Source organism: Oncorhynchus clarkii, chromosome 13 (assembly GCF_045791955.1).
Source record: "Oncorhynchus clarkii lewisi isolate Uvic-CL-2024 chromosome 13, UVic_Ocla_1.0, whole genome shotgun sequence".
Lineage (NCBI taxonomy): Eukaryota > Metazoa > Chordata > Actinopteri > Salmoniformes > Salmonidae > Oncorhynchus > Oncorhynchus clarkii.
In genome coordinates, this window is record NC_092159.1 from 48,551,530 (window position 1) to 48,695,708 (window position 144,179).

Sequence of the window (144,179 nt, forward strand, 5' to 3'; positions counted from 1 at the left end):
GATCCTCAACACTGGGGGCTCAGGAGTGCGTGCTCAGTCCCCTCCTGTACTCCTTGTTCACCCACGACTGCGTGGCCAAGCATGACTCCAACATCATCATTAAGTTTTCTGACAACACAACAGCCTGATCACCAACAACGATGAGACAGCCTATAGGGAGGAGGTCAGAGACTGGTAGGTGGGGCCAGGACAACAACCTCTCACTCAATGTGAGCAAGACAAAGGAGCTGATCATGGATTATAGAAAAAGGAGAGCCAAACAGGCTCCCATTAACATTGACGGGGCTGAAGTGGAGTGGGTCAAGAGTTTCAAGTTCCTTTGTGTCCACATCACCAACAAACTATCATGGTGCAAACACAACAAGACAGTTGTGAAGAGGGCACGACAACACCATTTCCCCCTCAGGACACTGAAAAGATTTGGCATGGGTCCCCAGATCAAAACTTCTACAACTGCACCATGGAGACCATCCTGACCGGTTGTGTCACCACCTGGTATGGCCACTACAGATGGTAGTGCGTACGGCCCAGTACATCACTGGGGCCAAGCTTCCTGACAGGACCTATATACTAGGCGGTATCAGAGGAAGGCCCAAAAAATTGTTAAGGACTCCAGTCACCCAAGTCATAGACTGTTTTCTCTGCTACCGCATGGCAAGCAGTACCGGAGCGCCAAGTCTAGAACCTAAAGGCTCCTTAACAGCTTCTACCCCCAAGCCATAAGAATGCTGAACAATTACAGCTTCTACCCCCAAGCCATAAGACTGTTGAACAATTAATCAAATGGCCACCCGGACTATGCACATTGTTTATGAAATGTTGGCCTGCATCTGCAGGCCACGGATGCAATTTGGAGACCCAAGCTATAGGCTTCTTTAGTCAAGCGCAAATGACAGTAAACCCACAGAGTTGATTTATGATTCATAGAATGTTTTAATTATATGCCCAGACTTTTCACTGTATTTAAAAAAATATTAGCTACTATCCACCGTCAGTTATACCCACATACATTTATATCTGTCACTGACTTTTGTGTTAGTTCCCTTACATTTTGCATCATTCCATTACATCGATCGTTTTTTCCTCTGCCAGGTTTGCGTGGTTGTTCCTGAGGATCATTCGCAATAGTGGATCATATTAGGCTAACGTGTTACAAGTTGTGTAGTAATTCAGGGCATGTAGCCTATTTGAATCATTATAGAATGTAGACCATATGTAGCAGTTTAAACCTGGAGCCCGGAGCACTGTTTACGACTGGACCGTTGTCATCACAGTTCCTTGGTTAGTGAGGATTATTTGGGTAGATTTATAAAACTACTGTTCAACACCTATTGTACTTACAACACCTATTGTACTTGTATTTAATGGATTGAATAATTGAATATGGTAACTTTCAGGATTAATCAAACCACTGTATGTTTTATTCACCAATATATTTAGTGCATAAAGGCTCTCCAAACCTGTTTTTTTATTAATAAATACTTTCCTAACCCTAAATAATATACAAGATCAGAGTAAAGTGCTGTAAAGGAGACTAATATGTGTGTATTTATATGGCTTTCTTTCATCGATGCCAAATATTCTGAACATTCTCTTCATATATTCTAGTGCACTTCCTGTAGGTTTTCACTCCAACCCTGTTCCTGGAGAGACACCTTCCTGTAGGTTTTCACTCCAACCCTGTTCCTGGAGAGCTACCGTCCTGTAGGTTTTCACTCCAACCCTGTTCCTGGAGAGCCACCTTCCTGTAGGTTTTCACTCCAACCCTGTTCCTGGAGAGACACCTTCCTGTAGGTTTTCACTCCAACCCTGTTCCTGGAGAGACACCTTCCTGTAGGTTTTCACTCCAACCCTGTTCCTGGAGAGCCACCTTCCTGTAGGTTTTCACCCCAACCCTGTTCCTGGAGAGCTACCTTCCTGTAGGTTTTCACTCCAACCCTGTTCCTGGAGAGCCACCTTCCTGTAGGTTTTCACTCCAACCCTGTTCCTGGAGAGACACCTTCCTGTAGGTTTTCACTCCAACCCTGTTCCTGGAGAGCCACCTTCCTGTAGGTTTTCACCCCAACCCTGTTCCTGGAGAGCTACCTTCCTGTAGGTTTTCACTCCAACCCTGTTCCTGGAGAGCCACCTTCCTGTAGGTTTTCACTCCAACCCTGTTCCTGGAGAGCCACCTTCCTGTAGGTTTTCACTCCAACCCTGTTCCTGGAGAGCCACCTTCCTGTAGGTTTTCACTCCAACCCTGTTCCTGGAGAGCCACCTTCCTGTAGGTTTTCACCCCAACCCTGTTCCTGGAGAGCTACCTTCCTGTAGGTTTTCACTCCAACCCTGTTCCTGGAGAGCCACCTTCCTGTAGGTTTTCACTCCAACCCTGTTCCTGGAGAGCCACCTTCCTGTAGGTTTTCACTCCAACCCCATTTACAGCTAACCTGATTCAGTTTATCAACATGCTAATTATTAGAATCAGGTAGTGCTCTAAGAGCAGTGAGTCTGTCCAGAAAGTTCAAATTAAAGGTACACCCAATTTAAAGGGATGGCTTTAGATAAATGTACTGAAAACCCTATTGAATGAAAACTCCATGAGAAAATCTATTGCCTAGCAAGTGGGAGGGTTTTCAGTACTGCTTTCATCTCATTCCAACCAGTGCTGTAAACATTGAAATTAACTACATTGACTTAACCTGACTAACAGGTTGTCGTCATCAGAAATATGTATACATTGAAATTGCATTGAAAATAACACATAGAAATTTTAAAAAATATTTTAAATTCTATATTCAATATATATTGGGTGGTTGAAATTACGTAGAATTTTTAATTTGATTATACATTTTATTTGACCTTTCAAGGTTGATAGTAAAATGTTGGGCTTGAATCAACATCCCATTTCATCCCATTTCTTCCTGATCAGAGACTCCTACTGGTGTAGGAGGAGTAATGCATTTCAGTGAGAACAAGTCCACCATCCAGATGCCTACCTCTATATACCCAAAATCAAATCAAATTTTATTTGTCACATACACATGGTTAGCAGATGTTAATGCGAGTGTAGCGAAATGCTTGTGCTTCTAGTTCCGACAATGCAGTAATAACCAACAAGTAATCTAACTAACAATTCCAAAACTACTGTCTTGTACACAGTGTGAGGGGATAAAGAATATGTACATAAGGATATATGAATGAGTGATGGTACAGAGCAGCATAGGCAGATACAGTAGATTGTATCGAGTACAGTATATACATATGAGATGAGTATGTAAACAAAGTGGCATAGTTAAAGTGGCTAGTGATACATGTATTACATAAGGATACAGTCGATGATATAGAGTACAGTATATACGTATGCCTATGAGATGAATAATGTAGGGTAAGTAACATTATATAAGGTAGCATTGTTTAAAGTGGCTAGTGATATATTTACATCATTTCCCATCAATTCCCATTATTAAAGTGGCTGGAGTTGAGTCAGTGTCAGTGTGTTGGCAGCAGCCACTCAATGTTAGTGGTGGCTGTTTAACAGTCTGATAGCCTTGAGATAGAAGCTGTTTTTCAGTCTCTCGGTCCCAGCTTTGATGCACCTGTACTGACCTCGCCTTCTGGATGATAGCGGGGTGAACAGGCAGTGGCTCGGGTGGTTGATGTCCTTGATGATCTTTATGGCCTTCCTGTGACATCGGGTGGTGTAGGTGTCCTGGAGGGCAGGTAGTTTGCCCCCGGAGATGCGTTGTGCAGACCTCACTACCCTCTGGAGAGCCTTACGGTTGAGGGCGGAGCAGTTGCCGTACCAGGCGGTGATACAGCCCGCCAGGATGCTCTCGATTGTGCATCTGTAGAAGTTTGTGAGTGCTTTTGGTGACAAGCCGAATTTCTTCAGCCTCCTGAGGTTGAAGAGGCGCTGCTGCGCCTTCTTCACAATGCTGTCTGTGTGAGTGGACCAATTCAGTTTGTCTGTGATGTGTATGCCGAGGAACTTAAAACTTGCTACCCTCTCCACTACTGTTCCATCGATGTGGATAGGGGGGTGTTCCCTCTGCTGTTTCCTGAAGTCCACAATCATCTCCTTAGTTTTGTTGACGTTGAGTGTGAGGTTATTTTCCTGACACCACACTCCGAGGGCCCTCACCTCCTCCCTGTAGGCCGTCTCGTCGTTGTTGGTAATCAAGCCTACCACTGTTGTGTCGTCCGCAAACTTGATGATTGAGTTGGAGGCGTGCGTGGCCACGCAGTCGTGGGTGAACAGGGAGTACAGGAGAGGGCTCAGAACGCACCCTTGTGGGGCCCCAGTGTTGAGGATCAGCGGGGAGGAGATGTTGTTGCCTACCCTCACCACCTGGGGGCGGCCCGTCAGGAAGTCCAGTACCCAGTTGCACAGGGCGGGGTCGAGACCCAGGGTCTCGAGCTTGATGACGAGCTTGGAGGGTACTATGGTGTTGAATGCCGAGCTGTAGTCAATGAACAGCATTCTCACATAGGTATTCCTCTTGTCCAGATGGGTTAGGGCAGTGTGCAGTGTGGTTGAGATTGCATCGTCTGTGGACCTATTTGGGCGGTAAGCAAATTGGAGTGGGTCTAGGGTGTCAGGTAGGGTGGAGGTGATATGGTCCTTGACTAGTCTCTCAAAGCACTTCATGATGACGGAAGTGAGTGCTACGGGGCGGTAGTCGTTTAGCTCAGTTACCTTAGCTTTCTTGGGAACAGGAACAATGGTGGCCCTCTTGAAGCATGTGGGAACAGCAGACTGGTATAGGGATTGATTGAATATGTCCGTAAACACACCGGCCAGCTGGTCTGCGCATGCTCTGAGGGCGCGGCTGGGGATGCCGTCTGGGCCTGCAGCCTTGCGAGGGTTAACACGTTTAAATGTCTTACTCACCTCGGCTGCAGTGAAGGAGAGACCGCAAGTTTTCGTTGCAGGCCGTGTCAGTGGCACTGTATTGTCCTCAAAGCGGGCAAAAAAGTTATTTAGTCTGCCTGGGAGCAGGACATCCTGGTCCGTGATTGGGCTGGATTTCTTCCTGTAGTCCGTGATTGACTGTAGACCCTGCCACATGCCTCTTGTGTCTGAGCCGTTGAATTGAGATTCTACTTTGTCTCTGTACTGACGCTTAGCTTGTTTGATAGCCTTGCGGAGGGAATAGCTGCACTGTTTGTATTCGGTCATGTTACCAGACACCTTGCCCTGATTAAAAGCAGTGGTTCGCGCTTTCAGTTTCACACGAATGCTGCCATCAATCCACGGTTTCTGGTTAGGGAATGTTTTAATCGTTGCTATGGGAACGACATCTTCAACGCACGTTCTAATGAACTCGCACACCGAATCAGCGTATTCGTCAATGTTGTTGTCTGACGCAATACGAAACATGTCCCAGTCCACGTGATGGAAGCAGTCTTGGAGTGTGGAGTCAGCTTGGTCGGACCAGCGTTGGACAGACCTCAGCGTGGGAGCCTCTTGTTTTAGTTTCTGTCTGTAGGCAGGGATCAACAAAATGGAGTCGTGGTCAGCTTTTCCGAAAGGGGGGCGGGGCAGGGCCTTATATGCGTCGCGGAAGTTAGAGTAACAATGATCCAAGGTCTTTCCACCCCTGGTTGCGCAATCGATATGCTGATAAAATTTGGGGAGTCTTGTTTTCAGATTAGCCTTGTTAAATACCCTGCTTAGCAAACAAGCTGTGTTTGTTTCAGCTGAGCTATCATGTCAACATATTTAGACAGGGATCAGCTTTCATACTCCTTTGTGTAGACTACCTAAATAACATAGAATAGTTGAAAGTAACTCCTCTAACTTCTCATACCCAAGCTGTATGTGAAAGTCAATTCAGAGTGAGTTTGGGTTTATGTCGGCTACATTGACATCTGATTTGCCCAACAAAGGACACCATCATTTCAACGTGTAGCTAGGTATACTATCATTCATCCATGGTAATTGGATTATGGGAAGTTTAGAAGTAGTTACCATTAGGCCTGTAAATAGGATGCCAAATTCATTATATTAATAATACACTTTTACCATAGGCGATGGTTGGCCCCAGGTAGTATCAGGATAATCGAATTACATCTTCCAATGACTGCGACAGCAGATAGGCTGCTACGGTGTGTGTTGCCCTCCACTGTGGCTGTGATGAGAAATGAGGAGGAACACAAAGCAGTAACCAAGTGTTGCCAACTTTATTACTATGCCCTGCTGGCATTTAGAGCAGTCCTCCACACAGAGGCCTTTTCAATGCCCCATGAATCATTAGCCCATTACAACCCAGGCTACGGTCTGAGGAGGATCCTGTTGTTTTAATGCATTTGTTTACTGTGTGATGGATTCATATTTCATCAAATATTGGTGAAATGTTACAATTTGATCGACTTTAAGATCATTTACTATTCAGTCTGAATAGTAAAATATTTTATGGATGAAAAATATTTCTCACTACTTGATTGCTACTTCACTGGATGATATTGTAATGGTCAGCCTAGAGGATCTTTTCTGTAGCCTACACAGATGGACACAAATCTACTGTGCCCTTGCCATTTGAGGAGTTACACAGAATTCTATGGCTATTTTATTAAAATGCTCCACTACAAACATAGAGAAAGAAAGATTTATTCTGTAGTGTCCTGTTGTATATGTTTGAGGGATAAGTGCAGATTAAGTTATAGTCCTCACACAGTCATGTGGTTGGTTTGGATTTTTAACCCTCCTGGATACAAAGTTTATGGGTGTGTATTTTTCATTTGCAAACATTTGACAGCCATTTTCAGCTGCTCATGTTAGCTGGACTCTCTGGCTCTCCCCCTCCCCTGCCCTCATCCCCCCTGCCACCACAACTGATAGGATCCCAAGCCCTGTTCTCAAGGTGACTTAGTGTCTGGGAAAATGTATGGAGTGTGAGGTACTGTAATTAATTCAAAGCACGGATGTGCCGAGAATGTCGTTACACAGCCCTTCTGTAGATGGTGCAGGACTCCTGGAGTGTAGGAACGTATTAGCCAGCTGTTTGTGTGTGTGTGTGTGTGTGTGTGTGTGTGTGTGTGTGTGTGTGTGTGTGTGGGCGTGTGTTTTTGAGTGTGTTAGTATACATGTTTACAGCTCACTGATCCACATTAGAGATAAGTAACATGACATGAGCATGGTGAGAGGGGGAAGGGAGTGCAGCAGAAGGGTAACACAATGAAATGCGTTTTGAAACAGTCTGACTGCCATACGGATTAGAGGTCGACCGGTTAATCGAAATGGCCGATTAATTAGGGCCGATTTCAAGTTTTCATAACAATCGGTAATCGGCCTTTTAGGACACCGATTATGGCCGATTGCATTGCCCTCCACGAGGAGACTGCGTGGCAGGCTGACCACCTGTTATGCGAGTGCAGCAAGGAGCCAAGGTAAGGTGCTAGCTAGCATTAAACTTATCTTATAAAAACAATCAATCTTAACATAATCACTAGCTAACTACACATGGTTGATGATATTACTAGTTTATCTAGCTTGTCCTGCGTTGCATTTAATCGATATAGTTCCTGTTAATTTATCATTGAATCACAGCCTACTTCACCAAACGGGTGATTTAACAAGTGCATTTGCGAAAAAAGCACTGTTGTTGCACCAATGTGTACCTAACCAAAAACATCAACGCCTTTCCTAAAATCAATACACAAGTATATATTTTTAAACCTGCATATTTAGATAATATTGCCTGCTAACATGAATTTCTTTTAACTAGGGAAATGGTGTCACTTCTCTTGCCTTCATTGCACGCAGAGTCAGGGTTTATGCAACAGTTTGGGCCCCCTGGCTCGTTGCGAACTAATTTGCCTGAATTTTACAAAATTATGACATAATATTGGAGGTTGTGCAATGTAACAGCAATATTTGGACTTATGGATGCCACCCGTTAGATAAAATACGGAACGGTTCCGTATTTCACTGAAAGAATAAACGTTTTGTTTTCGGCTCGTATTTCTGTGTGTTATTATATTAAGTCTATGATTTGATAGAGCAGTCTGATTGAGCGATGGTGGGCACCAGCAGGCTCATAAGCATTCATCCAAACAGAACTTTCTTGCGTTTGCCAGCAGCTCTTTGTAATGCTTCAAATATTGCGCTGTTTATGACTTCAAGCCTATCAACTCCCGAGATTAGGCTGGCAATACTATAGTACCTATTAGAACATCCAAGGTATATGAAATACAAATGGTATAGAGAGAAATAGTCCTATAATAGCTACAACCTAAAACTTCTTACCTGGGAATATTGAAGACTCATGTTAAAAGGAACCACTAGCTTTCATATGTTCTCATGTTCTGAGCAAAGAACTTAAACATTAGCTTTTTTACATGGCACATAATGCACTTTTACTTTCTTCTCCAACACTTTTTTTTTGCATTATTTAAACCAAATTGAACATGTTTCATTATATATTTGAGACTAAATTGATGTTATTGATGTTTTATATTAAGTAAAAAATAAAAGTGTTCATTGTTCATTCAGTATTGTTGTAATTGTCATTATTACAAATATATATATAAAAATAGTCCGATTAATCGGTATCGGCTTTTTTTGGTCCTTCAATAATCGATATCGGTATCGGCGTTGAAAAATCATAATCGGTCGACCTCTAATACGGATTAATGGGTGAAACTGGTAGTTAATTGATGGCATGCCACTTCACTGGAGAATAAATAGCCATGGAGTCACAGGGCCAATAAGTCAACCTGACTTTGCCTTAGGAAATAATATGCAAGTATCATCCTCACCATTATCATCATCATCATCATCATCACCATTCTTCTTCTTCTTCACATTCTTCCCATAGTCATGTTGTGTCCTTTCCTGTGTGTCCCTTTGGCTGTTGTCCTCAGTAAGTGGTTCCACTTACGCCCCTGTGAGAGTAGAGGGACCCATCTGCAGGGCCTGGGTAATGAATGATCACAATCAGCCTCCATCAGGACCCTCAATCTGCTACAGGGAAGACTGCATGCCAACGCACCACCAGCACCAGCACACCCTGATGGGCTCGCACTAACCCTGGGCCCAGATGTCAGGGCATCTGCCCCTCACAAACCCAGAGTAATGCTCATACCCTGGGGGACCAGCTCAATGTGGACAGCCTGGACTTGGGGGCTTGATCATGAGAGGCCACCGGCCGGCTGGTCAGCCCAGAGACAGTACCATGGTCTGATGGGGTTATGGGTCGGCAGTGCAAGAGAGGCTAATATGTGCTCACTACAGTATGTGTTCAATCCAGGCTCCTTTCAACTTGGGCAAGAGATGAGACAGGATGAGATGGACCATGAGGATCACATTTCATTATAAGGAATTTAATTTGAATAATCTCAGAAAGAGTACAATCTGTTTTGGTTAGTATCTGTCTGCTCAAGGGCAACTGTCCATTAGACGTGATAAAATCTTCAGTGTCAATTTCAAAGTCAATGTGAATCATCAAGGTTTTTTACTACATGCCTCACTAATCTACAGGTGTCCTCTGTATGTTGTGCCACCCTGTGCCACCCATACTCAACAAGATTGGGCTAACACTGGCAGCGTCTCAGATCTCATCACCCTGAAAGCCTTTTAATATCCAGTAAAGCCTGGTAATGCCCCATAAACCTGATTCCCTTCTGGCCCTGGCCCTGCCATTCAACTGCCACTCAACACTAGCACCTCCTGTCACTGTTTGCCTCTGGGACTGTGAGCCAAGAATCAACAGTTTCAGTATGTGTTGTGGGAGCAACAGGTATCAGTCTCTCACGTGGATGTATGCCTTCTATATTTAAGAAATTTCCATGGTGTGCCCACTTGTCAGAAATGCCTTAGCCAACAGAGCTAAGCGAGAATTTTTAATCTGAGCCAAAATGCAACCCAGCTATGAAAAATGATAATTCATATACTGTAGATATTTTGTATTGATATTTTCTCCACAGAGCAGTTCCGTCCACACATTACTTTAAACCTGAGGTTTGATGAACAGGGGCTGATTTGGTGGTTAAAATCATATCAGTTCCCTTCCCCAACATCTTTTCCCCCGTTGTAATTCTTGACCTTTAACCCCTTCATCCTCCCTGCACCTCCCCAGCAGTATGTGTCTACTAGAGCCCTGTATAGAGCCAGGTGAAATAGATCCATCCATCAACAGCCAGTTGACATGGTGTCCTCTACACCACCACACTTAGTCATGTAACTCTTTATCCCTTCACTTAGCCTCGCCTGTCATTACCACATAATTTATGTTGCATGAAAGATACATTCCATCATGAGAACACAATTTTGATGATAATTGTTGGAGTGAAATATAAAATAAAGGGTAGGGGTATTCACATGGGATCTAGATTGCTTTCCCACCACTGTGATGATATTTATCTTCAAGATGAGACAATATACCAGGAGAAAGTATCAATTATAAAATCCTATGGAAATGAATTTCATAGTTACGTTCCAGAGGAAGATATAATCTAATGTGCATCTGTGTCTGTTTGGATGTTCTCATCGCATTTGTATGGAGGTGGTGGTAGTGTGACTACAGTAGTAGTAGTTGTAGTAGTAGTAGTAGGAGGAGCAGTAGCAGTATCAGTATCAGTAGCAGCAGTGATAGTAGAAGTAGCAGTAGCAGTAGTAGTAGTAGCAGTAGTAGTAGCAGTTGTAGCAGCAGTAGCAGTAGTAGTAGCAGTAGCTGTTGCAGCAGTAGTAGTAGTAGTATCAGTAGTAGTAGTAGTAGTAGCAGTTGTAGCAGCAGAAGCAGTAGTAGCAGTAGCAGTAGTAGTAGTAGCAGTTGTAGCAGTAGTAGCAGTAGCAGTAGTAGTAGCAGTAGTAGTTGTAGTAGTAGCAGTAGCTGTTGCAGCAGTAGTAGTAGTAGTATCAGTAGTAGTAGTAGCAGTTGTAGCAGCAGAAGCAGTAGTAGCAGTAGCAGTAGTAGTAGTAGCAGTTGTAGCAGTAGTAGCAGTAGCAGTAGTAGTAGCAGTAGTAGTTGTAGTAGTAGCAGTTGTAGTAGTAGTAGCAGTAGTAGTAGCAGTAGCAGTAGCAGTAGTAGTAGCAGTAGTAGTTGTAGTAGTAGCAGTTGTAGTAGTAGTAGCAGTAGTAGTAGCAGTAGCAGTAGCAGTAGTAGCAGTAGTAGCAGTAGCAGTTGTAGTAGTAGCAGTAGCATTAGAAGCTGTAGCAGTAGTAGTAGCAGTAGTAGTATTAGCAGTAGCAGTAGTAGCAGTTGTAGTAGTAGCAGTAGTAGTAGTAGCAGTAGTAGTAGTAGTAGCAGTAGTAGCAGTAGTAGTAGCAGTAGCAGTAGCAGTAGTAGCAGTAGTAGCAGTAGCAGTTGTAGTAGTAGCAGTTGTAGTAGCAGTAGCAGTAGTAGCAGTAGCATTAGAAGCTGTAGCAGTAGTAGTAGCAGTAGCAGTAGCAGTATTAGCAGTAGCAGTAGTAGCAGTTGTAGTAGTAGCAGTAGTAGTAGTAGCAGTAGTAGTAGTAGTAGCAGTAGTAGCAGTAGAGGTAGTAGTAGCAGCAGTTGCAGTAGTAGCAGCAGTAGTGGTAGCAGTAGTAGCAGTTGTAGTAGTAGCAGCAGTAGCAGTAGCAGTATTAGTAGTTTAGTAGTAGCAGTAGTAGTAGCAGTAGTAGCAGTAGTAGTAGCAGTAGCAGTAGCAGTAGTAGCAGTAGTAGCAGTAGCAGTTGTAGTAGTAGCAGTTGTAGTAGCAGTAGCAGTAGTAGCAGTAGCATTAGAAGCTGTAGCAGTAGTAGTAGCAGTAGCAGTATTAGCAGTAGCAGTAGTAGCAGTTGTAGTAGTAGCAGTAGTAGTAGTAGCAGTAGTAGTAGTAGTAGCAGTAGTAGCAGTAGAGGTAGTAGTAGCAGCAGTTGCAGTAGTAGCAGCAGTAGTGGTAGCAGTAGTAGCAGTTGTAGTAGTAGCAGCAGTAGCAGTAGCAGTATTAGTAGTTTAGTAGTAGCAGTAGTAGTAGCAGTAGTAGTAGCAGTAGCAGTAGCAGTAGTAGTAGCAGTAGTAGCAGCAGTAGCAGTAGTAGCAGCAGTAGTAGTAGCAGCAGTAGTAGCAGTTGTAGTAGTAGCAGTAGCAGTAGTAGCAGTAGAAGTAGTAGTAGTAGTAGCAGTAGAAGCAGTAGTAGTAGCAGTAGCAGTAGTAGCAGTGGCAGTAGCAGTTGTAGTAGTAGCAGTAGCAGTAGCAGTAGCAGTAGCAGTAGCAGTAGTAGCAGTAGTAGCAGTAGCATTTGTAGCTGTAGCAGTAGTAGTAGCAGTAGTAGTATTAGCAGTAGCAGTTGTTGTAGCAGTAGCAGTAGCAGTTGTAGCAGTAGCAGTAGTAGTAGTAGTAGCAGTAGTAGCAGTAGTAGTAGCAGTAGCAGTAGTAGCAGTGACAATAGCAGTTGTAGTAGTAGCAGTAGTAGTAGCAGTAGCAGTAGCAGTAGTAGCAGTAGTAGCAGTAGCATTTGTAGCTGTAGCAGTAGTAGTAGCAGTAGTAGTATTAGCAGTAGCAGTAGTAGCAGTTGTAGTAGCAGTAGCAATTGTAGTAGTAGTAATAGCAGTAGTAGCAGCAGTTGCAGTTGCAATAGTAGTAGCAGCAGTAGTAGTAGTAGCAGTAGTAGCAGTAGAGGTAGTAGTAGCAGCAGTTGCAGTAGTAGCAGCAGTAGTGGTAGCAGTAGTAGCAGTTGTAGTAGTAGCAGCAGTAGCAGTAGCAGTATTAGTAGTTTAGTAGTAGCAGTAGTAGTAGCAGTAGTAGTAGCAGTAGCAGTAGCAGTAGCAGTAGTAACAGCAGTAGCAGTAGTAGCAGCAGTAGTAGTAGTAGCAGCAGTAGTAGCAGTTGTAGTAGTAGCAGTAGCAGTAGTAGCAGTAGTAGTTGTAGTAGCAGTAGCAGTTGTAGCAGTAGCAGTAGTAGTAGTAGTAGCAGTAGTAGCAGTAGTAGTAGCAGTAGCAGTAGTAGCAGTGGCAATAGCAGTTGTAGTAGTAGCAGTAGTAGTAGCAGTAGCAGTAGCAGTTGTAGCAGTAGTAGCAGTAGCATTTGTAGCTGTAGCAGTAGTAGTAGCAGTAGTAGTATTAGCAGTAGCAGTAGTAGCAGTTGTAGTAGCAGTAGCAATTGTAGTAGTAGTAATAGCAGTAGTAGCAGTAGTAGCAGCAGTTGCAGTAGCAATAGTAGGAGCAGTAGTGGTAGTAGTAGCAGTAGCAGTAGTAGCAGTTGTAGTAGTAGTAGCAGTAGCAGTAGTAGCGGCAGTAGTAGTAGTAGCAGTAGCAGTAGTAGCAGTTGTAGCAGTAGCAGTAGTAATTGTAGCAGTAGTAGTAGTAGTTGCAGCAGTAGCAGTAGTAGTAGTAGTAGTAGCAGTAGTAGTAGTAGCAGTAGTAGCAGCAGTAGTAGTAGCAGTAGTAGTAGTAGCAGTAGTAGAAGTAGCAGTAGCAGTAGTAGCAGCAGTAGTAGCAGTTGTAGCAGATGTAGCAGCAGTAGCAGTAGTGATAGTAGAAGTAGCAGTAGTAGTAGTAGTAGCAGTAGTAGTAGCAGTTGTAGCAGCAGTAGCAGTAGTAGTAGCAGTAGCTGTTGCAGCAGTAGTAGTAGTAGTAGCAGTAGTAGTAGTATTAGTAGCAGTTGTAGCAGCAGTCGCAGTAGCAGTAGTAGCAGTAGCAGTAGTAGTAGTAGTAGTAGCAGTAGTAGCAGTAGTAGTAGCAGTAGCAGTAGTAGCAGTGGCAATAGCAGTTGTAGTAGTAGCAGTAGTAGTAGCAGTAGCAGTAGCAGTTGTAGCAGTAGTAGCAGTAGCATTTGTAGCTGTAGCAGTAGTAGTAGCAGTAGTAGTATTAGCAGTAGCAGTAGTAGCAGTTGTAGTAGCAGTAGCAATTGTAGTAGTAGTAATAGCAGTAGTAGCAGTAGTAGCAGCAGTTGCAGTAGCAATAGTTGGAGCAGTAGTGGTAGTAGTAGCAGTAGCAGTAGTAGCAGTTGTAGTAGTAGTAGCAGTAGCAGTAGTAGCGGCAGTAGTAGTAGTAGCAGTAGCAGTAGTAGCAGTTGTAGCAGTAGCAGTAGTAATTGTAGCAGTAGTAGTAGTAGTTGCAGCAGTAGCAGTAGTAGTAGTAGTAGTAGCAGTAGTAGTAGTAGCAGTAGTAGCAGCAGTAGTAGTAGCAGTAGTAGTAGTAGCAGTAGTAGAAGTAGCAGTAGCAGTAGTAGCAGCAGTAGTAGCAGTTGTAGCAGTTGTAGCAGCAGTAGCAGTAGTGATAGTAGAAGTAGCAGTAGTAGTAGTAGTAGCAGTAGTAGTAGCAGCTGTAGCAGCAGTAGCAGTAGTAGTAGCAGTAGCTGTTGCAGCAGTAGTAGTAGTAGTAGCAGTAGTAGTAGTAGTAGTAGCAGTTGTAGCAGCAGTCGCAGTAGCAGTAGTAGCAGTAGCAGAAGTAGTAGTAGTAGTAGTAGCAGTTGTAGCAGTAGTAGCAGTAGCAGTAGTAGTAGTAGCAGTAGCAGTAGTAGCAGTAGCAGTAGCAGTAGCAGTAGTAGTAGTAGTAGCAGTAGCAGTAGTTGCATCAGTAGCAGTAGTAGCAGCAGTAGTAGTAGTAGCAGTAGTAGCAGTTGTAGCAGTAGTAGCAGTAGCAGTAGTAGTAGCAGTAGTAGTTGTAGTAGTAGCAGTTGTAGTAGTAGTAGCAGTAGCAGTAGTAGCATCAGTAGCAGTAGTAGCAGCAGTAGTAGTAGTAGCAGTAGAGGCAGTTGTAGCAGTAGTAGCAGTAGTAGTAGTTGTAGTAGTAGCAGTTGTAGTAGTAGTAGCAGTAGTAGTAGCAGTAGCAGTAGCAGTAGCAGCAGTAGTAGCAGTAGCAGTTGTAGTAGTAGCAGTTGTAGTAGCAGTAGCAGTAGTAGCAGTAGCATTAGAAGCTGTAGCAGTAGCATTAGAAGCTGTAGCAGTATTAGCAGTAGCAGCAGTAGTAGTAGCAGTAGCTGTAGCAGCAGTAGTAGTAGTACTAGCAGTAGTAGTAGTAGTAGTAGCAGTTGTAGTAGTAGTAGCAGTAGCAGTAGTAGCATCAGTAGCAGTAGTAGCAGCAGCAGTAGTAGTAGCAGTAGTGGCAGTTGTAGCAGTAGTAGCAGTAGCAGTAGTAGTAGCAGTAGTAGTTGTAGTAGTAGCAGTTGTAGTAGTAGTAGCAGTAGTAGTAGCAGTAGCAGTAGCAGTAGTAGCAGTAGTAGCAGTAGCAGTTGTAGTAGTAGCAGTTGTAGTAGCAGTAGCAGTAGTAGCAGTAGCATTAGAAGCTGTAGCAGTAGCATTAGAAGCTGTAGCAGTATTAGCAGTAGCAGCAGTAGTAGTAGCAGTAGCTGTAGCAGCAGTAGTAGTAGTACTAGCAGTAGTAGTAGTAGTAGTAGCAGTTGTAGCAGCAGTATCAGTAGTAGCAGTAGCAGTAGTAGTAGTAGTAGTAGTAGCAGTTGTAGCAGTAGTAGCAGTAGCAGTAGTAGTAGTAGCAGTAGTAGTAGTAGTAGCTGTAGCAGTAGTAGCAGTAGCAGTAGTAGTTGTAGCAGTTATAGTATTAGTAGTAGCAGTAGCAGTAGCAGTAGTAGTAGTAGTAGTAGTAGCAGTAGCAGTAGTAGCATCAGTAGCAGTAGTAGCAGCAGTAGTAGTAGTAGCAGTAGTAGCAGTTGTAGCAGTAGTAGCAGTTATAGTATTAGCAGAAGTAGCAGCAGTAGCTGTAGCAGCAGTAGTAGTAGTACTAGCAGTAGTCGTAGTAGTAGTAGCAGTTGTAGCAGCAGTATCAGTAGTAGCAGTAGCAGTAGTAGTAGTAGTAGTAGTAGCAGTTGTAGCAGTAGTAGCAGTAGCAGTAGTAGTAGTAGCAGTAGTAGTAGTAGTAGCTGTAGCAGTAGTAGCAGTAGCAGTAGTAGTTGTAGCAGTTATAGTATTAGTAGTAGCAGTAGCAGTAGCAGTAGCAGTAGTAGTAGTAGTAGTAGTAGCAGTAGCAGTAGTAGCATCAGTAGAGTAGTAGCAGCAGTAGTAGTAGTAGCAGTAGTAGCAGTTGTAGCAGTAGTAGCAATTAGAGTATTAGCAGTAGCAGTAGCAGTTGTAGCAGTTATAGTATTAGTAGTAGCAGTAGCAGTAGCAGTAGCAGTAGTAGTAGTAGTAGTAGTAGCAGTAGCAGTAGTAGCATCAGTAGCAGTAGTAGCAGTAGCAGTAGTAGCATTTGTAGCAGTAGCAGTAGTAGTTGTAGCAGTAGTAGTAGTAGTAGTTGCAGCAGTAGCAGTAGTAGTAGTAGTAGTAGCAGTAGCAGCAGTAGCAGTAGTAACAGCAGTAGTAGTAGCAGTAGTAGTAGTAGCAGTAGTAGTAGTAGCAGTAGCAGTAGTAGCAGCAGTAGTAGCAGTAGCAGTTGTAGCAGCAGTAGCAGTAGTGATAGTAGAAGTAGCAGTAGTAGTAGTAGTAGCAGTAGTAGTAGCAGTAGTAGCAGCAGTAGCAGTAGTAGTAGCAGTAGCTGTAGCAGCAGTAGTAGTAGTAGTAGCAGTAGTAGTAGTAGTAGTAGCAGTTGTAGCAGCAGTAGCAGTAGCAGTAGTAGCAGTAGCAGTAGTAGTAGCAGTAGTATTAGCAGTAGCAGTAGTAGCATCAGTAGCAGTAGTAGCAGCAGTAGTAGTAGTAGCAGTAGTAGTAGTTGTAGCAGTAGTAGCAGTAGCAGTAGTAGTAGCAGTAGTAGTTGTAGTAGTAGCAGTTGTAGTAGTAGTAGCAGTAGCAGTAGCAGTAGCAGTAGTAGCAGTAGTAGCAGTAGCAGTTGTAGTAGTAGCAGTTGTAGTAGCAGTAGCAGTAGTAGCAGTAGCATTAGAAGCTGTAGCAGTAGTAGCAGTTGTAGTAGTAGCAGTAGTAGTAGTAGCAGTAGTAGTAGTAGTAGTTGCAGCAGTAGCAGTAGTAGTAGTAGCAGTAGTAGTAGTAGTAGCAGTAGTAGCAGTAGTAGTAGTAGCAGTAGTAGTAGTAGCAGTAGCAGTAGTAGCAGCAGTAGTAGCAGTTGCAGTTGTAGCAGTTGTAGTAGCAGTAGCAGTAGCAGTAGTAGCAGTTGTAGCAGTAGCAGTAGCAGTAGTAGTAGCAGTAGCAGTAGTAGCAGTTGTAGTAGTAGCAGTAGCAGTAGCAATCGTAGTAGCAGTAGCAGTAGAAGTAGTAGTAGTATCAGTAGTAGTAGCAGTTGTAGTAGTAGCAGTAGCTGTAGCTGTTGTAGCAGGAGCAGCAGTAGTAGTAGTAGTAGCAGTAGCAGTAGCAGTAGTAGTGGTAGCAGTTGTAGTAGTGGCAGTAGCTGTAGCAGTTGTAGCAGCAGTAGCAGTAGTAGTTGTAGTCGTAGTACTGTGTAGCAAGAACAACTTTCTTTCCCACCTATCCTTGTACATGTATATGTAGCTAGCTGTCATCAGTGTGATGGAAGGAGAGATTCGTTAGACAAACTCCCAGCAGGGCCTGGTTTTTGTTTCCATGGTGACCTGCCCTGTTGGTTAGCTTGGGTCCACACATCATGGCTGGGCTAATGAGGGAGTGTTGCACAGGTCCGAACATGTTGGTTAAACATACCACTAACCCTGTCCCAGGGTTAATCAGTCTATTCATCCAGCCATGCCTCATTGACCCCTTGTGTTCTCAGATCCCTGCTCTGGGCCTGCCTGGGTGGGATTATACATTTGGGACTGACCAACCTGTATGTTTTGTACAGCACACGTAGTGCCAACAGAACCAAAACCATGGAGGAAGCAGCAGTCAGTGTGGCTGGGATAGGATGGGGTGAGGGGTAGTACTAAGGCAGAATCAAACCTATTTGCCACAGGATAAGGGGGTTAAGGATTGCTGCAACTCTCACAGAATGAAAATCCTGTTTTGAATGCCCTCTAAAGTAACTGCATGAAGAACAGATAGATACAGTATATAGACCTCGGGTTTCTCTGACTACAGCTGTACATCAGGAGGGCTTCAGGCATCATCTTTTTTTGGTGATCTGGGCCTGAATGAACAGTAAAATATGTAGCACCATGCTGAGGGAATCAAGAGTGAAATTGTATTCATAAAATATTCCCTCAGGTTGGATATAATCTTGTCCTATATTTATGTGGTAATTCTGAGAAGTGAATTGGCAGGCATTGACCGCCTTTGTAGGCCTACCCCTGGTGAATTTCAACATTTCAAGAAGGAGGGTGAGAGGGAGCACATTTGTCACATTACAAAGCACGCAGATCACGGAATTAGTCATTAATTACTGTGTGAAATGAAAAAGATTGTTCTGAGCAGCGAGCATGCTGAAAGAGTGCCTATATTGCTTTGAAAAGGTTCATTTTGGGGAACTTGAAAGGGTTTTATTCAGCCGCGATGCGTTTCTCACACTTATTAAGTGCTGAAGGCATTAATCTCTCTTTGTTGAATTAGAAATCACGTTTCAATGATATTTGCCCTAGCTGAAAAGCACTCATCGCTCAGTGATATCAGTGAAGGGATCCCAAGAGCTGGAGCATATTATATTACCTCAATAGCACATCTTGATTTCCCTCTTTGTATTGTACTGTATACAGTGCAATCTTCCATACAGTATCTAGAATACATAAAACCTATTGTTGAATAATAATGTTTTTTACTAGACAAGTGACATTCACTCTCACGTATTATAAAACACCTGAGACTTAGTTGAACTAGCAGAGGAATGATCATCTTTCCAGAGTGTTCAAAGCTGTCAGCAAGGCAAAGGGTGGCTACTTTGAAGAATCTAAAATCTATGTTGATTTGTTTAACACTTTTTTGGTTACTACATGATTCCATATGTGTTATTTCATAGTTTTGATGTCGTCACTATTATTCTACAATAGAAAATAGTAAAAATAAAGAAAAGCCCTTTTGACTGGTACTATATAAACTCAGCAAAAAAAGAAACGTCCTCTCACTGTCAACTGCGTTTATTTTCAGCAAACTTAACATGTGTAAATATTTGTATGAACATAACAAGATTCAACAACTGAGACATAAACTGAATAAATTCCATAGACATGTGACTAACAGAAATTGAATAATGCGATCCAGTTTTAGTTTTGTTGCCAATCCCTGGCTCATATCTGTCAGCACGTTTTTCTGGACCATATCTTGTGGAAAAGAAACTCAGTGACACCAATTATGTGATAAAGACCCCAGATCGAAGGCGTTCTTCCCCAACGTGTCATGTTAACATGCTAAAAACATATTATGTGCGTGATTCTCCCAACAGTTCCTTAGGAAAGCCGGTCCAGCCCGCCGTCTCCAGTGTGGCTGTGGTGGTGCTGATGCCTGGCTGGGACCTAGAGGAGGATAAGGAGGATTGGTTGGAGTTACGCCATACGTTACAGCAGTGTGACCGCCTATGTAATTCAGAAATGCTGAAGAAGTTACCCTCTCGAATGGAACATTTGGATAACGATCAAACTAGGATATTACCCTATTGATAAACAGTTTTCTCAATGTGTTTCATGACGTTCCAAGTCGCACGTCCATCTTGGAACATGACGTGGATGTGGGCAACGCTGTTCCTATACGTCAGCATCCGTATCGGGTTAATGCAAAGAAAAGGGAGGTAATGAAAAGTGAGGTAGCTTATTTATTACAGAATGACTGGTAAAACCCAGTAACAGCTCCTGGAGTTCCCCGTGTATTCTTGTTCCTAAGCCTGACGGTACGTCTCGCTTATGTACGGACTATTGTCGCGTAAATGCCATTACAAAGTCTGATTCTTTTCCTCCTCCTCGCTTAGTTGACTGCATTGATATAATTGGCTCTGCTGCATACAGAGCCAATTATTAGTTAGTAAGTTATTAGTTAGTTAGTATTAGTTAGTAAGTTAGATTTGCTAAAAGGTTATTGGCAGGTGCCTCTGACTTCTCGAGCTTCTGACATCTCAGCTTTCTTACGCCTGATAACTTTGTACAATACACTGTGATGCCCTTTGGAATGTATAATGCACCTGCTACTTTTCAGCGCCTAGTGAACATTGTGTTCGTGGATGTACCAAATTGTACTTCTTATCTTGACGATGTGGTGATTAATTTGTCTACTTGGTCTGATCATCTCGCCACCTTGAAAAGTGTGTTTCAGCGGTTGGAGAAAGCTTCTTTAACCCTCAATTTGGCCAAGTGTGAGTTTGGGAAGGCCACTGTGACTTACTTAGGGAAACAAGTGGGACGAGGTCAAGTGCGCCCAGTATCTGGCAAAGTGGAAGCAATTGTTGCTTTTCCTGCTCCCACGACTCACGGCCAGTTGCGCAGATTCCTAGGGATGGTAGGGTACTATTGTGTACATTCTGAATTTCTCGACGGTAGTAGCTCCCCTTTCATTTCTGCTTAGTCCCAAGGTACCATTTAAGTGGTCCAAGGACTGTACCTATGCATTTAAGTCCGCTAAAGCGCTACTTTGTAGTGCCCCAGTGCTTGCCGCCCCCAACTTTGACAAACCTTTTAAGTTGGAGGTAGACGCTAGTATAGTGGGAGTGGGTTCAGTTCTCTTGCAGGAAGATGAAGATGGAGTGGATCGGCCCTTCAGTTTCTTCTCCCGTAAGTTCAACCTGTGTCAGTCAAGATACTACACAATTGAACAAGAGACGCTGGCTTTATTGCTAGCCTTACAGTTCTTTGAGGTATATGTGGGCTCTAGTGCCTTGCCTATACTGGTCTTCACGGACCATAATCCTTTAGTGTTTTTGAAGCAAATGTACAATCAGAACCGCCGCCTTATGCGTTGGGCTCTGATTGTACAAGGATACAATGTACAAATATCCTATGTGAAGGGTTCGGCGAATGTGGTTGCCGACGCTCTATCACGGGTTTAGTAACTGGGGATGTGTTGGTTTTTGTTATTGCAAACTGTATGTTTGCATTTTTTTGTGGTGGGCGTGTTATGTTCCCCAGTTTCAGTGTTGTAGTTTGTGTATTTGTGAGTGTGTGTTTCAGGAAATGGCTTCCTGAAATTCTCCCCAAGCAGCTGATTGGTTGGCCCCCATTGACGATTGGAGAGCTGACCCCGCCCCCTCAGTACACAGCTGTCTCCAATTACCAATTCCTTCTGAAGCTATATAAGTCAGTGTTCTGTTGTTCAGAAGATAGTTTGATTGTGATATAGAGAGATTGATTGTGATGTCCAGAGATGATTGCTGCGAGAGGAGGCTGATGGCTGTGGGTTATATACTATTTTGGTGGTTCTCAGAGGTATAATTTGTTGCCAGTATTTTGTAGCCGGTCCTACTAAGGAATGTCTATGACAAAAGGACTGTGTTTTTGATTGTGAAATTGTTTGTAATATTCTGTTTAATTTGTTCTTAGGGGGGAAGGGGAAGGCACCTAGGGAGTGCTTAGGCAAGAAGCCCGCGGGCATTCATATACCCGTAGTATATTCACTGTCTAGGCACACTAGGTAAGACCTGGGCGAACCACCCCCTGTATTTTGGTTAGGGCACCAGGTGGTGCTAAATTAGGTAAGTAGTGGGTAGGCAGGTAAGGCAGGAGAGGGGGATTTGAGATTTACTTTCTTTGCTTTGGTTCCGTCCAGACCCTTTTCCCCATATTACCGTTTGACGGAATAAATTCCTAGTAAACGGAATATTCCCTGCCTTTTGTCATCCTTACTCGCACCTACAGTCCCATCCCTCTTTCACACCACGGGGAGTTGAGTTGTAGCAGGGTGTTGTGTTTCCTCTTCCTAGAAGCGTGCGTAACAAGGAGCCTGCAGGAAGGGTACCACATGAGGGAGGAGGAAGTCTTCGCTGTGACACACAGCTTTGAGATTGCTTGCAACGACAACAAGCTCAGTTCGATGATGCTGTGACACTGCCCCAGACCATGACAGACCCTCCACCTCCAAATCCTCTGTGTAACGCTCATTCCTTCGATGATAAACGCAAATCCGACCATCACCCCTGGTGAGACAAAACCACAACTCGTCAGTGAAGAGCACTTTTTGCCAGTCCTGTCTGGTCCAGCGACAGTGGGTTTGTGCCCATAGGCGACGTTGTTGCCGGTGACGTCTGGTGAGGACCTGCCTTACAACAGGCCTACAAGCCCTCAGTCCAGCCTCTCTCAGCCTATTGCGGACAGTCTGAGCACTGATGGAGGGATTATGTGTTCCTGGTGTAACTCAGGCAGTAGTTGTTGCCATCCTGTACCTGTCCCGCAGCTGTGATGTTCAATCAGCTGTCCGTCCTGTCTCCCTGTAGCGCTGTCTTAGGCGTCTCACAGTACAGACATTGCAATTTATTGCCCTGGCCACATCTGCAGTCCTCATGCCTCCTTGCAGCATGCCTAAGGCACATTCACACAGATGAGCAGGGACCCTGGGCATCATTCTTTTGGTGTTTTTCAGAGTCAGTAGAAAGGTGTTTTTCCAAGTCAGTAGAAAGGCCTCTTTTAGTGTCCTGTTTCATAACTGACCTTAACCTATTTTTTTTAACCTTTAATTTGACTAGGCAAGTCAGTTAAGAACAAACTCTTATTTTCAATGATGGCCTAGAAACATTGGGTTAATTGCCTTGTTCAGGGGTCCCTGTCAACTCAGGGATTCGATCTTGCAACCTTTCGGCTACAAGTCCAACGCTCTAACCGCTAGGCTACCTGCCACTCCCAATTGCCTACCGTCTGTAAGCTGTTAGTGTCTTAACGACCATTCCACAGGTGCATGTCCATTAATTGTTTATGGTTCATTGGACAAGCATGGGAAACAGTGTTTAAACCCTTTACAATGAAGATCTGTGAAGTTATTTGGATTTTTACTAATTATCTTTGAAAGACAGGGTCCTGAAAAAGGGACATTTCTTTTTTTGCTGAGTTTATATGGGTGGAGACTCAGTTGTGGTCTCAACTTAATGTCGAGGGTTAGAATAGTAGAATACGCAAGCAACATTTTTTATATATACTGAATGTACAAAACATTAACACCTGCTCTTTCGATGGTGTAGACTGACCAGGTGAATCCAGGTGAAATTATCCCTTATTGGTGTGCTAAAGTGTGCTAATGTGTGCTAAAGATCCCGCTAGTCATTGGTAAGTAACTAAAGTGAGGTGTTGATGAACACCACCCTTTGAAGCCAGTGTGTGTGTGTGTGTGTGTGTGCGCGTGACTTGGCAGAATCACTGATGGGCTAATGTCATTGGAATCCCATGATGAGCCCTGAGGGAAGATTTACAGTCACATGCATCACTGCTCAGACAATAGCAAGACCATCCTGGTCAAATAGACAATTCAAAGCCTCTGTTTGGATTTGTTACCTAACTGAACATGTTTCTATTCCATCTTTTAAAAATGTATTTATGATGTTCAGCAGAATACTCATACATCATAGTGATTTGATAGATTGATGACATATCACAATTTCTGAACAGATTATGTAGGGTGTTAGTAAAATACAAATGTGTTCTTGTCTTTTAAGGAGCTGTAGCTGACTTGTCTGCCCTATTGTTGGCATGTGAACTGAACACAGTGCTGTCTAGTGGATCTGATATCCAGTGACCTTTCTGGATGAGTCAACAGAGGTGGCCCACTTAATGAACTGAAGCAGACAAACATCTAGAGTCCTGGGACCTGACCTGCTATTCCATTCTGCTGGCATTACAGACCATATGTGGAGTTTTACTCAGAAAAGGAAAATATAGACAATTCCAAAAGGGCCTTGAAGTGGCCTTGTCATTTATTAAAGAGTAGAGTAACAATGGAAATACAGATGATAATTAAAACATTTTCCCTTTTAAAATCCAAGTCAAATTACATCAGTGACCACCGGAGCCAAAAAGCCTTAGACAGCTTTCCCTAGAGCTCCTGGACTTACAAAAGTCGTGGAAGACATTTCTGTGGTTTGATAACAAAAGTATTCTCTTCTTATGTGTCTAAATTTAAATGGAAGGATACCGAAATGATTGAAGAGAAAAGTCAAATGTGTCTAAACTGAGTGAGCGGCTAGTGTATTGTCATCCAGGTCTCTCTCTCTCACAGCAAGACAGCATTTAAAAATGTTTTAAATAACAATCAACAGGTTAAATTTTAAATACTATTCAACATTCTTTTCTTTTCTTATCGCTTAATGTTTACTTGACAATGTCCCAGCAGTAACAGCCTTTCATTGTCCTCTACTTCCTTCCGTCCGCCAAGGATATTATTGCACTGAGTAAACACTCAAGTCATCCATATTGGTAGCTAATTCATTCATTTTTGCCTAAACCAAAGGCTGAGGGGGAGGCCCCAGGTAGGCTTTCCCCTCCCCAGAGGGAGGGATAGTCCATCAGCCTGAAGATATGGAGGGGGAGGGCTCAGACTTCAGACTCCAGACTGGATACCCTGCCCCAGGTCTTTGGCACATAGGGACTGTTGACTCTTCTGGCCACCAAGACCTCCCTCCGATCCCTGCTCCCAGACCCGGGCAGGGGGGGCTCCTCTCGCGACCGCCCCACCGCGCCCTCGTAGCCACCAAACATATTGTTCTGGTAGACTACCTGTCGGTCCCCCATACGGTGCACAAGGGCATTGTTGTTAGGGCAGTGGCTTGCACAGGGGAACAAGTGGCACATGTCCTTGTCGTAGAATGGCCCGGGCCCCTGGGGCAGTGGCCCCAAGTATACAGGCAGGTCTGTGTAGGAGTTCAGGTAGGTGGAGTAGTGTCTGTGCACCACAGTGGAGGAGGAGCGCCGCAAGGCGGCTGCGTTCTGCAGGATAGCCTCCCTGTAGGATGGTAGCCGGGTGGACTGGGAGCACTTGAGCTTCTGCTGCTTGTAGGGGTAGGAACGCATATGAGCCGGGTCTAGGTAGGCAGGCTCAGCGGCCAGGGGGTAGCACAGGTTGTTCCCCTGGCTGCCATACAGCTTGTGGGGCTTGGGGTTGGCCACCACTACGCGGGGGAACAGGTCAGGCATAGCGGAGGTGGAGGGCTTCTCACCCAGCTGGCGGATCCTGTCACTGCTCCAGGTGGCCTTGAGAAAAGAGGCCCGGCGGTTGACCTTGTCCTTCCCCAGCAAGGGCACATCCTCCATTTCAGGCTCCAGGTAGGGCTTCATGCAGGAGTTGCAGCTGGCGCTGCCACTGGGGTAGTGCCCCCCCATGCATGCCATGGTTGATGCAGAAGGGGCATGGTTGTTCAGGAGGTGGTTGGCCCTCAGCTCAGCCAGACAGGAGGTTGGCTCATCATAGTCGTTCCTCCCCCTGGTGTCTTGGGCCTCAGAAAACACGTAGCTGTGGGACCTCTTCTTCCTGCCCATGTGGTCAGGGGGGTAGCTGAACTTCCGTCCCAGGGGCCCCTTGTGGTGTTCCACATAGATGTCAGGCACCTGGAACTCTCTGTAGGGGACAAATGGGGAGGTGGGGTGCCGGGGCTGGCTCTCCACATACAACCTGCTGCTGGGGTGTGGGTTGTGACTGGAGGTGCTGGGGGGAGCAGGGTCCCTCATGGCGATGTGGGGGCTGCTGAGGCTGGAGATGGGTAGGGTTCTCTCGTAGAAGTGGTGGCTGCCACGGGCCGGAAGGGTGTAGCGTAGTGGGGTAGGCCGCGTCACCACCCTGGATTTGTCCAGCAGGGGCTGGGTGGCGCTGTCCGAGTAGTGGATGGGGAAGGTGGAAGCGAGCGCCCTCTGGGGGTAGGGCGAGTGGTTGTCCGTGATACTGGAGATATAGGGCAGGCGGCTGTGGCCCATGTCTATAGTGGTTGCCACCCGAGGCGGCAGGCCAACCCGCACATTGTCGGCTCCTCGCCGGCTCCAGTTCTCTATGGTCTTGGTGGCATTGTCCAGGGAGTTCTCCACTCTGGTCGAGGTCACAATGTCCTTGGCTGTCTGCAGCATCTTCAGCATGTTGGCCTGGGTGTAGTTGGTGGTGACGTCAGGGTTCTGCAGGTTTCCGTTGCGGTCAGAGTCCTCCACACCGTTGAAGCAGCTGTAGATTCCCTGCAGAGATAGCGAAGGAGGAGGAGATTAGCATCCATCAAAAAGCCTTGTCAGGTTTTGGAACAGATCCACATTTCTCACCCTACACAAAGTTTGACAAGATTAAATCCCACAGGTGTTAATTATCTTCGGCCATTGTTTCTAATCATGACTTTAGAAAACATTATTGCTTGTGTTGATAACATTCACTTTGAGCAAATACAATTTCTATTAACCTGTCTGACCAATGAAGTGAAGACAATTACACAGAGAAGTGTGAAAGCCAAATTAGATTCAGGATTGTCCAAAATAGTTTATAGACAATTTGTTTTGTTTTGAAAGCTTGTATGCATTCAGGTTGGTGTTAAACACACAAACTATGCAAGACAGTAAATGAAAAAGCAGCAGCTGACCATGCATTGCTGAATTAGTTTTCCAATTTTTATTTGGACGGCCTTATTTTACTTTGAAATTGGGTCTCAGTCTAGAATGCTTAATCTCACCTCACCACTGATATGGATTGTTAATGGGCCTATTTAAATGTCAGACGGATCAGGACCGTAACAGTATTGCACGGTCTCCATAAAGTCATTTTATGGATTTTTACTTATTTTATTTTTGCATCATTTTTATTTTAGTGCCCTTGAAATATCCTGATCATGTACAGCTTTGAATTAGTGCATTACCAATATTTCCCAAGCGTTACTGTGAGGCAAAAATCTAAGAAAGACTGAGAACTTTATGGTCAGGAGGTAGAACATTTTCTGCTGTGTTTGTGAAAAGAGAAACAACCCATTTTATGGTTTCTTAGACTTTGCAAATGATGTCGTTATTGCTGCTTTCATTGAATTGTTGCTTACACTGTATGTCATTTCTTTATGGAACTCATTACTATAAAAAACGGTTTTGTATCTTAGATTAACAGATCAACTTTCCCATGGTGATTGGACCACATTCTCTGCAGAACCCAAGGCCTTCGCAATCTAAGACATGCCTCAGTGTGTACATCTCTATAGATTAGGCCTATGTACCCTTTCCACCCCTGTCCCTCGGAAGAAGGGTCAGCCACACCTACCCTGCTGATGGCGAGCAGGAAGTCGAGGCGTTCAGACTTGCGTACTGAGTGTCTCAGCTTCCAGTAGAGCAGATGTTCCCAGCTGAACACCAGGAGACTGAGCCCCATGGCCACCAGCAGCATGTAGAAGACGCCCGCCATGTTATCTATGTCCAGCTTACTGCTCATCACCTCCTTCTTCTCGTTACGACAGATCCCTGTGAGCCACACCGTCTGCAGCTTCTGTGTGTCACCTGCAGCGAGCGGGAGGAACAGAACACAGAGAGGCTTGAAGGTGTTCATTAAAACACTCTTGCGCCAGTTGTTGTCATTGTGTGTCAATGCCAATCTCACACCCTCATCACTCCCCTCGGCATACCCTGACTTTTACACTTGTTGTTCCCTGGATCACAGTCAAAACTCTGTTACAGTACCTCTGAGTGGTCCATGATGCAATGTACGCCAGTATTTTCATTAAAGTTTCGTTTTTTCTAATCTTGAGGCTGTGCGGGCCTATACAAGCTTACTTGTGTGTGTTACGAATTTCTATCATTAATGGGCAGTTTACCAGTTTAGCATATTTGGGAGTATTTGGGACCTAAAAGGATAAGTACAGCTAAGATTTACAATTAGCCACCCATCCCACTCCACACGGGGTTAATTGTAATTTACCATCCGCTAGGAACTGGAGCAGGGCCAGGTCTATAGGACGTTTCCATCGGGACTCCTTCTGCAAGGCGATGCCGTAGCCAGTGGTGGCAAAGACCTTCCCACTGCCGATGGTCACCAGCTTACAGCCCTCGTCTTTACCTGCCATGTAGTTCAGCACAGCAGCGTCATAGATGAAGGCATCCAGTTTCCTATAGATAATAACAATAGGGATTTATCTTGTGTGGAAATTCAATGTTCAATATTTAATTACCATGTAATAACTTATCTAATGAATTATAATTTCATCAAACATAAAATATTTGCTTAGACATTTTAGAATGTGTTACGTCTGTTTTCTGTCACTGTCTGTGTATAATGATTATTTACAGAGTGTTACCCTGATTTGAGGCTGTTGAGGGCGTCCTCCACACCCTTCTGGTTGTATTTGACCATGTGAGCATGCATCTCAGGGTAGTTGCTCCGGATGTTCCTCTCTGTGCTTCCATTTGGGACCGTACCAAAACGAAACGGTGGATACTGCTCCTGTGGCTTCTGGAACTGTTTGGGAAATGTAGAAGTTTGAATTATAAATGCATGAACAAGAAACATTTTGAACAGGATACCCAACATGTCTAGGAAGAATACATGCACTATTCATTAAATCCATATTTTTTTAAAATATCAAATACATTGACATACTTGCATATTAAGTAATAAAAAAAAATTCCCACCCTCTCCTAAGATCTGATGTCTCAACCCTTTTAGGTTCTAGATAGCACTTTATTTCTAAGAGTGTATGATATGCCAAGCAAACCCAGAGGCGTGAATATAAACCTCAAAGAAACTAACACAATGACACTGATCACCTTGTCCTTGACTACACTAGACCACTGTCTCTTTGATATCTGCCTGTACCCTCAAGTGCTGCTCACTCAATTAAGTGGTCAGCTAAGGTTACCTTCTATAATTCCTCTCTCAATTCGACGATTAGAGGGCACAATTAACAGAAATAAGTCCAGGCCATACTTTCCAGAGAATTAGAAAATGACTTCTTCCCCCTTGACTGTAATAAAAACTCCTAATTTCTCCTTATTTTGCCATGCCCCTTTGACGCAGAGTGGACCATGTTCATTTAACTGTGCAATATACTGGAAATAAATTGTACTTGTTCATTAACGCAAATACTCCAGTGAGCGATAATTGCTAGTAACCTTGGCATGTCAGAATGAGAGAAATGTCCTCTGAGCCATTTCACATGAATTAATGAGACCCTTGGTGCCAGTCTTATGCATCCCACGTCTCACTGCTGTCTGGTGGAGGAGCTGGAGAGATGACAGAGTGTTGTCCTCGTTCCCATTTGTCCTGTATCCTGTACACTGGCTGCATTAGGATACTCCGCCTGTGTTCCTCATCTCACCCAACAGACCAAGGTTACTCCGCTGCTATGTGAATGAGGGAATGCTGTAGCAGTGTGATAGTGCCCCCAGACACAGGATGTCATACAATGCTCTGTGTTGTAAATGCCTGTTGGGAAGCAATGAAAACCCTGACTAAAAGCATGGATGATGGTTGACCCATAGAGCTTGAGTCTAGCTGGCCAAAGTTAAGTGTATAGGATTCTTACAAAAATCTGTTAACATCTGACAGCTTGTACAGAAAGGAGAGACTAGCACAGACAGGGTCTAAAGAGGGAGGTGCCTGTCTGTACATGATGTCACTCTGAGGAAATGGCAAGGTCTTGTCCATGCATGACTTCATGCCTCTGAAGTGAACAGTCCCAGGAGGAGAAACAATCATCTGTCACTACATAAACACCAGTTACTGTCCTTTAACCAGTTTGTATTCCGCACAAGCCTCTTGTTTGAAACACTTTCAGAGAACGTCCCTTTTTAGAGATCATACAGCTCAATTTAAATGTTCCACCTGCAGTGTCCAGTCTGTCTATTCTCTCTGAGCTTCTGTGGATTCTGCCCTGGTTGATCTGTAGACTCACTGTCAAAAGACACTTTATGGGTTATCGTATTTTTTTCATAAAGTAGAGCTAATGGATTATGTGGGAAGAATATTAAATGAGTTCCCGGAATTCTAATGAGCAGTGGACAGCTTGGTCGTTTCCCTCAAATGCCTCTCTAATCCCTCAGTGCCTTAAAGAAGAGAGTCCACAAATCATTTCTAGCACTGAAGTTTTAACATGGATTTCCTTGTCAATACTGGTGTAGAGAACCTCCACAGGCCACACAAATATGCATAAGTTAATACTAGAATATATAATCACTGGCAGTTTGGCAAATCCACTGGTGTAATACAATCCAGGGGATTTTCACAGACATCATACCTAAAGACTTCAGGGATCTAATTTAATTTCACCACAGACGCTGGGAATCCTATTATGTTTTTAGTATGAGTGGAAAAAGTCACAGTCATGACATTGAGGCTCTGCCGTGGTTATTTGTATTCTCTCAAACCGTTCGCAGCCAGGCACTGTTTGCTCATCAAAAATAGGCCACTCTATATTTTGCCTAAGCCTAACATCAAACACTACAGCATGTCCATCATTTCCCCCCTGCCCCCTTTCATAGACTGAACACAGACAGAATTACCAATGACTGATGAATCCTCCTACCTTTTTGTCACTCAGTCCAGAGACTGTGTCAGTGTATTGCTCCTGGATCATGAAGGCTGCCAGGTTGGCAGTGTAGGAGGCCAGGAAGATGACAGCGAAGAAGGCCCATACCAGGACCATGACCTTGCTGGTGGTGCCCTTGGGGTTCTCAATTGGAACAGAGTTGTTGAAGACGATGCCCCACAGCAGCCACACAGACTTCCCAATAGTGAAGGTGGGACCTCCGGGATCTGGAGAAGGCAGGATGATGGTTGTGGTAAAGACAGAAGGGATTCAGAGAGGGCGTATATAATATGCGTTTGCATTCCATTTCAATGTAATTTAATATTTTCTGTGATATAATATAGAGTTCTTTCAACCTACTTTTCCGTGACTTTCTACCTTTGCTGATACGGGAGGGTAGAGGTAGAGGGAAAGGTGGTCGGAGCTGACACTCACCCTTGGCGCTCACCAGACTCCGGTTGTACCCCACAGGGCTGCAGTACTCAAAGATAAACACTGTGACAGCTACCACCGTTAAGCACATCACAAACATCATCACCCACACCGCCGGACTGTAGGGCTCTATAGAGGAGGAGGGAGAGAGGAATCAGAACACCTATAGAAGAATCAGAACATCTTTCTGGCAAATGTTGAAACCATGTGCTCTGACAGCTGCTTGCTAGATAATGGCAAGGACAACGTGGTATTGTATTACCAAAGTAGCACACTGTCAGCAGCTTCTGAAAGGGATGCTCTTTATGAAGTATTAAAGTAAGTAGCGTAGCCTTGAACGAGCCTTGTCTTTTGCGAGTCGAACCACTCATAGGAGATGAAGCCTTTCTCCTGTTTCTGTAGAGTGAGGCACCTTGTTGTACGATATATTCAGTTGTGAGTTCTAAACTCTGTCCAGAGAAAGTACTATTTGCCATCTCTGTTTTCAGATGGTAAAACAAGCTTTTTTAAGCCAAGTCATTTGTTATCTCTGTAGAGAAACGTTTTGTTTGTTTACATGAGCAGGTTAAACATGCTCACCAAGAAAGGCAGAGGGTGAGACGGTCCCATTGCTCCTGGCGACCATCACACTGATCCCCGTCTCCACAAACGGCACGGAGAAGTCGATAATTTCTGAGCGCTCTTCGTTTATGGTCAGCGAGCCAATGGCCATGTCCGCCCGCTTGTATACCACCTATGGAGAACGGAAGAGGACATTTTTATGACATAGAAAGTCTACAGTCTATATGTTCCATGATCTGTAATAAATCAAACACTGTAGTAGGTCGGATTAGTGATGCCCCCTGTTGACCTGTTTGATTAATTTTATCTATCAACATTGATATGCAAGACTTAAATCCCTGTAGGTGATACACAGTGTGTACAGTATTATCCCTGATATACTACACAACCCATCCAGACAGATGCAGATAACAGCCCGTGGCATCTACCCACCCATTCATGCAATGTCATCCATCATACAATATCAATCCTAATTCCTAATCCATTAGATATTGTTGCATATAGCATAGACCTAATACCTGTTACATAAGTCCCTGGCTCCGGGTGACAAAGTATTACCAGCAGCAATTGTGCATTGTAAACACTGGCATACCAGACACCCCCCGCAAAGCAGGGGGCCCACGAGCCATGGGGGCCCCACGAGCTCTGGGGGTCCATGCGCCTGTCATTGATGTCATCATTTTGACAGTAACCCTCCAAAACGTAATTCATAAACCTTTTACATTTTTCAGGAATGTGACTTAAAAAGTGAAAACAATGTAATAAAATGATTAAAGGTATAAGGGGATTTCAGTGAACAAATGTTGTAAGGATCTGGGTGTAGCTGGTGCAGAGGAGTCAGGCGCAGGACAGCAGAGATGAGTAACAAAAGGAACTTTAGTCAAAATTTCAAAATACATGAAGTAACACCATGCCCACAAACATCGGACCGAACTTACAATAAACAAACACGCACAAAAACCATGGGGAAAACAGAGGGTTAAATAATGAACATGTAATTGGGGAATTGAAACCAGGTGTGTAAGACAAAAGGAAAATGAAAAGTGGATCGGCGATGGCTAGAAAGCCAGTGACGTCGACTGCCGAACGCCGCCCGAACAAGGAGAGGGACCGACTTTGGTGGTCAAGGCTACGACAGCGCCATTGCAACGAGTGGCACTTACTCAGCACATATCAGACCGAGAGCCTAATGCTTATTAGGTCGTTCTTCATGAGCTTTAGTTCATAAAACAATCTCTCTACAGAAGTGACAGTTACAGGGATGGTAAAAACTGCTTGATTGCCGTAGCAACGTCAAGAAAACTGGGCAGAAGGGAGTTGTGCCAGTTTTGTAACATCTTTAATTGAGCTTCTCTTTCTCTTTCTCCTTAATTGCATGGTACAGAAAGAGATGATCTGTATAGGAAGCTATGGGGACAGGTCGTCTGGATACAGGACGGTCAATAAATTGGCAGATGCAAACAGATGATCGTCTTTAGCAGACAACAGTTCTTGAGGGCTTGAACAAAAAAAATAGTTTGCAACTTCGTTCATACTGGTGAATTGGCGTTTGACTTGTGTGGCTACAATATCAAGAGGCCCTAATCTCGGGTATATCTTGGCCTGCATCGTTCAAGACTAAGTTTAAATTGTGTGCAGCTGTCTTTCCTGACAGTCTTAGGTTGGAAATATTGGCCTGGCAATACTCAGTACAGAAAAACAGTCGTGCCCCCAACCTGGACTTACAGGCTGTGGTGAAAACATTTACAGACAGAAAATGAGGACTTCAGAACACCAGGTTCAGGACAGAATTAAGGTACATTTAATTGATTAAATGAAATTTACCTTGAATATTGCAGCCCAATTGTTTAGTCTATTAGCCAGACAAAACCAGTCTCAATATTACAGCATTGCGACTCCGTGTGTAGCTTTGTGAAATGTTAAGCTTAACATGAGAAAATGATGACCAAATAGGCCTACCAATAAACATGTATCCATTAGCTAATGCAAAGCTAAACCCTGGCACCACAGAAAGCCTATCATTGATTAGATAGGCATGCAGCTGCATAGACCTTGCGGAGATCCAGAGAAACTGCGTCATGCGGTTGTGAAGCTGATAACCCTATATAAAGGTTGTTGCTAGTCTAGTCAGTCCTGTTGTTTTACCCCTGGCAGATCCTCCCTCCCTTCCCTGCAGTATTATATCTCCTCTTAATAACCTCTACTGACGTTTTCCCCTACACAACTGTAATGTTTAACATGCTGATGGACTCGCCAGTGCGTTTACAGTCCAGGCACTCTGCCTGGCATTGTGTCAGCTGTTACCGGTGCTACTGTGGCCAATGCCCCAGTGAGAACAATAGCTTCCCTGAAACTAATGTTGTAACCTCAAACTCTTCCCAAACACAGTCAGCAAGAAGAATGAACTTTCAACAACTTCCTTCTGGAAAACGTCCCTGGTATTCCAGAAATTATGGTTGGAGGATTCCAGATTTCCTGCTTATGCCCTCCTGAATCTGAAAATACACCAATTGGATTTCGGGAAAACCAGGGAATTTATTTAAATGTTGCAACCCTACACTATAGTCTAGTTTCCCTTTATTTGGATTTGGACCATAAGAACTATTTGTTTTTATTAAGGGCAATTAGTTAATTGTTATTCATTACTTTTTCTTTTTCATGTTGATCTGTTTATCTGCACCAACATTGTCACACCCTGATCTGTTTCACCTGTCTTTGTGCTTGTCTCCACCCCCTCCAGGTGTCGCCCATTTTCCCCATTATATGTATTTATACCTGTGTTCTGTGTTTGTATGTTGCCAGTTTGTCTCGTCAAGTCTACCAGCGGTTTCCTGTACTCCTGTTTTCTCTCTAGTCCCTGTTCTCTTTTTCCCCCGGTTTTGACCATTCTGCTTGCCCTGACCCTGAGCCTGCCTGCCCTGACCCTGAGCCTGCCTGCCGTTCTGTACCTTTCGGACTCTGCTCTGGATTACTGACCTCTGCCTGCCCTTGACCTATCGTTTGCCTGCCCCCTGTTTTTGTAATAAATGTTTGTTACTTCGAACTGTCTGCATATGGGTCTTATCATGAGGTCTGATGAGGTCTGATAAACATAAACCTAAATCACCCTTTGTTGACCACTTTTGAATGGTGTCTCTGAGCTCAGAGGAGGCAGAAAATGCTCTGTCATCAGTTATATGAAATGGAGCTAATTGATCATATTTATTTTACAGTTATAGGAAATGTGAAATCTTATAGTAAGTAATTTATGATTTCCTTGTTACTATATTTAGAAAGCATTTCAGTCATTTCAAGCCCTATTCTCCCACTTTTGATGAATAGGAAAAAAAAAGATTTGTACTATATACTTGAGCTTGTCCTCAAAATCGGGTACACCTCAGCAATTTATAACACCTTTTTACCAGAAAGGTGAGTGCCAGACATTTCTAGAACTATGCAGCAGTACTAGTTATTGTTTATGGCCATCTCATGAAAAATAATTACTTTTGGGTATGTCTATATAATGGAAATAAAAGTTTTGTATTATTCTTCAATTAGATTGGCTAAATCTAATGTATGGCTAATTATAATGCTTGTTAGAATAACCATCATCTCCTTACCTCTCCGATCATGCCGTTCCAACTGCCTCTGACCAGCTTGCCGTGCTTCCCGTTGGTGACCAGGTAGAGGTCGTATGAGAATTTGGTGGTGCGGGACAGCTTCTTCAGGATGTCTATGCAGAAACCCTTACAGCACAGTTTGGTGTAGGGCTCAGTATGACCTACAATACTGGGGAGACAGAGGACAAAAAAATACACTAGAATGTTTGTATAAAACATTTGCCCAATGTTGCAAGAACATTCCTAGAACGCATTTAATCTCTTCTTTAAAGGTTGTCCGATTTTTTTTTAGGTTGTGGGAACAATCTGGTGAGATCATTGTGGGGCCATAAGAAAAGAGCTGTCCCCAAAACACAAAACGTGTCCAGTTGTGCAGACAATTCTACAATGTTTCTTTTAGGGTGCAAGAAACATTCACCTGAAGTTGCAAGAACATTGCTAGAACCTATTTAGTCTGTTCTTTAAAGGTTCCCAGAATGTTTCCCTTGGTTGTGGGAACTGTCTGGTGGGAACATTGTGGAGACATCTGAAAAGATGTGTTCCCAAAAAACAAAATCTGTCCAGTTGTGCAGATAATTCTGTTTCTTTTAGGATCAAACAAATACAAAGTATGCTCAGTTGTGATAACATGCATACGATGTTTAAGTTAGGTTGCACAGCACATTCCTATAATGTTGTAAGAATGTTGACAGAACACCTGGTCTAAGTTCTTTAAAGGTTCCCAGAACATTTAATTAAGTTATGGGAGTTGTCTGGGATGTTGCAAGAATATTTTTGTGATATTCACACAGGATGCAAAAAACAAGTTCATAGCATATTTATTTTAGGTTTAACATAATATTCCATTGAGGTTCACACAATATACATTTGACCTAGTCTTGAAGGCCCTCAGAAATTATCCAAAATGTTATATTTAAGTTTTACCTAATATTACCACAACATTCTCAGCACGAGAATTTGTAGCTCCTTATAGCATGATAAAGCAGATTGGAATACATCCCCATTATGTTTCTCTTCTGATTTAATGGCAATTTGCATTTGAAGGTGATCTAGAGACACATGGCATTTTAATTTCTTTCAAAGGACATTTGAACATTTACACATGATTTAATTAAGTCGCACACGACTCCAACACCATCATTAGGTTTGCAGATGACATGGCTGTGGTAGGGCTGATCACTGATGACGATGAGACAGCCACAGGGAGGAAGTCAGAGACCTGGCAGTGTGGTGCTAGTGTAGTCAATGTGAAATGGCTAGCTAGTTAGCGGTGGTGCGCTCTAGTGTCGTTTCAATCGGTGACGTCACTTGCTCTGAGACCTTGAAGTAGTGGTTCCCCTTGCTCTGCAAGGGCCGCGTCTTTTGTGGAGCGATGGGTAACGATGCTTCGAGGGTGACTGTTGACGTGTGCAGAGCGTCCCTGGTTCGCGCCCAGGTCAGGGCAAGGGGACGGACGTAAAGTCTATACTGTTACACTAGGACAACAACTTCTCCCTCAACGTCAGCAAGACAAAAGAGCTGATTGTGGACGACATGAAACGAAGAGCCGAGCACACCCCCATTCACATCGATGGGGCTGTAGTGGACTGGGTCGAGAGCTTCAAGTTCCTCGGTGTCCACATCACTAAGAACCTATCATGGTCCAAACACACCAACACAGTTGTGAAGAGGGCACGACAACACCTCTTCCCCCTCAGGAGGCTGAAAAAATGTGTCATGGGCCCTCAGATCCTCAAAAAGTTATACAGCTGCACCATTGAGAGAATTTGACTCCCTGATCACCGCTTGGTATGGCAACTGCTTGGCATCCGACCGCAAGGCGCTACAGAGGATAGTGCGTATGGCCCAGTACATCACTGGGGCCGAGCTCCCTGCCATCCAGGACCTCTATACCAGGCGGTGTCAGAGGAAGTTGTCAAAGACTCCAGCCACCCAAGTCATAGACGGTAAGTAAGCATTTCACAGTAAAGTTGTATTCAGTGCATGTGACAAGTACAATTTTAATTTGATCATAGGACATTTCGTATGTTGACAATCTGCATATGTGGGTTCTGAACCTGCAATGTTCAGTTCTCAAGCCAGATCTTTTATCCTCTGCAACACCAGGGAAGCTCTCTTACATTTTCTTTTTTCAGCATATAGCCATGGCAGTGTGGTCAGTCAAGAATTCCATTCTTCCTTTTTAGTCTTAGACGTGACTAAGCCAGGGACATACTGGTAGATGGGTTATACACCATCACATCATCCATTCTCTTTATATGCTGCGTACTTATTTACAAAGTATCCAATACATTTTTTACGGTTATTCTAAATTCTGCATTTCTGTTGGATTTATAAATTGGTGCAAAATAAAGACAATATCTGTCATGACTTCTGCCGAAGTCGATGCCTCTCCTTGTTCGGGCGGTGTTCGGCGGTCGACGTCGCCTGTCTTCTAGCCATTGCCGATCCATTTTTTATTTTCCATTTTCCAGATATTTGGTAGCGAACTGGAGCCTTTTATTTGGCGAACCAAAAGTACACGGCACAAACAAGCACAAAATAAAAATACGGGTTGAACATAACCCAGCGCAACCAGCCTAACGTGCACATACATGAAAACAGATAAACAATACCACACAAAGACATATGGGAAACAGAGGGTTAAATACACAACACATAATGAGGGAAATGAGAACCAGGCGTGTGGGAAAATGAGACAAATCAAATGGAAAATTAAAAATGTATCGGCGATGGCTAGAAGACCGGCGACGTCGACCGCCGAACACCCCCCGAACAAAGGAGAGGCATCGACTTCGGCAGAAGTCGTGACAATATCTTTTAGTAGATTATATTTGAGCCTCAATTTCAACATTTTTTTAAAGGAAACGTGGTTAAAGAAAATGTGGGATTGAACCTGCAATCTTGTAGCCAAATAATTAACCATGTGCCACCAGGAGATATCTGTGGTATTGTGGGGGGTTTCAGTCTAATATAGTCAATCAGGACACAGAACACAATTTCTGAGTTGTTCAAATTTTTCCCATCCTCTTCATAGTACTTGTAAAATATGGTTGTATTTGTATGATTAAATGTTGTTCAAGTGAAATAATGTGCATTTTGTCATCAAATGAAGTGTAAAAAATATGGTTGTCTTTGTATGATAAACACTCTTCAAATGCCCTATGAATTCAATTAAAATGCCATTTATTACCTTGTAGACAATACTGTCACGCCCTCATCTGTTTCACCTGTCCTTGTGATTGTCTCCACCCCCTCCAGGTGTCGCTTATTGTCGCCATTGTATTTATCCCTGTGTTTCCTGTCTCTCTGTGCCAGTTCGTCTTGTATGTTTCCAATTCAACCAGCGGTGTTCCTGTTCTCCTGCTTTTTGCATTCTCCTTTTTATAGTCCTCCCAGTTTTGACCCTTGCCTGTTTCTGGACTTTGTACCCGCCTGCCTGACCATCCTGCCTGCCTTGACCACGAGCCTGTCTGTCACTCTGTACTTCCTGGATTCTGATCTGGTTTGGACCTTTTTGCCTGGCATTCTCTTGCCTACCCCTTTGAATTAATAAAAATTGTAAGATTCCAACCATCTGGCTCCTGTGTCTGCATTTGGGTCTCGCCTTGTGCCTTGATAAATACAGTCTCAAATTTGGACTCATCAGACCAAAGGACAGATTTCAACGGGTCTAATGTCCATTGCTCGTGTTTCTTGGCCCAAGCAAGTCTCTTCTTCTTATTGGTGGCCTTTAGTAGTGGTATCTTTGCAGCAATTCGACCATGAAGACCTGATTCACACAGTCTCCTCTGAACAGTTGATGTAGAAATGTCTCTGTTACTTGAACTCTGTGAACTCTGTAACTCTTGGTCTTCCTTTCCTGTGGCGGTCCTCATGAGAGCCAGTTTCATCATAGCGCTTGATGTTTTTGCGACTGCACTTGGAGAAACTTTCAAAGTTCTTGAAATGTTCCGGATTGATTGACCTTAATGTTTTAAAGTAATGATGGATGGTCGTTTCTCTTTGCTTATTTGAGCTGTTCTTGCCATAATATGGATTTGGTCTTTTACCAAAAAAGGCTATCTTTTGAATACCACCTCTACCTTGTCACAACACAACTGATTGGCTCAAAAGGAAAGAAATTCCACAAATTAACTTTAACAAGGAAGTCCTGTTAATTGAAATGCATTCCAGGTGACTACCTCATGAAGTTGGTTGAGAGAATGCCAAGAGTGTGCAAAGCTGTCATCAAGGCAAAGGTTGGCTACTTTGAAGAATCTCAAATATATTTTGATTTTTTAACACTTTTTTGGTTACTACATGATTCCATATGTGTTATTTCATAGTGTTGATGTTTTCACTATTATTCTACAATGTAGAAATAAAGATAAACCCTTGAATGATTTTGCGTGTCCAAACTTTTGACTGGTACTGTATATATATTGCATGAACATCATAAAAACTGACTTATTTGAAAATTATGCAACATTGTGGAAATGTTCTGCGCAACCTTCGTGAATAGATGTCACGACTTCTGCCGAAGTCGATGCCTCTCCTTGTTCGGGCGGTGCTCGGCAGTCGACGTCACCGGTCTTCTAGCCATTATTGATCTATGTTTCATAGATTGTGTATTTAACCCTCTGTTTCCCCTCATGTCCTTGTCAGAGATTGTTTGTTGTTATGTTCATGTTTCATGGATTGTTGTGCGACGGGTTCTTGTACCCACATTTATTTTATTATGGACTTTGGTTTTGGAGTTTATGTTTTAAGTTATTAAAATACTCCAATTATACTAAGTTTAATTCACCTGCACTTGACTTCCCTGCCACCTACATACACGACGTGACAATATATCACAAAAATGTTCTTGCAACATTCAGTGAATGTCCTGTGAAACCTAACTTAAGCATTGTATGAATGTCATCACAACTGAGTATATTTTGTGTTTTAGGAACCTGTCTCTTCCACACTGTTCCAACAGCCGAATTAAATGTTCTGGAAACTCAGAAAGGCTGTTCTGTCGACATTGTTGCAACATCAAAGGAATGTTTTGTGCACCCTGATACAAACATTATCTGAATGTCAGCACAACTGGACAGTTTTAGTGTTTTGGGAACCTCTCTCTTGTCATATCCCCACAATGTTACCACCAGACTGTTCCCACAACCTAATGAAACATACTGGGAAGCTTTAAAGAACAGACTAAATGTTTTCTGGGAAAATTCTTGCAACATCAGGTGAACATTTTATACAAACATTGTATAATCATCAGCACGACATTTACCGCAACCTAACAAATATTCTGGGAAATTTCATCGAACCAATTTTGGTTTCCTGGGAAAACATAACTGATACATTGTGTTATTACATTACCTGGAAACGTAATGAGAACTTTTGGAGAATGTTCTGTGGTGGTTGTTCCATATGCTGTTCACAACATTTTAGTGAATGTTAGGAGAACATTACAAGGATGTTTACTTTAAAACATAAAATTGTATAAACATATAAAAAACATTTATAAAACTATTTTTGATTGTTATCAACCCTAACTGGATCTTAAAGGGAATCTTCGCTAATGTTCTGGAAATGTTCCCAGTTTGCTTGGACGTGAGTCATTTTGACTCAATATGAATTTAAAATTGAAATATCTCTGCCATTTTTGAAGTCATCCCCCACTCCGTACTTGACCTTTAAGAGTCACATGCAGGTAAAAAGTTTTAAGCGTTTGGAGACATGAGCTCTATTTAAAATGATCACTTTTTCCAAGGATAACCACTGTTCCAGGAGCTCCACACTTGAGCAAGAGGCAACAGATATCCTACAGTAACATAAACTAATGAAATTTAAAAAAAACTTTGTTCTTTGAAATAATACTTTTTTCATTATCCAAGGCCTTCATTTATACAACCCAAATATTTGTTTCCCGATAGCATATATGAAATGTATGATCATATCTCCCTCAATGTGATCAAGACAAAGGAGATGATTGTGGACTACAGGAAAAGGAGGACAGAGCACGCCTCCATTCTCATCGACGGGGCTGTAGTGGAGCAGGTTGAGAGCTTCAAGGTCCTTGGCGTCCACATCACCAACAAACTGTCATGGTCCAAACACACCAAGACAGTCGTGAAGAGGGCACGACAAAGCCTATTCCCCCTCAGGAGACTGAAATGATTTGGCATGGGTCCTCAGATCCTCAAAAAGTTTAAAAAAAGGTTCTACAGCTGCACCATCGAGAGCATCCTGACTGGTTGCATCAAAGCCTGGTATGGCAACTGCTCAGCCGCTGACCGCAAGGCACTACAGAGGCCAGCCGCCCTAGTCATAGACTGTTCTCTCTGCTACTGCACGGCAAGTGGTACCTGAGGTCACCAAGTCTAGGTCCTAAGGGCTTCTTAACATTTTCTACCCCCAAGCCATAAGACTCTTGAACAGCTAATCAAATGGCTCCACAGACTATTTGCATTATCTATGCATAGCCACTTTAACTCTGATGTACATATTACCTCAATGACCTCGACTAACCTGTGCCACCGCACATTGACTCTGTACCGGTACCCCCTGTAGAAAGCCTCGCTACTGTTATTTTACTGCTGCTCTTTAATGATTTGTTATTTACATTTTTTACTTATCTATTTTCTTACTTAAAACCTCTTAAGGATCCGTCCCTTTTTTAAATTTTCTTTGCCTAAAATGACATAACGCAAATCTAACTGCCTGACCTCAGGCCCTAAAGCAAGGATATGCATATTCTTGGTACCATTTCAAAGGAAACACTTTGAAGTTTGTGGAATGTGAAAGGAATGTAGGAAAATATAACACAATAGATCTGGTAAAATTGTAATAGTGTGTGTGTAGGTGGTAGGGAAGTCAGGCGCAGGAGAATCGAACTTGGTATAAATGGAGTCGTTTAGTAGACTTAACAAAACTCCAAAACCAAAATGACAAAATAAATAAAAGTGGGTACAAGAACCCGTCGCGCACCAATATATACACAAACATACAATCAAACAATCTCCGACAAGGACATGATGGGAAACAGAGGGTTAAATAGGCAACATGTAATTGATGGGATTGAAACCAGGTGTGAAGAAAGACAAGACAAAAGCAATGGAAAATGAAAAATGGATCAGTGATGGCTAGAAGATCGGTGACGTCGACCGCCGAACACCGCCCGAACAAGGAGAGAGACCGACTTCGGTGGAAGTCGTGACAAAAATATAATACAAGAAAAAAACAAACGTTCTTTTATATTTTTTTTAACCATCAACTTTGAAATGCAAGAGAAAGGCCCTAATGTATTATTCCAGCCCAAGTGCAATTTAGATTTTGGCCACTAGATGTGCAAAGTGTATGTGCAAAGTTTTAGACTGATCCATGGCATTTCTGTTCAAAATGATGTATCAAGACTGCCCAAATGTGCCTAATTTGTTTATTAATAACTTTTCATGTTCAAAATTTTGCACTCTCCTTAAACAATAGCATGGTATTCTTTCACTTTAATAGGTACTGTAAATTGGACAGTGCAGTTAGATTAACAAGAATTTAAGCTTTCTGCCTGGAAAATGTTCTTGTTACTTACAACTTCATGCTAATCGCATTAGCCAACGTTAGCTCAACCGTCCCGTGGACGGGACACCGATCCCAAAGAAGTTTTAACACTTTCTAAAATTTGATTTGATTTGATATTTATTGGACCGTTAGAATGTTGTAGTCAAAATGACTAGTTTTGGCTTGAAGGGGTTCCCTCCAGGCCAGGGTTTTCTAGGGTTAAGGCCAGTACAAAGGCAGTACAATTCTTTCCTAGATCTGAAAGGAACAGCTATGATTGAATCAAGAATGCAGCCAATAAAAATATTGTTGTGAAATGTAATTAATCTCTTCACGGCTATCGGTTTTCTGTATATAAATATTGGTTTGTTTGTTACCATTGCAGCTTGTTATTGATTGAGACAGACAGGTGTGAGTTGATTAATATAAAGGTGGCCATTTGTCGCTCATCCAGGGTTATTAATCAGTGGAGAAATGCTATTGGCTGAGAGTTTTTGGGGATATTCACAAGTCTTCACCTGATTCATGTTCTTATTGGATGGATTGGATGTGAATGGAAGAGATGAGTGACCAATGGCATGTCATAATGATTCAATAACGCATGGAGATGAATTAGGAACTCAGCTAATGTGGCCATTTTCAATCAAGATAGTCGATGCACCAATTCCACCCATCAGGTTACAAACAGTAATAACATTGTTTTAAACACATCTATTCTCGTTTCATAAAAGCCCATCGTTAACTTCATGCTCCTGGAGCAATAGAGCAAGAGGCTTCAGTTTATATGGCAAACATCTCATTAGCATGATTTCCTAAAAGAGATGTAGCAGGAAGAAACATACCAGAAGAAGGTGGAGGAGGGAGAGTGACAGAGAGAAACAGAATGGTATAAAAAGACCTCCTTGATGTGTGCCCAGGAGCTGACGTCAGGAGTGGGGTTGCAGGGAGAACTGGAGGGACTGGGCGGCTCCATAGGCCTGCGCACTATGTCATGGCTGCGACAGATGGACGGACAGCTGGGGCTGACCAAAACAAATCTGACACAAATTAATCACAAACAAACAAAGGCAGGAGTGAAACACAATGCTGGATTATTTGCTGCCTGGCTAATGGCGGGCTCGTCCACGGCAGATAACCAGCCTACATACTCAATCCTGTAGACCTTGCCCCATTACCAATGTCTTTGGGGCTTAAAGCAATACTTCCTCTTCAGGCATTACTCTGTCTCTTTATCTCGACCCCCCCCCCCCCCCCCCTTTCCCTACCCTGGGTGAAACGATTTGACCTAAACCTCAGTGCAAATACACATCCTTATGCTAAGCCATGGTAACGAAGTGTACATCAGCATGGGGCCCACTACATGTGGAGCGGCTGGAATGACCCTGACAAAGTGAGCTTTACCTGTATACACAACCACTGTACTGATCTACAGACAGACAGAGAGACAGAGAGTGACAGAGAGACAGACAGAGACAGACAGAGACAGAGAGACAGAGAGACAGACAGACAGAGAGAGACAGACAGACAGACAGACAGACAGACAGACAGACAGACAGACAGACAGACAGACAGACAGACAGACAGAGAGAGAGAGAGAGAGAGGAAGTAAATGGACAGCACTAGCGGTGCATATCAAGTGGAGGAAGCTGACGCTGGTATAATATTCATTCCTCTAAATTATCAACAGGATTACCAGGAACGTGATTAGGAAAATGTCCTCCAGTTTCACACTAACTGGATTATGGGAGCGTCGTTGGAATATGTGGGTGGAAAACATAGTGACGTGTTTAACAGTGTGTTGGAGACTTGAACAGGGTTCAAATTAAACATTGACTCTTGGGGGTCCCCAGCGTCTCTTAGGGGCACACAATGTCTCTTGGAGGCGCACAACGTTGACATATTTGACTTTTTTCAAGGGACCACATTGATATTGCAGCAGTTTGAGGATGTTAGACACCTCCAGTATAGAGCGAAAGAGAAAACAGACAGTCAGAAATAGATATTCCATAGCTCACTGACAGTGGCACATAGGGAGTGGCGGTGTGGGGGACCAAGTGAACCATGATGAGATGCAGAGAGCACTAATGACACATCACCCTTAACCTCCCTCAGACCTTCAGACTAATGGAGTGTGCCCTCAGACACAGGGAAGAGTGCCCTCAGAGTGCCCTCAGAGTGCCCTCAGACACAGGGAAGAGTAGGAGTGCGAGGGGCAATGAGACGCACACAGCCGATTGAGGCGCAGAGCTGCAGCCGCAACAAAAGGAAACAAATGAAGTGTTTGGAGGAAACGAGCGGGTGGTGTGAGACATCACAGAGTAAACAGACAGGTCCCAACATCCCCTGTCTCACCAGCTGCCAGGGATCACCGCTGGGAGGTTAAGTGGGCTGCTGATTGCATCCAAACAGGTTTGGGAATATAAGAGAATATGTGTGTGTGTGTGTGTGTGTGTGTGTGGTGTGTGTGTGTTTGTGGTGTGTGTGTGTGCGCATGTGTGTTCACGTGTTTGTGTGTTTGCTACAAATGTTTGTGTGTTGTTGTCACCACAAAAACAATTATTTGTGTAAATGGGTATCTGCTTGTTGTCTGAAGGAAATCCAAAGGCACAGTTGTTTTGGGTCCCTATATCCAGCAGGAATCCCTTGAAACATTCACCTTTGAAACAAACTTAATTGGACCACGGTGCTGTGCATTGTTCCTGCCAATGTGTGGCTCAGGGGGGCTCACCCACTGCTGAACCCAGTCTCAGTTTTAATCAAATCAACCTATTATCATCTCGCTCTCATTAGGCAAAATGGTTATATGATGACATCATCGTCTAACGTCAACACTACTGTTCACCTAGGGATCACCAGCAATGGCAAGAGGCTAATGCGCTGACGTGTGGTCACTGTAAGGGTCCGTAACAAGCTAGTGAAGTGAAAAACATTACAAAGAGCTTTACAGAAGAATAGGACTTGTCTCTCCGGACAACCTGACACATAAGGAGGAGTTATATCAGTCTGACCACAGTGGAGCAGAGTGAACATGTGACTGTTTGTTTTGTCTCTTCAAGGAGGAATAAGCGTGTCTCCATGCGAAGCAGCACAGATGGTCCGGTACGCAGGCTTCCTCGTTTCTCTCGTCTGCTGAGGGCTTGAGGGATTGGAACAGAGGGCCCAGAAATACTCCCGCCTGACGGATGGCTCGTGGCGTTGGCACCCAGCTCGGACGAGTCGTGTAGGTGTGAGTTATGGGCGATACAGGCCTCGGCGGGAGTCTTGGGGCATGGAAGCGGTTTCTGAGAGAGGCCGCTGATGGTCCTTAATAAATGAGAATGCCAGGTCCTCTAGCTCCCTGTCCTGCTGGCCAGGAATTATGACTGGCGGCCAGGATTAAAAAAAACACCACAGCCCTGGGGTCCATTATTAGCATCAGCCCCCAGGGCTGGTCTTTAGTGGCATGGATGTTGGTGTTTTACCATTATCAATCATTGGGCCTCTATCTCAACCCACTAACTGCATTATTTAGTTGCTTACTTGGTTTAGCCAATTTCTCCCATATGAACTCAAGGAAAATGTTTCCTTGTCCAACATGGCAAACTGAAATCTAAGTCAAGACAAAACACACTAGAACTATGCAGATTCTAATAATGGGGTGTTTTGGTCAGTGCAAGCTAAAAAAAGATCTGGTCTGCTTCCCAAGCAGATTTTCACTGAATTGAGCTCATCCCCTCTTCTCATTAACAACCATTGTCAGTAATGGATAATGTTTCCTTTCCCCATATCCATTCACAAATTTCAGGCTCTAACTGTCCAGGATTGATGAGGCGGCCTAATCGGCCCATCTAATTGATATCCCAGCAAGCAGCACATATATTTCCCTTATTGGGTCACACTGTGATTACTGTGATGTTGCACTCTGGCTGTCTGCTTTACCCATTGTATGATGGCTGGGCTAATGGTAGGGGAAGAGACTGTTCATCCTATTCACACCTAATGGCACTCTCCAAGTTACAATCCAAATGAATCAACCACAGCATGTTCTACATGTTGGAGCTGTCATTAATATGGTGTCTGTGGTAGTTCTTAGCTCAGTTTGCATGTTTGGGATTAATATGTGTCAATATGTGTCTCTTTTCTTGATTTCTTGAGTAAGGCAGCTCCAAAATGCAGGTGTTTCAGCCTAGCTCAGTGCTTTATGCGGAAAATACGGAGAGTTGGTGATGTTCTTTAGTTGCGCCGTGATATGCTCAGTGTTCTGTCACTCATGGGGACACTACGTTACCGCAAAATCCACAGGGAGAGCTCGAAAATTCAAACCCCATTGGGTGCTGCAATAGAGTTACATTAGAAGTGCCCATCCAAGAAGGCTCAAAGTCATTGGCCACAGGTAAAATGATGTCAAATCACATTATATCTACCATAGCTTTGATTGGACTGATCATGTCAACATCATACTTTCAAAATCTTAGCTAGCAAGCTAGACAAGCAGCCATCATCATGAATTACATCAACAATCTACTGGCAAATTATTTTCAATCTGTCACGACTCCTACCGAAGGTGGCTCCCCTTCCTGTTCGGGTGGCGCTCGGGGGTCGTCGTCGCCGGCCTACTAGCTGCCACTGATTCTTTCCTCCCCCTCCTTGTCTGTTTATTGGTTACACCTGTTATGTATTGTGATGATTAGTTGGACTTTATTAGCCAGCCGGCCCGCCTGTTCTTTGCGCGGGATTGTTTGTGTGACATTTGTGCATGTTTGAGACAAACGTGTTTTTTCCTGTTCGTGGGTTTTGCTGGACTGTTTTAGTCCCCGTGTTTGGGGCATTTGTTTTTGTGAGCGCCCAGTGTTTCGTTGGGTGGCCTATGTTCGCCGTGTGTGCATTAAAGAGCACTACCTTGAACTCTCTGTTTCCTGCGCCTGACTTCGCACCCACTACACCCAGATCCTTACACAATCCTTGTAATATGAAGACAAATTATAGATAAAACGTATCGGTGCTCATCGGCCATTGGACATGAACATTACACAACAAGTTGGAAATCGCAAATTCAACAATGAGGGGTTTGGAAGAAATCAGTGGATAACTGCAAGGATTGCAAAGCAATCACTAGCATGCTATCCAGTGGAGTGGGTATGTGGTCCAAGTCTGGGTTTAAGGGTCTCTTTTCCAAGCTTAAAAGGATAAACACTCACATGCCATGAGCCAGAAACGGTTGAATACATTGGTCATGCTGGGAACTCTGAAACAACTGGGAACTGGGAGCTCCGACTGGGAAAATACGTTTTGAACGGTCAACCAACTCGGCCTCTTTCTAGAGCTCTGACCTGAAGATCACTGACTTCATGATTCAACCTTGTTTATTTCAGAGTTCCCAATTGTCTTGAAAGGACCATAAATCCAGAGAATGCCAGACTTTGATGACAAAGTTTGATTACAAAATTTGCCCACAAAGATTGCCGCTTCACCTTCCTGTTCAAGTGAGCACAGCACAAGACGTTGAGTCCAAAATCTATTGTATGCTGCTGCAAAATGATGTAATATGCCAGGGAGATATGTATACTGTAGCTAAGAAAGTAATACTAAGTGTATGTTGTGGAGTAATCTGTTAGTAGCCCATGTGCCTCACCCTAATAATTTGGTAACTTTCCCCATCATAATTTAGCCTACTGTTCTGACTTGGTGATGCACATGTAGCCTATAGCCTGTTTTAGAGAAATGTAATAATTTAATATTGTAAGAGCTTTCATTGTCTGCTTATATGCCCCCTTTATTTATCCTATGGTTCTGACTTGGTATACAGTGAGAATACTGTAAGAACGACCCATGTTCTGAATTATGTCACTGTACATTTCAAAAGTGGTGAACAAATAGTTATATTGACTAAGTCCATCCTAGATCGCTCATTATTGTCTTAATCGAAATTACAGATTGCCTCTTATCCGTTGTCGTCCACTTATGCCATAGTTTGTACATCTCAATTGTCAGTAGAACCACATTTTTGTTTTAAGCAAGTCAGCCATATCAGTTATGTTTTTATTTAAAGGCAGTAAACGAGGCTGAATTAACTGTTTTGCTGCCAGACAAAGCTCCGCTGATAGCCAGGTGTAGCAGTGTTAAGGACTCACTCCATGGTGCTGAACAGCTTTAAGTAGGCCCTAATACCACTCTAAATAATGTCACTTTAATAATGTCTACATATCTTACATTACTCATATCACATGTATATACTGTATTGAGACCCAATCACTGGACACTTTAATAAATGGATCACGAGTCACTTTAAATAATGCCACTAATAATGTTTACATATCTTACATTACTCATATCACTGTATTTTATCATACTGTATTTTATACCATCTACTGCACCTCGCCTATGCCGCTCGGACATCGCTCATCCATATACTTATATGTACATATTCTCATTCCCCCCTTTAGATTTGTGTGTATTAGGTAGTTGTTGGGGAATTGTTAGATTACTTGTTAGATATTGCTGTTGGAACTAGAGGCACAAGCATTTTGCTACACTCGCATTAACATCTGCTAACCATGTGTATGTGACCAATAGAATTTGAATTGATTTGAACAGTTTGTGGGCACTGTTAGTCACCGTTATAGTGCAATTAATGTATTATTTAGTGTTGTTTTGTGTTGTGTAGTGGCTTTGCTGACATGCATCTAAAAATATTTAAAGGAGTTTGCCCCACCAAGATATACTGTACATGCTTAAATCACCCCTGACAACAGGTAATGGTGAAACAGGATAATGGATGTACATCACCATAGTATTACGCTACACTTTTATGCTCTGTTTCATTCTTCTCATTATAAAAAGTTTGTCATCATTAATATCAGAGAGGAATACTGTTCCACTCACGTCTCTGTCTTGTTGGACTGGCGGCGGCAGGGCACGGTGTTGCTGACACAGGTCCCAGTCATGGGGTCGACAGCCTCCACTATGACAAAGGGACGTTCCTCCAGTGTGGCCACAGTCAAGTGTCTGTTATCTGATACGGGCTCCAGATAGGTGCCGTAGCGAGGCCACACCGGGTATCTCATCTGCAGGATCCCCATCTCATAGTTCCCCACCTGGAAGAGGAGAGAGAGAAGGGAAAATAACAGGCATGAGTCATACTTTAGCTTATCGGTATTCATACCTGCAATACAATCACATCTCAAACTACTCTTCAGAGATTCGTGTCTGATTTCCATGCAGCCGTGTGGGAAATGCCAGGATAGATTAAGACGAGGAAATGTTATTTCCAGGTCTGCATTTTTTGTTATCGATTTTCCTGTGTATTTTACTATAGAAAAAAACTAAATACATTTTACTGTTGAATGCTAAGTGATGGATTCTCTCATTTCCACAAGGAAAACATACAGTCGATCAAATATATATCAGGATGCAGAAAGACAAGATCTTTGCCCATTTTAAATAGACCTCAACAATCCTGAGGCACACACTGTGTAGTTGCACCACCTGTGACGTCTCCTTGCACTAAGTTAGAGAGGTTTGTCTTGTCTCACTCTGAACATCTGTACTTAAGCTGTGAGGATCAGCCGGTCACAGAGGACCAAACTCTTTATCTGTTCTTTCCTCCATTACCAAACACAGTTGTCCATCTCAGTGGTGAGGAAGTAGTTCAGTATGCTGAACACCACTTCTCTGCGTCATTGCAGTGACTCAGAAAAAAAGTGATCACACAGTAATTAAACTGTGGCTTTCACAAGAGCCCAAAGCAGTAACACTTCTATTATTGTTCTCTATGGTTTTATGTGTTGAGAATGAGGTTGCAAACTTTAACATAGTGATGATGATTTAACCGTTCTTAATGGCACACATATTGTGCCTTTAATCAGTGAAGCTCCATAATTAAGAGTTGTTAAAGGTTAAACAAAGAGTTGAATAAGTATTCTCTCCAGAATGTTTTTGTGTTAATTGTTGTTTATGCCTCCTAATTATTACAGAGCGACATTAAAATGGATTGTGAACTGTGTTGATAATTGTATTCATTGTTACTGTGTTGATAATTGTATTCATTGTTACTGTGTTAATACTTGTATTCATTGTTACTGTGTTGATAATTGTATTCATTGTTACTGTGTTGATAATTGTATTCATTGTTATTGTGTTGATAATTGTATTCATTGTTACTGTGTTGATAATTGTATTCATTGTTATTGTGTTGATAATTGTATTCATTGTTATTGTGTTGATAATTGTATTCATTGTTACTGTGTTGATAATTGTATTCATTGTTATTGTGTTGATAATTGTATTCATTGTTATTGTGTTGATAATTGTATTCATTGTTACTGTGTTGATAATTCTATTCATTGTTACTGTGTTGATAATTATATTCATTGTTACTGTGTTGATAATTGTATTCATTGTTACTGTGTTGATAATTCTATTCATTGTTACTGTGTTGATAATTATATTCATTGTTACTGTGTTGATAATTGTATTCATTGTTATTGTGTTGATAATTGTATTCATTGTTATTGTGTTGACCATATTGAACAACTTTTATGTTTCTGTCAATATATTGGCTGATTGTCACATGTATCAGCAACAAAAGACTGCAGGGTAAAACCATTTCATTGTTCACATTAACAACATTTAACAACATGTTTGTGTTCAATCAACTACCTCTACAATGGCAGAATACTGGTCAATACCTTTTTAGAATGTATGGATTGCACTGCCATCTTTAATTCATGTCAGGGGTCACTAAAATGATGCTTGGCCAACTCTGAGGCATCTAAGATGAAATAAAGTGAGCGTTGAAAGTTATCCAGACTGTATCACAGCAGTCTAAGGCACTGCATCTCAGTGTTAGAGGAGTCACTACAGACACCCTGGTTCGAATCCAGACTGTATCACAGCGGCCTAAGGCACTGCATCTCAGTGTTAGAGGAGTCACTACAGACACCCTGGTTCGAATCCAGGCTGTATCACAGCGGCCTAAGGCACTGCATCTCAGTGCTAGAGGAGTCACTACAGACACCTTGGTTCGAATCCAGGCTGTATCACAGCGGCCTAAGGTACTGCATCTCAGTGCTAGAGGAGTCACTACAGACACCCTGGTTCGAATCCAGGCTGTATCACAGCGGCTTAAGGCACTGCATCTCAGTGCTAGAGGAGTCACTACAGACACCCTGGTTCAAATCCAGGCTGTATCACAGCAGTCTAAGGCACTGCATCTCAGTGCTAGAGGAGTCACTACAGACACCCTGGTTCGAATCCAGGCTGTATCACAGCGATCTAAGGAACTGCATCTCAGTGTTAGAGGAGTCACTACAGACACCCTGGTTCGAATCCAGGCTGTATCACAGCGGCCTAAGGCACTGCATCTCAGTGCTAGAGGAGTCACTACAGACACCCTGGTTCGAATCCAGGCTGTATCACAGCGGCCTAAGGCACTGCATCTCAGTGCTAGAGAAGTCACTACAGACACCCTGGTTCGAATCCAGGCTGTATCACAGCGGCCTAAGGCACTGCATCTCAGTGCTAGAGGAGTCACTACAGACACCCTGGTTCGAATCCAGGCTGTATCACAGCGGCCTAAGGCACTGCATCTCAGTGCTAGAGGAGTCACTACAGACACCCTGGTTCGAATCCAGGCTGTATCACAGCGGCCTAAGGCACTGTCTTCCTTTCTCCCAGTTTATGGGCCTTGTCAATGGATCACAATGGTAAAAGAGAGTATAAGATTGTCCCCTCACTCTTTTTACCGGCTTTGCAGAGCCAAAACTCTTTGTTTGTGTCAAAGAACAGACTTGTTAGTTTGCCTTTGTAACATATTGGAGATGAGAGAGGAAGCCAAGATCTCAAATACCTATAGCCTGTCTGGATCCCCAGACTTCTTCTCCTTGTCTTCTTCTTCTCCTCCTCTTCTTCCCCTTCTTCTCTTCATCTTCTTCTCCTTCTCTTCTTCATCTTCTTCTTCTTCTTCTCCTCCTCTTCTTCTTCTCCTCCTGCTCTTCTCCTCCTCCTCCTCTTCTTCTCCTTCTCTTCTTCTTCTCCTCCTCTTCTTCTCCTTCTCGTCTCCATCTTCTTCTCTTCTCCTCCTCCTCCGCTTCTTCTTCTCCTTCTCTTCATCTTCTTCTTCTTCTCCTCCTCTTCTTCTCCTCCTCCTCTTCTCCTCCTCCTCCGCTTCTTCTTCTTCTTCTTCTTCTCTTCATCTTCTTCTCTTCTTTTTCTTCTTCTCTTCATCTTCTCCTCTTCTTCTTCTCCTTCTCTTCTTCTTCTTCTCTTCTTCTCCTCCTCTTCTTCTCCTTTTCTCCTTCTCTTCTTCCTCTTCTTCTCTTCTCATCTTCTTCTTTTTCTTCTTCTCTTCATCTTCTTCTCTTCTTCTTCTCCTTCTCTTCTTCTTCTCTTCTTCTCCTCTTCTTCTCCTTTTCTCCTTCTCTTCTTCCTCTTCTTCTCTTCTCATCTTCTTCTTTTTCTTCTTCTCTTCTCATCTTCTTCTTTTTCTTCTTCTCTTCATCTCCTCCTCTTCTTCTTCTCCTTCTCTTTTTCTTCTTCTCCTCCTCCTCTTCTCCTTCTTCTTATCTTCGTCTTCTTCTTCTCTTCATCTCCTCCTCTTCTTCTTCTCCTTATATTTTTCTTCTTCTCCTTCACTTCTCCTTCTCTTCTTCTCCTCTTCTCCTTCTCCACCTCATTCTCTTCGTCTTCTTCTCTTCATCTCCTCCTCTTCTTCTCCTTTTCTCATTCTCTTCTTCTTCTTCTTCTTCTTCTTTTTCTCTTCTTCTACTTTTCTTCCCATTCTCTTCTTCTTTTATCCTTGTCTTCTCCTTCTCTTCTTCTCCTTTTCATCTTCTTCTTCTTCTCCTCCTCTTCTTCTCCTTCTCTTCTACTTCTCATGGACTCTAGAAGGTGTAGAAGCGTTCTATAGGGATTCTTGCCCATGTTGATTCCAATGCTTCTCACTGTTGTGTCAAGTTAGCTGGATGTCATTTGGGTGGTGGCTCATTCCTGATACACATGGGAAACTGTTGAGCGTGAAAAACCCATCAGCGTTGCAGTTCTTGACACACTCAAACCAGTGCGCCTGGCACCTACTACCATACCCTGTCAAAGGCACTTAAATATTTTGTCTTGCCTATTCACCATCTGAATGGCACACAGACACAATCCACGTCTCAATTGTCTCAAGGGTAAAAAAGTATTATTTAACCTGTCTCCTCCCCTTCATCTTCACTGATTGAAGTGGATTTAACAAGTGACATCAATAGGGGATCATATCTTTCACCTGGATTCACCCGATTGGTCTATGTCATGCAAAGAGCAGGTGTTCCTAATGTTTTATACACTCAGTGTAAGTTTGCCTCATTGATCCTCGTTGATCTGCAATTGATCTGCAATGAGCTGAGCTGTGGTGGGTTGTTTCCGAGATGGCTGAACACAATGCGATGAGCGGTTGGGACTTCTAGTAGAAATGACAAAAGCATTCAGAAGGAGAGATTGATTCTAAGCTCTTGGTGAAAAGACACAAGTAGTTTATCAGCTTTAAGAGGAAAAGAGAGCGTAAGATTGTCCCCTCGCTCTTTTTACTGGCTTTACAGAGCCAAACCTCTTTGTTTGTGTCAAAGAACAGACTTGTCAGTTTGCCTTTGTAACATATTGGTGATGAGAGAGGAAGCCAAGATCTGAAATACCTATAGCCTGTCTGGATAATACTTGGAGTGAGCAATGTTCCTAATGATTTGGTATTTTTGGTATTTTATTAGGATCCACATTAGCTGTTGTCAAATCCAGAAACATACTTTAAGGCTCAGACTGGCTGAGAGAGAAATACTTTTTCTCCTTCTCTTCTTCTCTACAAGGTGACGAAAGCGTTTCATAGGGATTCTGGCCCATGTGGACTCCAATGCTTCTCACTGTTGTGTCAAGTTAGCGGGATGTCATTTGGGTGGTGGATCATTCCTGATACACATGGAAACTGTTGAGCGTGAAAAACCCAGCAGCGTTGCAGTTCTTGACCCACTCAAACCAGTGCGTCTGGCACCTACTACCATACCCTGTTCAAAGGCACTTAAATATTTAGTTTTGCCCATTCACCCTCTGAATGGCACACACACACACAATCCATGTCTCAAGGGTAAAAAATTATTATTTTACCTTTCTCCTCCCCTTCATCTACACTGATTGAAGTGGATTTAACAGGTGACATCAATAAGGTATCTTAGCTTTCACCTGGATTCAACTGGTCAGTCTGACATGGAAAGAGAAGGTGTTTCTAATGTTTTGTACACTCAGTGTAAGTTTGCCTCATTGATCTGCAATGAATGAGCATGTTTTCTTGTTATTCTTTTGAAGTATCACTTCAGGTAATTTTTGGAGTAGCTCAGATATTTGCAGTAACAGAGTTTAAAGATGAGCCTTTTAGATCACGTCCAGCAGTAAGCTTGTTGACCTCTCAACCTGAAAGTGGACTCACTACACTGCAGCAGCTACAGCGCATTCATTTTCTGTTGTATTTTTAACTGCAACCTTTCCATTGGCACAAGCTGTCAATAGACTACTACTCTCTCTCTCTCTCTGACCAACCACACATCTGATAGCCTTCAGTACAGCGCGCTGTCAGACCCTCCAATTACAGAGGCATAGGCCTCAGTTTCAATAACATACCTGAAATGAATAGGAACCAACCTTGAGAGAACATTGATGGCACGTAATAAGCTGGAGAAGGCCCGGAGCTGTTTACCCAGAGATGTGGTTGGGTCCAACATGCTCTGACACACATCAACCTCCATTCAACCACTGACTACATTTAAGGAAGAGAACCGACCTCCACCTCCCGTCAGTGTCTACTCCCTACTGGGAACCTCCTGACAATATCAACCGTCAATAAGAAGGTTATTAAAGGTAGAGGGAAGTTGTGTTGTGAAGGTGGGATGAATATGTGAGACATGGTCCCGTTCGCTAAGAGTCGGTGGCTCTGAGGTAGTGGAACGCTAGGCAGGCTCATTTGAATAGCTGGTGTTTATAGGGAGATTGTCAGACGTGTAATCACACTAGGCCTGTGGTGTGGAGAGACACCAGGTATAGTGGCCGGTTAGGACACTGTGATTGGTAGGAGGCAGTTAGAGCAAAATGCTAACCTATAAAGTGGACAGTCTGTATTTTGTAACAGGTGATGCAAAGGAAATGTAACAGCCCACAATATGCCCAAGTCAAGGCCTGTCAGTGATAGTTCATGAAAATACACAGTGAATGAGGCAGTAATTCATGTGTTGTTCATGTGTTGGAGTTTTTCCTTTCTTAATGAGCAGGTTATATAGCCTTATTAACTTGTAGTCAGATAACACAAAGACTAACCCTAGTTTTACTGATTGGGAGGAATACAATGAAGTGTAATGTCTCACCTTATCCCACTGTCTCTCTCGATCTAAGGTGATGATGACCATAGCCGGGTTGATCAGATACCCTTCAGGGTTGAACGAGAAGTCGTTGTGTTCCCATGTTACGTTTAACATGTGCCTGAAAACAAGGGAAATCAATCAAAGAGTTAAATACTCATTACAACATAGTCGTTAATGTCCATTAATCCAATCTTCCGATGGTTTCATCCTATTTCTAAAGCACTACCTGCTGCTTGTTGTGCACATAGCTATCGACATGTTGTGAACTCCCTGTCATCACGCACTGCGAGGCTGCTCTCTCACCTCTCCTCCCTCTCTCTCTCAGTCCAGCAGAGTTGATGAAAGCATGCTGGGTAATGAACGGTCCCTCTGTCTAGTCCATGTGAAAGGCTTGTTTAATCTGGTAATCTGTGATAATCTTATGAACAGGCGGAGTGATTTACAATCAAAAGCTCATTAAAAAGAGACCTAATTAAATGAGGTGTTGAGTCTATTGACCGCAGAGGAGAGAGCGAGGCACTGCTCCCTTTGAATAGGGAGGTCTGAGAGAAAGAACAATATTGTGCCAGGGAGGGAAATAAAAGAGTGGAGAGCAGACATAGAGGGCTGTTTCCAACCGCTCATATTACCAATTTTGGTCATTGGTATTTCACTCATGATTGTTTTTGTCTTTAAAGTGGAAAATCGTAGGGGTTGGAAACAGCAGCATGACTCAAATCAAAGGCTGAAATACAGCTGCCCAGACGGTTCTCCTTTTTCATGCAGGATTTCGATTTACAAAAAGAGAAGTTCTCTTTCCCTCAGGCTAGCCACTTTTAGAAAAGAGAAAATTACTTGTGAGGAGAAAGTGATGTTTTAATACCACTGAACTGTGTCAGATTTCATATTACGATCCTGGTCCACAAAAATGTATAAAGAAGTCCAGTCTCAATGACCTTGGCTAGTGCCAAATGCTGACGCTAAATCTGTTTTCCCTACAGAAGCGAAGCCTCCCTTTGGCTGATTAAAAATTTTCTAGAACCAAATAGGATTTGCTCCATGTTCCCTGGCACGGATGGCACCAGATTGCTCTTTTGGGCTGGGCTGGGCTGGGCAGGTATGACAGGCCACATCATCTCTCTGTGATGCCAGTGTTTCCAACAGTGAGGTGATGGGACAGAGGTAGGATGGATGAGTTGGCAGGCAGGGGTTAAGGGAGTGACAGTGAGAGTGCCATGTTGCCCCCTACCACAACATTAAGCAGATGGAAAGCCACAGCTAAATGACTGTTGAGCAACTGTTGACTGATGTTGCCAACTCTCTCTCTCTGTTTCAAGTCAGTCCTTCTCAATCTGCAACAGTTACAGTTGAAGTCGGAAGTTTACATACACTTAGGTTGGAGTCATTCAAACTAGTTTTTCAACCACTACACATTTCTTGTTAACAAACTATAGTTTTGACAAGTTGGTTAGGACATCTACTTTGTGCATGACATAAGTCATTTTTCCAACAATTGTTTACAAGACAGATTATTTCACTTATAATTCACTGTATCACAATTCCAGTGGGTCAGAAGTTTACATACACAAAGTTGACTGTGCCTTTAAACAGCTTGGAAAATTCCAGAAAATGATGTCATTGCTTTAGAAGCTTCTGGTAGGATAATTGACATCATTTGAGTCAAATTGGAGGTGTACCTGTGGATGTATATCAAGGCCTACTTTCAAACTCAGTGCCTCTTTGCTTGGCATCATGGGAAAATCAAAAGAAATCAGCCAAGACCTCAGAAAAAATTCTGGTTCATCCTAGGGAGCAATTTCCACATTCATCTTCCAAACCACATTCATCTGTACAAACAATTGTATGCAAGTATAAACACCATGGGACCATGCAGCCGTCATACGGCTCAGGAAGGAGACGCATTCTGTCTCCTAGAGATGAACATACTTTGGTGCGAAAAGTGAAAATCAACCCCATAACAACAGCAAAGGACCTTGTGAAGATGCTGGAGGAAACAGGTAGAAAGGTATCTATATTCACAGTAAAACAAGTCCTATATCAACATATCCTGAAAAGCCGCTCAACAAGGAAAAAGCCACTGCTCCAAAACCACCATAAAAAATACAGACTACGGTTTGCAACTGCACATGGGGACAAAGGTCACACTTTTTTGGAGAAATATCCTCTAGTCGAATGAAACAAAGAATAGAACTGATTGCTGCAGGAGGGACTGGTGCACTTCACAAAATAGATGGCATCATGAGGTAGGACAATGATGTGGATATATTGAAGCAACATCTCAAGACATCGGTCAGGAAGTTAAAGCTTGGTCGCAAATGGGTCTTCCAAATGGACAATGACCCAAAGCATACTTCCAAAGTTGTGGAAAAATGGCTTAAGTACAACAAAGTCAAGGTATTGGAGTGGCCATCACAAAGTCCTGACCTCAATCCTATAGAACATTTGCTGGGCAGAACTGAAAATACGTGTGTGAGCAAGGAGGCCTACAAACCTGACTCAGTTACACCAGCTCTGTCAGGAGGAATGGGCCATAATTCACCCAACTTATTGTGGGAAGCTTGTGGAAGGCTACCCGAAACGTTTGACCCAAGTTAAACAATTTAAAGGTAATGCTACCAAATACTAATTGAGTGTATGTAAACTTCTGACCCACTGGGAATGTGATGATAGAAAGAAATGCTGAAATAAAGGATTCTCTCTACTATTATTCTGACATTTCACATTCTTAAAATAAGAGGTGATCCTAACTGACCTAAAACAGGGAATTTTTACTCAGATTAAATGTCAGGAATTGTGAAAAACTGAGTTTAAATGTATTTGGCTAAATTGTATGTGAACTTCCGACTTCAACTGTATCACTTAATCTCTCCGTTTTGGTTGGCTTTTCTTATTGCCTTCTCTTATCTTCTCATTTTTGTTGTCTTCTCTTATATGAACAATCTACAACCTACAGTATGTCAGTATGTCCCCCTTCCATCCCTCCACCTCCACTCACCTGAACAGTGTATCATTAGAAGATGCCCTAACAGGGCTGTGGCAGTCGTTGTGGCCCTCGGGGATGAAGCCCCTCTGTTTGCGGAAGCTCTGCACCCCTTTGACCACGATGGCCACCCCATCCCGCACCCTCTTCCTCAAGCTCATGCGCCAGCGGTCGGTGATGATGCTGATGAGGCCCACAGGGAAGCTGTTTGGTGGGGGCATGTCTGGGTTCCCCACGGCAAGGCTAGGGAGGATCCAGATGTAGCCAGGCCCCAGCAGGCCGGCCTCTCCGGCCATTCTGAACAGGTACTGGGCCTCCTCGTGAGAGCAGTATACCAGCAGTACCTGGGCGTCGATCTGCTGCAGCAGGCGCCGTGCCCGGATGTCGTTCATGCCGTCGGCGGACATGTCGAAGGTCAGCACGTCCTGCAGTTCCCACATGAAGTAGCTGGTGTCAGTGAAGGTCTTGACATAGTCCACGTAGACCTCGTAGCCCGGGTACAGGCTGGTGATGACCACGAAGCTGTCCCAGTTGTACTCCTCCATCACCTTGAACATGCCGTTTATCTGCTGCTCGATGGAGGAGCCCAGCTGGAGGAACGTGGAGCCGTCGCCCTGCAGAGAGACACAGGCAGCAGAGTGAGCACAGATAACAGCCCTTAATGGATAGTTAATTTAAGCTCAATCAATTTGCTCAATTTATCTAACAAGCACAATTAAAACCTTCTAATGATCTAATGCAATGACTTTGTTAACAGCCTCCTTAGTGGCAATTATATGATTGTGTTTTATGTAATTCAGCCAGTCATATGTAAAAAATAAAACAATAATCAAGAAATTACAGTAGAATCCTGAGGGTAGCTTGACAGTGTGTCTGTGTGCTCCGTCCACACCATCCAGCTCCTGACCACCAGCCAGCCCACCCAGAAGCGGTGTGTAGTCTCTGGGCTGAGAGGCAGTACTCTGCAGTAAGTGATTCTGTTTGGTGTTGCTCTCCCTGTAGCCCAGGCACCATTCATCACTTTAACCCATGTGTCTCCCACTTGCCACAGCAACATTGGGCCTCATATATACTTGGCACTATCACTGAGCCCACTGTCACTGAGCCCAGCCCCTGTTTTCTCTTTTTATCTCTCACTTTTCTCAAGATGTCTCTCCTCTTTGCCCTTGGAGAGAGGAGTATGAAAATGCTGTGTTGTGTTAACTAAAGTGATCCAGGAATTCTGATGAAGATCAGAGCTGTTTCTAGTCTGTGTGTGTTTGTAAGTGCGTTTGTCTTGTTTAAGTATGTTCAGGGAACAGAATAATATATGTTTTTTTTCCATAAATCTTGTTGAAGTATTCATATCAGTAGTGGTCTTGGCGTAACATGTTTCTGCAACCTGAGAAGGCTATGGGCTGACACAGGGCAGGGTTTTATTTTTGTGTTTCTTACTAGAAAATAACAGAATCATTGTTTTTAAAACTGCATATGACCCATACAGTATGTTTTCGGGTTGGATGCCATTGATATGTCTTGACTCTAAGAGAAGTTAATGATTGTTTAATGGTTTTGAATTAAGCACGCTGCTCATAGAAATCATTGCACCATAATTGCTTTGTAAAACAAATAGCATCGTAAATCATGTGCAACCCCAGTGAATTGTAATGATAAGTGTAATAAAAAGTTACATCAATTACAGAGATTTGACTGTTTCACTGGTTGCATATCTGGGTTGATCATTAAGACTTTCACCTTTTAAATGACGTTGTATAAACGGCAACTTTATAATAATAAAAAGCGCATAATTTTCTTTATCACTCCAAATAAATCTAGAAAGTAGATTTGATGATAATAATTTTTACTTTTTACTTTTTCACCTCCTAAATGAGAATGATTTTGGTGAGGCTCAGTTTCTTGATATTATGCCATTTACACATACAGTTCATTCAGAAAGTTTTCACACCGTTTGACTTTTTCCTCATTTTGTAGTGTTTGAGCCTGAATTTAAAATGGATTAAATTGAGTTTTTTTGGTCAGTGATCTATACACAATACCCCTGTAACGATCGTCGTTGGAATGAGACCAAAGCGCAGCGTGGAAATTGTTCATATTTAAAAAACACTGAAACAAAATGACAAAACAGAGAAAACGAAAGCGCACAGTTCTGTCAGGGAAAACAACCTAAACAGAAAACAATCACCCACAACTAAAATGGGGAAAACAGGCTACCTAAGTATGATTCTCAATCAGAGACAACGAACGACACCTGCCTCTGATTGAGAACCATACTAGGCCAAACACATAGAAAAAAAGAACATAGACTACCCACCCCAACTCACGCCCTGACCAACCTAGAACAAAGACATAACAAAGGAACTAAGGTCAGAACGTGACAACCCCATAATGTCAAAGTGGAATTATGTTTTTTTAAATGTTTACAAATGAATAAATGAATGAATGTTGAAATGTCTTGAGAAAATTATTCAACCCATTTGTTATGGCAAGCCTAAATAAGTTCAGGAGTAAAAATGTGCTTAACAAGTCACATAATAAGTTTAATGGATTCACTCTGTGTGCAATAATAGTGTTTAACATGATTTTTGAATGACTACCTCATCTCTGTACCCCACACATACAATTATCTTTAAGGTTCCTGTCAAGCAGTGAATTTCAAAAACAGATTCAACCACAAAGACCAGGGAGGTTTTCCAATGCCTCGCAAAGAAGGGCACCTATTGGTAAATGGGTAAAGGAGGGGGAGTAGGAGGATTATTTAAGATACTGTTTTTGAAGAGGTAGGGTTTCAGATGTTTTTGGAAGATTGGCAGGGACTTAGGGGGAAGCTGGTTCCTCCATTGGGGTGCCAGGACAGAGAAGGACTGGGCAGGGGTGGGAGGGCCAAGAGACCTGAGGTGGCAGAACGGAGTGCTCGGGTTGGGGTGTAGGGTTTGAGCAAAGCCTGAAGGTAGGGAGTTGCAGTTCCCCTTGCTGTTCCGTTGGTAAGCACCATGGTCTTGTAGTGGATGAAAGCGTTAAACTGGAAGCCAGTGGAGTGTGCGGAGGAGCGGGGTGACATGAGAGTACTTGGGAAGGTTGAAAACCAGGCGAGCTGCAGCATTCTGGATAAGTTGCAGGGGTTTGATGGCACAAGCGGGGAGCCCAGCCAACAGCGAGTTGCCATGTGCCTGGATTAGGACCCGCAGCGCTTCCTGAGTGAGGTAGGGTCAGACTCTACGGATGTTGTAGACCTGCAGCGCTTCCTGCGTGGGGTAGGGTCGGACTCTACTGATGTTGAAGACCTGCAGGAGTGAGTCGCTGCTTTGATGTTTGCAGAGAACGACCAAGGTTTGTTGCGCTCTGGGAGGGCAACACTAGAGTTGTCCACCGTGATGGAGAGGTCTTTGAGCGGGCTGGCCTTCCCCGGAAGGAAGTGCAGCTCCGTCTTGTCGAGGTTGAGCTTGAGGTGGTGGGCCGACATCCATGTTCAGATATCTGCCAGGCACGCAGAGATGCGTGTCGCCACCTGGAAGGATGCAATCCAAGAATATGCAGAGCTTGAGACGCCCAGCCCTGAGAAGGTGGAGAGGAGGATCTGAGGGTTCACGGTGTCAAAGACAGCGTATAGATCTAGGAGGATGAGAACAGAGGGGACAGAGTCAGCTTTGGCAGTGTGGAGAGTCTCCGTGACACAGAGAAGAGCAGTCTCAGTTGAGGGACCCATCTTGAAGCTTGACTGGTTAGGGTCCAGAAGATAATTTTGATAGAGATAACGAGAAAGTTGATCAGAGACAGCACTCTTAAGTGTTTTGGAAAGAAACGAAGGAACGAAAGAAAAACTTTTACAGAGTTTAATGGCTGTGATAGGAGAAAACTTTCAGTATTAGTAATTTTAGTTACTCCACAATGCTAACCTAATTGACAGAGTAAAAAAAGTAAGCCTTTTTCCAGAATAAAAATATTCCAAAACATGCATCTTGTTTGCAACAAGGCACTAAAATAATACTTAAAGAAAATGTGGCAAAACAATTCACTTTTGTCCTGAATACAAAGTGTTGTTTGGGGCAAATCCAATATAACACATTACTGAGTATCACTCTCCATATTTTCAAGCAGAGTGGTGGCTGCATCATGTTATGGGTATGCTTGAAATAGTTAAGGACTGGGGAGTTTTTCAGGATAAAAAAGAAGCTGAATGGAGCTAAGCACAGGCAAAATCCTAGAGGAAGACATGGTGCAGTCTGCTTTCCACCAGACACTGGGAGATTAATTCACCTTTCAGCAGGACAATAACCTTACACATAAGGCCAAAAATACACTGCAGTTGCTAACCAAGAAGGCAGTGAATGTTCCTGAGTGGCCAAGTTACAGTTTTGACTTAAATCTACTTGAACATTTATGACAAGACCTGAAAATGGTTGTCTAGCAATGATCAACCACCAACTTGACAGAGCTTGAAGAATTTTGAAAAGAATAATGGAAAATGTTGCACAATCCAGGTGTGGAACACTTTTAGAGACTTACCCAGAAAGACTCACAGCTGTAATCGCTGTCAAAGGGGATTCTAACATACTTATCTAATCAAGATATATGTATATTTTAGTTTTGTTTTGTGTGTAGATTGTTGACGAAAAAAATTACAGTTAAATCCATTTGAATCCCTCTTTGTAACACAACAAAATGTGGAAAAAAGTCAAGAGGTGTGAATACTTTCTGAAGGCACTGTGTGCCATTTTTCCTTGATGCTATCAGAGCAGTACCCAGAAGTCACTGCTTCACTCAAGCTGGACCTTACCTGTCCCTTTCCTTCTCTAGGGGGACTGTGCTCTGTCTCTGTCATGGTCATCAAGCTTGTTGAGGTTTGGAGTTACAGAAAGCCAGGTATCCAGAGACCAGGACTACTCTGTTCTCTTGTTCTGCTGTTTCATTCTGTCTCCTTGTTGTCCTTCAGAGAAGTCTAAAGTAGGTTAGAACCATCTGTGTGTCTCCTGATGTCAGACATCATACTGGTCTATTCCTCTGAGTGTCTCCACTGACCGTTCTCATTGCTCTGAATATCACATCCTCTCTGTTTCTATTTCAATTAGTAACATTGAACATTTAGCAATTTGTGTTCTACCCTTTTCCATATACAAAACACCTCCTCCTATATTACCTTGGAAGTACTGTAGATGTGATACAGTAGAAGGGACAATAACATATCTAGCAAAATTAGCTTAGCAAAAGCAATGGTGTTATGCAGGTTAGTAAAGGAGCAGGTTGCCAATATGACATAAAACTCCTCTCAGTGTCCCACAGCAAATCTGTTTAAGTTCCTGCCTTCTTTCTGTGCATGCAGCCTTTTTCCACCACTTGTATGCCACAAGTATTCATCTGGCAGAGTGTAAAATCAATTTGCTCCAGGCCATGTGTGTGTGTTTGTGTGTGTATGTGCCTGTGTGTAGTATGTGTACACGATCACACTGTGACTCTCAGCCAAAAACACCCTAAGGTTCTATCTAGAGAAGTGTGGTAGCAACCACTCAATTAGAACTGTACTGTAGTCCAAATGAGCCCTGAGCATGGACAGCGGACAGCCATAGGCTCAGCTACAGCCGTACCCGGCATGCTAAAGCTCTTTTTATTTATTTAACTAGGAAAGTCAGTTAAGAACAAATTCTTATTTACAATGACAGCCTACCCCGGACAAAATTTTGCCAATTGTGCACCGCCCTATGGGACTCCCAATCACAGCCAGTTGTGATACAGCCTGGAATCAAACCAGGGTCTGTAGTGACATATCTAGCACTGATATACAGTGCCTTAGACTGCTGCGCCACCCGGGAGCTCTTAACCAATATGCATCAGGACACAACCCATATCTGATGATACATTCTGTTGGACATGGACAATACTGTCCGAATCACATGGCTTGGGGGGATTTAAGAGAATCTGGTTGGAAACAGGTGTCCATTACTAATACTACATTCTCCTATAGGTGTAGGGCCAGATGTTTGCCAGATAAAATAAAATAAAATGTTATTTGTCACATAAACATGGTTAGCAGATTTTAATGCGAGTGAAACGAAATGCTTGTGCTTCTAGTTCTGACAATGCAGTAATAACCAACGAATAATCTAACCTAACAATTCCACAACTACTACCTTATACATAAAAGTGTAAAGGGAAGAAGAATATGTACAAAAAAATATGTGAATGAGTGATGGTACAGAACGGCATAGGCAAGATGAGGTAGATGGTATCGAGTATAGTATATACATATGAGATGAGTAATGTAGGGTATGTAAACATAAAAGTGGCATTGTTTAAAGTGGCTAGTGATACATTTTTACATCAATTTCTCCATTATTAAAGTGGCTGGATTTGAGTCAGTATGTTGGCAGCAGCCACTCAATGTTATTGATGGCTGATTAACAGTCTGATGGCCTTGAGATAGAAGCTGTTTTTCAGTCTCTCGGTCCCTGCTTTGATGCACCTGTACTGACCTCGCCTTCTGGATGATAGCGGGGTGAACAGGCAGTGGCTCGGGTGGTTGTTGTCCTTGATGATCTTTATGGCCTTCCTGTAACATCGGGTGGTGTAGGTGTCCTGGAGGGCAGGTAGTTTGCCCCCGGTGATGCGTTGTGCAGACCTCACTGCCCTCTGGAGAGCCTTATGGTTGTGGGCGGAGCAGTTGCTGTACCAGGCGGTGAAGTTTGTGAGTGCTGCGCCTTCTTCAACACGCTGTCTGTGTGGGTGGACCAATTCAGTTTGTCCGTGATGTGTACGCAGAGGAACTTTAAACTTACTACTCTCTCCACTACTGTCCCGTCGATATGGATAGGGGGGTGCTCCCTCTACTGTTTCCTGAAGTCCACGAGCATCTCCTTTGTTTTGTTGACGTTGAGTGTGAGGTTATGTTCCTGACACCACACTCCGAGGGCCCTTACCTCCTCCCTGTAGGCCGTCTAGTCGTTGTTGGTAATCAAGCCTACCACTGTAGTGTCGTCTGCAAACTTGATGATTGAGTTGGACGCGTGCATGGCCATGCAGTCATGGGTGAACAGGGAGTACACAGGAGAGGGTTCAGAACGCACCCTTGTGGGGCCCCAGTGTTGAGGATCAGCGGGGTGGAGATATTGTTACCTACCCTCACCACCTGGGGGCGGCCCGTCAGGAAGTCCAGTACCCAGTTGCAGTCGATGAACAGCATTCTTACATAGATATTCCTCTTGTCCAGATGGGTTAGGGCAGTGTGCGGTGTGATTGCGATTGCATCTTCTTTGGACCTATTGGGGCGGTAAGCAAATTGGAGTGGGTCTAGGGTGTCAGGTAGGGTGGAGGTGATATGGTCCTTGACTAGTCTCTCAAAGCACTTCATGACTACTATGGGGCAGTAGTCATTTAGCTCAGTTACCTTAGCTTTCTTGGGAACAGGACAAATGGTGGCCCTCTTGAAGCATGTGGGAACAGCAGACTGGGATAAGGTTTGATTGAATATGTCTGTTAACACACCAGCCAGCTGGTCTGCGCATGCTCTGAGGACGCGGCTCTGGATGCCGTCTGGGCCTGCAGCCCTGCAAGGGTTAACAAGTTGAAATGTTTTACTCACGTTGGCTGCAGTGCAGGTTTTGGTAGTGGCCGTGTCAGTGGCACTGTATTGTCCTCAAAGCAAGCAAATAAGTTGTTTAGTTTGTCTGGGAGCAAGACATCGTGGTCCGCGACGGGGCTGGTTTTTCTTTTGTAGTCCGTGATTGACTGTAGACCCTGCCACATACCTCTTGTGTCTGAGCCGTTGAATTGCAACTCCACTTTGTCTCTATACTGATTCTTAGCTTGTTTGATTGCCTTGCGGAGGGAATAGCTACACTGTTTGTATTCGGTCATGTTTCCGGTCACCTTGCCATGATTAAAAGCAGTGGTTCATGCTTTCAGTTTTGCGCGAATGCTGCCATCAATCCACGGTTTCTGGTTGGGGAATGTTTTAATAGACACTGTGGGTACAACATCACCGATGCACTTGCTAATAAACTCGCTCATCGAATCAGCGTATTCATCAATGTTGTTGTTCAACGCTATGCGGAACATATTCCAGTCCACGTGATCGAAGCAATCTTGAAGCGTGGAATCCGATTGGTCGGACCAGCGTTGAACAGACCTGAGCACGGGTGCTTTCTGTTTTAGTTTCTGTCTATAGGCTGGGAGCAACAAAATAGAGTCGTGGTCAGCTTTTCTGAAAGGAGGGTGGGGGAGTGCCTTATTTGCATTGCGAAAGTTAGAATAACAATGATCCAGGGTTTTGTCAGCCCAGGTCGCGCAATCGATATGCTGATAAAATTTAGGGAGCCTTGTTTTCAGATTAGCCTTGTTACAATCCCCAGCTACAATAAATGCCGCCTCAGGATATGTGGTTTCCAGTTTACTTAGAGTCAAATAAAGTTTGTTCAGGGCCCTCGATGTGTCTGCTTGGGGGGGAATATACACGACTGTGATTATGATCGAAGAGAATTCTCTTGGTAGATAATGCGGTCGGCATTTGATTGTGAGGAATTCTAAGTCAGGTGAACAAAAGGACTTGAGTTCCCGTATGTTGTTATGATCACACCACGTCTCGTTAATCATAAGGCATACACCCCCACCCTTCTTCTTACCAGAGAGATGCTTGTTTCTGTCGGCGCGATGCGTGAAGAAACCAGGTGGCTGTACCGACTCAGATAGTGTGTCTCGAGTGAGCCATGTTTCCGTGAAACAAAGAACGTTACAGTCTCTGATGTCTATCTGGAAGGCAACCCTGGATTTCATCTACCATGTTGTCAAGAGACTGGACATTGGCGAGTAGTATGCTCGGGAGCCGTGCGCGATGTGCCCGTCTATGGAGCCTGACCAGAAGACCACTCCGTCTGCTCCTTCTGCGGCGCCGTTTTTTTGGGTCGCCGTTTGGATCCGATCCATTGTACTGGGTGGTGGGCCAAACAGAGGATCCGCTTCGGGAAAGTCGTATTCCTGGTCATAATGTTGGTGATTTGACGTTGCTCTTATATCCAATAGTTCCTACCGACTGTATGTAATAAAACCTAAGATTTCCTGGGGTAACAATGTAAGAAATAACACATAAAAAGACCTAGGAACGCGAAGCGAGGCAGCCATCTCTGTCAGCGCCGGATGAGAGATAAAGCCATATATATCACTGCACAGATGCTTTTATAGGACCACTGGTCAGTGGTCAAGAACCCCAATACAACAGATTTTCTTTTCATAATACAATGCTCTCTACACACAAAGTTTAGCCTACTGATTTTGTTTTTATCTGGACCAATGGCGGGCATTTGAATGACTCTCACAAAAACTAAGAGCTGTCGCTAATTATTGATGGAGATGGAATGGAGATGGAATGGTGTAAAAAACAAAGGAAAATAAATGAGGCTTTTCAATAAAACACAAAGTTGCAACTGCAAGGACACCTGAAATGGTGGTCCTAGGGGCTTGAGAGATTGGAGCAGGGGGTCTGTACTGTGCTGTAAATGATTCAGAAGTTGCAAAATAAATCTGAGTGAGGGAGGCCGGCAGCGAGTAGCCGTTCCAGAAGGGCCGATGGAGAGAAAGAGGCCGACTTGCTCTCCCTTGTTCTCTCTCTTTTCTCTCTTTCTCTATTCTTCCTCTCTTAGTGCAAGAGGAGCACATGGCAGCCTGCTCTCTCTCTCTCTCTCTCTCTCTCTCTCTCTCTCTCTCTCTCTCTCTCCCCTCCCCCCATCTCTCTCTCTCTCCCTCTCTCTCTCTCTCTCTCTCTCTCTCTTTCTCTGTCTCTCTCTCTCTCTCGCTCTCTCTCTTTCTCTGTCTCTCTCTCTCTCTCCCCTCCCCCTATCTCTCTCTCTCCCTCTCTCTCTCTCTCCGATGGTGAGTGACTTCTGGACATGGATCTTTGCTGCGGCATATGTCTGCCTGCAACTCCCAGCGTGATGTGCCCTGGCACTGTCGTCATGTGCTCGTCCTATGTGCTGACGTCACAGGGACCCTGCGCAGGGCCGAGGAACAGACGTACACTGCCGTAGTCATTTGTCCTTCCTCACAACGATAGAGGAGATCCAAATGCAGTAACAAATAACACTGAATTACAATCATATTGTACGTTTGAGTGTTATTATATCAATGTTGAATGCATTTATACTACATTGTAACACTAAAGTGAGCACAAATTCATTAGTCTGTCTGAATTGTATTATACTCTGTAATTCTCATGCTAAATGATCTAGTATTATATGCCTTTGACTTGCAGAAAACCAGGACAAAACATATATTAGGTGATTTTCTTATGTATTCATGCATCCCTAGTGAGATTGCAGATTCCCATACAGTTCCTCTGAATACCATCCCAGCCTATTTAGCCCTGTCTAGACAGTTCGTACTGTATCTGTGTCACTGGCCCCAGGATGCAGAGCAACGAGGTAGAGAGGGACACAAGTAGGTTAAGGATGTGAAGAAAGGAAGGGAGAAAAAGGTTGCTCTACTTTAGAGAAACGAGGTCTGCTGCTGCTGCTGCTCGCCCTGCTTCCCACACCTCTCTGGACCACTGAAACAAAGAGACTCTGGACCCAATCCTAACTTAAGATACAATTAAACATATGCATAAATTATGCGTTAATGTCAACGGGAGATCTAAGATGTAATAAAAAAATGTGGGTTACATCCATTAATCTCAAATTAGGATTCGGTCCCCAATGATAGAAGGTGAGTGAAGCAAGACTGCTGGACAGACACAGTCTGAAGGTTGTCTTGTCTACCTGGGACTACTCCTCATATCTCCGTCTATTGGGCTTTGCTGCAAGGGTGTTGTGGTTAAACATTTGATACATGACTGTACCCTGCTATTCCCCTTGTGAATAATGTTAAAACATGGCTTAGTCAAAAATCACATGTAATATAGTACATATAAAATCACAATTTGGGTACCGTTGTTTGTATCACAGGAGGTTGTTGACACCTTCTTTGGGGAGGAAGGGCTTGTGGTAACGGCTGGAGCGTAATGGTTGGAATGGTATCAAATACATCAAACACATGGTTTCCTGTCATGCCTGCCCCCGCTTCCCCTCTGTCATGTCTTTGGCATCATTAAAACTGAAGACTATTTATCAAATAACTCTCTGTAATTATTATTACGCGATTAAACTGATTAATCATGTAACTGTAATTAACTAGGAAGTCGGGGCACCAAGGAAAATATTCAGATTATAAAGTTAGAATTTTCCTAATATAACTTTCAGATATATGAATATCTGATCACTTAGTCTTCAAATGAATTAATTATTATTTACCTCATGTTAGTCTCATTCCAAACATCGTAAATTGTTGGTTATCTGCACGAACCCAGTCTTCACTATGAGTCATCCATTCATCAATTGTCTTAAATCGTTTATTTACTAACTAAGGAATTCACAGAAATGCATAAACAAACAGTAGATAGTTACAAGGAAATGATAAATGAGTTTCCCTAGTGGGATAAACCGGTATCGCGGCTTGGTGGACAAAAAGGGAAGTGGGGGTCTACTGAGAAGACAACACAAAGTTGATAATTATAACAATTGAAATGCGAATCCTTTGCACATGAACGCTCACTCATTCGGGAATAATTGCAATCAATATATATATTTACGCTCAGTGTGTTGTCGGGATCTCTGTTGAAAAGTTTGTTTCTGTTGGAGAGTTTGTCCGCCCTCTCTCTGTCATGGTTAGAATGGATAGTTCAGAGAGACATTCATTCATGTCGTTATAGAATAAATGTTTCGGCGGTTGTCGGTCTTCGCGTTCAATGATACCGAATTCCTAGCTGCAGACAAGTAATTAATATCAAAGACTTGTTCTATTCTGTCGATATCGATAGTCTAAGAGTTTAACCACGTGGTATGGTTAAAAGATTCAGCCATCTACTCAAACCTTAAGCTTGGTCTCCTCTCAAACCTTGGCCCTCTCGTTTCTGTTGAGAAATTCTCAAGGTTTGGGTTTTATTTGGAAGAGCAGAAAGGGGCCTGACCCAGGATGCCAGACCATAACTGTGCTCATGGGTGGTCCTCTGCTTTAGTTAAACTCCAAAGGGAATTGACGTTTCCTTCATTAAACAGTCCAAAATCAAATTACACAATTTCACAAACAGTGTCATCCTCACTCATTCATCGTATACAACAATTTGATGTAAGCCTCATATCTGAGGCAATTGTATAAACAACGTTATGGTAATGTGGCCATATTGTCTCCCATGAGTTTCACAAAATTGTACTAAACGGACCAGTAGCTGGATTCTTCACTGATCTTTTATACCTTCTCCAGAACATAAATGTTGTCCGGACCTCAAGTTCTGTGAGGTGGAAGAAATTCCTTTGTTCTCTCTATGAAAACTCACTCTCTCTCTATACTGTGGCCATGAGGAGATCATCTCCTCCAGGAGTTTACGACCTGAGGTCGCAGCAGCCTGAGTGTAGGAGACAGAGAGAGGGGGATGGTGCTCGCTGTACCATGTCATTATGTTTTTCCCTGTCAAGACGCTGTCCTTGTTTGTTTCTTGTCTATTATCCATTACATTTTCACTCCCTGTACTTGCTTCTCGTCTCCCAGAGTCGGTCCTTACAGTTTCCATGTGTATGATGCCATTCCATTTGCTCCGTTCCAGACATTATTATGAGCCGTCCTCCCCTCAGCAACATCCACTGGTTTGCAAGTACATTTCCCCAGTATGTATGTAATTCTGTGTTTGTCCTACATATTTAGGATCTTAATTTGATCACCCTGTTGGTGCAGGAAATGTCCAGTATAGCAGGAAATGCAAACGTGTAGTGTATTCAATGTTTATAAACGCGTCTAAAGTTTGTAATTACCACTTAAAAATGTCAGACTTGATTTGCCCTAACAAAAAATGTATCAACCTCTACAAAAATGTCCATTAATTATAATCCACACAATAATAATAATTTCCTGTTGCTGCAGGATTATTTTCTAGCTGTGAGAAACTGGTCAAATGAAGATCCTATATGTATTTAGTCCTGAGAAGGAAGTGGAGGATAAGGCTGAAGCATCTCTACTGTCATGTCGTACATAGCAGCCACCAGTCACCCCTGGTTGTAAATCCCCAGTGGGAATGAATGCACCAAAGCCCCCCTTGCGTTTTAACATTCCAGGCAGGCGTGTTAGCCATGATTGATTGGCAATGGTGAAGCAGATTTTATTTAAATTCCATCAGAAGGTGATATATGGCTGCATGCCTCACAGTTAGATTAGAATCCTCTGTTAAGGAAGCTCTCTCTCTGTTCGATGACTGCAGTCAGACAACAGACAGACAACAGACAAGCACATTCAGTTGGGTTTGTCTGAATTTGTCCTAAACTTCTTGATAAACCCTGTTTGTCCTCACCCACATACATTCCAGTGATTGGATTCTTTGTGTCTGCTAGGCTATTGATTATCCAATGATTGTTCTAACTTTTTCTAATTGCGAGAAAAAAAGGGAATAATAGGTTTCTAATGGGTTATTGTAATTTAGCTAATCAACATGCTAATTGAGCAAAATCTCCTCAGGATAGGAATCTGTTCTCGATTAATTTTCGCCTTCCTCTTCGAGCGAGATCAAACTCCAGGCTTTCTCAGAGACAACATTGTAAGTGATTGAGTTGGCTTGTCGACCAGCGTGGACGGCGTCCCACTAATCAATCAATGGTGAGCAATCGCTCAGCCTCATTGAAAAGCTCATTTAAAGGTATCTTAAAGGTTAAAATAAATGGCTACATCTGAAGTGGTGACATTTAAGTGGCATCACATTTGAAATGAAGTGCATAAGCACACAAACACATTTTGTGAGCGTTTATTTCCATATTCTGTAAATTAACTCACTTTTCCATAGGATTGTTTTTTTGAACATTTAAATCACTCTGTTTGGTACTGGCACACATCGTGTAAGTAGCATATAGACCAGCCCAAGCCTGGATTTGAGTCCATGGTCCCACCAACAGTTAGTTAATTCTATGTAACACTAATTGTTCCAGTGCAGACAGTCAAGTTGACTTAAGCCATAGGAAGGATGACATCACTGCACAAGGCTGCGCTAGCTGCAAACTACCTCTGTTTCCTGTGGAAAGGTACCATTCATGTTCAGGCTCAGGGACACGAAACAGATGTGCTGATGGACATCACATCCCGCCATACTTGTCTCCACCTGCTCTGGCAGGGGCTGTTGGTGGCCTTGGTTTTTATAAAGACAGAGCTCTTCTAATCAGTCTGAGCCCGTGAGTGCCACCATGCCGTGGGTAAGGCTCTATGCCAGCCTCTAATGAGGTCTGTGCCACTTCAGTTTCTCTCTCTGTCATCAACTCTGGATCCAACAACATTAAGTGTTCTCTGCTCTGCATATACGCCTTGTGTTTTGTATCGTACTATTGTTATTGCATGATGTAACATTCCTATAACTGATTATAAGCCAAGTCACAAGGTCCATGTGTCATTACGAACTAGCCTTCAAAGTCTTGTACATACAGTTAAGTCGCAAGTTTACCTACAACTTAGCCAAATACATTTAAACTCGGGTTTTCACAATTCCTGACATTAAATCCTAGCAAAAAATTCCTGTCTTAGGTCAGTTAGGATCACCACATTATTTTAAGAATGTGAAATGTCAGAATAATAGCAGAGAGAATGATTTATTTCAGCTTTTACATTCTGACATCACATTCCCATTCTGACATCACATTCCCAGTGGGTTAGAAGATTAAATACACTCAATTAGTATTTGGTAGCATTTCCTTTAAATTGTTTAACTTGGGTCAAATGTTTTGGATAGCCTTCCACAAGCTTCCCACAATAAGTTGGGTGAATTTTGGCCTATTCCTCCTGACAGAGCTGATGTTACTGAGTCAGGTTTGTAGGCCTCCTTGCTTACACATGCTTTTTCAGTTCTGCCAACAAATCTTCTATAGGATTGAGGTCAGGGCTTTTTGATGGCCACTCCAATACCTTGACTTTGTTGTACTTAAGCCATTTTGCTACAACTTTGGAAGTATGCTTTGGGTCATTGTCCATTTGGAAGGCCCATTTACGACCAAGCTTTAACTGATGTCTTGAGATGTTGCTTCAATATATCCACATAATTTTCCAATCCGTAGTCTGGCTTTTTTTATGGCGGTTTTGGAGTAGTGGCTTCTTCCTTGCTGAGCGGCCTTTCAAGTTATGTTGATATAGGACTCGTTTTACTGTGGATATAGATACCTTTGTACCTGTTTCCTCCAGCATTTTCACAAGGTCCTTTGCTGTTGTTCTGGGATTGATTTGCACTTTTCGCACCAAAGTATGTTCATCGCTAGGAGACAGAACGCGTCTCCTTCCTGAGCGGTATGACGGCTGCATGGTCCTTGGTGTTTATACTTGCATACAATTGTTTGTACAGATGAACGTGGTACCTGCAGGCATTTGGAAATTGCTCCCAAGGATGAACCAGACTTGTGGAGGTCTTGGCTGATTTCTTTTGATTTTCCCATGATGTCAAGCAAAGAGGCACTGAGTTTAAAGGTAGATCTTGAAATACATCCACAGGTACACCTCCAATTGATTCAAATGATGTAAATTAGCCTATCAGAAGCTTCTAAAGCCATGACATCATTTTCTGGAATTTTCCAAGCTGTTTAAAGGCACAGTCAACTTAGTGTATGTCAACTTCTGACCCACTGGAATTGTGATACAGTGAATTATAAGTGAAATAATCTGTCTGTAAACAATTGTTGGAAAAATGACTTGTGTCATGCACAAAGTAGATGTCCTAACCGACTTGACAAAACTATAGTTTGTTAACAAGAAATTTGTGGAGTGGATGAAAAACTAGTTTTAATGACTCCAACCTAAGTGTATGTAAACTTCCGACTTCAACTGTAGTACACATAGTAATTACCACATACTCTCAATTAAACTGCTGCCAACCTTTAGATAATTGCATTTTTACTATTTTATTTATGTTGGATTTTATCATGAATGATTAGCTGTTGTGTTCCCCAACTTGGCGTAATTAAATGTGTAAATGACCTGCTGGAGGTATTAGCTAGCCAATGACACCCCTTTTATTGCCCATAAGAAGCAATGCGTATGCCCTGATTGCCTAACATGTTTGTGGCTATTTGACAAGGGAGCAGTCCAGTAATGTGTGGACTGGAATAAGGAAATTCCAATTACAACAACAGCTGTTGGGAGACGAGGTTGCTGGATGTAACCAAGCACAGTGTCTAATACCCCAGCCAGTCTGTTGGGCCCTATATTGATTACTGTTTTGTTGATGGACCCGAGTTACTTCTAACAAATACACTTTCCCTCTCAATCATCTCGGCCACACAAAGTAAAGATTGAATCAATGAATCAATTTTTGGTTTAGAAAAATGTATCTAAATTCAATTGAGTTGGAACGCATCCATTTTAACCAGCTCTCTATTGAACCGCAACCCCATGAGGATTTGTATGAATGGGAATGCATAATCAAGGTACTGTGAGTCCATGGCCCTGGCCGTCTCCTGTTGTGGAGGAACACGTTTCTCACGTTTATTAAGAAAATCTCACAAACACGAGGGAGAGAAAATCCTATTTGAGCTGTGGATTAACTGATGGAAATCGAGGGTGGCGGGCAGACCTCATATTTTCCGCTACTCAGTTCCCTGTGTGCTGCATACTCAAACAGCCAGCTACCGGAGCTGAAATTACTGGAATTGATTAGACATTACAATGCAGCAGTATTCTCTTCTTGCTCTGACCGGCCCGAGGTCAGCCAGCCTGCTTTATCACCCTCCATTTTCCCCCGCTGAATAAACGCTTTGTTTATGGTCGGTGGATTGGCGAGCTATGTCCCACCAGTCCTCTGTATCCTCAGCCTACACCCATTTGCATAGAACCAATAAAGATGTGATGCTCATAATGTGCATTCTCTGTCTCTGTGAGTTGTATTATGATGCTGAATACGTGCATTCTCTGTCTCTTTGAGTAGTATTGTGATGCTCATAACATGCATTCTCTGTCTCTGTGAGTAGTATTGTGATGCTCATAACGTGCATTTGCTGTCTCTATGAGTAGTATTGTGATGCCCATAACGTGCATTCTCTGTCTCTGTGAGTAGTATTGTGATGCCCATAACGTGCATTCTCTGTCTCTGTGAGTAGTATTGTGATGCCCATAACGTGCATTCTCTGTCTCTGTGAGTAGTATTGTGATGCCCATAACGTGCATTCTCTGTCTTTGTGAGTAGTATTGTGATGCTCATAACGTGCATTCGCTGTCTCCGTGAGTAGTATTGTGATTCTTTGCAAAACGCAGAGCTGTGTTTGTCCTATGGGAAGATTGATGGTGATATAGCTGGAGAATACAGCCATTTCAGTCTAATTAAAGTTTCTCTCTGTGGCTGAGCCCTTTGTGTAACGCTCTGGGAGAGGGATCATTGCTCCTAAACCTATGAGGCTTTACTCTAAAAGCAATTTAACGGCAGTCTAATCTGTATCACAAACATCCCTCTGACAATTTACTGGTGCCAAACTCCAGTGCATGATGCCAGGTAATACAACATTTCAAATCATTGAAACTCTATTGACATGAGGGGTCCAACTGTAAACTGTACATTTGTTGCCAGCGAATACAAATAGATTTCTCTAATTTAACATCTTTGTGTCTGGTGGGACCAGAAGTTTAAAAATAGAACAAGGATGAAGTGGCAGAGGCTAACAGGTTTTGATTTTGACCTTCATATTTTAATGAGTGTATTAGATGCAGTATTTGGACATCCCTCTACTACCTGGTTTAACACCTTATCTTGTTGTTTCAGTCTTTCTGGCCTAAGACCGCCAGACACATAAAACCCACAGTGTCTGTATGGGCAGCATTAACATTCAGTGAGTTTATAATCATGTGCTGTAAGTCACCTGGAAATGTCAATGTGTGTCTGCTAATGTTCATTATGACTTTGATAATCACCAGACTAATGACCGTTGGCCTGTGTGTGTGTGTGGTGGAGAGCTTTCAAAATCTGAGTGCTTTGCTCACCTGAGTGTTTTGGTTTTATTATTTGTACTGTGAGTTGTGCCAGGGGTCTTTCCCAGTTCTTTATTTCACAGTCACTAGAATATAAAGGGTTTAAAACCTCTGATGTAATGAGAGTGTGTAGTCATAAACCACACATCAGTTAAGCTGCTACTCTCTACAGCAGTTTGGGGAAACAAATAATGTGGCCTTCAAGGTTATTTAAAAAATAAAAAGAAGATGAACTTAAGCACGTTCCTCAGGCAGCCTAGACACTAGCAGCCAAGTGTCCCCCATCCCAATCCTGGTCACTGACCTTGTGTGGCAGGACCATGGCGGAGCCCCCGCTGATGCCCACGATGGGCACGGCCGTCTGCAGGGCAATGAAGTCCAGGATCTGTGCCACGGCTTCCGAGCCGATGTTGTCTTCAAACACCACACCATGTACGCGGTTGGCCGCCAGTGTGTCACAGATGCGTGTGAGCAGGGCCCGAGGGTTGGTGTTGTTTACCAGCACTGTGATGGGATTCACCTCCAAGGGCAGGTCCATGAAGTTCTCCCTGCTGAGACGCCCCTTGATCTCCTGCTGGTAGGCCGAGCCGCTGAACACCACCGCCACGTTGACTGCTGGCAAGGGTGTTGCGAAAGGCCGACCGTGGCACCAGGGGGCAGTGCAGAGCAGCAACAGCAGCAGCGGCCACCACCACGGGGAGTCGCTCAAGTGGCCTAGACGAACGCCCATCTCAGTCACCTACTGCCTGAGAGAGGGGACGAGGGTGAGGATGAGAGGAGGAGAGAAGAGAGATGGGTAAAGACATTTGTATTAGATACATGGGACCGTTTAGTGTCATTTGTGCAACGTTGTGATAATGCTTAGTAATCCCTCCAGGCAAGCCAACCAAACCAACTGCCTGTAGTTTAGAGACATTTTAGCTTCATCTGTGAGTCATGTGCTTCATGTGCAGGTGTGTCTCTATGTAAGCGGCCATGAGTGGGGGGTTGGGTCAGGTGGATGATGAGAGACCCAGGGTACAATTTTTTTGTGTGAGTGTTTGGCATGCAACACAAGGCAGTGAGCAGGTTGCTGTGCCTGCGGATGGCAGCTGCGGCCCCACTACTGTTGTACTCTGCAGTCGAATACAGCAGATGGTGCCTACTGTTTAATGCAACAAATGGAGAACAAGGATTTACCATTTATCTCTCGTGATGTTTTTTCTCCCTCTGAAATAATGCTGCAGAGCTATTCCAATTTACTCTGCAAAACGTCTGAATGCGTTATGTGCTGTGAATAGGTGGAGACCTGGTTTTGGCCATGGAGGCTGGTTTTAACGGCAGCTACATGCTGTATTTCTAAGGCATTGTTTACGGAAAATACCTAATGTAACTTAACTTGGATGACAGTTTTCCCTTTGAAATGAATTGATAAGATCAGTGTTTAAAAACACTGCATTGCTAATAGACATCAATGCAATTTTCCCAAAGTACAGTGACACAGTGACAGTAACAACGTTTGTTAAGGGATTCACTTGTAGTATGAAATCATAAATCCTACATTCATGTTCCAGGTAATGAATAAATGATCAAATCGACCAGAAACTCTTTAGCTTGTTTTGATCTTCCAGATATTTATAGCTGTAGGGCAAAGTAGAAAGAATGATGTATTTCACAATGCAGTTGAATGGAGTTAGATCCTACAGCATTACATTCACCAATCCACGTAATGTCTGGTCAGATACTGTGTCCCTCTGTCAGACAGAGTCATCCTCTATGACTTATCTGTCACACTGCCGCCTGCGGGCCTGACTCTGTGTGGTGTGTGTGAGTGTGTGCGTGTGTGTGTGGTATCCTGTCAAGGGGACCTGATTTAGCATGTGTTTGAATCACGGTGGGGTGATTACAACGTAATTCTCAGTATTCCTTGGCGGGTGTCATGGCCCACGGCATGATTGTGTCTCCCTATCAAGACATGTAGAATAGCTGGGACCCACTGCAGTCCCCCATTCCTCAACCCCTGCCTGACAGAGGGAATGGGACGAGGGGCTTGTGTTAGCGTAGATGGACTGTACCTGTAAAGTGGCGGTGATGTTCCCATGGGGTAATTGGTTGGACTGCGTGGTAATATAGTCTCCACTCTGAAAAGCTGCCTCCCAGAGGACCGTAGGGATTTCTGCATCACATTGCTGGTCAGGGACCTTATCAGCAGCACATGGCTGAGAAAGGACCATTATAGATTGTCATTAGTAGCGGAGCAGCCTAGAATACCAATGATGGTACGGCTGCTGGGAATGGAAAGGCATTATGAAAGTTGCTAGATATTGACTATGTCAAAACATGATGGATTTGTTGTGCTGATTGACATATATATGTTCCTTTTATGACATCATTTCTGAGTTTCCTCTGTCATAAAAATAGGGAATATTTCTGTCATCCATCATGCAGGCTGATTGATAATCCCTTAAATTGTACAGAACACAGAGCAGGAATGTATTGCTTTCCTTCAATGACATTATCCACGTCTTATCCGGGCATTTTATCATGGAACACGTTAGGGTTAATGTCTTTGAGGAGGATCTCATTAAAAGAGCTTGACCTTCCACATGTTTAATCAAGGCAATGAAACAGCTGAGGTGGATGTCTGAAGGTCACCTACATGGGGGATTACTGTGGTAAAATGGGGATGTGGAATTAAACACAACAGCCAATGAGTCATCATCGACTTAATCAGATGACTTATGTTTGTCGATATGCCCCCTATTACCAAGGTGTATTCCAAACAGAGACACAGCTATCGGGAGGTAATTACAGCACAGTGGAAACATTGATTTGACCATCTAGCCCAATTTGACCTTGCTGACAACAAAAGTGGAACTCACACCACTGTGACTTGCAATAACGCTGGGCAATATAGTCAAGAAACCTGTTCAAAGTTGTTGAACATTGCAGTCGTTCTGTAACTTGGTCACAACCCAAAGTCTCCAAAACACAGGAAAGAGGCTTTTATTACTGTGCTACATGGAGCTAAATCCACCCCCAAACTCGTACAATGGCTTGAGGCTTTATTCCAATGTTAGGGATCAAAACTCACTGTGGATATTTATTTTAGTCAGGATATTGTAATAGAAAATGCAGGTCTGGGTACATCACTTACACTGTTTTATATGTTGATTATTATTATTTAAAAAAAAAATAATTCAGATCACAGTTTATTTGGTTCTTAAGCCTGGTTGAAACAGATGAGTGGTAAATACTGTAGTTTGGGACCATGGGAAAGAGACAGGTTGCTGTTTACGTCATGATGCAGTCATGAAAAGATCGTTTTATGACTTTTGTGTCATGTTGAGTCAGTAGAAACAAACAAAATCCCACTGTGAAACTAGTGACCATGAACATAAGCATACTTACTCTATTACAATATATCTATGATACTCTAAGTATGCAAACAGTCATTACTGTGAGACATGAAGGCATAGGGAGAAGATGTGCCTGAAGGAGATTTTCCCCAATCTACACAGACAAGAGATCATTTGTTTTCTACTCTATGACCTCTTTAATCTGGGGTTGGATTTTGGAATGCACTACCATGTCAAATTCTTTGCTCTCTAGAGATGTAATCCACTCTGTGAATCTGCAAGTCCCCAATTTTCAGCGCCTGGATTTGATATGTGTTAGTTGTCTGCTCGAGTTTTCACAGCTCCAGCTTCCAGCCTCCTATCAGTGGGAATGTGTTCAGCTTAGCGACCTCTCTCTCTCACTTGACTCTGCCCAAGTCACCGCTGGCTGGCGCGAGGGCACACAGACCAGATTAGATCAAAGCTTCTGCCACTGTTCCAGTCTGGCACTTAGAAGGGCTCAGACCGTTTCCTCATGCACCGTTACTACTGAGCAAATCCCTTGTGTGACCGCAAAGATTATGCCATGCCTTTTTAAAACTGTCATCTAGCTAAAAGTGTTAGGGAGAGGGAGATGACAGAGTAAAACAGATACCAGATCTAACTATGTGACAGTTGATATTCTATCTCTGTTTAATGGCAGAGTGTCCTAACAGAATCCTTCAAGATCTTCACCTTAGCTTTCAGACCAGATGGGTTTACAATAAGGAATTGCTTAGCTCCCTCTAGTGGGTGAGTTGGTAAAAGCAGTTCCCTTAGAATATCAGTTGTCCTCTGCTGTTTCCTTATCAAACCAGAGAAGCAAATTATTTCCGTTTCTGTCCCACTTCTCTTATGAAGTCTGTGGGAGAACTGTCTCTACTGTAACACACTAAATAACAGGGGTCAAGGGGTTACATGTGTTATTGTAATAACACCTGCCAGATGTGTTTTGTTTTGTCTGGACTGGCCTGAGAAATGAAATGATTTTAGTTTTACACCTTTTCAGCTATTCCTTTGTCCTAAAGGTGATTGGTTGAAAGTCAGCTGAGATGACACATTTATTTACTTACAGTGTTACTATTATCACATCTGTTCAGGAGCCTCTGCTCAGACATTTGACTGCACTCTCCTCATGCCCAATTCCCAGCCCTGCTCAATATCTGAAGACCATAGTGGTACACTAAGTACATCTGGTTGTGCTCGTCACTGCTGACGTAATGGGTAATTTCGTATTCAGTGCATGAAACTGCTGCTAAGACTTACACCTGTCTCATCCTGGGCACAGTTTGATCAATATGCTCCAAGGCTTGGAGAGGCATGCTGGTGCCTCGTGGCTCTCTGCTGGTAACTTTACCTCTTCTCTTGCTTTTCATCAATGAAACATCAGCAGACCAGCCCAATGTTTAATAACTATCACATTTTAGACTTGATTAAAGAAACCTTATAATTTGTAGGTACTCAACAATGGGTTAACATGAAAGAGACATACTTACATTAAATCCTATTAGAATTCCTTTATAATAAACCCTTTCAAGTCTAATCAGTATAAATCTCATTTTCATTCCCATATATTATGCATGTGTTCAGTATTAAGGATTAGTTTAACCCTACACAGTGTAATTGACAATTTGATCTTCGCTAACGCAAAGACTGCCAACTATTTCATCCGATCATTATGGTCACAGTTCATTTCCCATTCACCTGTGATTATGGGTTTAGCTAAGCCATGAAGATAAAATACTGTCATTATAATCCCCAAAAATCCATTACCTTTCAACTAATCTGGTAATTCATGAGCTTTTTGTATACTTAAACAGGATTAATAAAATGCTTTTCTGAAAACAGTGAATCGGCTTCTTCCAGTCATGCACTGTCAAGTAAATTAGAATCAATTAGGCTTTTACTGTTAACCACTGAGTATCCTCTCAACTCCTATTCATTGGCCCTCACTGCTACCGTGGTTTCCAAACTTTGTTTAGCTCGGCTCTATCTAAAGAGCTTTGTGGACCATCTGATAAACAAAACAATACTTGTAGCCAGAACCCAGGCTTTAGCTGCGACCCAGGAGGATATAGCTGCAACCCAGGAGGATGTACTGTAGCTGCGACCCAGGAGGATATACTGTAGCTGCGACCCAGCCTGGGTCCCGATCCACCATCTGGGGAACACTTAACTAGTCCATTGCCAATAACATGGCTCCCTCATTGTGATGTTAAGTAATGTAATATCAAGCTGGATCTATAATCCTTAGTGCCAAAAGCCTATTTTTTCAATACTTTAGACAACATTCAACATACACTATATTGCACATCATATAATATTACCTGATACTACTACAGCTACACATGCCACGTTCTGACCTTAGTTCTTTTGTTATGTCTTTGTTTTAGGTTGGTCAGGGCGTGAGTTGGGGTGGGTTGTCTATGTTCGTTTTTCTATGTTGTATTTTGTGTTTGGCCTGGTATGGTTCTCAATCAGAGGCAGGTGTCGTTAGTTGTCTCTGATTGAGAATCATACTTAGGTAGCCTTTTCCCACCTGTGTGGTGTGGGTGATTGTTTCCTGTTTTGTTGTTTGTGGCACCATTCAGGACTGTTTCGGTTTTCGTTTTCATTCACTTTGTTATTTTTGTATTTTGTCGTGTTCAGTGATTATTAAAGTATCATGGACGCGTATTGGTCCGATCCTTGCTACTCCTCCTCAGACGAAGAGGAGGAAATCCATTACAGAATCACCCACCAACCAAGGACCAAACAGCGTGGTATCGGGCAGCAGCAGAAGTCTCTGGACTCATGGACATGGGAGGAGATTCTGGACGGAGAAGGACCCTGGGCACAGGCTGGGGAATATCGCCGCCCCAAGGCAGAGCTGGAGGCAGTGAAAGCTGAGCGGCGGTGGTATGAGGAGGCAGCACGGCAGCGCGGCTGGGACGAGAGGCAGACCCAAACATTTATTGGGGGGGCACACGGGGAGTGTGGCTAATTCAGGTAGGAGACCTGAGCCAACTCCCCGGGCAGGCACCGTGTTATGCCGTGAGGCGCACGGTGTCCCCGGTGCGCAGGCATAGCCCGGTGCGTTACATCGCAGTGCCTCGTATCGGCTGGGCTAGAGTGGACATCGAGCCTGGTGCCATGAAGCCGGCTCAGCGCATCTGGTCTCCAGTGCGTCTCCTCGGGCCGGGGTACATGGCACCAGCCCTACGCACGGTGTGGTGCCGTTCCACCTCGCCGCACTGGCCTGGCTAGGAGAAGTATCCAGTATCCATCCAGTGCGCCTCCACGGTCCGGTCTATCCGGTGCCTCCTCCACGCACCAGGCTCCACGCACCAGGCTGTCTCTCCGTCTCCTTCCTCCAGGTGCTCCCGCCTGTCCAGCGCTGCCAGTCTCCCTCCTGTCCTGAGCTGCCGGAGTCTCCCTCCTGTCCTGAGCTGCCGGAGTCTCCCTCCTGTCCTGAGCTGCCGGAGTCTCCCTCCTGTCCTGAGCTGCCGGAGTCTCCCGTCTGTCCTGAGCTGCCGGAGTCTCCCGTCTGTCCTGAGCTGCCGGAGTCTCCCGTCTGTCCTGAGCTGCCGGAGTCTCCCGTCTGTCCTGAGCTGCCGGAGTCTCCCGTCTGTCCTGAGCTGCCGGAGTCTCCCGTCTGTCCTGAGCTGCCGGAGTCTCCCGTCTGTCCAGAACTGCCGGAGTCTCCCGTCTGTCCTGAGCTGCCGGAGTCTCCCGTCTTTCCGGAACTGCCGGAGTCTCCCGCCTGTCCGGTGCTGAATCTCCCATCCATTCGGGACCCGTTGCTAGGGTCCCCAGTCCGAGGTCGGCGGCGAGGGTCGCTGTTCGAAAGGAGCCACGGAGGCGGGTTAAGGAGCGGGTAAAGTCACTCTGAGAATATTTTGACTTGGTATAGTCAATAGTTTAGTTCACAGAAGTATTACTGTTAAGTGACATTTGTTTCCTGCCTTTTCAGATGGTGACCAAAATAGAACAAGTGGGGGAAGCAGCTTTGTGACACTACTGCACACTGATAAAAACAGACTACTAGAGTAGCCACACTCACAGAGTGTTTATATTCTATTTCTACTAACAGAACAACATGGTAGCTTGAGAGTTAGTATTTTCTCTTAAAGACAACTTAGCCTTTAGACACATTGCCTCATCTGGAAGGATGTGACTTTGACATATCTGCCATGTCTCAAATCAGACACATGCACCTGCTTGTCCCCTCCACCAAGACGTAATGGCTTGTATTGTTGTCACATTTTATCTAGGTCAATATTCAACTCAATTTTACATCCCGATGCCAGTTGTCACCACAATATTGGATGCAGTGCAAGGTGAGTCCCTCTCAGCTTTGACTCTATGTCTGGTGATTTGATCATCGTGGGCCCTAGCGGAGCGCGGACAGGGCCTGTCAACCTGTCATATCCCTGACACCTCCCTGTAGATTTACTTCTTTAGTCCTGATGAAATTATTCTCCATATCATGGCCTCATAATAAACTGGAGCCATAGGCTGTCATAGTAAAAATGTAACCTACTGTCCAATATTCAGCCCCATGTTCCCTCTACCCTACCTGCTTCCATACACTGATCTCCCAGTCTGCATGTTTCCAATCCCAGCAGCCTCTGATTTATCTCCCACCCCATGACCCCAGGGAAGAAAATCACATCAAACTGATACACTCAATGATATTAGTTTATGTCACCATCCAAATCAAGATCCCTGCTCTGCTTTGCTCTCCTAAGCCACGAGCGTGCTGGACATAATTCATACATGCTGTTGCATTAAGTGTACATGACAAGTGATTGATCGCCGTGGAATAAAAACCCAATAAATCTGAGAGTAATGATCTCTCTGACCGTCTCTGCATGGGGGGGATTTTTGGAGATAGGTTTCTCCTAACATGCCTGTGCTTTAAATCAGAAATCCACAGGTTGTGGGCGACCCCATGCCGCCTCACTTCTTGTGTAGTGTTTTCACTTTGAACTAAACAAGGGAGTCGAGCCCTGAGCCGCCATGGGCTGGCCTTCTTTGCGCTACTTGAATGCCCCTGCTGCCCCAGAGCTGGAGAGGAAGTCATTTACAACCTAACGTTACCACTGCCAGAAACAAACACAGTAGATGAAGCAAACATAATTCTATGTTCTTGGATCTGAATCAACTCGACCCCAAAAAATAAAAAGAAGCGAGAAAAAGACTGCTCAAGACCAATCCATAAACCGGGAAAACATTGGAACTGCCCAATCCCATCTGGACAAGATGTTCATAATGCTGTTCATTGACTGTAGCTCAGCATTCAACACCATAGTACCCTCTAAGCTCATCATTAAGCTTGGGGGCCTAGGGTCTGAACCCCGCCTTGTGCAACTGGGTCCTGGACTTCCTGACGGGCTGCCCCCAGGTGGTGAAGGTAGGAAACAACACCTCCACTTCGCTGATCCTCAGCACAGGGGCCCCACAAGGGTGAGTGCTCAGCCCCCTCCTGTACTCCCTGTTCACCCATGACTGCGTGGCCACGCAATCCTCCAACTCAATCATCAATTTTGCAGACGACACAACAGTAGTAGGCCTGATTACCAACAATGACGAGACAGCCAGCAGGGAGGTGAGGGCCTTGGGAATGTGGTGCCAGGAATATAACCTCTCACTCAACATCAACAAAACAAAGGAGTTGATTGTGGACTTCAGGAAACAGCAGATGGAGCACGCCCCTATCCACATCGACGGGACTGCAGTGGAGGTGATTCCTTGGCGTTCACATTACTGACGATCTGAAATGGTCCACCCACACAGACAGTGTGGTGAAGAAGACAGAACAGTGCATCTTCAACCTCAGGAGGCTGAAGAAATTTGGCTTGGCCTCTAAAACAAACTTTTACAGATGAGATCATCCTGTCCAATTGAGAACATCCTGTCGGGCTGTATCGCCGATTGGTAGAGCAACTGCACCGCCCAAAACCACAGGGCTCTCCAGATGGTGGTGAGGTCTACCCAACCCATCACCGGGGGCAAACTACCTGCCCTTCAGGACACCTAGAGCACCCGATGTCACAGGAAGGCCAAACCACCCTAGCCATGGCCTGTTCACCCCTCTATCATCCAGAAGGCGAGGTCAGTACGGGTGCATCAAATCTGGGACGAGAGACTGGTAAAAAACAACTTCTATCTTAAGGCCATCAGACTGTTAGATAACTATCACTAGCCGGCTTCCACCCGGTTAAGCAACATTGCACCTTAGAGGGTGCTGCTCTATATACATAGACTTGGAATCACTACCCATTTTAATAATGGAACACTAGTCACTTTAATAATGTTTACATACTGCTTTACTCATCTCATATGTACATACTGTATTATATTCTACTGTATTTTAGTCAATGCCACTCCGACAATGCTCAATCTAATATTTATTTTTTTCTTAATTCCATTCTTTTACTTGTAGATTTGTGTGTATTGTTGTGAATCGTTTTTAGATATTACTGCACTGTTAGATACTACTGCACTGTTGGTAAGATCTGTTAAATACAATTTGATTTGATACATTTTGAAAGGTCGAACAGTGACGCTGAAATGGTCACCGTTCTCATGGACTGGTAACACAGGAGGTTGCTGGCACCTTAATTGGGGAGGACCGGCTCCTGGTAATGGCTGGAGCGGAATAGGTGGAATGGTATCAAATACATGGTGTTTGATGCCATTTCATTCGCACCGTTCCAAACATAATTATGAGCAGTCCTCCCCTCAGCAGCCTCCACTGACTTACCAGTCAGTAAGTGTTAGGTTGCGTGTTTAGCCTGCTAGCTACGTTAGCTGCTAACCTTAGTGTGTTCAATGTTCAAGCTAGCTAACAAGGCTACTTAGCTAGCTAACATCTTCTGTATTCAGTCTTTTTTGTACTCAAAGGAATCTAACAATGACATCATACATCTACACTGCACAAACCCCCCAATGCCTTTATTTCAACTAACTAACATTAGCTAGCAAAAGCTAGATATGCAGATTGTTGACATGATAGTGTTTCATTTGTAGATAACTAGCTAGCTAGGTGGACAACAGCATTTTCGGCCCATGTACACCCCCAAAAATGCATCTATGCATAACATTTGGTAAAGTAAAATCACACAAACATCACACAGAGAGATACTGGTAGAGACGGTCTGATTTCAAGGGAATCTGAGGCAGTTCAAATTGTGGTTGTGCAAACCCCAACACTGAAAGAGAGGTAAGAAATGCTGCATGCATTTTCTGTTCTGCTTTGTGATTCAATAATTGTTTTGTTGTTAATCAACCAAGGTAAGAAATGCTGCATGCATTTTCTGTTCTGCTTTGTGATTCAATAATTATTTTGTTGTTAATCAACCAAGGTAAGAAATGCTGCATGCATCTTCTGTTCTGCTTTGTGATTCAATAATTATTTTGCTTGAAATTTACCAAAATAGTTTTCTATGTTTGCCTGTTCAGCACATTGCCTACCTATATACAGCATTGATTCCTACTTAGTGTGAACTACCCACCAGAACGGCTGAATGAATACTCAGCGTGGTCAGTCAAATAAACAATGGTTAATCTTCATGACATATTGGTGGACTATTGGCCATCAAGTGATAGGATGGTTACATTAGGATGTTAGACTGGTTACCGCAAAACACCACATATTCCATCCATATTATGTTATCAAAATCAATGTTTATTTGGCATATGCACAGGATACAGTGGGATGTATACAGGAATATGGCATTGCATTGTACTGTGTACTATTGAAAGTAAAAATGTATCTTGTGTTTTTCCAGAGTGCCAACAATCCCCACAGACAGACTTGTCCCTCCTGTCCCACTACCAACCAAGCAAGAGTATCTCCAGGAGCATCAGTGCTAAGGGCTTGGTAGGAACCTTTTGTTCATACAGAACGGCAGACATTACACTCGTTACAAGTATTACATAGTTAGTATATTACCTACCCTCTCTCTCAGGTGAGACCATGGCCAGTATATTATTACCTACACCCTCTTTCTCAGGTGAGACTATGGCCAGTATATTATTATCTACATCATCTCTCTCAGGTGAGACCATGGCCAGTATATTATTACCTACACCCTCTCTCTCAGGTGAGACTATGGCCAGTATATTATTACCTACACCCTCTCTCTCAGGTGAGACCATGGCCAGTATATTATTACCTACACCCTCTCTCTCAGGTGAGACTATGGCCAGTATATTATTATCTACATCCTCTCTCTCAGGTGAGACCATGGCCAGTATATTATTACCTACATCCTCTCTCTCAGGTGAGACTATGGCCAGTATATTATTACCTACATCCTCTCTCTCAGGTGAGACCATGGCCAGTATATTATTACCTACATCCTCTCTCTCTCTCTCTCTCTCTCTCTCTCAGGTGAGACCATTGCCAGTATATTATAACCTACATCCTCTCTCTCAGGTGAGACCATGGCCGGTATATTATAACCTACATCCTCTCTCTCAGGTGAGACCATGGCCGGTATATTATTACCTACATCCTCTCTCTCAGGTGAGACCATGGCCAGTATATTATTACCTACATCCTCTCTCTCAGGTGAGACTATGGCCAGTATATTATTACCTACATCCTCTCTCTCAGGTGAGACCATGGCCAGTATATTATTACCTACCTCCTCTCTCTCAGGTGAGACTATGGCCAGTATATTATTACCTACATCCTCTCTCAGGTGAGACTATGGCCAGTATATGATTACCTACATCCTCTCTCTCTCAGGTGAGACCATGGCCAGTATGTTATTACCTACATCTCTCAGGTGAGACCATGGCCAGTATATTATTACCTACACCCTCGCTCTAAGGTGGGATCATGGCCAGTATATTATTACCTACATCCTCTCTCTCAGGTGAGACTATGGCCAGTATATTATTACCTACATCCTCTCTCTCAGGTGAGACTATGGCCAGTATATTATTACCTACATCTCTCAGGTGAGACCATGGCCAGTATATTATTACCTACATCCTCTCTCTCAGGTGAGACCATGGCCAGTATATTATTACCTACATCCTCTTTCTCAGGTGAGACTATGGCCAGTATATTATTACCTACATCCTCTCTCAGGTGAGATCATGGCCAGTATATTATTACCTACATCCTCTCTCTCAGGTGAGACTATGGCCAGTATATTATTACCTACATCCTCTCTCTCAGGTGAGACTATGGCCAGTATATTATTACCTACATCCTCTCTCTCAGGTGAGACCATGGCCAGTATATTATTACCTACACCCTCTCTCTCAGGTGAGACTATGGCCAGTATATTATTACCTACATCCTCTCTCTCAGGTGAGACCATGGCCAGTATATTATTACCTACATCCTCTCTCTCTCTCTCTCTCTCTCAGGTGAAACCATGGCCAGTATATTATAACCTACATCCTCTCTCTCAGGTGAGACTATGGCCAGTATATTATTACCTACATCCTCTCTCTCAGGTGAGACTATGGCCAGTATATTATTACCTACATCCTCTCTCAGGTGAGACTATGGCCAGTATATGATTACCTACATCCTCTCTCAGGTGAGACTATGGCCAGTATATGATTACCTACATCCTCTCTCTCTCAGGTGAGACCATGGCCAGTATATTATTACCTACATCTCTCAGGTGAGACTATGGCCAGTATATTATTACCTACATCCTCTCTCAGGTGAGACCATGGCCAGTATATTATTACCTACACCCTCTCTCAGGTGAGACTATGGCCAGTATATTATTACCTACATCCTCTCTCAGGTGAGACCATGGCCAGTATATTATTACCTACATCTCTCAGGTGAGACCATGGCCAGTATATTATTACCTACATCCTCTCTCTCAGGTGAGACTATGGCCAGTATATTAATACCTACATCCTCTCTCAGGTGAGACTATGGCCAGTATATGATTACCTACATCCTCTCTCTCTCAGGTGAGACCATGGCCAGTATATGATTACCTACATCCTCTCTCTCAGGTGAGACCATGGCCAGTATATTATAACCTACATCCTCTCTCTCAGGTGAGACCATGGCCAGTATATTATTACCTACATCCTCTCTCTCAGGTGAGACCATGGCCAGTATGTTATTACCTACATCTCTCAGGTGAGACTTTGGCCAGTATATTATTACCTACATCCTCTCTCTCAGGTGAGACCATGGCCAGTATATTATAACCTACATCCTCTCTCTCAGGTGAGACTATGGCCAGTATATTATAGCCTACATCCTCTCTCTCAGGTGAGACTATGGCCAGTATATTATTACCTACATCCTCTCTCTCAGGTGAGACTATGGCCAGTATATTATTACCTACACCCTCTCTCACAGGTGAGACCATAGGCCAGTATATTATTACCTACATCCTCTCTCTCAGGTGAGACTATGGCCAGTATATTATTACCTACATCCTCTCTCTCAGGTGAGACCATGGCCAGTATATTATTACCACATCCTCTCTCAGGTGAGATCATGGCCAGTATATTATTACCTACATCCTCTCTCAGGTGAGATCATGGCCAGTATATTATTACCTACATCCTCTCTCTCAGGTGAGACTATGGCCAGTATATTATTACCTACATCTCTCAGGTGAGACTATGGCCAGTATATTATTACCTACATCTCTCAGGTGAGACCATGGCCAGTATATTATTACCTACATCTCTCAGGTGAGACCATGGCCAGTATATTATTACCTACATCCTCTCTCTCAGGTGAGACTATGGCCAGTATATTATTACCTACATCCTCTCTCTCAGGTGAGACTATGGCCAGTATATTATTACCTACATCCTCTCTCTCAGGTGAGACCATGGCCAGTATATTATTACCTACCTCCTCTCTCTCAGGTGAGACTATGGCCAGTATATTATTACCTACATCCTCTCTCAGGTGAGACTATGGCCAGTATATGGTTACCTACATCCTCTCTCTCTCAGGTGAGACCATGGCCAGTATGTTATTACCTACATCTCTCAGGTGAGACCATGGCCAGTATATTATTACCTACACCCTCGCTCTAAGGTGGGATCATGGCCAGTATATTATTACCTACATCCTCTCTCTCAGGTGAGACTATGGCCAGTATATTATTACCTACATCCTCTCTCTCAGGTGAGACTATGGCCAGTATATTATTACCTACATCTCTCAGGTGAGACCATGGCCAGTATATTATTACCTACATCCTCTCTCTCAGGTGAGACCATGGCCAGTATATTATTACCTACATCCTCTTTCTCAGGTGAGACTATGGCCAGTATATTATTACCTACATCCTCTCTCAGGTGAGATCATGGCCAGTATATTATTACCTACATCCTCTCTCTCAGGTGAGACTATGGCCAGTATATTATTACCTACATCCTCTCTCTCAGGTGAGACTATTGCCAGTATATTATTACCTACATCCTCTCTCTCAGGTGAGACCATGGCCAGTATATTATTACCTACACCCTCTCTCTCAGGTGAGACTATGGCCAGTATATTATTACCTACATCCTCTCTCTCAGGTGAGACCATGGCCAGTATATTATTACCTACATCCTCTCTCTCTCTCTCTCTCTCTCAGGTGAAACCATGGCCAGTATATTACAACCTACATCCTCTCTCTCAGGTGAGACCATGGCCGGTATATTATCACCTACATCCTCTCTCTCAGGTGAGACTATGGCCAATATATTATTACCTACATCCTCTCTCTCAGGTGAGACTATGGCCAGTATATTATTACCTACATCCTCTCTCAGGTGAGACTATGGCCAGTGTATGATTACCTACATCCTCTCTCAGGTGAGACTATGGCCAGTATATGATTACCTACATCCTCTCTCTCTCAGGTGAGACCATGGCCAGTATATTATTACCTACATCTCTCAGGTGAGACTATGGCCAGTATATTATTACCTACATCCTCTCTCAGGTGAGACCATGGCCAGTATATTATTACCTACACCCTCTCTCAGGTGAGACTATGGCCAGTATATTATTACCTACATCCTCTCTCAGGTGAGACCATGGCCAGTATATTATTACCTACATCTCTCAGGTGAGACCATGGCCAGTATATTATTACCTACATCCTCTCTCTCAGGTGAGACTATGGCCAGTATATTAATACCTACATCCTCTCTCAGGTGAGACTATGGCCAGTATATGATTACCTACATCCTCTCTCTCTCAGGTGAGACCATGGCCAGTATATGATTACCTACATCCTCTCTCTCAGGTGAGACCATGGCCAGTATATTATTACCTACATCCTCTCTCTCAGGTGAGACCATGGCCAGTATGTTATTACCTACATCTCTCAGGTGAGACTTTGGCCAGTATATTATTACCTACATCCTCTCTCTCAGGTGAGACCATGGCCAGTATATTATAACCTACATCCTCTCTCTCAGGTGAGACTATGGCCAGTATATTATAGCCTACATCCTCTCTCTCAGGTGAGACTATGGCCAGTATATTATTACCTACATCCTCTCTCTCAGGTGAGACTATGGCCAGTATATTATTACCTACACCCTCTCTCACAGGTGAGACCATAGGCCAGTATATTATTACCTACATCCTCTCTCTCAGGTGAGACTATGGCCAGTATATTATTACCTACATCCTCTCTCTCAGGTGAGACCATGGCCAGTATATTATTACCACATCCTCTCTCAGGTGAGATCATGGCCAGTATATTATTAACTACATCCTCTCTCAGGTGAGATCATGGCCAGTATATTATTACCTACATCCTCTCTCTCAGGTGAGACTATGGCCAGTATATTATTACCTACATCTCTCAGGTGAGACTATGGCCAGTATATTATTACCTACATCTCTCAGGTGAGACCATGGCCAGTATATTATTACCTACATCTCTCAGGTGAGACCATGGCCAGTATATTATTACCTACATCCTCTCTCTCAGGTGAGGCTATGGCCAGTATATTATTACCTACATCCTCTCTCTCAGGTGAGACCATGGCCAGTATATTATTACCTACATCCTCTCTCTCAGGTGAGATCATGGCCAGTATATTATTACCTACATCCTCTCTCTCAGGTGAGATCATGGCCAGTATATTATTACCTACATCCTCTCTCTCAGGTGAGACTATGGCCAGTATATTATTACCTACATCCTCTCTCTCAGGTGAGATCATGGCCAGTATATTATTACCTACATCCTCTCTCTCAGGTGAGACCATGGCCAGTATATTATTACCTACATCCTCTCTCTCAGGTGAGATCATGGCCAGTATATTATTACCTACATCCTCTCTCTCAGGTGAGATCATGGCCAGTATATTATTACCTACATCCTCTCTCTCAGGTGAGACTATGGCCAGTATATTATTACCTACATCCTCTCTCTCAGGTGAGATCATGGCCAGTATATTATTACCTACATCCTCTCTCTCAGGTGAGATCATGGCCAGTATATTATTACCTACATCCTCTCTCTCAGTTGAGACCATGGCCAGTATATTATTACCTACATCTCTCAGGTGAGACTATGGCCAGTATATTATTACCTACATCCTCTCTCTCAGGCGAGACCATGGCCAGTATATTATTTGTCAGGTGAGATCATTGCCAATATATTACCTAGCTTCTCTCTCTCTGGTGAGACCATTGCCAGTATTACCTACCTCCTCTCTCTCTGGTGAGACCATTGCCAGTATTGCCTACCTCCTCTCTCTCTGGTAAGACCATGGCCAATATGTTACCAAGCATCAATTCATTAATGGTTAAATTCATAAATGGTGCATGCGTTCTCACCATAATTAACTCAAATTCCATTTAAAAAATGTCAAATCTAAATCAAAGATTATTTGGCATATATACAGGATACAGTGGGGTGTACAGGAATATGACATTGCATTTTACCGTATACTATTGAAGTAACAATTCATTTGATGATTTCCCACACAGTGCCAACAACCTCCAAAGACTGACTCGCCCTTTCTGTCTCACTACTAACCTAACAAGAGTTTCTCCAGAAACATCAGTGCAAAGGACTTGGTGGGGAACTTTTGTTCATACAGAATGGCAGACATTATGCTTGTTAGAGTATTCTCCTGCTGAAGCTTGAGAAATTAATATACAATTACATTGGGTTAGAATTAATACTATGAAAACTTGGTTCGGAAAGGCCATTGACACTTGCACTAATACAGTACGTGATTCCAATACTTTATTTTAAGTCAGTTAAGAACAAATTTGTATTTACAATGACGGCCTATACCAGCCAAACCCGGACGACGCTGGGCCAATTGTGCGCCACCCTATGGGACTCCAAATCACGTCCGGTTGTGATACAGCCTGGAATCAAACCAGGGTGACTGTAGTGAGGCAGTGATGCAGTGCCTTAGACTGCTGCGCCACTCGGGAGCCCAATACATGTTAGTGATATGATTTTTTTTCTCCCATCAGCATCAACACTGCCGTAGTAACAGAATCATGGACTGTTTGCTGCATGATAAAAGACTGACCACATAAATACATCTCTGTTATGTAAAAATCCACATAATTCATAATTTAAAAAAGTTACTGTTTTCATACAAAGAAATGGGAAAATTACAATGACAACTGAACACTTAAAACAATAAAACACACATGCAAGGTAGGACATATACAGCTATCTCCCAGCTCCCAGGCAAAAAGCCTATATGTTGCCGCAGCGGATCACGGGAGGCAAGTACTCGCCACACACAGCAGTTTTGAATGACTGAATGTTGTTAGGTCCCACTCCTCCAGGCCACAAACTGTTATGTGCTACTCCCTGTTCCCACCTTTCACACCCTACTAGGAGGTCATCAGAGCAAGTATGACGGCAATGCATCTTACGGCCCTGCCACAGAGGTTCAATTCTCAAATAAGTCAGTGTCACAACAGTGTCCTTGATGTGGTGCTGTAACCAGTTTAACATGTGTTATGCTAATGTTCATTCTGTACTCTAGGTAGGAATCAAAGCTGTATATAGGCAGGCAATATGCGCAACAGGCAAATATAGCTGACTATTTTGGTTGATTACCAACAAAATAATTATTGAATCACAAAGCATAACAGAAAATCCCCACCCATATCTCCCTGAGGAATACATGCTTGTGTGATGTTACCGTACCAAATGTATAGCTAGTTCCATTTTTTGGGGTGGTCCTGGGCCAAAAATCCTGTTCACTAGCTAGCATTATCATCTACATGCGAAACAATCTGCATATCTAGCTTTAGCAAGCTAATGTTAGCTAGCTGAAATAAAGGCATTGGGCATCTTGTAGGGTTTATGCAGTGTAGCTACATGATGCCATCGTTAGATTTCTTTGAGTACAAAACAGTCTAAATACAGAAGGCGTTAGTTAGCTTGCTAAGTAGCCTTGTTAGCTAGCTTGAACATTGAACACTCTAGCAGCTAATATAGCTAGCAGGCTAAACATGTAACCCAACACTTACCTAACATTACCAGTCCATGACAACAGTGGCCATCTGGGAGTCACTCTTCCACCTTTCAAAATGTATTCACATTTTTCTGGAGTTTATAGATTGGTCATGAGCCTTCTTTTTCTCGCTTCTTTGTTTCTTTTGGGGTCGAGTTGATTCAGATCCAAGAACCGAGAATGATGCTTGTTGGCTTCACACCACCTTCACCTGGTTTGTTTCTGGCGGCTGTAATGTTAGGTTGCAAGTGACTTTCACTTTCTCTCCAGCTCTGAGGCAGCAGGGGCATTCGAGTTGGCGGGATTAACACAGACACTCCTAGAAGGCCAGCCCAAGATGGCTCAGGGCTCAACCCCCTTGTTTTTGTTCAAAGTGAAAACACAACAAAAGAAGTAGGGAGCATTGGGTCGCCCACAACCTGCTGATTTCTGATTTAAGATTATGCTTTTGGATTTGAGGGTGTGTAAGGTAGAATGGGTTTGGACGTTTACAGTGTGTCCAGTCTCTGTGGTGTTAGTAGGGCAAAGGCCAGCAGGTTATGTCCTGTCTCTGTGTGTTAGTGGTACGATGACAGGCAGGTTGTTGTTAATAACTTAGCAGATGTCCTGTCTCTGTGTGTCAGTGGTACAATGACAGGCAGGTTGTTGTTAATAACTTAGCCGATGTCCTGTCTCTGTGTGTCAGTGGTACGATGACTGGCAGGTTTTTGTTAATAACTTAGCAGATGTCCTGTCTCTGTGTGTCAGTGGTACAATGACAGGCAGGTTGTTAATAACTTAGCAGATGTCCTGTCTCTGTGTGTCAGTGGTACAATGACGGGCAGGTTGTTAATAACTTAACAGATGTCCTGTCTCTGTGTGTCAGTGGTACAATGACAGGCAGGTTGTTAATAACTTAACAGATGTCCTGTCTCTGTGTGTCAGTGGACAATGACAGGCAGGTTGTTTTTAATAACTTAACAGATGTCCTGTCTCTGTGGTGTTAGTAGGGCAAAGGCCAGCAGGTTATGTCCTGTCTCTGTGTGTCAGTGGTACAATGACAGGCAGGTTGTTGTTAATAACTTAGCAGATGACCTGTCTCTGTGTGTCAGTGGTACAATGACAGGCAGGTTGTTAATAACTTAGCAGATGGGTAATAATGCAGGACTACTACATTTCCATGTCATCTTCATGTAGCTGCAGCACAGGACGAAGGTGATAATGTCTCATACTATATTGAAAGTGCACAGAACACATTTGTTGCCAACACAAACAGACAGGTCATATAGAACCAATATGTCATCATTGCCAGACCCATTAGGAAGGAAACCCAATGAAAGACTATATACTGTGTCATCAGCCAACATTTGATCATTAATCACATTTTCTGTTTGATCAATTATTTTAAGGGCAATACATCAAAGGCACAAGGGTATACAACAAATTTCTCAATGCCAAGAATACAGTAACGTAACAGTAATGGTCCTGTCATTTGACAAATGTTGATATCCACTGTATATCTCTACACACCCTTATCACATTTATAGCACCAAACTCCATCCTCTGCATTTGCTTTGTCAGCACTCTCTGTGGCGAGATTGAACAGATTGTATGTGGAAGGGCGTGAGGGTAATAATCTTTGAGAGGCAGTAGCAGATTACAATGGTATCCGGGGTGTAATCTATTTTACCTAACACGTGTTTACTTGAGCCTTTCGCAGCACTGGCCTGGCATGATTCATCAGTCATGTCCTTCTCACCCTGGTCATGCTAACACAGATGGACAGTGCCTTCAGAAAGTATTCACACAGCTTGACTTTTTCTACGTGTTGTTGTGTTACAGCCTGAATTTAAAATGGATTACATTTCAATTGTGTGTCACTGATCTACACACAATACCTCATAGTGTCAAAGTGGAATTATGTTTCTCATGGCTTCTGGAGGGAAATACTGTAGGAATGCTCAACCGGTGTCACTCATTCAGCCGACAGAAACTTTCAACCTGTTCTCCCCATTAAGCAGCTAGTCCGAGTCAGAGGCCGAGCCTTCTCTGGTCTCTACTCCTCCCATTACGGGGTCTGAGATGCCGAAGCCTCCCACCATTAGCTCTGACACATTGAAAACCCTAGTCATTGGCGACTCCATTACCCGTTGTATTAGACTTAAAACGAACCATCCAGCGATCATACACTGTTTACCAGGGGGCAGGGCTACCGACGTTAAGGCTAATCTGAAGATGGTGCTGGCTAAAGCTAAAGCTGGTGAGTGTAGAGAGTATAGGGATATTGTTATCCACGTCGGCACCAACGATGTTAGGAGGAAACAGTCAGAGGTCACCAAGCACAACATAGCTTCAGCGTGTAAATCAGCTAGAAAGATGTGTCGGCATCAAGTAATTGTCTCTGGCCCCCTCCCAGTTAGGGGGAGTGATGAGCTCTACAGCAGAGTCTCACAACTCAATCGCTGGTTGAAAACTGTTTTCTGCCCCTCCCAAAAGATAGAATGTGTAGATAATTGGCCCTCTTTCTGGGACTCGCCCACAAACAGGACCAAGCCTGGCCTATTGAGGAGTGACGGACTCCATCCTAGCTGGAGAGGTGCTCTCATCTTATCTACGAACATAGACAGGGCTCTAACTCCCCTAGCCACACAATGAGATAGGGTGCAGGCCAGGCAGCAGGCTGTTAGCCAGCCTGTCAGCCAGCCTGTCAGCCTGTCTGCCACTAGCACAGTCAGTGTAGTCAGCTCAGCTATCCCCATTGGGACCGTGTCTGTGCCTCAACCTGGGTTGGGCAAAATTAAACATGGTGGTGTTCGCCTTAGCAATCTCACTGGAACAAAGACCTCCTCCATTCCTGCCATTATTGAACGAGATTGTGATACTTCACATCTCAAAATAGGGCTACTTAATGTTAGATCACTCACTTCCAAGGCAATTATAGTCAATGAACTAATCACTGATCATAATCTTGATGTGATTGGCCTGACTGAAACATGGCTTAAACCTTTTCTGTGTTAAATGAGGCCTCACCTCCTGGTTACACTAGTGACCATAGTGTAACCAGGAAAGGTGGAGGTGTTGCTAACATTTATGATAGCAAATTTCAATTTACAAAATAAAACGTTTTCATCTTTTGAGCTTCTAGTAATGAAATCTATGCAGCCTACACAATCACTTTTTATAGCTACTGTTTACAGGCCTCCTGGGCCATATTCAGCTTTCCTCACTGAGTTCCCTGAATTCCTATCGGACCTTGTAGTCATGGCAGATAATATTCACATTTTTGGTGACTTTAATATTCACATGGAAAAGTCCACAGACACACTCTAAAAGGCTTTCGGAACCATCACCGACTCAGTGGGTTTTGTCCAATATTTCTCCGGACCTACTCACTGCCACAGTCATACTCTGGACCTAGTTTTGTCCTGTGGAATAAATATTGTGGATCTTATTGATTTTCCTCATAATCCTGGACTGTCGGACAACCATTTTATTACGTTTGCAATTGCAACAAATAATCTGCTCAGACCCCAACCAAGCATCATCAAAAGACGTGCTATAAATCCGAAGATTCCTAGATGCCCTTCCAGACTCCCTCCGCCTACCCAAGGACGTCAGAGTACAAAAATCAGTTAACCACCTAACTGAGGAACTCAATTTAACCTTGCGCAATACCCTAGAGGCAGTCACACCCCCAAAAACAAAAAACATTTGTCACAAGTAACTAGCCCTCTGGTATACAGAAAATACCCGAACTCTGAAGCAAGCTTCCAGAAAACTGGAACGGAAATGGCGCCACACCAAACTGGAAGTCTTCCGACTAGCTTGGAAAGACAGTACCGTGCAGTATCGAAGAGCCTTCACTGCTGCTCGATCATCCTATTTTTCCAACTTAATTAAGGAAAATAAGAACAATCCAAAATGTATTTTTGATACTGTCACAAAGCTAACTAAAAAGCAGCATTCCCCAAGAGAGAATGGCTTTCACTTCAGCAGTGATAAATTCATGAACTTCTCTGAGGAAAAGATCATGATCATTAGAAAGCAAATTACGGACTCCTCTTTAAATCTGAGTATTCCTCCAAACCTCACTTGTCCTGAGTCTGCACAACTCTGCCAGGACCTAGGATCAAGGGAGACACTCAAGTGTTTTAGAACTATATCTCTTGACACAATGATGAAAATAATCATGGCCTCTAAGCCTTCAAGCTGCATACTGGACCCTATTCCAACTAAACTACTGAAAGAGCTGCTTCCTGTGCTTGGCCCTCCTATGTTGAACATAATAAGCGGCTATCGATCCACCTTGTCTGTGTACCAAACTCACTAAAAGTGGCAGTAATAAAGCCTCTCTTGAAAAAGCCAAACCTTGACCCAGAAAATATAAAAAACTGTCGGCATATATCAAATCTCCCATTCCTCTCAAAAATTTTTGAAAAATCTGTTGCGCAGCAACTCACTGCCTTCCTGAAGACAAACAATGTATACGAAACGCTTCAGTCTGGTTTTAGACCCCATCATAGCACTGAGACTGCACTTGTGAAGGTGGTAAATTACCTTTTAATGGCGTCAGACCGAGGCTCTGCATCTGTCCTTGTGCTCCTAGACCTTAGTGCTGCTTTTGATACCATCGATCACCACATTCTTTTGGAGAGATTGGAAACCCAAATTGGTCTACACAGAGTTCTGGCCTGGTTTAGATCTTATCTGTCGGAAGTTTGTCTCTGTGTATGGTTTGTCCTCTGACAAATCAACTGTAAATTTCCTCAAGGTTCCATGCATCCTGTTTGCAATAAGGTACTAAAGTAATACGGCAAAAAATGGCAAATAAATTCACTTTTTGTCCTGAACACGAAGCGTTATGTTTGGGGCAAATCCAACACAACACCTCTGAGTACCACTCTTCATATGTTCAAGCATGGTGGTGGCTGCATAATGTTAGGTGTATGCTTGTCATTGGAAAGGACTAGAGAGATTTTTAGGATAAATAAACTGAATAAAGCTAAGCACAGGCAAAAATCTAGAGGAGAACTTGGTTCAGTCTGCTTTCCAACAGACACTGGGAGACAAATTCACCTTTCAGCATTACCTAAAACACAAGGCCAAATATACACTGGAGTTGCTTACCAAGACGGCATTGAATTTTCCTGAGTGGCCTAGTTACAGTTTTGAATTAAATTGGCTTGAAAATCTATGGCAAGACCTGAAAATGGCTGTCTAGCAAATGATCAAAAACCAACTTGACAGAGCTTGAAGAATTCCTTAAAGAATAATGGAAAATATTGTACAATCCAGGTGTCCAGAGCTGTAATCGCTGCCAAAGGTGATTCTAACCTGTATTGACTCAGGGGGTTGAATAATTTCTAATCAAGATATATTAGTGCTTTATTTTCCATTCATAAAAAAAACATTAAAATGTTCTTCCACTTTGACATAACAGAGTATTTTGTGAAGATCTTTGTCAATAAATCACAATTAAATATATTTTAATCCCACTTTGTAACACAACAAAATGTGGAAAAGGTCAAGGGGGTGTGATGCTTTCTGAAGGCACTGTAAATCACGGTGTGAAGTGAGAAACGGTTGGGTCGACATGGTCATGGTGGTGTAAGCTTTGGGTTGTAGTCCTGGCTTTTGGCCGTGCTGTCTGTGGCCCTCATGTGTGTCCGTATGGCATGTGGAGCAGAGATCAGGATAAAACCCTGGTTAAGCCGAGGTCCATGGCTGACGATGGAGATGGGAGAATCCCCTCCCGGTCCAGATGTCACCATCCTGCTCTGACAGCTGACTTGCTGGCTGCTGCCCACCCATCCGCCTTGACAGACCACTCACACAAGCACTAACCCACGTACGAACATACCACTTTGTTTAATAATCTACCTCTGGGATACAGTATACTATACGGTTACCATCCCATCGAGTGTTTGCTGCTTTAAACGTTGTGTTGCCATGTGCTGAGACCAGCGACAACACTAAGTTCCGCCTCTCTCTCTGACATCTCACTAACATGCCAAAACTTGGCCAGATACATGTCTCTTCTCATACACATGGTTACAAATGCTGTTCTACAGAAACCCATGAAAGCTATAGTCGTAAAGCATCTGACTTTAATACGTTTTCAGTGGAGCTAAAGTATTGATTGAAGTGAAAGTGTTGGTGCAAAAACGAATTGAAGGTACTGATAAACTGAATGTACCCTTATTAAGTTCTTTAAATGAGCCCTGAGGGACTTCTTTGCCCAAAACTCAAACTTTGTGGTTTTATCACTTTGTCAAGGCTGCATCACAGAACCCCAAACCTAATTCATATAAATGAATCATGCCCAACGGAATTAGAGATGTTCTTTATATTGTGATTTGGACAGCCATGGCATCGATATCTAATTGCAATAAACAGCACATCAATTCTCAGGAATGGGTTCTAAGGTTGTAGTCGTACTAGTGAAATATTATGTCCGACACAAACAAGCGTGAATAGATGGCAATTAGGCTACTACATTTTTTTCCCATTACAAATCACACGTGCACACACACATTCTCACAGATGCACACTTGTACGATCTAAGGTGAGAGAGAGAGAGAGAGAGAGAGAGAGAGAGAGAGAGAGAGAGAGAGAGAGAGAGAGAGAGAGAGAGAGAGAGAGAGATGAGAAGACACCGCTCTGCTCCCCCAGCCAGGCAACATTGTGTCAGTTTTCCTTTTCAACAGCGACAGGACGTTAGACAAGGTGCACACAGCACTGCACCCTGAATACAAATGGGGACCGGAGTCTCTGTTGCCCGTGAAGCAGTACAGCGGCAATAAACTTCTGGAGGAGAACGACACTGACTGAAGCCAGCCTCTAAATTCCCCTTTAAAATATCACCGGAGACCTGTACCCCCTGCTACGTGAGTGCTGCAGGGGCATACTATAACATACACACCAGGCAGCAAACACATATAAATGTTACAGTTCATGTGTTTCTCAACATGTATGGTGCCCTAATTATTCCCTACTTTATGAGGGCCATATATCACTGGAAGGATTACGTGACGACGCAGCGTCGTTGGTTCTGGGTGGAATTCACTTCTTACTTGACGTTGGCTCGATTGCTCTGGTATGAAGCCACCTTCCCCCTGCAGTAAATTGTTGACTGCTCAGTGTGTGCTTGTCTGGCTTGTCCCTGTGGCTTGATCAATTTGCATCTCATGCATGTGTGTCTAGTTTGTTTGTTCAGGTGTAAAGGCCCCTTGTCATTTTACCAGCCTTCTGTCTCCACCTCCCTCCTATCCCCCTTCTCCATGCCCTTTCTCCACTCAGAGTTGAGGGATGTGTTGCTGTGTGGAGGGACAGGGGGAGACTGGGTGAGGATGGGGTGAGGACTGATAGCTCTACCATTTCATGAAGTTGATCAGCTCTGAGTGTCGTGGGGCAGGCTGGACAGCTGACGAAGCAGCAGCTAACCCTGAGACAAGAGCTCTGGAGGTCATTGGAGACACACTGGGAGGGGAGGGAACAAACAGCCAGCTAATGGGACTTGGTGTGTGGTCTCCTAGTTTAGCGCAGACCAGACAGAGTGCACATTTCACAACTGACCAATGAGGACAGTTGTTTTAGACATGAACCAACTTTTTCTTTCTCCCCACAGACTCACCTTGGCAGCATGTATGTGTAACCGATGTGAAATTGCTAGCTAGCGTTTCAATAGGTGACGTCACTCGCTCTGAGACCTTGAAGTTGTTGTTCTCCTTGCTCTGCAAGGGCCGCGGCTTTTGTGGAGCGATGGGTAACAATGCTTCGAGGGTGGCTGTTGTCTATGTGTGCAGAGGGTCCCTGGTTCGAGCCCAGGTAGGGGCGAGGAGAGGGACGGAAGCTATACTGTTTCATATGCACAGATTAGGTGCACATGCATGCACCATTAAAGCAGGACAAACACCCAGTGGAGAATGCTGTGATTATCCTCATGTTTGTGCTCTATGAGTCTAAACTACACAACTAAAGAGAAAGTTAAGTGTAAACATTGGCGAACCCTTTCTGTGTGCAGTGCTGTGTGTGTAATAGTGGTTGAGTATGACTGTGTGATGTAGTGGAGGAAGGCTGGTTTAATCCCAGCATCAGTTAAAAACATCTCGGCTTGATTGCTGATTTGATTTATTCTCTAGATGACCTACTGTACGCCCCTCCCCCAGTCCCGTGTCCTTCAGGGTTTAACCCTCTGTTGCCCTGCTCTATACTCAAGGTTGAGGATGTCTGGATATTTTCAACCCTAAAAGCCTCCCTTAAAATAGCCCTCCAAAAACAATATACAAATAGACAGGTGAGATATTGTATATTTTGGTCTCCCATGGTAGGATGGTTCGAATGAGTGTGTGTGCCTCTGTTCGTTGGTGAGTCAGAATGTGTGTGTGTGTATGTAAGTGTGCATGTGCGTGTGGGTGCTTGTGCGTTTGCAATAGTATGTGTGTGTGTGTTTTAGCGTCAGTGTGTGACTGAGTGCTTGTGTCTGCATCTGTGTGTGTGTGTAAGCACGCATGTGTGTGTGCGTCTGTGTGTGTGTGTATTCCATGCTATGTGATGACCAGTTCTAGAAGAGGGGAGCCAGCATACCCAGGGATCAATGCATCGTTCCCCTGTCACACAGAGCCTTGCTTCCAAATATGAAACGTCTCATCTGTTAACCCTCTCCCCCCCAACACACACACACACACACACACACACACACACATACACACACACACACACACACACACACACACACACACACACACACACACACACACACACACACACACACACACACACCCTTATTCACTATACATCTCATCAGGGAAACCACGATATAGAACAACTGGTGCTGAACTGTCTACTGTTTATAATACATTATTTAATTCTGCTCACACATTTTTCTCTCCCAAGTGAAACTCACAGAGAAAAGGTAGACACAGTAATGCATAATGCCAATGTACTATGTTGGCATACAAATCTCCAACCTGTTAGGCAGGTAATGCTTGGCCATGCATGGAACTAGACAATCTGCTTTGGTCAGAACCAGGCTCACACACACTCCAGCTGGTCTAAAAATACCACAGGTATTAGGAAATGGTCTCGGAAGCACTCAGGTGAAATGCCCCTCCCAAAATGATAAAACCGGGTGGTTGATCTTTTTTCTTAACTGTCTTTGTTCAGAGCAGTGCCACTGTCTTACAGGAAACCCTAACGGGGTTTATACAGTGTATATGGATATCCACGTTGACAAGTTCTCCCTGCTTGGGGTTCTCTCACCGGTATCTGACCTTGAACGTTGTTGTGGATACAGTCATTGTAGTTTGAATAACGTGGTCAGTTTAACAATCCCATTTCAACAATCAATTTAACAAGTTCACTTTCTCTCTCCTTCTTTCTCTTTCTCTCTCTCTCCCTCTCTTTCTTTCATAATTTCATTCTTCTTTCTTTCTTCATCTTTCTCTTTCTTCCTTCAGTTGAAATGCAAACGCAGGGTGGGAGTGCCATAACAGAAGACAATTGACAGGTAGAGTTTGTCTACAAAACGTCAAGGAACTGCTCTGTATTCATGAAACTAAAGCACTGGGATGGATGCTAGCATAATTACAGAAGTCTCATTCACTCTCCTGTCCCACAGGACCATAGTCACTCCTCAGTGGCAATTCAATTTCTCTGGCAGTTTCAGCATGCAGTGTACAACTGCAGCCCTTCTCAGCTGTTCTGTTTTTCCTGTTTATAATGATGAATCGATCAACTTTGCCAAATCCTCTGTGACACTGTGAAGTAAAGCACAGCCACAGACACACAGGCACAGTCATACTGCCACACGGTCCCACAGCCACAGACACACAGGCACAGTCATACTGCCACACGGTTCCACAGCCACAGACACACAGGCACAGTCATACTGCCACACGGTCCCACAGCCACAGACACACAGGCACAGTCATACTGCCACACGGTCCCACAGCCACAGACACACAGGTACAGTCATACTGCCACACGGTCACACAGCCACAGACACACAGGCACAGTCATACTGCCACACGGTCACACAGCCACAGACACACAGGCACAGTCATACTGCCACACGGTCACACAGCCACAGACACACAGGCACAGTCATACTGCCACATGGTCACACAGCCACAGACACACAGGCACAGTCATACTGCCACACGGTCACACAGCCACAGACACACAGGCACAGTCATACTGCCACACGGTCACACAGCCACAGACACACAGGCACAGTCATACTGCCACACGGTCACACAGCCACAGACACACAGGCACAGTCATACTGCCACACGGTCACACAGCCACAGACACACAGGCACAGTCATACTGCCACACGGTCACACAGCCACAGACACACAGGCACAGTCATACTGCCACACGGTCACACAGCCACAGACACACAGGTACAGTCATACTGCCACACGGTCCCACAGCCAACAGCCAGTCCTTTGACGCCTTACACAGGTCCTGTGATCTAGTCACCACTGTTCACAGTAAACGGTTTATTTAGTTCCAACTTCCAAGCATACATTACATTTCATCTGACTTGAGTGGGAGGAGGATGGGTCTGCTATCTACACCGTCTCTTTACTTTGGAAGAGCAAAACAAACACATGTAGCACCTGTGACAAAGCAGCAGCCTCCTTTACAATATTACATTGTACATTACAATATTGACAGCAGCCCATTGCAATCACATTTGTTTTTGGAATTATTTCAATCCAGCCGACCCCTCTCTGTCTGGTACAAGCAGGCAGTCTGAGACAGTAAAGTGTGGTGGGTCTGGGTACAGCTCTAGGCTAGGCAGTGGTAGGGGAAGGGAAAGGGAAGGTGATCCATTACCTGCGTTGGCAATCCGCATCCAGCCCTGGCTCCCACCGGCTCATTCCGTGTCCGTGGCTTCAGATGTCCTGCTTCTCTTTTTTCCCTTGTCTCCCTCACTCCCCCGCTCCCTTCCTTTCGGCACTTGTTTGAGTCTATTTCAGTAGCAACAGAGGAGCCCGCTGCGACCGTGGCATGGTTTCCAGCACTTTGGCAGAAGGTCACATTATCTCTTGCTGGTAAGAGAGGTGGGGTGGGGGGGTGGGGGGTGGAAGTATGGATAGAGTGATGGAGGGTGATTGAAGAAAGCAGGTGCCAGAGGAAAGAAGGAGCAACTCATAAACAGAATGAGGCAGTCCACGGCCGTAGTGACAGGCTAATTTCCAGTGTAAGGCGTGAGGATAGAAGTTGGAACAGCTAGCCCCAGAGAGGTTTGTTACGGTAACAAGTCCCCGAGCGTTGTGCGAGGTGGGCTGTGTCTGTATGTGTGTATGTGAGTATGTGTGTGCTCAATAGGGCAGAGAGTGTATGTATGTACTCATTGTTATGAAGCATACCGCATAGGTGTTTGCGTGTGTGTGTGTGTGTGTGTGTGTGTGTGTGTGTGTGTGTGTGTGTGTGTGTGTGTGTGTGTGTGTGTGTGTGTGTGTGTGTGTGTGTGTAATTTCTGTGTCTTGGCTGGTCTTCAGCAGCCTCTCACCTCTGATAACACATCTAATCTGTATCCACTTCCTGGCCAAGAGAAAATATCTCAGAAGTGGCCCAATAACGCAGTTAGAGCCATAAAAAAACAACCGAAAACAAGTGGTCGATTCAGTGAAATTCTTCACGTCTTCCGACAGTCAAGACTCTGTGCCCGACGCCCTCTTACTTCTCTCACTGCCCACTGCTGTCGTGCCCAGGTGAAAGAAACAGATGTACTCCATCTTTTTGATGACACACTCATCGACTATATGTCAATTTCTCATCGAATTCACGTCTGCAGGATAACCTGAGCCTCTGGTTGCTCCCCGTGCTCTCCAGCGGCACGCTGGCCCCTCCATTAAGTAAGACACAGTGCTGTCCAGATGCTGGGCTTGGGTCTGCTAGCTCCAACGCCCACAGACAGATGGCCCAGACAGAGGACAGCAGCAGCAGGTCAGCCGGTGAGCTTCCAAATCGCTCTTGATGCAGGTTGTTGCATGGATCCCTGAAACCTTTAGTGGCCGTGTTCAATGCACTTGTTGTTCCCATGTGCCCCTTCCTCTTCTTGCACCTGTGCCCCTCCTTCCCCCTGTGTTGCCTGTAGCCTCTTTACTCTGTCCCGTTGTAATCCTGGCTTCTACACTCCATGTCACAGGAAGGGCTTGTGAGTCCTAATCATTATGTAGTAAGGATTTATCCTTTGATTCTCTCTCTCCCTCTCTCTCTCACTCCCTCTCCCTCCCTGCTTACTATTTCTCCACCCCTCCCCTCGGCCTCTCCGTTTCTACTGCTCGGCACTGCCCGCTATCTGCAACTCATTCAACGTGCCTCCATATTCATTCATTCTCTCTCTCTCTCTCTCTCTCTCTCTCTCTCTCTCTCTCTCTCTCTCTCTCTCTCTCGGCATACATGGTATGCCTTACCTTCTCTCTACCTCTCCTCTCTCTCCCTCTCTTCTCTCTCCTATATGTTTATCTCTATCCCCCTCTCTCTTTCCCCCTTTCTCTCTCTTTCTCTCTCTCTCAATTTCAATGTTAAATTGAAGGGCTTTATTGGCATAGGAAATGTATGTTTACATTGCCAAAGCAAGTGAAATAGATAGTAAACAAAAGTGAAAGGAACAATAAAAATGAACAGTAAATATTACACTTACAAAAGTATTTCTCTCTCTTTCTCTCTCTCCCCACTCTCTTTTTTAATTCTCCATTGTGTCTCTGTCTATATTTTTTCTCTTTCCCTCTCTCTCTCTTTTTGTCTGCCCTCTGTCTGTCCGTTATCTGACACTGAAGTGCACTCCAGTACTTTTGGGAGACACTATTGTAAGTGAATACAAATACTGTAGGTTTTGAGGAGAGGAACCAATGACAACAAAAGAAGTAGGGAACCATTCACAATCATCCCACAGGTATACATCAGTACAGAGTCAACAACTTATTTACTTTAACTCTCTTTTAGAAGGGACTGATTCCCTCTCTTGTCTCATTTCTGTAACATGGTGATTGATTCAGCTCACTGGGAGTGAATAAACTACTTGGCTAAGAGCTCCGGAGCAGGAGCCAAATACCTGAATTTGGTGGATTTCCAGATGCTGCCTCGCTATTGAGTCAGCGTCACAATCCTCAGTCTGGACAAGGAGTGAGCTGTGAAGTGAACTTATGCTTACAAGTGTAAGCGTTGTTTACATCATTTGGAGAGACTGCAGTTGATCATCCATCATCTGTTCCCTCTTCCTTATACTGTAGCATAGCGACTGTGAATGTGCCAATCTGTGGTAACCATAACAATGGTTCTAGTTATCTCAATTTTAATTGGTGTCCAGGGACTCTGATTTACATGTTCTCTCTCATCTCTTATTTATATTGCATTTCTGTCTTGAAAAATAGTCCCATGTTTTGACCTGCTTGTCCCAACAAATACTATCATAAAACAGGGAAACTAGCAATTTCGAAGGAAGGAAGAGGCAATCATAAAAGGAGAGCCAAAATGATATTTTGGAGAGAAATACAGTGCTGGATAGAAGATTGAAATTGCTGTGAAAAAATGTCAGGGATACTTTAAATCATGTTTTGCACTGCGCTTCCTCTCTTCTCAGTAAAGCAGCAATGAAGTGAATCTGTACGTAAGATGTTTGTCTTGCAGTCTGGTTGGTGTTAATTATTTGACTATACCACTTGACTATGCCACCACATTATTTGACTATACCACTTGACTATGCCACCACATTATTTGACTATACCACTTGACTATACCACCACATTATTTGACTATGCCACCACATTATTTAACTATACCACTTGACTATACCACCACATTATTTGACTATGCCACCACATTATTTGACTATGCCACCACATTATTTGACTATGCCACCACATTATTTGACTATGCCACCACATTATTTGACTATGCCACCACATTATTTGACTATGCCACCACATTATTTGACTATGCCACCACATTATTTGACTATACCACTTGACTATGCCACCACATTATTTGACTATGCCACCACATTATTTGACTATGCCACCACATTATTTGACTATGCCACCACATTATTTGACTATGCCACCACATTATTTGACTATGCCACCACACGCAACCACACATGCACATGAACACATGCATGCTTACGCACACATGAATGAACACCCCTCATCAGGTGGCATTTTCATACTGTCATCTCCTCCATCATAATATCCACAGAAGCAAGGCATGTGCAGTGAGTTCAAAGAGTTTTTGAAGAATGACATGGGATTTTACTTCCTATTGCAAAACAAAAGTTTTAAAACACTCTCCCGCATCTGTTCGAGACAAGGGACTGCCAAACAACACATTCAACTATCTCATAAAAAATATAGCTGTAAAATCTATATTTTTTTTTATCTCAAAATGTATCTCACCAAAAATGAATCTTGTTTCCAGGCAGGGGAACATCAGTGGCATTTTATGAGCCTGTCTTGGCAGCGCTGAGCGATGTGTCGCTACTGTGATATGTTCCTCTTTAGCTGTTGGGAGAGGCCCAGGGGCTGTGATATGTTCCTCTTTAGCTGTTGGGAGAGGCCCGGGGGCTGTGATATGTACCTCTTTAGCTGTTGGGAGAGGCCCAGGGGCTGTGATATGTTCCTCTTTAGCTGTTGGGAGAGGCCCGGGGGCTGTGATATGTACCTCTTTAGCTGTTGGGAAAGGCCGGGGGCTGTGATATGTTCCTCTTTAGCTGTTGGGATAGGGCGGGGGCTGTGATATGTTCCTCTTTAGCTGTTGGGAGAGGCCCAGGGGCTGTGATATGTTCCTCTTTAGCTGTTGGGAGAGGCCCGGGGGCTGTGATATGTTCCTCTTTAGCTGTTGGGAGAGGCCCGGGGGCTGTGATATGTTCCTCTTTAGCTGTTGGGAGAGGCCCAGGGGCTGTGATATGTTCCTCTTTAGCTGTTGGGAGAGGCCTGGGGGCTGTGATATGTTCCTCTTTAGCTGTTGGGAGAGGCCCGGGGGCTGTGGCTGTGTGACCCCATCGATTTCCCCACATAATAAATATCTATGGATTCTCTGCTCTTGATCAACAGTTTATGAAGATGGCATTCCCTGATCGATAACTAATCAATAAGGCAAACAGATGGGACAGCTCCTCAAAACAGCTATGATCCATCCCTCCCTACATAGCTCCTCAAAACAGCTATGATCCATCCCTCCCTACATAGCTCCTCAAAACAGCTACGATCCATCCCTCTCTACATAGCTCCTCAAAACAGCTACGATCCATCCCTCCCTACATAGCTCCTCAAAACAGCTACCATCCATCCCTCCATTGTTCCTCACCTTCCTATGTCATTAGAGCAGCCCTCACCCTTGGTTAAGAGGGTACTGTTTGGACACAGTGATTGTAGTTGTTAGATCATCACCAGGGGCTGAGTGGTGATACTGAGGATTAGATGTGGAACAAGTGGGCCTGGGTGTGTCTGGGCTGGTCTGATATATGCACTCTCTCCTTGACCCGACTGTCCTGCTTCAACAGACAATATGGCGGCAGGACACCTCTGACCCAAAATAAAACTCAATAAAACTCAAACAGCATCACAGACAGCCGTGCCTGAAACCCTGGCATTACTCTTTTTTTTCCACCCCCGATTTTGGGGCTATTTTGAGCCATGTTCCTGTGACAGGATCATTGAAAACTGGAGGGAAAAGGGCACACTTGGCGTCACAGAGCCCAGGGGAGAGGCCAGATATATCCTTCCGTCTCTGAGTATTGACCAACGGCAGCTCCACTTACATCCTGAAACCTGCATCCCCCCCTGTACACTGAGCTCTCACTGACACTCACCCTTTCTAAACCCTCTCTGTCTCTCTCTGTCTCACTGTATCTCTATCGCTCTCTTTCTTTCTCTCTCTTTCGCACCCTCCCTCCATCCCTCCCTCCGTTTCTGTCTCTGTCTTTCTCCCCCCCCCCTCTCTCTCCAACACACACACACACACACTAAGATGAAAATGATAAGCAAATTGATCATCTTGACATCCCTGCATCACACTATATTACAGTTTTGGTATAATTGTTTCATTGTATTCACACTGTCTAATTGTTTAATTGTTTCACTGTATTCATACTGAATGTATCCAATGATCTGTCCCCGAACACTAACCCTAGCGTCATGTCCACATGCCAGTTCAACCCTAACCCTAGGGCTTGATTCAATCCGTAGTGCTGAATATCTGATCCTGCGTTAGTGTAGACCGTATTCATAGTAAACGGAGATACTGTAAACTTCAGCGATACGGAATCGAGCCCCTAAACTTTTCCATAACCCTTTTCCCCTTGCATTAATCTTATGGTGCAATTTGGATATTCCGTCCCCTTCCGTGTCTGCACATTTGTTTGTGCTGTGAATGTTGATAGATGATAAACTCTCATTAACAAGAAACATCCCATCCAAACAGTAATTCTTGACACAGAGACACAGACTCTGCTTGGATGATGCTCCAGGCACAGCCCTCTGCTGTTTTCCATTCATCTCTCTGAATGGGAGCGCTGTAGACAGGTGATTATTCAGGGCACGGGGGTATGGTGTGCCATGGCATTGAGAGGCAATAGATCCAGGGACTATAGGGCATTGTTCCACTACATCATAAGGAAGGGCCTGCAGCTGTACTGCAGCTGAGTCCAGTGCTGTAGAGGAAATGTCTGGTGGCATATCCATTGTACTGCCCAGCAGATTTCATGAGACAGGTAAGGTTGGCACTGCTGGCATCTCCCTCTACCAGCCAGGGCCGAGAGTCCTGGGGGTCTGGACATAACCTGTCATGTCATTAAGCATCTGTGCACTCAGGGGCCTAAGCCAAGTCCAGGTCTGTTGAACTGATGAATGATGCAATCACTGTAAACAACAGCACAAAACCCCACCAGCCACTGTTCCCTTTTAACCTATACTGTTAACCGATACTGTGCTGGTGAATGTATGATCCTATAACAATCAAAGCAACAATGATAACAACACAACTATAAAGGGACTAATTCTAATGACGGTTACTAGAGGTGTTGTTGTTGACATTTAGACTCAAGCCAAGGCATTAGTTGCACATACCCGTGAGATGCTGTACATGGCATATGCTGGGGATATTCCAGACAGACTGATCAATGCTGAGTAAAGTGCCAGATCTCATTACCCCATACCAGAATTCAGCTCACTATTCATCCAACCCACCAGTACACTTCCAGCAGAAGCTTACCACTTTGCTTAGCAGCCTCAAGTGCAAATGGGTGTTAGCTCTAGATGGACTATCTACGTGTGCATCCAGAATATGTCTTTGGGTAACAAGCACACATGGAATTCTCATGCTAGAAATCCAACTGTTCTCCCTCCATAACTCATTTCTATAGGGGCAGCAGAGAATAGCAGAGAACCAGTAGGAGAGCTAGAGAGAGTTAACCACTCTTAAACCCACATGAATGTCCAGACCCCCTATTACTAGTCTGTTCAACCTCTCTTTCATATCTTCTGAGATTCCCAAAGATTGGAAAGCGGCCGCGGTCATCCCCCTCTTCAAAGGGGGAGACACTCTAGACCCAAACTGTTTCAGACCTACATCCATCCTAGCCTACCTTTCTAAAGTCTTCGAAAGCCAAGTGAACAAACAGACCACCGACAATTTCGAATCCCACCGTACCTTCTCCGCTATGCAATCTGGTTTCCGAGCTGGTCACGCATGCACCTCAGCCACGCTCAAGGTCCTAAACGATATCATAACCGCCATCGATAAAAGACAGTACTGTGCAGCCGTCTTCATCGAACCTGGCCAAGGCTTTCGACTCTGTCAATCACCGTATTCTTATCGGAAGACTCAACAGCCTTGGTTTCTAAAATGAAACTCTGTGTTGTTGTTTGTGTCGCACTGCTTTGCTTTATCTTGGCCAGGTCACAGTTGTAAATGAGAACTCGTTCTCAACTGGCCTACCTTTTGAAATAAAGGTGAAATTTAAAAAAAATGTAAATAAATGAAGTTACTATATATTCATTGCTAGCATGCATTCCTGGGGAACAAAGATAATGATAGTGTGTTGGTATGATCTAGATATATATACATCCAATCTTAATACTAATGTGTTACAATGTTGTTACTATAGTAAATGCAGTGAAGAACAACATAACCCCGTTAGAATTCCAACCAAGCACCATGTACAGTATTATGAATGTGTCCTGTCTCATTGAGGACACTCTCTGTAGGGGACCGTCACTTGTTAGCACCTGCCTGTCACACTGACTGTGTATGTGTGCTGTGGTGTCCCTATGACTTCACATACATGCCGAGACTGAGAAGTGTGTCCTCAGCACCAGTCTGAGAGCCTCGTCGCAACACCAACGTGTCAGCGCCCTCTAAAGGCCAGCAGGGAGAATGCAACACTGAACCGTTCCTCTAACAACTGAACAAATTTGTTTACACATGATATAAAATGGAGTGGACACAGTACATAAAGTAGTCTAAAAATAAAAAGCTCAAGTCAAAAGGTTGGCCTATCCCTTCAGACTCCTATAAGAGTGGCCCTAGCGCTCCACCTGGCCAGTGCTTGGCTCAGAGGACATGCAGGAGGAAGTGCCAAGCCAGTGCTGTAATCCACAGGGTGAATAAAAAATGGATTTAGCTGGAACCGAGGGCCTTTAAACTGACTACAGCTCAGAGACAGAATCGTACATATTAATCACCTCAGTCAACCTTAGTCAGTACATATACTGTACATCCAGATATACAGTAAATAGACTGGAGCGGTAACTAACAATGTCTGTACCACAAATCAGTCTATGCACAACATATTCATATTCTGATTTCAGCACAGATGTGGGTCTATGTTATAACTCTAGACTGGAAGATAATATGGAAAGATAATCTTTGGACACAATGATTTTGGAGAGCCTTTTTCCTGGCGCCAAGCTCTCTCTCTCTCCTGTCCTCCAACAGACGGTCGCAGCGAAGCCACACTCCAAATCCGGTGTGCAGATGGACACCAGTGCCAGATCTAATCCTGAGCCGCTTGGCACTGGGGGTAGAGAAAGAGAGAGAGAGAGAGAGGGAGAGAGAGAGAGAGAGAGAGAGAGAGAGAGAGAGAGAGAGAGAGAGAGAGAGAGAGAGAGAGAGAGAGAGAGAGAGAGAGGGAGAGAGAGAGAGAGAGAGAGAGAGAGAGAGAGAGTGGGGGGTGTTGGGAAGAAGGAAACAGTACTGGACATTTGGTTAGGCGGTGCAAATTGAATCTGTTCCCTCACCCTCATTCTGTTAGCAGCATAAGCAGCTGGGCCCTATAGCTCCCTGTACTGAGCCCAGGCAGCATCCAGACTGACGCTAGCAGATTGCTTGGCTTTTATTATTTTCCGACCCTTGATTACGTGGCCAAAACACTAAACGTCTGGTAAACTCTCTTTTCCATTCGCTTCAAAGTATGCAATTCCCTCTATTCCAGCTCTCCTTCAAGGAGTGACCTCGTCCTGTCTGCAGCCCAGGAGAGGAGGAAAGGAGGAGAGAGGACAGGGGTTATCACAGAGCCCTCCATCACTCCCAGCAACACGTTCTCCTGTTCAATCCCTCATCAGCCACTCATGAACGAGGGGCACCATGCCAGAGACATGCCACTATACTCCTTGCACTCAGTCACATTGACATTGCGGACGATTTTCTTTAACATCATTGACATTGCGGACGATTTTCTTTAACATCAGCACACTTCCTCTTCCTCTCTCTTTCTCGCTGTCTCTCTCTCTCTCTTTCTCTCTCTCTCTCATTCCTCCCTCCCTCTCTCGGTCCAGTGGCTGAGGGAGAAGGCCTGTCCTGTGCCAAGGCAGGCAGTGTTCTAATGCATGCCTCTCGGATCACCTAATTTCCCACCTGACCCCGCCACTACCCATAAAGCACTGGGTCACCAGCCGCCCACTCACCTCATCACACAAATTGTGTCAGCACAGGGCACCAGGGTCCTTTATTGTCCAGCCCAGCACTTTTGTTTCCGTTTGTAGCGGGAGTCTTTTCAGCAATTCTTATCATTATTTCCCTTAATAGGTAGATGGAGGGTGGATGTATTTCAATGACACTGAATCCCGGGGCTAACGACAGCAAGTTTAAAATGTTGTAATTGTTATTAAGCCCAAATCATATTAAGCCGTTCAGCTGGAGTTTGGCTCAGCCACTCTTGCCTTTGTAGTTCACGTCTGAAGGGTGCACACTTTTCTGACGTGGCTGAAACAGAGACAACACAATATACATAGTGTTTCATCCCGGTTTGCAGCCCTGTGTGTTAAAGAGTGGTGCAGGACATTCAGTAATGTCGTTTGTATGAACTCTGTGGGTCAAATTCAATCAAGCATCCCTTAAAGCCATCTTTATCTCTCACTGGCTCTATACCTCACTGTTGGAGGTCACACCCAAGCTTGATGTGGATACATTTGGCAAAGGGCCTGCAGATTCTCTTGGCACATGTATGTATTTCACTTACGGTACCAGTCAAAAGTTTGGACACACCTACACATTCAAGGGTTTTGCTTGATTTTCTACATTGTAGAATAATAGTGAAGACATCAAAACTATGAAATAACACATATGGAATCATGTAGTTACCAGTAATGTGGTAAACAAATGAAAATATATTTCATATTTGAGATCAAAGTAGCCACCCTTTGTCTTGATGACAGGTTTGCACACTCTTGGCATTCTCTCAACCAGCTTCACCTGGAATGGTTTTCCAACAGTCTTGAAGAAGTTCCCATGTATACTGTACTGAGCACTTGTTGGCTGCTTTTCCTTCACTCTGCAGTCCAAATCATCCCAAAACATCTCAATTGGATTGAGGTCTGGTGATTGTGGAGGCCAGGTCATCTGATGCATCTCTACATCACTCTTCATCTTGGTCAAATAGCTCTTACCCAGCCTGGAGGTGTGTTGGGTTATTGTCCTGTTGAAAAACAAATGGTAGTCCCACTAACCGCAAACCAGATGTGATGGCGTATCGCTGAATAATGATGTGGTAGCCATGCAGGTTAAGTGTGCCTTAAATTCTAAATAAATCACAGACAGTGACACCAGCAAAGCACCCCCACACCATCACACCTCCTCCTCCATGCTTCACTGTGGGAACCACACATCCATTCACCTACTCTGCATCTCACAAAAACACGGCGGTTGGAACCAAAAATCTCAAATTTGAACTCATCAGACCAAAGGATAGATTTCCACAGGTCTAATGTCCATTGCTCGTGTTTCTTGGCCCAAGCAAGTCTCTTCTTCTTATTGGTGTCCTTTAGTAGTGGTTTATCTGCAGCAATTTGACCATGAAGGCCTGATTCACTCTCCTCTGATCAGTTGATGTTGAACTCTGTGAAGCATTTATTTGGGCTACAATTTCTGAGGCTGGTAACTCTAATGAACTTATACTCTGCAGCAGAGGTAACTCAGTCCTCATGAGAGCCAGTTTCATCATAGCACTTGATGTTTTTTGCGACTGCATTTGAAGAAACTTTTTAAGTTCTTGACATTTTCCGAATTGACTGACTTTCATGTTTTAAAGTAATGATGGACTGTCGTTTCTCTTTGCTTATTTGAGCTGTTCTTGCCATAATATGGACTGGGTCTTTTACCAAATAGAGCTATCTTCTGTATACCACCCTAGCTTATCACAACACAACTGATTGACCTAAACGCATTGAGAAGGAAAGAAATTCCACAAATGAACTTTTTAGAAGGCACACCTGTTAATTGAAATGCATTCCAGGTGACTACCTCATGAAGCTGGTTGAGAGAATGCCAAGAGTGTGCAAAGCTGTCATCAAGGCAAAGGTTGGCTACTTTGAAGAATCTCAAATATATTTAGATTTTTTCAACACTTTTTTGGCTTACTACATGATTCCATATGTGTTATTTCATAGTTTTGATGTCTTCACTATTCTACAATGTAGAAAAAGAGTACAACTTTTGACTGGTACTGTATGTCAACATCACACAATGACAAAGCCTGAAGGTGCTCTTGTTGGTTTGGCTTGGTGTTTCATTGTGTATGCATGATTGGATCACATCCTCAGTAGATTAAAACCGCAAAGCATGAAATTATAGTCAGAGAGAAGCAGAGGGATTTCTTGCTACAGAGCAGCATGGACAGACCAGTGAGATAAGAGTGGGTAAAGGAGTATTGGGACTTCTGCTGACATCACAGTAAATCTGCTGACATCACAGTGGCTGCAAATGCATGCTCTTCTGTGTAAGTTACAAAAACTATTCTCCCGATACCTCTTCTTTCCTGATTGTGTGCGAATCATTCACCAAGAGCCATCAAACTCAACTCTGGACCTCGAAGCCAGTGCCATTGTGTTTTTTCATTGTTCCCTTCTAATCAGGGACTGATTTATACCTGGGACACCAGGTGGGTGCAATTAATTATCAGGTAGAACAGAAAACCAGCAGGCTCCGGACCTCGTAGGGTAAGAGTTGAATAGCTGTGACCTAGAGCAACAACTGCTGATGAGGTGAGTTTAGAGAGGGATAAGATGCCCTCTCCTGGACAGAGCCAAACATACACCATGGGTGAGGTGATGTGAGATAACACATATCAGCATTGATTACATACAAACATAACATTGATTACATAACAACATAACATTGATTACATAACAGCATTGATAATACATAACAGCATTGATCAAATAGCTAGACCATTCACACCTTACATATAGTTTGAATATCCTTGTTTTTCACCACTCGTCCCTATGTGGTAGGTGTAGAAAGTTGTGTGCTATACATCATTACATCCTGTGCTAATCTCTAAAGGACTTCCAGCCAGGTAGCGATGTGAAGCTACATCCATACTGTAGCACCAGCACCAGTAGCACCAGTAGTAGCAGCAGTGTCTAGACCAGATGGCTGAGTGGTGATCTGATGGATGAAGTATCTACTGCTCCAGACACCCAGCCTGATGGTCCCGTCCTCCTCTCTCTCTCTCTCTCTCTCTCTCTGAGCCCTGGACACAGGGATACAGGACCACAGGTACAGTATAGAGCAATGCAACTCATCTGTCCACAAAAACACGGACTACAAGTATAGCTGTGCAAGGCTGGCTAGTATTCACACGTCAGTTAAAGCAACGAAAAGGTTGTAGCAAGGCTTGGTCTATGAAATCCTGCTGACATCAGGCACACACTGCACTCTGATATGTGGATGATCAATGAATATATTAATAGTGTTTCATCGTTGTCTCTGTTCACGCCATGTTCACATCAGCTGGGTTTAAAGCAGATCAATACGTATATTCACCATCGCTCCATGGGATTGGAGAGATGGTGCATGATGGAGTGTTACGCAGGCTCTACTAAAATGTGATCTGGTCTATGGTTTACAATGAAGGGCTTTGAATAGATACACACCTGATAGTTCACGTTGAGTGTCACGGTCCAATCAAAAGTAGCATGTGGTCATTCAGTACTACAAAATGCAATAGCACACTGAAAGCATGATTACCAGAGAAATCTGACCGCTTTCATTTAAACTCTTAAACTCTATTAAAGTTAAAGATTTGTTGTTCATTAGATAATATTAGATAATAACATCTAATTTTTTTTTAGATCAAAGTTGATGATAACGCTTCATTAAAGTGGTACAATTTGAAGTATTTGTAGATGTTTTATATGGCTTATTATATTATATTTAAAGACTTAAAATTGTACCTCTTTAATAAAGACTTTGTTAATGCCTTTTTTAATATTACAGTAAATATAGGCATAATTAGTTACCTACTTGTTACCTACATGTTAATTAAGAAGTTAACTGTTCAAAATGTTCTAGAATCTCAAGGGTCCTAAATAAGAAGGGACAGGTTTCAATCTTTACAGCAGATCTCCATATCTAATCCTACTGTGTTCCATTTGTCCAGCACGCAGCACCTCAGGCAGCCTTGCCCTTCTATCAGGCACTGGAGGCTGCTGCTCTTTGTTATATATGCCATGGCTTGATGTATAGGGTCTTTTAGCCCCCGGTTTGGCTCAAATCCGAGGGCCCATTTGTACAGATGGGCTTTTACGCGGGCCATTTTAGCAAAGTACCCACCCCATAAAGCCAAAGTGCCTCATTGCTTCATAATTGTGTGATTATGGTCATTTCCTGTGGTCGAGGTGATAGATTATGTTTTAGTCCAACAGAGGCTTTTATCATTTTTTATCTTCTCGCTTGACCTTAATCAACCACGGGATGTTTGAACAAAGCCCAAAGACAATATTTCAGATAAAAGGTGTGCATGGTGAGATCACACAACTGGTGATGGGGGAGCCTATTGTATTAAAGGACGTATGGCCTAATTAGAAACAAGTGATAAAACATGTAATGACGTTATACAGCTGAGTAATACTAACACGTAGTGGCTCGTAGGTTAATGTAATGTAACCTGTACGAGGCTATGGTGCCACCAAGTGGGGGAACCTTGATATTACAATCTGTAAAGCGGATGGACAAACCATTACATCACATTTACCATTACAAAACAAGGCTCTGATGCTTTCTGATCCCCATTTTACAAACCAATTAAATCTAAAGATACTGCTAAATGAATACAATATAAATCCAATTTGATGATGTCATCCAAACTTCCCCTAATAAGCATACATGCGTTTCCTCTTCCTGTTCTTCTAAATCACTTATTCATAACTGCCAAAATAAAGGAAACGCCAACATAAAGTGTCTTATTAGGGTGCTGGGCCACCACGTGCCACCAGGACAGCTTCAATGTACCTTGACATAGATTCTATTCTAAGTGTCTGGAACTCTATTGGAGGGATGTGACACCATTCTTCCACAAGAAATTGCATTATTTGGTGTTTTGTTGATGGTGGTGGAAAACACTGTCTCAGGCACCACTCCAGAATCTCCCATAAGTTTTCAACTGGGTTGAGATCTGGTGACTGAGCCACAGATACACACACACATGCACACGCATACACACATACACTTTTTCTAGCCATGGTAGCCAAAATAATGGGCAACTGGGCATTTTTATACATGACCATAAGCATAATAGGATGTTTTAATTGCTTAATTAACTGAGGAACCACACGTGTGGGGAAGCAGCTGCTTTCAATATTTGTTGAATCCTTCATTAACTCAAGTGCATTTCTTTATTTTGGCAGTTACTTGTAGATCACTTACCATAATAAATGGAAGCATATATGCAGCGTTCACCTGCTAGTCAAAACTAGGAAAACTCCGAAATGTTGGACTTGCTAACTGGTTGAATGTGGCATGTGTATAACTATACTGAACAAAGATATGAAGGCAACATGCAATCATTTCAGCGATTTTACTGAATTACAGTCCATATAAGGAAATCAGTCAATTGAAATAAATTCATTAGGGCCTAATCTATGGATTTCACATGACTGGGCAGGCGTGCTGCCATGGGCATAGGCCCACCCAGGTCCATCCATTGGGGATCCAGCCCCCCCCGGTGTAAAACAAATGAGCTTAGGAGTTGTGCCCCGCCCCCCTTCCACCTGCCACATCTCCCCCAGCTCTCGGTGTCATTGTGATATCCCATCAAGGGATGTTCTGTCCTTAGGGAGTCCACACACACTACACACACTGCTACAGTATCTCATCTTCCTCTACACTGTAACACTCAGGCCAAAAATACACGACCTTTTGGTTGAAGTAGACAAGTTTATTAATGATAATAATGATGATGATGAGGATGATGATAATATTAATAATTAGTCATAATTATAATAACGTTAATGTCATAATAAATAGAACTCTTAATCTGAAGCACATAAGAGAAGCATACAGAAAGAGAAACACAAAGTTTAGAATACAGAGCCAGAGGAGAGGGGACTTTTAGAGACTTTTACCTTTCAATATATCCATTGAATTTTTTAACATTTTTGAACTTTATTTAACTGGAACATTTACAAAAAGGAGAAAGAGATATATTTAAAAAATCCTTATAAATAAATGTGTCATTATAGAACAAAATACAAGATTTTGGGAGTCAGAGGGGAGGGGGGATATTATGTACAGTAGGTTCAGGAATACAAAAGGGACGGTAGACTCACACAGTAGAACGGGAGGGGGCGGTACAGTAGTAACTCTCTCTCAGAGGGATATCCTGCTCATGTCACAGCTCAAGCCATTGTGCTCAGGGCTCAGGAAGATAAGGACTGGTACTTGCAGTCTACACAGAGATCAGGAGGGTGGCCTACTGCCTGCCTGCCTGCCTGACATCCCACCTGCTGTTTCTTCACACTCACATTTCACCTGAAACTGACTGGGAGTTAGTTAGCCACATACACTATGTGACTCTCACAATCAAATCTACATCTATACACTAAACCTGCTTATGATCATTGCCTTCCTCAACAGGACCTGTTACTTAATGTGATGATGGATATACATGTTATTTCCATAAGGGTGTCTGTAATATAGCTGAGAGAAAGTAGTTGGGGCCCTGCAGGGCCGGAGAAGTTGGGGCCCTGCAGGGCCGAAGTAGTTGGGGCCCTGCAGGGCCGGAGTGGTTGGGGCCCTGCAGGGCCAGAGAGGTTGGGGCCCTGCAAGGTCAGAGTAGTTGGGGCCCTGCAGGGCCAGAGTAGTTGGGGCTCTGCAGGGCCAGAGTAGTTGGGGCCCTGCAGGGCCAGAGTAGTTGGGGCTCTGCAGGGCCAGAGTAGTTGGGGCTCTGCAGGGCCAGAGTAGTTGTGAATGACTCTCTGGAGCACAAGTTATCTGTTGGCAATCAACAAGTTGTTAAGCAGTTCTGTAGCATATTTCTAGGCCAAAACATGTGTCTGTGATTCTCTGTATTTGAGTGTGTGTTCATGTGTGTTTGTTTAAAGATGCATTATGAAGGTTTCATATAATTTCAGCCAGAAGTTTTTCGGTCCCCGAAGACTGTGCACAATTGTGTACAACGTCATCCATTTTGTCTTGCAAAAAGAATGTGCATGATATGCTTTACGAAATCCAATTCATACAGCATGTTACGAATTTGTAAGTGCTTAAGATCCTGTCCAATCTCTTTAAGTGCAGGGGGAGGGGAAGATCAGTTCACACAATCACCATCACGCTTTCAGTCATATAACACATGATCACATGTTACAGTATATCAGGGGTATAGCTTGTAGGAGGGTGCCCCTTATCTACCCCCTCTACTCCCTGACACCACCACAGCCCATATAATAGATATGTATATATATATATATGTATATTTATATACAGAGAAAGAATACATACTTGTTGGACACCCTAGACATTAAAATACATTCAAGAACTGAACCAACATTCTTGTTTAAACACATGTTTACAGTGTCTCTCCTGATATAAAGTAAGGTTGCTTCAACAAATTAAAACATTTTTTTCTTCTTTAAAAGTTTTCAGTGCTGCAAATCACACAAATAAATATTCTCAGAATACATTGACAAAACAACATTGTAATTGACATGTTTCAGCCCTCATTCCTTTATTACCATTGGATGGGCACTAGTTCTATAATGTTTATCAAGCGACATAGTCCATATGCCTTAGGCTTGTGTTTTGGTTATGCACCTGCTGATGTATTACAATTAGATTATTTGATTATAATTCAATTGTTACATGGACATTGATGAGTATTTCTCTTCTCTGGAAACGTGCGTCGTTAGTTAAATGCACCCTGGCTTGTTGGTCTGTCTGTTTGAGATACTTTGTCCACTGGTGCAGATAGAGACACAAAGGCTTGGGCTTTGACCCTGGCAGGTGAGGAAAGTCAGGGACTAACGCATCAAACTCTCTCTCTTTCTCTCGTCGTGAATCAGAGACCTCTGCTGGGGCTTGGAGAGGAAAGAGAGCTTACTCATTTCTCTACTGGCTTACCCACAGACAAGTAGACCAGTGACAGTACTGCCCATGGAGAGTGGACCAGTGGTGCTGCCAGGAGGAAGTGGAGTCATGACGACAGTATCCACATGGAAGTAGACCAGTGACAGTACTGCCCATGGAGAGTGGACCAGTGGTGCTGCCAGGAGGAAGTGGAGTCATGATGACAGTATCCACAGGGAAGTAGACCAGTGACAGTACTGCCCATGGAGAGTGGACCAGTGGTGCTGCCAGGAGGAAGTGGAGTCATGACGACAGTATCCACAGGGAAGTAGAGAACAGCAGTGACTACCCATAGGAAGCTGGCCAGTGACACTGCAACAGGAAGTGGAACAGTGGAACAGTGGCACCAGCGCAAGGAAGGAAGCGAACCAGTGAGACCACGAAAAGACCGCACACAGAAAGTGTAACCATAGAAACCTCCAGCTGGAAGTTAACCATTGACTCCGACCCACAGAAAGTGGACCTGTAATACAATGCTTTTGCCATATATATATATATATATATATGCCAAATATATATATATATATATATATATCACCTCCTCTTGTCTGTCAGTGACAGGAGTGGTGTGCCAGAGAGAGAAGAGCAGGACTCTCCCTCTCCACCACAGAATCAGCATCAAGGGCCAACTGTTCGTCTTCCTTACCAAAAACATAAAAACATATTTGTACATATATACTGTTTTATACACATTTTTACTTGTAAATCACAAGCTGTAAATCACAAAAGTATAGAAAAATAAAATGTGTTATAATAACAGGATGCTTTCTCTCTTTTTTCTCTCGTTGTCTTTCTCTTCTATCCGGCAAAGGTGGTCCCTGGTGGAAACTGGCTCACTCCGTCTGTAGCGCTTGTGGCTGGTTTTGACACCGCCGCGGCACCACTCCACACGCACGCCTCCCGTCGTTTCTCACCAGCCTCAGTAGAGGGACTCCTTCTCTTCTTCTCCTGTTGTTTTCTTAAAGCTAGTTCTCCTCTTCTCGTTGTTTTCATCTGTGATGTCCATCAATACTGAGCACAGCGTTGCCTTTGTTATTTACTGAAGGTGAAGGGGAAGAAGAGCAGGGAGACATGGGTAAGTATGCAGAACATCTCTGATTGACACATATAGACAGACAACCTACTTGTGCATTTCAATACCTATAATCATAAAGTTTGTCGTGTTAAGTTTGCTGTGTTTCCTATTCCAATAAACCTATTCAATATGATGATTCCATACCAGAAACCAGTCAAATTCTTTGAATATAAACATTGAGAAAATGTATAGAATAAAAAGTGCACTACTCTCCCAAAAGTTCCCCTCCATCTTTGTTAAAGCACTGCACCCCAGGGAGGGGGAAAGGTACACAATGTCAGGTTAAGACGGGCTGACGGATTGATGTCAAACCACCCGATTGAGAAGCATGCTTAAATCAACTGAAAGGGAAGCTTTTGAGGGAAAAAAAGAGAGCATTATTTTTTCATGCCAGTCTTAAAGTCATACAGCATAAAAGTGCGCTTTAAAGAGCGTAGGCCAAAGCAAATGCTACTTTGCTCCACAGAATAGAGGGCCATTATCACTCTACTGGAGTTTACAGTGTACAGTGAAGAGAGTCATACTGAGGCCTATAGCAGTAGTGGAGAGAGGGAGAGAGGGAGGAGAGAGAGGGAGGAGAGAGAGGAGAGGGATGAGAGAGAGGGAGAGAGGGAGGAGAGAGACAGGTGTCCTGGGACCCTTGTCATGACAGTCTCTACCTAATTCAGCAGCGCGCCGAGCGGTAGAAGAAAACGAGGCGAGGCTTTCATTTTGACATGGCTTTGTAGTGCTTTTTCACACCTCCTCTGGAGAAGTAACAATTGAACGCGTGGCATGCTAATCTCAGCCCAGAATGACTCTTTGTCTCTCTCTACATCTCCCTCTGTCTCTCACTCCCCCACTCTCTCTCCTTCCATCTCCCTCTGTCTCTCCTTCCCCCTCTGTCTCTCCCTCCCCCTCTGTCTCTCCCTCCCCTCCCCCTCTGTCTCTCCCTCCATCTCCCTCTGTCTCCCTCCCACTCTCTCTGTCTCTCCCTCCATTTCCCTATGTATCTTCATCCATCTCCCTCTGTCTCTCCCTCCATCTCCTTCTGTCTCTCCCTCCATCTCCTTCTATCTCTCCCTCCATCTCCCTCCATCACCCTCTGTCTCTCCCTCCATCTCCCTCTGTCTCTCCATCCATCTCCCTCCATCTCCCTCTGTCTCTCCCTCCATCTCCCCCTCTCTCTCCCTCCGTCTCCCTCCGTCTCTCCCCCCATCTCCCTCTGCATCTCCCTCTGTCTCTCCCTCCATCTCCCTCTGTCTCTCCCTCCATCTCCCTCTGTCTCTTCATCTATCTCCCTCTGTCTCTCCCTCCATCTCCCTCTGCATCTCCCTCCGTCTCTTCATCTATCTCCCCCTGTCTCTCCCTCCGTCTCCCTCCGTCTCTCCCTCCATCTCCCTCTGCATCTCCCTCTGTCTCTCCCTCCGTCTCCCTCCGTCTCCCTCCGTCTCTCCCTCCATCTCCCTCTGCATCTCCCTCTGTCTCTCCCTCCATCTCCCTCTGTCTCTCCCTCCATCTCCCTCTGCATCTCCCTCTGTCTCTTCATCTATCTCCCTCTGTCTCTCCCTCCATCTCCCTCTGCATCTCCCTCCATCTCTTCATCTATCTCCCTCTGTCTCTCCCTCCATCTCCCTCTGCATCTCCCTCCGTCTCTTCATCTATCTCCCTCTGTCTCTCCCTCCATCTCCCTCCGTCTCTTCATCTATCTCCCTCTGTCTCTCCCTCCATCTCCCTCTGTCTCTCCCTCCATCTCCCTCTGCATCTCCCTCTGTCTCTCCCTCCGTCTCCCTCTGTCTCTTCATCTATCTCCATCTATCTCTCCCTCCGTATCCCTCTGTCTCTCCATCCATCTCTCTCTGTCTCTGTCAATCTCTCTCCCCCTCTGTATCCCCCTCTGTCTCTGTCTCTCCCTCCGTCTCTTCATCTATCTCCCTCTGTCTCTCCCTCCATCTCCCTCTGCATCTCTCCCTGTCTCTCCCTCAATCTCCCTCTGTCTCTCCCTCCATCTCCCTCTGTCTTTCCCTCCGTCTCCCTCTGTCTCTTCATCTATCTCCCTCTGTCTCTCCCTCCATCTCCCTCTGTCTCTGTCAATCTCTCTCCCCCTCTGTATCCCCTTCTGTCTCTGTCTCTCCCTCCATCTCCCTCTGTCTCTCCCTCCATCTCCCTCTGTCTCTCCCTCCCACTCTGTCTCTGTCTCTCCCTCCATCTCCTTATGTATCTTCATCCATCTCCCTCTGTCTCTCCCTCCATCTCCTTCTGTCTCTCCCTCCGTCTCTCCCTCCCCCTCTGTGTCTGTCTCTCCTTCCATCTCCCTCTGTATCTTCATCCATCTCCCTCTGTCGCTCCCTCCGTCGCTCCCTCCATCTCCCTCTGTCTCTACCTCCATCTCCCTCCGTCTCTACCTCCATCTCCCTCCGTCTCTACCTCCATCTCCCTCTGTCTCTCCCTCCATCTCCCTCTGTCTCTCCCTCCATCTCCCTCTGTCTATCCCTCCATCTCCCTCTGTCTATCCCTCCATCTCCCTCTGTCTCTCCATCCATGGAGCAGCCTGCCTCATCTTCAGTCCTACGGAGGTCTCACTGGGGACTCTCTATACTAAAATATCCCCATCACTGTATCACTATATAGCAGAGCAGAGAGGGAACACAATAGCACCTGCACTACATATAGTGCTCCTCTCTGACAGGCAGACCAGCATTGGAGGAGCTGCAGTGACAAATATATTAATCACTCATGGACAAGTCAATTCAGGGGAGGGTTGGGTCAGTGCTGTAGCAAGTGGCCACTGTCACTGAGGAAGTGCAATGCATTGCACTGTACCTAAATTGAACATGTACTTATCTATACAATGCTGGTTTAAATCTGTAGAAATATTGGGTTTCATTAAGCGTGAACAGGAATTGTAGAAGATTTCATTTTACTGTGCCTGATCAGGATTACAATCAACAAGCTGGCAACAGATGAAACATAGAGCTCCAATGACAAACAAAACGCTCTCAGAACTGCTTTATTCTGACACTCAAAACAATCAGAGGTTGCTTAGATATGTCACATATACTAACAACTAAGTCATTGATGAAAGAAGACAAAGGAAATGTAATATACTGTACCAATAAATCAAAAGCCAATTACTTACACCTTTCAGACAATATATACTTTTTTAGAAATGACATACTGTACAATTCATAGAACAAGTTCAGCTGAATTGAAAATACACAGATAAAACCACTATAATATACCACTGTAATATATGTGTATATACATGTATATATTTTACAGGAAGTGAAACTGTTTTGCTTGTTTCCCTTTTTTTCTACAAATCTTTTGGATGGACAAAGACATTAAACAGTCAGCTTATCAAGGCTTACTGACTATAATAGTAAATACATCATAATGAACTAACAAACTGTGCATTCAATTTACACAAATAAACATGTTTAAATGTGAGCAGACTGTATATGCCTGGGCATGTGGTTTAACACCTTCATTGAGTGTTTTTAATAATGTAGCTAGCTACGAAAAACAAATGTAGATGGGATAGAGGATATTATAAAACTGGAAAACCTTTCAGCCTCTATACTATAGATACACATTTTTTATATTTAGCAAAATATAATAAGACACAATATATATTAGCTATTTATATGTTATATGAAGCCTTGATAATTTGACATTTTAACAGTGTAACAATGAATACATTGATTATAAAGGGTTGTACAGAGTTATAAAGAGTTGTATGGACATATTACAACTTTAACTGACAACACTCAAACCCATCCAAGTAAAAACATGACATCACTGCAATGTCCTCATGAATAAAACGGACCCCGAGTAACCCTGAAAGTAGAGGATGTAAATGAAAAGGTGTGTTCTAGGCTGACTTTCTTTTTTAACTGTGAAATGTAGCTGCTGGTAGACTGAGATCTGCACATTGCTATAGTGAAGATGTAGTGTAAGAATGGCCTGTAAGTGAAGCTAGCGATACAGTGATTGATAGTGGCTGATTAGCCTGCTCTAATTTGTGGTGGTGAGGCATGGCGGCTAACACCCCTCCTGGGCATTGATGTTCCTCTCATAGGAGCTAGCATCTTATCAGGCTGGTTCACGTGCAGACAGGAAATGAGTGGGTGCTTAAAGTGGAAGATTCTGTTTAACTGTATCAAGGTTAGGTTATCAATGAGTTAGGACTTATAAAGTGATTTATTGAGGCAAAGAGTAGTCATGGAGAGAGATTTCAGAAGTTGGCACACCTCAAAAACACACAGCCAGTGAAAAACATGAATTACTATTCGTCACACTGTGGCCTCCAGTGTATTTGCTAAACGGTAGCTTCAGAAGAGCAGCATTCATTAAGATGTCTGCTCTCAGTCTCTGACACTGCGGTTTTCCTACTCAACTCATGTATGACTTATCTGCACCCAAACTGAACAGGGGGATTCAAATAGTCTATTTCCTGTCAAGCGGATCAACTGGTACTATAGTAATTACTAAGTTTCTCTCCCCAATTAAGCTCAGTGTAGAAGTAGCCGTCTGCTAAATAGGATTTTGAAACAACAGCTGTAATGACGGGCATCATTAGGAATTGGTAGGCAGTGAGAGGGAGAATTCAAAGCCATGAGGTTCTCTTAGACCAAGGCAGAGGGGAGTATTTTCCTTGCTGTTCAGGGTATGCGTGTGGAGCTGTCTCTTTTATGATATATATATTTAGTGTGGAGCTGTTTCTTTTATAATATATATATTTTGTGTGGAGCTGTCTCAAGCCTATGTGTTCAAACAGCAGACTTCCACAGCTTAGAACGTAGACGCTAATTGAGTTGAAGAAACAGTGGAACTTGGCTTCAGTGAGCCGTTGTTCTTGGGGGATTCTCTGTGTTAATTCAACTGGCGCTCAGAGCAGCACTCACTTTTATGTTGGCGCAATGAAAGTGGATGGGGAGGAAAGTCATTTAAAATGGGTTGTGTCAACCCTACTATCCACACACGCACGCACGCACGCACACACACACGCACGCACGCGCGCGCACGCACGCACGCACGCACGCACGCACACACGCACGCACGCACGCACGCACACACACACACACACAGAGTAATTTAATCAAAAACACCTACAAATACATTAATAACAATGTCTGAAGCTTTTTTGAATCATATAAAAGCCCCCATGGTAGGACCCTAAATACTGGTATATAAAAGCCCCCATGGTAGGACCCTAAATACTGGTATATAAAAGCCCCCATGGTAGGACCCTAAATACTGGTATATAAAAGCCCCCATGGTAGGACCCTAAATACTGGTATATAAAAGCCCCCATGGTAGGACCCTAAATACTGGTATATAAAAGCCCCCATGGTAGGACCCTAAATACTGGTATATAAAAGCCCCCATGGTAGGACCCTAAATACTGGTATATAAAAGCCCCCATGGTAGGACCCTAAATACTGGTATATAAAAGCCCCCATGGTAGGACCCTAAATACTGGTATATAAAAGCCCCCATGGTAGGACCCTAAATACTGGTATATAAAAGCCCCCATGGTAGGACCCTAAATACTGGTATATAAAAGCCCCCATGGTAGGACCCTAAATACTGGTATATAAAAGCCCCCATGGTAGGACCCTAAATACTGGTATATAAAAGCCCCCATGGTAGGACCCTAAATACTGGTATATAAAAGCCCCCATGGTAGGACCCTAAATACTGGTATATAAAAGGAAGAACAATGTTTTATACTTTTCTTTGATCAAGTGATGATATATTATTTTGGTATACAACATGAATCTATATCATGTTCAACATGTTGACGAAACATAACTGCTCGTATATGATGTCTTTGTAAACATGGCACATCTTCAAAATGATCAAAATCAAACAGATAACACTTGAGAGGATACATACATAAATTATATCATTATACGAATAGTTGAGTAATTATAGATTTCCATACTTGTATTCGGATCTATATATCATGTCTCTTGGCTTGATCTACTTACAAAATAGTTTCTTTTCTCAAGAGTTCATATGGGGTAACTACTGAGTTGAAGACGTGTACTCGAGTACATTAACATGGTATGACAACACGCAGGTGTTATAATACATAAATGGAAGGAGTTTGGAACCACCGAGACTCTTCCTAGAGCTGTATGGAACAAGGTATTTTCTCCTGAAAGTGGAATATGATACAATCATGTTCACAGTCCATTTCTCTCCTCATAATGGAAAGTCTATAATCTCTCACTGTACCTGCTCTAGTAATTCAGCTCTTCCAGAGAGATTTAGGCTAAATAAACCAATAAGGCAATGCTCTGTCATTGTAAAGTGGGGTAACCCACTGGTAGTGTTTGGTGGGTATGCTTGACTTATGCTAGTCATTTTGGGTGCTGGTACTGTTTGTATTTAGGTGCAGGAGCTCAAGCAGTAGAAAATCTGAGGTGCCGGTGCTCAGCTCTGGTAAGCTCCTGCCCAAGTCAAGCACTGACTTTGTCAAGAAAATCTTCAATAAACAGACAAGCATTCTACTGATACAATTAGTTGTCAGATCAAATCACTTGTAGTGGTTTATCCTGAGGTACAGAATGCTTTGTGCAATACTGAAAAGTGAATAGTTATCAGGAATTGCACTACAGTACTTCATAGATGAGTCGATAGCGTAGCCTACTAAAAATAATGATTTGATTTTTTTTTTAATGAAGCATTCAGACAACTTGACTTTTTGCTACAGCTTTATTCTAAAAATGATTAAATATAATTTTTTCTTCAGCAATCTACACTATACCCCATAATGACAAAGCGAAAAGAGGTTTTTAGAAAGATTTGCAAATGTATTTAAAATAAAAAAAACAGAAATACCTTATTTACAAGTATTCAGACCCTTTGCTATGAGACTCAAAATTGAGCTCAGGTGCATCCTGTTTCCATTGAACATCCTTGAGATGTTTTTACAACTTGGAGTCCACCTGTGGTAAATTCAATTAATTGGACATGATTTGGAAAGCCATACACCTGTCTATATAAGGTCCCACAGCATGTTAGAGTAAAAACCAAGCCATGAGGTCAAAATAATTGTCTGTAGAGCCAGGATTGTGTCGAGGCACAGATCTGGGGAAGGGTACCAAAACATTTCTGCAGCATTGAAGGTCCCCAAGAACACAGTGGCCTCCACCATTCTTAAATGAAAGACGTTTGGAACCACCAAGACTCTTCCTAGATCTGACCGCCCGGCCAAAATGAGCAATCGGGGGAAAAGGGCTTTGGTCAGGGAGGTGACAAAGAACCCGATGGTCACTCTGACAGAGCTCTAGAGTTCCTCTGTGGAGATGGGAGAATCTCCCAGAACGACAACCATCTCTGCAGCACTCCACCAATCAGGCCTTTGTGGTAGTGACCAGACAGAAGCCACTCCTCAGTAAAAGGCACATGACAGCCCGCTTGGAGTTTGCCAAAAGGCACCTGAAGACTCTCAGACCATGAGAAACAAAATTCTCTGGTCTGATGAAATCAAGATTTAACTTTTTGGCCTGAATGCCAAGCATCACATCTGGAGGAAACCTGGCACCATCACTTCGGTGAAGCATGGCAGCATCAGGCTGTGGGGATGTTTTTCAGCGGCAGGGACTGGGAGACTAGTCAGGATCGAGGCAAATATGAGCAGAGCAAAGTACAGAGAGATCCTTGATGAAAACCTACTTCAGACCGCAGACTGGGGCGAAGGTTCACCTTCCAACAGGACAACAACCCTAAGCACACAGCCAAGATAACCCAGAAGTGGCTTTGGGACAAGTCTCTGAATCTCCTTGAGTGGCCCAGCCAGAGACCGGACTTGAACCCGATCTAACATCTCTGGAGAGATCTGAAAATAGCTGAGCAGTAACGCTCCACATCTAACCTGACAGAGCTTGAGAGGATCTGCAGAGAGGAATGGGAGAAACTCCCCAAATACAGGTGTGCCAAGCTTGCAGCGTCATACCCAAGAAGACTCGAGGCTGTAATCGCTGCCAAAGGTGCTTTAACAAAGTACTCTGTAAAGGGTCTGAATACTTATGTAAATGTGATATTTCTGTTTTATTTTACATAGATTTTCAAGAAAAGAAAAAAAATCAGTTTTTGCTTTGTCATTATGGAGTACTGTGTGTTGACTGATGAGGGGGGAAACAATTTAATACATTTTAGAATACGTCTGTAACGTAACAAAATGTGGAAAAAGTCAAGGGGTCTAAATATTTTCTGAATGCACTGTACACTTCAGTTAATTATACGTGAACATGCAAATCAGTGTGGAAAAAATTTGAAATAAACAAAGACATTGAATCCTTCACAATCCTAAGTCCTTTAGCCTAGTGCCATCACGTTAGCGAGAGCTAGCCCAGTCTCAACCCCAGCTGAACTCTGACCCCTCACTGTGGTGCAATGGCCCTCACTCTGCATGCTGTCACACCACATCACTGTTAGGACTCAAGTGCATTAGGACACTCCAACATTACAGAGCAATCATACAGTTGACAGTGGCGTCTTGTGAAATAAGAATTAGCAGGGCATGTGCATCGTCTTTGTTATTATTATAATTATGTATTTCTAATGCTAATTGGAATACAATATTTTGTTTCCTGCTTGAATTTCATTGAATTCTAATTCAAGAATAGGCTAAATAACAGTGTATCTAATGCCCCACTAGATTGTCATCCATCTGACGGTCACTGCAGAAACACACCCCTCTGATCATGCATCATGCGTACTACAGTAGGCTCACATTGGTTATGGTGACACAGCACCCATCTACAGCAGTCACATGTGCAGAACATAACTTCTCCGAAATCAATCCAAAGCACAAAATGAATACAAAACAAATCATAGGAGCAGACCAATGATGACATCAACAAGGTTGTAGAAATCGTCTGTAGCGGGAGGGCGGGTGTCAGGGGGAGGGGTCAGCATTGGTAACCTGGAAGCTTTTAGTTTGATCTAGCGCTCCACGAAGGATGAGGTGTTTGCTTGTTTGTTAATTGGTTTGATTTTTGTTTGTTGGGGGGTAATGTCTCTGTCTTTCTCTCTTTTTCTTTCTGTTAGTAGGGAGTGAAGCGACTGTACCCTCCTCTGTATAGGCTAGCCTGCAACATCAAAGATGAAAAAGGACCAATCAGTATTAAGGTGGTGACAGCTTGGTGGTTGAGTTCTGTTTTTTCCACAAATTTCCTTCCTTTATTGGTTTTGTTAAAACGTCTGTGTCTGAAGGGCATGGGATTAAATAACATTTAATTGAGCTGGTTTAATCAAAGTAATAATAGTTATTGTTCATTAGAGTATGCAGAAGTTGGGTATGTGTGTGTTCTGAGGACGGGGGGTCCAGGTGTTGGAGCTGGAGGATAAAGAACCTGGTAGTGATAAAGTATGAACTTAGTCTGAAATCATTTTGATATTTGTACCAGAGAGAAAAATCCTTTCCTAGATATCAATATTCTTCTTTTGGCTTGCCACATGGAGAAGTGGGCCCCGCCCTCAAATGCAGTTTCCATGCATTAATTACATTAATAAGCAACAAATTGGAAAATACTGTGCTTGTTTCATGCTTTTGACTGTAGGAAAACATTCCTCACGGAATGGCTTTCCAGGCTACAACAATGTCATAGATCCAACCAAAGCGAATTAAGTTCAAAGGAGTTTAATCATAATTCTCTTTCAAGTCCAACCATGGCGCCCACACCTTTCTGGATGTGTATTTCACCAGAGGATATTGCTCCCTAGGTCTACTGCCATGCTCTGGATAACCAGGGCAAACACACACACACACACCCACACACACACACACACACACATACACATACACATACACATACACATACACATACACATACACATACACATACACACATACACACACACATACACACACACACACACACACACACACACACACACACACACACACACACACACACACACACACACACACACACACACACACACACACAATATCTCATGTACTCTGAGCAAGCCCCAAACCTTCAAAGGCTAATATCCCTTAATTTAAAGGAACCCTCTTGCTTGTATAACATTTTCATCAGTATAAAAAAGCATTTGCAATTTCTTTGCACGCTGGAAATCAGCAAAGAGAATTTTCAGCAATCTCGGAGGAACTAATTATTGAAAGGTTTCTAAATGCAAAAATCGCTGCTCTCTCTTTTGGAACCATTAATCAAAGAGGACTAAAGAATTAGTAACCAAACCAATTTTTTCCTGAATCTATTTCATGGTGTGTCTCTGATCTGAACTCCTATTGTGTCAAGATGGTTTATTCACTACCAGGGTCTCGCACCTCACCAGCTTCCACCCCACCACAGTGATCCCCTCAACACACAACCCAAGCTCAGACATGAAGGGCCAAATTCAGCCTGGCTAAGAAAGGGTGACTAAGAGTGGCAGAGAAGGGAAGGAAATTTGGAGGAAAAGAAGCACAGTTTTTAATTAAGTAAATGAAGAGGAAAAAAATAAATGTCTTAATTAATGAAAGCTTTTAGCTAGCAGCTGCACCGGGGAACTGTACGCTGTTTTTTATGTTGTTGAAAAATCGCATGCATGCCGGAATGGTACATTTAAGCCATTTGTCTGGCAGAGAGCGCTCGTCCCATCAACCTTGTGGACTGGAGGGGTGAGTGAGAGAACTCCCTCCCCCCATCCCTCTCTTTCTCTTCCATGTCCCACGGCACACTGCTGCATGCGTTTGATGGTCGTTAATCTTTCAAATTAGTCTATGAGCCCAGTGCCATGCCCTCATTGTAAAACAAAACATTAAGAAACTATCTCCCCATTATAGGATGGTCTTTTACTGATATTATTTTCATCTTTGATGTTAGCTGCAAAAGCTAGCTAAAAACAGACATTAACCATTCAACTTCACCCCTTTAAGTTTAGAGTTTGGCTGAAAGGAAGAATGGAACAACTCATTTGTAGTTGAATAGTGGCAGGAATAGAATGATTATACTAGTGTTGAAGATGCCCTTGTGTTTGGATTGAATTAGTTGTAGTGATCATTCCCATTTTAGCAGTAAAAAGCCTGAATCAAATTAATATTGTATGTATGAGGTGAGCTTGTGTGACATAACATGAAACAAATCCATTTCACTGAATTCACAATGACCACATGCTAGGGAATTCTGCTGCACTCCACTAGGTTGTGCCAAACAGCATGACAAGAGGAAATAAAGCCCACTGACTTGGCTTAGTTCAATGGTCTTTATCTCCGAGTGCTCCTGGAGCGAGAGAGTACTGCGGCTGGCGGCCTCTGCTCTGTGTTAGTGTGGCTAGCCAACAACAGGGTGCAGAGGAAAGCGAGAGAGTACTGCAGCTGGCGGCCTCTGCTCTGTGTTAGTGTGGCTAGCCAACAACAGTGTGCAGAGGAAAGCGAGAGAGTACTGCAGCTGGCGGCCTCTGCTCTGTGTTAGTGTGGCTAGCCAACAACAGGGTGCAGAGGAAAGCGAGAGAGTACTGCAGCTGGCGGCCTCTGCTCTGTGTTAGTGTGGCTAGCCAACAACAGGGTGCAGAGGAAAGCGAGAGAGTACTGCAGCTGGCGGCCTCTGCTCTGTGTTAGTGTGGCTAGCCAACAACAGGGTGCAGAGGAAAGCGAGAGAGTACTGCAGCTGGCGGCCTCTGCTCTGTGTTAGTGTGGCTAGCCAACAACAGGGTGCAGAGGAAAGCGAGAGAGTACTGCAGCTGGCGGCCTCTGCTCTGTGTTAGTGTGGCTAGCCAACAACAGGGTGCAGAGGAAAGCGAGAGAGTACTGCGGCTGGCGGCCTCTGCTCTGTGTTAGTGTGGCTAGCCAACAACAGGGTGCAGAGGAAAGCGAGAGCGTACTGCAGCTGGCGGCCTCTGCTCTGTGTTAGTGTGGCTAGCCAACAACAGGGTGCAGAGGAAAGCGAGAGCGTACTTACCATGGTCCCCACACTGTATGTAGCGGCAGGGCCGATTGTGTGGTGGTAGGGGTCTGCTGTTGCATAGACTCTGCCATAGCTGCAATGGAAAAGGCCAGGAGATTAGGGCCATTGACATTGAGTATATTTTCAATGCTTGTTTGATACTTGGCCCTAAAGTCAACACTTTCAAGTCTCTAAAACAATTATTTCCCTCTCTCTACCCCCTGGTTTAGAAAATGATACAAGGCTGAGTAGAAAAGGAGTTCAAAGGTGGTTGGATCATTCTCTGTGAATACACATTGTCCTTTTCACTGTCACCTCGATTAGTTGGCAGTGATGGGTACTGAGGGGTGAGAGAAAGAGAAACAGAGAGAGAGAGAGAAAGAGAGAAAGAAAGAGAAAGATAGAGGTGCTGGAGGGCTTGGGCCCAGTCTGTGTACGCTCTCACCCTGCTGTTGTTTACCCAAGCTGAACAGTGGGCTCACACCACTGTCTTTTCATTGTTGCTGGTTTGGAACTAATCCTTCCAATTTCCTTCTGAGACAGGACAAGATGTGTGCCTTATTTATTTATTTACTCGACTTCACATATTCCTTTATTTACTTTTTTTCTTCAATGCTCGCTTGCAAATGAGGGTCTGTACGGAGCAGATAAGGCACTCCCAGCCAAGCACTGAGGGCACCAAATCAACCAGGAATAAAAACCAAGAGGAGAGAGGGAGAAATGTCATTTTCCTTAAGGAGACAAGACATCCAGCCTACAAGGCTAGAGCGGGGCGAGGAGGACATTGAGTTATATAAGATATAAATATGGTGTGTCCCATTGGAGTCCAACACCCAAGGTCAGTGAGCAGGACGTGGAGGGGGAAGGAGCTGGATGAGAAGGCTCCAGGGGAGAGGATGGGCTGTACCATGACATGGTCAGGGGTGGTCTCTGTGATACTCTTATCTACTGTGAGCACCAAACCCCAGAGGCCCACTAAGGCTAATCTATCTACAAAATGGGCTCTCACCAGAGTGGCATTGCTAACCACCTCGAGGTCAAACGGCCCCTCAGAACGTACGTCACGCGGCTTCACTACGCTGATTGGCCCCTGGCAGGGCCTCGGTAATACACATCAGGCCTGTGGGCACAAGCATTTTGAAAAATGAATGTTTCATTTTTTATGGGGATTTTACAAGCCTCTTATGATCCCTGTGACCTCCTTTCATGATTGGCTGATTGCTCCGCTGGTAAGTCTGATAAGGTATTGCTGAGACAAACCCCTATTGATCCAATGGGCATGACCGCTTATTCAAAAAGAAACAAACAGACAAGGGAAGCAAAACAAAGCAAAACAAACAACTCGGGAGAATTACATTAAATCTCAGGAGGAAAATATAGGCAAGAGAAACAGGAATTAAATCACTCCCAGAGGAAAAAGCTGCTGTCCAATTTCTGCTCCCTCCGAGCACGGATGCTCATAATTCACAGTGCGGTGAGGCCAGATAAATCTCACATTATCGATATGATCTTCAGGTTCTCAGGCAGGGTGTACGTTATCACAAGTGACATGCTCAATCCCTCCCAGATTAGATTCCCAAACCAGCCCACATCCAGCCTGACTTTGAAGGCCCGAATGAATCAGCCACACCTCCTCAAACGGAGCACACCTGAACCCGGATGACATCAGTCAGAAGTGATAGAGTCCCTGCTCATCCATCCCTCTCTCCCTCTCTCCCTTCCTCGCGCAGACCGCAGGCCATTCAAAAATACAGTTGATATGCCCTCTCGCCCGTCAAAGGCAGAGAGGCATGGGATAGATCATCTTGTCGAACAAGGTTACTTTTTTGTGTGCTTTAGCCTGAGGCCATAGTGGATCTCCTAATGGACAGTTCAATCTGAGGGAGGGTCTCAACTCCAGAGCGAGTTTATCTTCACCCTTCTATGTGGGAGATACTTTGAAGAGTGGGGGAAAGGTTGAAGTCACTTGTCACAACTTCTAATTGAATCCATCACAATATCAATATCAATGGTCTTTCATTTGTTCAAGTAATATTATGTGTTTTATGTTATGCAGCAGGTGGAATGTACTCACCTGTCACTGTAGGCAGCAGCGGTGGTGGGCTGGGCGTATCGGTACGCAGCGTAGCCCCCCTGTTGGAAACTCAGACAGTTACACAACCACCCACAACAGCATGTGTATTACCAGTATTCTCAAACAAGTAATAGCACGCATTTACTAAAAGATCCAACATCGGGTTTGAAACATTTTCCATTGTTGGGAACATTTCAAAACTGCATATTCTATTCATTTTTCAAGTATTCATATGAAATCGTTCAAAAAGTCTCATTTCTTTAAATGGAAGAGTATGCACTGAGGCAAGGGTTGGAACACAGCCAGAGGGACACAGCCAGAGGGACACAGCCAGAGGGACACAGCCAGAGGGACACAGCCAGAGGGACACAGACAGAGGGACACAGCCAGAGGGACACAGCCAGAGGGACACAGACAGAGGGACACAGACAGAGGGAGCTGTTTAATATTTGGTAGCTGAGGCAGCGGAGAATGAATGATCCCCTGTGAGACTGGGGAGGAGAGCCATGCGTTCCCTCTGTGGCACAGTGCGTGACAGTAGGTGCACAACATGGTCCACATGAGAAAGAACAGAACGGTGGTGTGTTAACGCTCCCCAAATTCATCCCTCATTCAGAATGGCGAAGCAGCAACGGCCTGCTGCATTATTGAAGAGACCCCCTTTTCTTTACACGTACTGTGTTGCACAGGAGCAAACCAAGACGTCCAGCACCTTCAGAAACTATTCACACCTTTTGACTTTTTCCACATGCTGATGTGTTACAGCCTGAATTTAAAATGGATTGAATTGAGATGCTGTGAGATGCTGGCCTACCAACAATACCCCATGATGTCAAAGTGGAAGTTAGAAATGTTTACAATTTCATAAAAAATCAAAGGCTGAAATGCCTTGAGTCAATAAGAATTCAACCCCTTTGTTATGGCAAGCCTAAATAAGTTCAGGAGTAAAAAGGTGCTTAACAAGTCACATAAGTTGCATGGACTCACTCTGTGTGCAATAATAGTGTTTGACTACCTCATCTCTGTACCCCACACATATAATCATCTGTAAATTCCCTCAGCCAAGTAGTGAATATCAAACACAGATTCAACCACAAAGACCAGGGAGGTTTTCCAATGCCTTGCAAAGAAGGGCACCTTTTGGTAGATTGGTAAAAATATAAAAGTAGGCATTGAATAACCCTTTGAGCATGGTGAAGTTATTAATTACACTATGGATGGTGTATCAACACACCCAGTCACTACAAGATACAGGCGTCCTTCATAACTCAGTTACCGGAGAGGAAGGTAGCCTCTCAGGGATTTCACCACGATGCCAACAGTTTTGAGTTTATTGGCTGTGACAGGAGAAAACTGCAGATAGATCAATAACATTGTAGTTAATCCATAATACTAATCTAATTGACAGAGTGAAAAGAAGGAAACCTGTATAGAATAAAAATATTCCAAAATATGTATCCTGTTTGCAATAAGGCACTAAAGTAAAAACAATTTAAAGTAAAGAAATTAACTTTATGTCCTGAATTCAAAGCGTTAAGTTTCGGGCAAATCCAACACAACACATCACTGAGTACCTCTCCTCATATTTTCAAGCATGGTGGTGGCTGCATCATGTTATGGGCTTGCTTGTTTTAAAGATTAAAATAAACGGAATTGAGCTAAAGCTTCTTGATGCTACTTGAGACGCAGACGTCTCAAGTAGGCACCTGGAAATGCAAATGCGCTACGCTAAATGCTAAATGTACTCGTTACAACTCAAACCTTGATCAAAATTCACAAGCAGGGTATTGAATTAAAGCTACACTCGTTGTGAACCTAGCCAGCAAGTCAGATTTTTAAAATGCTTTTCGGCGAAAGCATGAGAAGCTATTATCTGATAGCATGCACCCCCCAAAATACCAGCACGACACGTAAACAACAGATTTTGCGGTAGCCGGCGCTACCCAAAACGCAGAAATAAAATATAAAACATTCATTACCTTTGACGAGCTTCTTTCTTGGCACTCCTATATGCCCCATAAACATCACTATTGGGTCTTTTTTTCGTTTAAATCGGTCCATATATACCCAAAATAGCTTTGTATGGAAGCTGTGTCATTCAGAAAAAAACATCGTTTTTAAACGCTGCGTAATTTTTTTAAATTAAAAAAGTCGACGATAAACTTTCACAAAACACTTCGAAATCCTTTTGTAATCCAACTTTAGGTATTAGTAAACGTTTATAATCTATCAAAATGATTACAGGGCGATGTATATTCAATAGCTCCTCGTTTGCAAATCAATGGCTACCAATGTCTTCATTAACAACATCCGGGTGAAGACTGGAAGAAACGGATGCCAGATAGATGGATTTTCCAACAATTAATTCAATTGAAAATGACGACAATGGCGACATCGTGTGGAATTTGTATGAATTGCATGCAGGTCGATATTAAATTTTGTCCTCTTTTAACAACTCGTGGAAGTGACTTATGGAAATTATTTTTAGCTTTCAGAGAGCAGTTTTTCTTGCGTTTTTCAATGAAACACACAATCTGTTATAGTCACAGCCGTGATTTAACCAGTTTTAGAAACTTCAGAGTGTTTTCTATCCACACATACTAATCATATGCATATACTATATTCCTGGCATGAGTAGCAGGACGCTGAAAAGTTGCGCGATTTTTAACAGAATGTTCGAAAAAGGAGGGGGTAGAAGTAAGAGGCTAAGTACAGGCAAAATTCTTGAGGAAAACCTGGTTCAGTCTGCTTTCCAACAGACACTGTCAGACAAATTCACCTTTCAGCAGGACAATAACCTAAAAGTTGCTTACCAAGATGACTTTGAATGTTCCTGAGTGGCCCAGATACAGTTTTGACTTAAATCAGCTTGAAAATCTATGGCAAGACTTGAAAATGGCTGTCTATCAATGGTCAACAACCAACTTGACAGATCTTGAATCATGTTAAAAGTAATTATGTGCAAATATTGTACAATCCAGATGTGCAAAGCACTTAGAGACTTACCCAGAAAGACCAAAGATGATTCAAACATGTGTGAATACTTATGTGAATAGATATTTCTATAATTAATTTTCAATAAATTAGCAAACATTTCTAAAAACATGTTTTCACTTTGTCATTATGGGGAAAAATATATATATTTAATCCATTTTGAATTCAGGCTGTAACACAACAAAATATGGAATAAGTCAAGGGGTTTGAATACTTTCTTTTTTAGTGTTTGGGAAGTCAGGACCTGTGTATTAATTTGCCAGAGTGGGAGAAGGAATTAAAAACTTCACTGGGGAGAGCAGTCATTACTCCAACTGAAAAATGAAGCTGTTCACCTACTGTTTTTCTATTAGCACCAATGGAGCATTGGCCCATCTCCATCCTACGATGGGTATATAGGTGGTAGTGCTGAGAGTGCTTTTTGAGGTCGGTTCGGTTTCGGTTTGATTATTAAAAAAGAATCACAGTTTTCCATGACAATATATATTTTTTTTTACATGAAATGCACTATTTATTGTGTGGGTTGAATGGTGTAACAACACAGAATAAAACAATGAATACAAGTCCCATGATGGTAGTAACTGCTTACCACTTATTCATGTTTTATTCACACGACTTTACTTTAATAATATATTTTAGTTGTTGTGTATATTACATTTGTTTTATTTTATAACTTTTCTATTTCATTCTAAGTCATCATCTCTATTGAGCTGCTGTCTGACAAAATCACTGTTTAAATAGTTCTTCAAAGTAAACAAGGCATACTTTTACGACGGCTGAATACTAAATATCAATCACTTAGATCATATATTTTCAGGTAGAGATACCTCCCGAAGCAACTCCTCTCTCTCCTCGATCGCACGTCTTCTGTCTCTTCTAGTCCCTCTCAGTGCACCCACACAAACCGGACAAGTAGGTGGTTAATTACCCACGTTTTCTGTCTCTTCTAGTCCCTCTCAGTGCACCCACACAAACCGGACAAGTAGGTGGTTACTTACCCACGTTTTCTGTCTCTTCTAGTCCCTCTCAGTGCACCCACACAAACCGGACAAGTAGGTGGTTAATTACCCACGTTTTCTGTCTCTTCTAGTCCCTCTCAGTGCACCCACACAAACCGGACAAGTAGGTGGTTAATTACCCACGTTTTCTGTCTCTTTTAGTCCCTCTCAGTGCACCCACACAAACCGGACAAGTAGGTGGTTAATTACCCACGTTTTCTGTCTCTTCTAGTCCCTCTCAGTGCACCCACACAAACCGGACAAGTAGGTGGTTAATTACCCACGTTTTCTGTCTCTTCTAGTCCCTCTCAGTGCACCCACACAAACCGGACAAGTAGGTGGTTAATTACCCACGTTTTCTGCCTCTTCTAGTCCCTCTCAGTGCACCCACACAAACCGGACAAGTAGGTGGTTAATTATCCACGTTTTCTGTCTCTTCTAGTCCCTCTCAGTGCACCCACACAAACCGGACAAGTAGGTGGTTAATTACCCACGTTTTCTGTCTCTTCTAGTCCCTCTCAGTGCACCCACACAGACCGGACAAGTAGGTGGTTAATTACCACGTTTTCTGCTCTAAACTATGTAGAATATTGGCCTGTTGGAAACTACAACTCCCTCCTACACCGCACAGTTTGGGCTTGATCTGATTAATCTATAGAGAAACTGCGGAAAGTGTGCATTGAGCTCACAGAAGTAAAAAGGGGGAAAAATAACCAACATTCCAGTTAATCGCTCAGCACTAATAGGAGGCTGGTAATAATACATGTTTTCTATTAGTCCAAAGGCGAGCTACACTACCGTGGAGATGGAACGTCTAAGGACTGTGGCCAGGGCTCTTTGGGGAATCAGGTCAGAGGGCAGATGGGCCAGGCGCTGTATTTGAGTCATCCTCCCTGCCCATGGAGGCAGGAAGTCATGGCTAAGGCCAGGCAGAGGAGTTCCTGTGGGATGGCCATGCTCTGGGACAGTGCTGCTGATTACAGCAACAAAACCCAACAACACACAGCCACAATAAATCACTTGCACACATGTCAAATCCTGCCCACAACAGTGCAACACATTTGTTATTGTGTCTCGCCCCAGTGTGTGTGCATGAATATGAATACATCCATTCCTAATATACTCCCTGTGAAGCAAGATCTCATGTTGTGGTATCATCCTGGATTATCTTTTTAATGGCAAGTGCTTCAGGACTGTTGAAATGAATGGAATTTGACTAGGTCATGACAGTGACAGACATGGCTACTGTCTTCTGAATGATAGTGGAGGACAGAGAGGCTTGTGGGACTTGCTGTTGTTGTCACAGGAGACCTCTGGGCGCACTCCGGCAGTCTGAAGCCGTTCAGTGTCCATGCAGTGGCCACTGCCAAAACTAATGGCAGTAAAGCACAGGGGGAAAGGCTGACGGCTTGAGCGATGGGGCGAGATACCCCAGGACTGGTCAGAGGGCACTGAGACCCAGGGCTTAGCTGGAGGTGAGGAGAGGAGGGAGGGAGGCCAAACGCCCAGGGCCGACAGGACCACATTAAGCCACTTTTCCTCTACACTGTTCCCTCCGCTGGTGTCGCTAACAGCCCCTCACAAACAGTGCTACGACATGGGGCTTTGTTTGAGCCATATATCATTGTGGAGTCCAGCACCTTTGTTCCCAGACACCGGCCCTTTGCTCGTATGCAGACAGGGTTAAAGTAAGAGGCAATCAGTAGCACTGTTGTCTGCGCCTGCTGTCATTTCCCTATTGCAGAGGACAGAGAGGAACAAAAAAAAAATACAGATTTAAACGACAAATCCCCCCCCCCCCCCAAACGCTTGGACTGCTGTCAAACTGGGGCAGCCTGGTAATTTCAGCATTATCTCCACAGTATCCCGCTTTTCTCTGTGAAGGGCAGCGTGCACTGGGGCCGGCCTGACGCTATGTGTGCTGTGGCCCCTGCCTGCATGAACAGCCCCAGAGGGAAGCTTAATCCCTTT

The 144,179-nt window shown here is 43.6% G+C and overlaps 2 protein-coding genes across 4 annotated transcripts in view; both read right to left on the reverse strand.

The window, feature by feature from the left end:
• Window positions 1–23,573: 23,573 nt before the first annotated feature.
• On the reverse strand, window positions 23,574–106,373 carry LOC139424010 (glutamate receptor ionotropic, NMDA 2C-like). The gene is made up of 13 exons (XM_071175689.1): window positions 106,170–106,373; window positions 76,850–77,291; window positions 58,576–59,174; window positions 55,584–55,698; window positions 49,087–49,298; window positions 34,693–34,861; window positions 31,112–31,265; window positions 30,536–30,661; window positions 30,098–30,327; window positions 27,872–28,032; window positions 27,496–27,683; window positions 26,845–27,077; window positions 23,574–25,790 (listed from the first exon to the last, which is right to left on the reverse strand). The coding sequence occupies exons 2-13, from the start codon at window positions 77,273–77,275 to the stop codon at window positions 24,168–24,170; spliced, it is 4,236 nt and encodes a 1,411-aa protein (XP_071031790.1). The 5' UTR covers window positions 77,276–77,291; window positions 106,170–106,373; the 3' UTR covers window positions 23,574–24,167.
• Window positions 106,374–123,675: 17,302 nt separating this feature from the next.
• LOC139364955 (RNA binding protein fox-1 homolog 3-like) overlaps window positions 123,676–144,179 on the reverse strand; it is a 409,389-nt gene continuing 388,885 nt past the window's right edge. For 2 of the 3 annotated variants that reach the window (XM_071102231.1, XM_071102229.1), the window contains exons 10-12: window positions 138,217–138,275; window positions 136,158–136,236; window positions 132,892–133,340 (exon numbers count right to left, since the gene is read on the reverse strand). In XM_071102231.1, coding sequence (XP_070958332.1) covers window positions 133,296–133,340; window positions 136,158–136,236; window positions 138,217–138,275 — 183 coding nt within the window. In that variant the 3' untranslated portion in view covers window positions 132,892–133,295. Of the gene's footprint in view, window positions 124,219–132,891; window positions 133,341–136,157; window positions 136,237–138,216; window positions 138,276–144,179 lie in introns of those variants that run through there. The other variant, XM_071102230.1, reaches the window with a different exon arrangement.

Coding starts and splice junctions, on each gene's coding strand:
- LOC139424010 (XM_071175689.1), bottom strand. CDS start 77,275: ATGGGCGTTCGTCTAGGCCACTTGAGCGACTCCCCGTGGTGGTGGCCG. Junction 59,175..76,849: donor CCATGGTCCTGCCACACAAG/GTCAGTGACCAG, acceptor GTCTCTCTGCAG/GGCGACGGCTCCACGTTCCT. Junction 55,699..58,575: donor TCTAATGATACACTGTTCAG/GTGAGTGGAGGT, acceptor CCTTGTTTTCAG/GCACATGTTAAACGTAACAT.